The following is a 143,620-nucleotide window of genomic DNA, read 5'->3' as shown; positions in this document are numbered from 1 at the left end:
AGAACCTTAGAAGTTGGGGTGATGGATATGTTAACTAGCTTGTGATGACTATTTCACAATGTATATGTACATAAAAACATTAAATTGTACATCTTAAATATATACAATTTCTATTTGTTCATGATGCCTTAATAAAGCTGGAAAAATTAAATGATTCAGGGACTTTTTAATCAGCACTTGCTGATAAAAAAAAAAGACATGATTTTTTCAAATTACGTGCGCGCGCGTGCACACACACACACACACACACAGAATTGTGGGGGCTGAGACCCAGGCATTGGTATTTTTAAAGCACCAGGGAGATTGGAATGTGTGGTCAGGTCTGAGAAGCACATCCCTAGACCCTAGAGCAGGGGTCCTCAAACTGCGGGCCACATGCAAATACAAATATTGTATTTGTTCCCGTTTTGTTTTTTTACTTCAAAATAAAATATGTGCAGTGTGCATAGGAATTTGTTCATAGTTGTTTTTGTTTCTTTAATTATAGTCCGGCCCTCCAACGGTCTGAGGGACAGTGAACTGGCCCCCTGTTTAAAAAGTTTGAGAACCCCTGCTCTAGAGTAAAGCTAAGGCACCTGCAGCCATCCCAAGAGGGAGAGCATTCAGGCCTCCCCATCTGAAGGCAACAGCAGAATCCAGAAGCTTAGCCTCTTCCGCTGTACGCCAGGGATCCTGTGGGCAGCCACACAACCTGCCTCAGCTGCTGCGTCTTGGGCGGTTGACCGTGGGACAATGGTCTGATGCGATTGGGGCTTGTGCTGGACCTGGCCTCGGGGACCTGTGTCCCAGTCAGCACCGGGGTCAAGTCTTTAGTTCCTAAACGGGCTGCAACTGCGAAGCTGTCATCCTCTTCTAGAGCAGTGACGCCTTGGGCGAGGGCCTCTCACCCTCAGGTGTCATCCTCGGGAGAGGGGCTCAGAGCCACCCTGACCGGGATGCTCTTCAGATCCCTGACAGGTCAGCTTCCAAGCGATGGAGGTTAAGGCTGGTGCACCAACAACCTCAGCCCCCCAGGTGCCACTCCCAAAGCTGGGGCGCTCAGGAAAAGGGCTGTGGTGCAGTCTCTTAGGTCAAAAGGCAGGAGACTCCCTAACCGGTTTGGCTCAGTGGATAGAGCGTCGGCCTGCAGACTGAAAGGTCCCAGGTTCAATTCCGGTAAAAGGGCATGCACCTTGGTTGCGGGCACATCCCCACTTTGGGGTGTGCAGGAGGCAGCTGATCGATGTTTCTCATCAATGTTTCTAACTCTCTATCCCTCTCCCTTCCTCTCTGTAAATAATAAATAAAATATGTATTTAAAAAAAAAAGGCAGGAGACCACAGAGGAAGCAAGAGGGTCTTGGTCAGCTCAGGCTCCTGGAGAGGGACCCAGGCCTGTGCTGGCACAGCGCCCCCAGGGGTGGAGGCTGGATGGTGGGGACCGAGTGCTCTGCTCTAGCTGCTGCCCAGGTAGCAAAGGGCCTCCCCTTCATTTCTCTGGGGAGAGATGAGCCCCAGGAGACTCTCAGTCTAGGACAGTGATGGTGAACCTTTTGAGCTCGGCGTGTCAGCATTTTGAAAAACCCTAACTTAACTGTGGTGCCATGTCACATATAGAAATTTTTTTGATATTTGCAACCATAGTAAAACAAAGACTTATATTTTTGATATTTATTTTATATATTTAAATACCATTTAGCAAAGAAAAATCAACCAAAAAAATGAGTTCGCGTGTCACCTCTGACAGGTGACCAGATCCTCTGGTCTAGGATCTCAAGCCCAAGGTCTGACGAATCTCAGCAATCTTCAAGATCAGCTCTTTCTGGTTCCACGGACAAAATGCCCAAGAAATGCTGGGTCAGGACCTCCGCAAGGCCCCTACCCCTGATTTGAACCAACTCTTCACCTCACCTCTTCCTTCACTATCCCTCCTTACCCTCCCATTAGTCCTGACAAAAGTGATTCATTTTCTGAACAATGAAGATCTATTCATCCAAGGTTATCTTCTTTCAGGAAGATAACCTTTCCATTACCAGTATATCACTTGCTTACTCTTTCCTACTCTAAAGTGATTCTTCAGTCTCTTCCTCGGCGCTGCCTACGGCATTGGCAGCCATCTCCTACCCGGCACCATGGCTGCCCTCAGACCCCTCGTGAAACCCAAGATTGTAAAAAAGAGGACCAAGAAGTTCATCCGGCACCACTAAGACTGATAGGTCAAAATTAAGCGGAACTGGCGGAAACCCAGAGGCACTGACAATAGGGTGCGCGGAAGATTCAAGGGCCAGATCTTGATGCCCAGCATTGGTTATGGGAGCAGCAAGAAAACAAAGCCTATGTGCCCAGCAGCTTTCGGAAGTTTCTGGTTCACAACGTCAAGGAGCTTGAAGTGCTGCTGATGTGCAACAGATCTCACTGTGCTGAGACTGCTCAGAGCGTCTCTTCAAAGAACCACAAAGCCTTGGTGGAAAGAGCAGCCCAGCTGGCCATCAGAGTCACCAATCCCAATGCCAGACTGTGCAGCGAAGAAAACGAATAGACAGATTATGTACACATTGTATTTGTGTTAATAAAATCATAAAATTCTAAAAAAAAAAAAAGTGATTCTTCAGCTAACCAAGAGAACTTGCTCTGGTGGGATATCTTTCACAACCTACACACTCTTGTAGCTTTCTCTTGTCAATACTATTATGATATTATCATGTTCCCATGTCTTTCAAAACATTTCTGATATACAAACTACTCTCACACATGCACCATAATGTGTGCCCGGCTGTTTTATTTAGATTGTTTCCAATTTTTCACTTTTGTAATAAATATACTTTAAACTCCCTTATACATGAACCTTTGTATATGAACTAATAAGTATGGGATTTTTGATGGGGGTTGGGGGTTGAGGGAAACAGTACAGAGGTGGCAAAAAGAGGTGGAATAAATATAAGACAAATTTAGGGGACCAGGGAATTATAAAAAACCCTTGAATTCAGAGTGATGTTAAAATGTTTAATTGGCACAGGATTAACACTGACCAATCTGAATCAGGGCTAGCTGTGAGAGCAGAGCAGGGTTCTAGAGGTTCCGTGCTGGGCCAAGCATCACCCTTTAGATAATGGCTTATGGAAAGTGGGATTCTAGAGGAAAGCCTAGGGCACCTGGGGTGATAGAGGGCATTAGGAAGATGGCTCCAGAAAGCAGCTATTGATCAACTGGTGAGGAAGTATTTTGATATTTTATTTTATTTACTTATTAGATATTTATTGTTGAAAGTATTGCATATGTACCCGCCCCCGGCCCCCATGACCATTTCTAGCCTGCCCCTGTCCCTGCCCCAGGTTTGCACCACCCTATTGTCTGTGCCCATGGCTATGCATATTTGCATACAAATTCTTTGGTTGATCTCTTCCCATCCACCCTCCCCCACCTTCCCTCTGAGATTCGTCAGTCTGTTCCATCCTTCTATGTCTCTTGATCTATTTTGTTCAACAGTTTATTTTGATATTTAGCAACTTGCCATAATGGTGCTTGCGTGCAGAATATCAGCTCCTTTATGGTGCTCTCATGGAGGACTCCACGCAGCTGTAGAATGTTCCATGGCTTTTTCAAAGCTTTTCTCAGCTAACACATCATCCGTCCTAGTGGTGATGGTGGAGGGCAATGTTTCTTGGCTTCCTTGTAGAGATAACAAGAAAAGTGAGACACAGAGAAGGGCTTGTAACTGTCTCTATAGACTCAAGAAAGTCATTGGTCATGCTGGGAATAGAACATGAGGCTAGTGATGCAGATAAGCCCTGAATGGAGACAGCTCCTGACAGAAAATTTCACTAAGAGATTTCAAGCCAGTTTCCATCAGGACTGATAATATTTCCATGACACACAGGGGAAAAAGCTATAAAGAAGCTCATGACACTCTGGCTAGGTCTTAGAGAAATGAATGTCTTTCATAGGAAAGTAAGAAACCAGAAAGGCTATTCCCCCCCAACCCCAGCTCTTCTCTCTATTCTATTGAAATAGTCTAGAATAAAGTCCTCCTTCCCTGTTTAACTTTGTCAGTGCAATTTTAACTTTGATAAGGGCAGCAACTCAACTTATCACCTGACCCATCATAATTGTAGGTGGAAATGGTCTTTGGTGAGAGGGTTTCCATGCAAATGAGATCACCAGATGCCATAGCCCAGTGGTCGACAAACTGCGGCTTGCAAGCCAGATGCGGCTCTTTGACCCTTGAGTGTGGCTCTTCCTAAGCCTTAGGAGTACCCTAATTAAGTTAATAACAATGTACCTACCTATATAGTTTAAGTTTTAAAAACAGCCATCATCCCCTCATCCAGGCTGGCCAGGCACCCAAGCAGGACCCCCACCCTGATCCGGGACACCCTTCAGGGCAAACCAGCCGGCCCCCACCTGTGCACCAGGCCTCTATCCTATATAGTAAAAGGGTAATATGCAAACTGACCCTAACAGCAGAAGGACTGGGAATGACTGGTCACTATGACACACACTGATCACCAGGGGGCAGACGCTCAATGCAGGAGCTGCCCTCTGGTGGTCAAGGTGCTCTTCCATGGGAGGAGCTCTGCTCAGCCACAAGCCAGGCACATGGCTGCCAGTACAGCCGTGGTGGTGGGAGCCTCTCCTGCCTCCTCAGCAGCGCTAAGGATGTCCGACTGCAGTTTAGGCCTGCTCCCCGCTGGCAAGTGGACATCCCCCAAGAGCTGCCGGCCTGCCAGAGGGATGTCTGATTGCCATCTTAGGCCCAATCCCCCAGGGAACGGGCCTAAGACAGCAGGTGGTCATCCCCTAAGGGGTCCCAGACTGTGAGAGGGCACAGGCCGGGCTGAGGGACCCCCCTTCCCCGAGTGCACAAATTTTTGTGCACCAGGCCTCTAGTTTCTTTATATTCAAATTTTTCTCATCCCGCCATTGATCTGACTCCTGCAACTGCAACCATTTGATCTGTTTCCTGCTCACCTTTGGTATTGCACATGAGCATTTAGGCAGAAATCCCTCTGCTTCTTTTGTGCAAGAACACCTGCTGTCTACTAACTGTCTGTTGACTGGCATGTTTGTAATTTTTTTTCTTTCTTCGATATTTGTAAACCCCTCATTCCTGTGCTTCAGGCCAGAGATGTTGCCATACCCTGTATAGGTCTAATCCTAGATGTTTCCGTCCAGAATAGAGCTCATCACAATTTAACTTCTTGACCATTTATTCTGATTCTAGGCATTCTCACCCCCAATTGTGTTATATACTCACTGTGTAGAAGATTTTCTGAATTGCTGGATCCAAGTTCCTGTGTGCCAAGGGCACTAGGATCAAGCTGCTCACAGAGAGACTTGGGCCATGAGGCAGCTAAATGGGGGTGGGGGCGGGGTGCCAGTGACAGGCACACAGGTTAATAGAAACCTGTTTTCCCTCCACACATCCATCTGTTCTCTCCTCTAAAGCAGTATTCCTGAGAGGCTGAGGTATGCCACACCCCAGGTGTTCCACCTGACCAGGTGGCAAAAGTAGCTAGAACCAGAATTCATCCCTTTTCCAGCATCTCCTAAAAGCATCCGAGAGAACCCACTGTAGCCCTAACTAGCACTTGGCACCCAAGTTGTAAACCACTTGTTGCCTCGGTTAAAAGAAGGTACAAAAATTTCTCCATCCAAGTGTTAGAAATCATCTTCTATAATCAGTAAAGTTCACATTTTTTTTTTTTTCAGAATCTGTTTAGGATAAGTGTCTATTTCCAAGTTTGCTTTCAGATACGTGTTTTCACTCCACAGCTCTTCCTCCCAGACTATCCCTCCAACCTTGCTCCCCCTGACATCTTCCCACTCCCCGTGTTCCATCTAAATAAACTGTAGGCTTCTCCCAGGGTTTAGAATGGGAATTGCCTGAGAAAGAAAGGTGGGAACGGGAATAACTTGGAAAAAGTGAATGGCTTAAGTGGTTCTGTGACGAAGGACAGGTAATCAGTCTGCAAATCACAGAAACAGGACACCATCCCAGTAGCTGCTATTCCTGGAAAGTACCTGGGTTCTCTTGGGAGGTATTCTGTAGGCTCCCTTTGTTTCAACACATGGGAAGTCCCCATCCTCCTCTTGCCCTTTTTCATGTTTCTGCTTTCTTCCAGGGCAGGATAGCATGTGCCAATGTACTCAGTGACCTCTATGCAATGGGGGTCACAGAATGTGACAATATGCTGATGCTCCTTGGAATCAGTAATAAAATGACCGATAGGGTAAGTAGGAGATGGGTCAGCTGCTTACTGTCTGTTGTCTTGGTCACTTCACTTGGCTGGTCAGCCCTTCTTTTCCCATCTGTAAAGTGAGAAGCCCAGGCTGCATGGCTTCCATATTTCATCCTTTTCTCCACTTCTTGGCAGTTACTAGTGAATTAAAGTAGTCTGGCCTATTCATATTTTCATTTCCACCACCTGCTTCCCTTTCTTCTGGGTAGACTAAAGCCAAGGCATTTAGGTTTGTTTTAAAATCTAGGCCACAGTAATAGCACCTTCATGCCAGGCCTGTGGACTGGACTAGCTTTACAGACCCAGGGCATGCGGCCCCCCAGGGGCCAGGCCCTTTGGTTGCTGGTTGGGCACTGATGTAAGACAGTGATGGGGCTGGGGTGTCACGTGTATTCCTGTGCTTACCTGGCAGTATCTATAGCCTTGCTACCTGTACCTGTTCTCTGACCCAGAGGTGAATTCTCTCTTAGATTATTTTTGAGAGGGAGAACCAAGATGGCGGCATAGGTTAATGCCGGAGTTTGCTGCTTTGAACAACTTCTTCAAAAGTGAAACTAAAAGACGGAAGGACATCACCCAGAACCACAGGAACGCTGGCTGAGTGGAAGTCCTACAACTAGGAGGAAAGAGAAATGCATACAGACACTCAGAGGAGGCGCAGTGCTGAAGTCAAATTCTGAGGTGCGGAGTGCCCGGAGCGGGCTGGCGGCGGAGGGCGCGGTTGGCATTTTCAATCGGGAGGGAGTCGCAGACTCTGAGCTCCAGATACAGGCGAGTCTTTAGGGACCCAGACTCAAACGGGAGAAGCGGGACTATCTGGCTTCGGTCAGAGCGAGTGCAGCTTTCTCTCCCAGCTTTGCAGCGGGTGCTGGGACTCAGAGAGGCAGAGCCCCTGGGGACAGGACTGAGAGCCGCCATAACTGCTCTCTCCGGCCCACCCTGTTGATCCTGTGCGACCCACCCGGCCCAAGCCCTGCACAGAGGCATTTGCCAGATAGCCTCAGGCAAAGGCTAGATTAGCACCTCCCTAGAGGACAGAAGTTCTCTCACTGCTGACACAGCTGAATCTCATAGCCACTTGGCCTGGAGGTCAAACCCTCCCTAGTATTAGCTACAACAATCAAGGTTTAATATAAGACTGCGAACAAAGACCACTAGGGGGTGCACCAAGGAAGCATAACAAAATGTGGAGACAAAGAAACAGGACAAAATTGTCAATGGAAGATATAGAGTTCAGAACCACACTTTTAAGGTCTCTCAAGAACTGTTTAGAAGCCGCCGATAAACTTAATGAGATCTACAAGAAAACTAATGAGACCCTCGATGTTATGTTGGGGAACCAACTAGAAATTAAGCATACACGGACTGAAATAACAAATATTATACAGACTCCCGACAGCAGACCAGAGGAGCGCAAGAATCAAGTCAATGATTTGAAATGCGAGGAAGCAAAAAACACCCAACAGGAAAAGCAAAATGAAAAAAGAATCCAAAAATGCGAGGATAGTGTAAGGAGCCTCTGGGACAGCTTCAAGCGTACCAACATCAGAATTATAGGGGTGCCAGAAGATGAGAGAGAGCAAGATATTGAAAACCTAGTTGAAGAAATAATGACAGAAAACTTCCCCCACCTGGTGAAAGAAATGGACTTACAGGTCCAAGAAGCGCGGAGAACCCCAAACAAAAGGAATCCAAAGAGGACCACACCAAGACACATCATAATTAAAATGCCAAGAGCAAAAGATAAAGAGAGAATCTTAAAAACAGCAAGAGAAAGAAACTCAGTTACCTACAAGGGAATACCCATACGACTGTCAGCTGATTTCTCAACAGAAACTTTGCAGGCCAGAAGGGAGTGGCAAGAAATATTCAAAGTGATGAATACCAAGAACCTACAACCAAGATTACTTTATCCAGCAAAGCTATCATTCAGAATTGAAGGTTAGATAAAGAGCTTCACAGATAAAGAAAAGCTAAAGGAGTTCATCACCACCAAACCAGGATTATATGAAATGCTGAAAGGTATCCTTTAAGAAGAGGAAGAGGAAGAAAAAGGTAAAGATACAAATTATGAACAACAAATATGCATCTATCAACAAGTGAATCTAAGAATCAAGTGAATAAATAATCTGATGTACAGAATGAACTGGTGATTATAATAGAATCAGGGACATAGAAAGGGAATGGACTGACTATTCTTGGGGGGGAAAGGGGTGTGGGAGATGCGGGAAGAGACTGGACAAAAATCGTGCACCTATGGATGAGGACAGTGGGTGGGGAGTGAGGGCGGAGGGTGGGGCGGGAACTGGGAGGAGGGGAGATATGGGGGGGAAAAAAGAGAAACAAATGTAATAATCTGAACAATAAAGATTTAATTAAAAAAAAAAGATTATTTTTGAAAGGTACTTGTTTTTGTCCCCCAAAAGAAGTTTGTCCTGACTCTTAGAAATGAGAGTTTACAGTAGGCCCTTTTCTGCCAGCACAAATGTGCATTTGAGCCATTGTTTGCACACAGCCCTTTGGGGGAGGGTGGTGGGTGCATACTAAATGAGTCTTGGAGTTCCTAAGGACCATTTAAAGAGTTGGCTTAGATTTCGGGTAGCCCTGTGCAGCCAATCACATTTCAGTTTTTATTTCTCTGTTGTCCGGGCTTCATTCACATTGTAACCTGGAATATCTTCTAGCTCTTGATAAAATGGCTAGTGTAAACTATTCCATTGTTAGCGTAAAAAAACCATTGAAACCTGTAAAGAATTTTTGTGAGTTTATTTGAGCCAAACTGTCGACATATGCCAGGAAGCAGAACCTCAATGAATTGAGATAGTGCTCCGGAGAATGGCAGGGTTACATCCGTATTTATACATGAAATTCATTGGTGACAGATTTAAGGAGGTGGGATTAAGCGAAGCGGGGGGGGGGGGGGGGACCTCTATGATAGGATAAAAAGTAAAATGATGGACACATACTTAGGTGGGTGCAGGATCAATTAACATGATAATGAAGGAATTTGTAGTATCTGTCCTGGCGCCTAGAACATTTGGTTGTGCTCCAGGGGCTCCAGAATAAGGGAAGTTACAAGTTACCCAGACATTTCAAGGGAATGTTATCTTAGAGGCAAAAAGGCAAATGGGCTCAGTAAGGATCAAAGTTGATCTTGTCAGTGAAGATACTGGCTTAGGACATAACTGCCCACCATAACTGCTTTTAGTTAAAGTTTAATTTCAGACCATCCTTTGTGGTTATTTTAGGTCTCTGAGTCTGCTAGGCTGCCACACAGGCCTTCCCTGAGCTTGTCAGGTCAGCCTGTGGCCCCTTTCGTCCACACCATCTGCCTTTCTTATTGCCTGTACAGTCTGTGAACTTTAAGGACATCCATTAGGGTTTTATGATCCTCTTTATAACTACAAGTGTAGACTCTTTTCTTGGTTTTGAACTGAATTATGTGACTTTTACTTTGTGTCCTTTTAAACCCTAGGAAAGGGATAAAGTGATGCCCCTAATTATACAGGGTTTTAAAGATGCAGCAGAGGAGGCAGGAACGTCTGTAACAGGTGGACAAACAGTGTTAAACCCCTGGATTGTTTTGGGAGGAGTGGCTACAACTGTCTGCCAGCCCAATGAATTCATCATGTAAGTTGGTTTTGTTCCATGTCACCTGGCCTGGTTCTCTTTCTTTTCTTAAGATAGATTCATTGAGATATAATTTGCATACTATAGAATTCACCCATTTAAAGTATATAGTTCAATGGCCTTTGGTAATATTCACAGTTTTGCAACCAATACCAGGGTCGATTTTAGAACATTTTCATCACTCCAACAAGAAACCCCATTGCGCTTAGCTGTCCTGGCTTCTTTTACTTTACATAATATTAGCATAATATTTTTAAGGTTCATCCATTTTGTAGCATGTATCAGTATTTGACTTCTGTTTTTTAAAGTTATTAGTATTTTATTGAAGTATAATACATATAGCGAAATTTTATATAATATAAAACCCAGTATTTTAAAGTATAGAATTCATTGTTTTTGTGTGTGTTCACAAGACTGTGTAACCGTTATCACTATCCAATTTCAGAATATACCAATCAATTCTCCCCCCCACCCTACCCCCAAAGAAGTCTTATATCCATAAGCAGTCACTCCCAATTCCCTCCTCCCTCCATTCTCTGGAAACCACTAATCTACTTCCTGTCTCTGGATTTGCCTATTCTAGGCATTTCATTAGATGGAATCATATAATATGTGGTGTTTTGTGTCTGGCTTCTTTAACTAGGCATAATGCTTTCAAGTTTCACCCATGTTGTAGTATGTATCAGTACTTCATTCATTTTTATGGCTGAATAATGTTCCATTGCATGGACATACCACAGTTTATTCATAGGTGATAGATCTTTGGGTTATTTCCACCTATTTATGAATGATGCTGCTATGAACATATGTTTTGATTCTCTTTGGTATATATACCTCAGAGTTACTGGGTCATGTGGCAACTGTCAAACTGGTTCCCAACAGCAATGTAGGAGGATTCCAATGTCTCCACATTCTCTCCACTATTTGTTACTGTTTTTATTTTATTTTTTCTATAATAGTTATCCTAGTGGGTTGAGGTGATACCCACAGTGGTTTGATTTGCATCTCCCTGGTGGTTAATGATATTGAGTACCTTTTAATGTGTTTTTTAGCCATTTCCCTTCCTGGGGACAACCATTTGTACCAGTCTTCAGTAATCTGAGTGCCAAATATGAAACTTATTACTGGTCAGTCTGAGTTTGAAACTTTGATGCTGAAATCACCAAAACATTAGACCACCACAATTTGAGCCAAATCCCACAGCCTGAGAAACAATCTGTTTCAAAAGTCTTATTGCCTCAGAAGCATGGTGGGTCTGTATTGAAAATTACACACTAGCATGGCTGAATCAGGGCCTGATCAGGCCTTTTGCCTTTGAAGGCTAAGTGATTTACTTTTTTATACATTTTATTGCAGGGCTGGATCTAATAGGTAATTGGCAGACTCTTCTATTCTCTTTCAATGTTTTTGTTCCAGTAGTAGTAGCTTCAGTAGCAAGTTGCAAAGCTGCAACACTTGGTAGTTGTGGCTTAAATGTAAGTGCTTGCAAATGCACTGTTTTTTACCAGCCTTTTCTTTCTCCTGTTTAACTGATGATGAGTTCACCTTCTTGGTTCATTTGGCCAGACCATGCCCTTGCTCTTTTTTTTCAGGCCAGATAACGCAGTGCCTGGGGATGTGCTGGTTCTGACCAAGCCCCTGGGGACGCAAGTGGCCGTGGCTGTGCACCAGTGGTTGGATATTGTGAGTAGCCATGCCTGCGGCTGGGGGGCAGGGGGACTGAATAGAAGTTTTCAGGATTGTAGTAGTTTCCTTGTGGGATTTGGAGAAAAGGGCTTTCATTGCATTCAGATCACGTGTCTCTTTAATCTAAGATGTATCTGCTGCTGGAGTAAGTGCCACTTCTTATCCATACAGGAAGCCCTTGAACATGTTTTAACCTGTTTCAGGTCTAGCTCTTCTAAATGTCACCAGCTTGTCTTCTAAAAAGGAGCTCCTTTAGTGTCACTGCCAGGGAGTTTAGTATCCGTCACGCCCTATAGAAATACTAGGAATTGTCCATGGTTTTTTTTTTTTATTAAATCAGGATATCATGTACTGAATACTGAAAGGGGGTAAGCCCCAGCTTGGGGCTTTAACGAAGCCTCATAAAGAGAATTTGTGAGGCAGTGAGTTTAGTTTATTTGGTGCTGAAATAGTAACACAGAACCTTTTAATAAATAATTACCTTGTAGAGAGAACATCTAGAATACACAGATATTTATCTTGAGTCACTTTTCCACTTCTGGGCCTCATCCTCCAGAAATTCTGTTTCTTTGTTATGGGGTGGGGCCACAACATTAGTAACAAAGAAACAGAATTTCCAGAGGATGAGGCCCAGAAATCAGGTTTTAAAAAGATTCCCAGGTGATTCTAATGTGCAGCCAAGGTTGAGAACCTCTGATCTAAGGTTGGTTGGTTGACTTCACGTAGTGCTAGGTAATTTACCTGAGTCCTCTTGATGTTTCTCAATCCAGACAATTCATTTATCCTTTCATCTTCTCTTGGCTTCATACACAATCTCTTTTAGTTCCTAGCTCAGGCTGAAAGATTAAAAATCTTTTTGTACCATACATTATCTCAGATTTTCACACTTTTTTTAAATTATGGCTGACACCAGATATGGGTTTGGAGAAAATAGTCTTACATCTCTTTGTCTGAAAATAATTTATATAAAGTTATATAAATTATATATAATATAATTTATAGCTACAACATACAGCTTATAATTGTGTCCTTATATCCTGCTTTTCCTAAATTATTTTCATAAGAGACCGTGATCTTTATGGGACATATTCTGAATTCTAATTCAAATCTAAAGAAATGCTAGTGGAGCACGTGTGCGTGCGTGTGTGTGTGTGTGTGTGTGTGTGTGTGTGTGTGTGACTTTTCTTGTTTCCATTACCACAAAATACCAGAAATGGGGGGTAGGGGGGAGAAACATATGTAATACTTTAAACAATAAAGAATTTCTTAAAAAAAATAAGAATAAAGAGGGAAATCCTGCAATTGCCACAACATGGATGGACCTTGAGGACTTTATGCTAAGTGAGAAAAGCTAGTCGCAAAAGGACAAATACTACTTATATGTGGAATCTAAAGTCAAACTCATTGAAGCAAAGAGTGAGATGGTGTTTGCCAGGGGCTGTGGGGAGGGGAAGATGGAGAGGTGTTAGTCGGAGGGTACAACGTTTCAGTTATGCCAGATGGATAGTTCGGAGATCTACGATGCAGCCTAGTGCTTACAGCTAACCGTGCTGTGTTGTACACTGAAAATTCACTGAGAGGTAGATTGTATCTATTACCATAAACACAAAAACAACGATAAAGCATGTGAGAGGGAAATTTCAGAGGTCTCCTCTCACATGGATGTTCATGGCCTTGATGAGTTTCACGGGCATATACATACTTATCCCCAAATCATAGAATTGAAGAAAAAAATTCTAGTTCTTTAGGAAATTTAAAATTATTCTAGACTGTGTGGATCAGACATTTCAGTGTGTCATTGATTTCATGCTCTTCCTTTTTAAGGACCAGCTTCTACTATTTGGGACTGGACTCCCTGAAATTAAATGCCTCTTAACAGCATGTTACTTGTAGAGCAGAACATACACATTTTATTCTTTCAGCAGCTTAGTGGAAGGAACAGTCATGTGGAACAAAATATCCGAAACTGCGCAGTTAAGACTGTGGGTCACGTTGGGGTTCGGTTTCTTCTTGGGTGACCTTAGCCCAGTCCCTGAGGCCTTCAAGCTGAGGAGTAGGGGCGCCCATTCGGGGACGAGGGCGGGGCCGCTCGCAGGAGCCAAGTAGAGGCGAGGCCCGGCCCGCCGTCCTTCCAGCTGCTGCCATGGACGGGGCGCGCGCTGCCTCCCGCCTGCGCGTCGTCCTGGGCCACCTCGGCTGCCCCTCGGCCGGGGCCGTCGTATCCTTTGGGCTACGCGGGGCTCGGGCTGGAAGGGTGGTCGCCTCCAGGGCCTCCGCGGGGCACCCGCCAGGCTGGGATGGGGGCTCGCCCGTCTGTCGCGCCCTCAGCTCTGCGCGCTGAGCTCGGGCTGCGACCCCTCGGCGCTCGCACTGGGTCCGCCTCCGGATTCGGCATCTGAATTAACCCGGGAGGGAATGGGTGCGCAGCGGTGTTGGGTCCAGAAACATGTCACTACAGCATAGGACGCGTAAATCAACTCCCTTTATGGAGTGCCCTTGCTGCTCAGATTAGGTGTTCTCTTCCGGGGCGCACTTTTGGAAGCTCCCTATAAACTGCCGGGGATGGCTCCTTAATGCGAGCTGATTCGCCTCTACCCGGCTGGCTGTAGGATCCTGAAATCTCATGACCATACTAGCTGTTTCTTTTACTTCCACTATTGCTCTCCAGCTGAGTTCCAAGCAGCGATGTATCAGACCGCTGTACATTTAAAATCGCGTCCATAGACTGATGAGGGGAACCAGGGTATTACATGATCTCATGTTACAGGTGAGAGATTGGAAGCTAGGCGAGGTTAAAACTCTGGACCAAGGTCATTTAACTGAAGCAGTGGTTGTCAGAGTGTGGTCCTGGGACGTCAACACCACATGGAAGCAAGTTGGAAATGTAGATTTTCAGGCTCATCTCAGACCTCGGGAATCAAATCCCTGAGGATGAGTCCATTTGCTGTTTCTGACACATGCTCAACTGAGAGAACCACTGCTATACTGAGACTAGGTATTTATAATCAATTGAGGTTCCTCTCCAGTCTGTTACTACTTTGAAATTTGATATTCTGATCTTGCTGTTTCTTGCTATAATGGTGTCAAAGTCAGAACTCAGTGTTTTCACATGTATTTCCTTTTTTTTTTTTTTTTTTCCCCACTGGAATGTTGCCTTTGAACTGTCCTCGCAATCACATTTTTTCTGAGAATAGTTGACAAAGGTCATCAACTTCTCTGCTATGTGAAACACAGACAGTAGCTAGTGATTCTGACTCCTGGCCTGCCTTTCTTTTGGACTATAACATTGTTCCAGTTATATAAGATGTCATTTAAAAATAACATGTTTGCCCTAGCCGGTTTGGCTCAGTGGATAGAGGGTCGGCCTTCCGACTGAAAGGTTCCAGGTTTGATTCCAGTCAAGGGCATGTACCTTGGTTGTGGGCACATCCCCAGTGGTCGGTGTGCAGGAGGCAGCTGATCGGTGTTTCTAGCTCTCTATCCCTCTCCCTTCCTCTCTGTAAAAAAATCAATAAAATATAAAAAAAAAAAACATGTTTACAAGAAGGGACATTCTGAAAATAACTCTTTAAACTAAAGATATGATTTAAAAAATGAAGAAAAGAAACTATAGATGCTAAGTCAACAATCTATGGTTACTGGAGAAAAAAAATTAGAACAAATTACTAGTTCTTTAAGTATTTAAAATTATATTTGACTGTGTGGATCATACTTTTCTTGGAATCGTTGCTTATTTTATAGGTTTTTAAAATGACCAGCCAAATTGTTTCTAATATTTTGGCCTGGACTCCAAATAAATTAAATACCTCTTTTAACTAGCACATCTTTCTCCTTACTTCTAGAATTGGCCCTTTCAATTTTTACTCATTCAGTTTAGTGGAAGGAATAGTCGTGTGGAATAAAATACATGGAAGCTATGAAGGAAAGGTTGTGGGTCAAGTCTTGGCTCAGCCATTTTCTGTTGGGTGACCTTGGACCAGCTACTGAGCCCTCCAGGCCGAGGTTCCCTGCTCTGAGTGGCAGGACAAATATCAGAGCTTCCAGCCCTCTCCTCAGGCGGCTGTGGGAATGAAATGAAGTGAGGGAGGCAGCAGTATGGAACTGCCAGAGTTATGTAGATAAGCAGTTTGCTTGATATCTGTTTGGGACCCGTCTTCCCATGTGAGAGCCAATCCAGTTTTCTAGAAACTGTTGTTTCTAGAAAAGTTTGACTCCTAAATTTGTATTTGCCTTAATTCACATCCTAGATAGCTCACCCCACTTCAAGGGCTGTTCCTTCTGCCAGTTTCCATCCTCAATTCCAGTAAGTAGATCTAATTTTAATTTTTAACCATACAATGTATACAAAGGCTCTTCTAGTGGTAACTAGGATATAAAACACAGTATATCCTGTTGCCTGGTAACAATTCATTCCGCAAAGCCTCCATTTCCAGGACTTATTCTAATTAGAACAATTGTGGAAATTTTTGAAGATCCTAACTTTAATTTTCTATTTGTATTTTAAAATTCAGAAAGGAAAAAAACATCAGAAAGGGCACAATCTGGTGTTTAAAATTCAGGCATGTTGCTCTGACCGGTTTGGCTCATTGGATGGAGCGTCGGCCTGTGGACTGAAGGGTCCCGGGTTCGATTCCAGACAAGGGCATGTACTGTGGTTGCGGGCACATCTCCAGTGGGGAGTGTGCAGGAGGCAGCTGATTGATGTTTCTCTCTCATTGATGTTTCAAAATCTCTGTCCCTCTCCCTTCCTCTCTGTAAAAAATCAATAAAATATATTTAAAATTCAGGCATGCTATATCTTATTTAAGTTCACCTGCCATATGGTCATAGGATGTATCAGCTAACATGTTTAGCTTATCTCTTTACCTTTAAAAAAAAAGACATCTGATCTCCAGTATTCTCACAAAGCCACAATTCCAACTAGAGAGGAATGGACTGGGTGATTTGAATGTGTGTGTATGCTGTACACATATCTGGATTTTGTTATTTTGATTTCTTTGGAGAATGCATGAAGCAGACAATTAAAAATATAAAATCTGCCCTGGCCGCAGTTGCTCAATGGTCAGAGCATAGGCCTGCACACTGGAGGGTCTCAGGTTCGATTTCCGGTCCAGGGCAAGTACCTGAGTTGCAGGTCCCATCCCTCCCCAGGTCCCCAGGTCAGGACTCATGTGGGAGGCAACCAATCCATGTGTCTCTGTCATATCAATGTTTCTCTCTCCTGCCCTCCCTCCTCCCTTTCATTCTTTCTAAAAATCATAAAAATCAATGGGAAAAATATCCTCACTCCTTGGGTGAAGATTAAATATATATAACCAGATTGCGCCCTTTCTGATATTTTTTCTCCATTCTGAATATATATATATTCTACTGAATTTGTTGCCAATCTGAAAAACTATACCTATTCATTACAAAACAAAATTTAAAATCAGAGAAATAAAATCTTTTAAAATCATATATAATTTCATTACATAAAGGTAATCACTGTTAAAAAATTCTTTTGTATTTTTGCACTTTTTAAAAATAAATAGTGTCTTAGCTTTATAAATTATAATAATATTTTATTATAATAAGCATTGTCCCTGCTATTATATGCTATATATATATATATATTATTGATTTCTTCCAGAGAGGAAGGGAGAGCGATAGAGAGGTAGAAACATCAATGAGAGAGAAACATTGATCAGCTGCCTCCTGCACACCTCCTACTGGGGATGTGCCTGCAACCAAGGTACATGCCCTTGACCGGAATCAAACCTGGGACCTTTCATTCCGCAGGCCAACCCTCTATCCCCTGAGCCAAACTGGTTAGGGCTGCTGCTCATTTTTAATGCCTGAGTCATATCCCATTGAATGGAGATGATATAATTTATTAATTCTTTAATTTCTTTGTGACAGTAGTTAATGCTTTGGATTTAAAACTTTACATTTTTTTTCATATTACTTCCTTAAAGTCTTTGAAATAGAAGTGCTGGGTATTGTTATGTTGTGATTTGTAATTATTTGAGATGTATTTTTCTCCTTTAGGTATACTCGGGATAATAATGTTCTAAGCCTAGAACAGAGAAAATTTTATGAAGAAAATGGGTTCCTTGTCATTAAAAATTTGGTATCTGATGCTGATATCGAACGCTTTCGGTATGGTAACTATTTGTTATTTTACAGAAGTATATGTTTTAAGCATGTGATGGGAATATAGTAAGATTAGCTTGTGCACTCTTAGTGATTTGGCTCCTTAGGAAACTGGGCTCTGGAGCCAGACTGGCTGGCTTTAATATTAGCCCCACCACTTAACATTGTGTGTCCTGGGGCAGTTTACTTACCCTTCCCATGTGTCTGTCCCACACCTGTAAGATGGGGGTAATAATAGTACTTACGGCCTAGAGTCGTTGTTAGGACTAAATAAGGTAAACATATTGAGAGGAGACTTGGAACAGGGCCTGAAGTGCTGCTAGTGCTACAGAAGTGTTTGCTATTCCCCAGGTGTCACCAAATCACATGTATTTCTCCAAATGGTCTTCTAAGCTAAGGAATATTTGAGTTCTGGTAGTGAATTCCAGCCTCGCAGTTAGGAAGCAGGGACTTCTGAGTTGGCTGTTTTCTCCTCCTTTCCTAATCAGAATTATTCAACCTGGGCTGGAGGCCAACTTGGTGCAGAGGGAATACCCCCCCACCCCAATCTGTGAATTTTTCCCAGAAGTGGGTCAGGTAGGTGCTTGGAGCCAGCAGTAAGGACATCATTTTCCAACTTAATTTTCTAGGAATGAGTTTGAAAGACTCTGCAGACAAGAGGTAAAACCAGCTGGATTAATGTTAATGAAAGATGTGACCATTGCGAAATCAAAATATGCTCCAAGTGAAAAAGTGATTACCAAGGCCCAAGATTTCCAAGAAGATGAGGAACTCTTCAGATACTGCACTCTCCCTGAGGTTCAAGACCTTGACTATACTTTCCTCTAAGCTAATAGCCCATTTGCATGCTTGCCTCCGAAATCTGTCTTTTTACTTTACCTATCACCTTTCTGCTGTGGTCCTAGAGCAGTGGTTCTCCATGGGAGATGATGGTATTTGCAATGTCTGGAGACATGCTTGGTCGTCACACATGGACAAGGAGGGATGGTGTGCTGCTGGCTTCTAAGGTGTAGAAGCCAGAATGATGCTAATGGGGCTCTAGGACCCTATAAGGCACAGAATAACCCCCTCCCCGAGACAAATGATTATTCAGCCCCAACTGTCAGTAATGCCCCGATTGAGAAACCGCCCTGTAGAGTTTGCTAATTACCTCTGGTTGAGAAGGGAAGGAATTCTGTGTTAAAGAGGGAGTCTTTCTTACACTTGATTCAGGCGTACCAAAGGGTGAAATTGCTGAAGCTATGCAGTGTAAATCCATTTGTTTGTTTGTTTGTTTTGTTTTGTTTTATGAATCTGGTCAGCAGAACTGTGAGTTTGATTTTAAATTTAAACTAGTTCTTAAAATAATTATTATTCTTTAAGAGCAATTCATACTTACGAAAATATCCAAGTAGTCCAGAGGGGCAGAAAATGAAAAGTAAAGTCTCCCACCCATAGCCTTCTTCACTGCTCAGCTTTCTTATGCACTCATCTGAAATTATTTTGTGTATGTGCAAGCATATTTGTATGCCCCCACCTTGTAACATGGGAACATACTGGTTGTTACCTTGTTTTTTCCATTTCTGGTAGATCTTAGACATCTTTCCATTAGTATCTCTGGATCTACTTATATTTTTAAAACTACTGTGCATTATTCCACGGCACACATGTACCCCAGTTCATGAACCATCCATTTGGAATGGCTTTAAAGGAGACATTACGTATAGTACTTATTAGAAAGTATAACCCAAGGGCTGTTAGAGAATTTGACTCATGAAGAAAGACTGCAGGTCTGTGATGTCCAGCCCCATGCGTTGGTGGCCGGAGGGGCAGTGGCCCTTCTGGACCATCCATTCCTCTGGACCTCATGTTATGTGACGGACATGGAAGCTGTGTGGGTGGGTCAAGGAGGAAAAGCTCAAGACTGGAGGCCACTTGTGGTAAATGAAGCATTATCGGGATTTTCAGGTTTCCTACATTTCTAAAGTATGACCCATGTCTCTGGTGGTTCATGCAATAATTTTTAGAAGGTATGCAATGTTTTAATAGCTATCTAGTTTAATGTGTATTGAAAAGTAACCAGCACATCTAATCCATGATTTTGAGGATATTATTAATCAGAATAAGACTAAGTTAAAAGGAGTTAAAGAATTATTAGCTAACTATATTGGGAAATTCTGCAAAGTATGGCAACAATGGTGAGGATGGCTTTTGAATGAGGTTTAGAAAATACTGACCTAAGTGAAAAACAAACAGAAAAATGACAGGCTTTATAAAAAACAAGTATCAGGCCTGACTCCTCAGGCTTATTCCTCATACTCAAAATTATTCCAAATGAGTACGAAATTCGTGCACAGGTGGGGTCCTTAGGCCTGGCTGGCAATCAGGGCCGATCAGGTTCCCCACCTCCCCACCTTCTCCTTCCCTTGCTACCCTCGTCCTCCACCACTCACCCCCAGTTCCCCCACCCCAGCCTGGGGCCCAGCCCCTAATTAGGCAGGATCAGGACCTGCCAGCCAGGGGGAGGGACCGGGAGGCTGGCCAGCATGGGGAGGACCCAACCACCACCATGGCAGGCGGGCGGTGGGCCTATCAGGGCTTGCCTGCTGGGTTGGGGGTGGGGGGTGGAGGGACAGGAGAAGGGACCTGGGAGGTTGGCCACTGGCCCCAAGGAGGGAGCTGGCCCTCAGCCCCGCTAGGAAAGGAGCCGTGTCCAACGCTACCCACTCCCAGTTCCCCATCCCAGCCCCGATTGGGTGATTGGGGCCTGCCGGCTGGGGGCAGCTCCTGCATTGAGCGTCTGGCCCCTGTTGGTCAGTACACGTCATAGCGACCGGTTGTTCTGTCGTAACGGTTGCTTAGGCATATATATATATATATATATATATATATATATATATTCCTTACACACAAGATACCAAATAGTGAGAAAGCAGTAAAATGTGCTTCATTTTTTTAGTCAGAATTGGAGTTTGAATATCAACTTTTCATGTAGCTGACTCTGCCAACTTGGGCAATTTATCAGCCTCAGGCTTATTCATGTGGGATATTTGTTTTAAAGGGTTATTATTTAATGGGGACATTAATTTTCAGGGATTACTGTGAGGCTTAATTGGGCTGATTTCATAAAGCCCCTGGCAAATAGGAGGCATTCAATGTTGAGTCCTTTCTGTACTTCACCCCTCCCCAGGAGGGTTAGGTGCTGGAGGCAACACCGCAGCTGCTGGAGCCTGTGACTAATTCAGCCCTCCCTGTCACGTGCTCTCATTGCGGCTTATTCTTCTTAGCATGTGTCTCAACCACAACTGCCCATGTCATCGTTTGTTTATCTTCCACCAGACTGTAATATAAACTCTTTGGGGCAGCTCACTGTTGTGTCCTGTTTCCTGCCACTCTGCCTGGTTCACAGACCTCAGTAAAGAGCTGAGTGAATGGTCACACTGACGGTGAGGGTCCTCTGAGCTGCTGTTCTCCTTTCCTCTGGGCTCCTCATGACAGCTGCATGTGGGTTGGGTCCTGTCATGGTCCCTTCCTGTGAACAGTCTCCATGAAGGAGGAGGAAGCTGGCTTCTCACTGGGCAACTGTCGTCAGCTTTGATTGAAAGGAGGTGGGGAGGCATGAACCACCTGTCCTTCCCAGTTGATCTCTCATAGAAACTTCCATCTCTCTTGTAGAAAAAGCGGTTATGTTTCCAATAGGCTCCAAAAAGCCTGTTAATTCGGAGTGTTAGAAATTTCCAATCATTTCCAAGTGCTCACTTTTCCAGGCTTTGTTTGCAATGTTGTGAGATTGGCTTTTTTAAACGACTGTCATCTTGGTTCTCATAACGATAGTTGTACTTTGTGCCACTCGCTTGTGCATCTGGTTTCTCATGAATTCCCCCCACCCCCACCCTTTCCTTTAGATTCTGAAATATGTGGAGTGCTTCACTGGACCCAACATTATGGCCATGCATACCATGCTGATAAACAAACCTCCCGACGCTGGTAAAGGCCTCTTATTTGTTCAGGGGAAGGAAAAATGTTTTGTTAAAATACGTAAGGTTGATGTTCTAACTATAGCCATGTGTATAAGTGCTAAACTTTGCATAAATGAGTATGTGTCCTGTTAAAAGAGAGACAACAGGCCTAAAATGGAATCCCTTGTGCTAGCCCACATCAGCAAGCTGAGCCTTAATACCTAACCAAATTGCAGTTCCAGTTCCTCCCAGGAAGAAAATCTTAACCAGTCAATGTCAGCCCTAGTGAGGTCATCTGCCAAATAGTCCCCCTGCCCCTCCCCTAAAGGGACCGCCTGAACAGTCCTCTTCTCTAGTAACTTCTTATCCCTCCACCATCTGCCTACCAAAGCCTTCCATTTGGTAAGCTCCTCTGAGCTCCTTCTATCTGCTACATGGAATGCTGCTCAATTCGTAAGTCATTCAATACAGCCAATTAGATCTTTAAATTTACCCACTTGAATTTTGTTTTTTACAGTACTTTAATTCAAAATAGCTTATATCATAACAACATTTAGGATAATAGTGATTTCATATATTAACTGTAGGGTTATTACTGCTGGATTTTCAGATGATAGGATTCTTAAACATTCAGGTTTATAAACAACTCTTTATATCACATAAGGACCTATTATTCAGCATCTCTAAGCTTTATTGACCATCTTCATCTGTGATAGTGTGAATTCTGCCTTTATTATTATTATTATTATTATTATTATTATTAACACAATTAAACTATTTTTGTAAATCACATACTACAGTTGTTATTAAAATTTATTGTGCTTTCTAAAATATAGCTTCTAAAACCTTACTTCCTGAGAAACTGATTTGGATGGTAGTACTCAGGCATCTGCGTGTTGTTTACCATCCCCTGGTATTCTTATGCAGATGGCTGTTGGGCCATGCTGAGGAATGTTGCTATTCCAGCAGTAGTAAATTGGCCATCAGAGATCTCTTCATCTTTTCTACTTTTTCTTCCTCCAGGGCCAGGAGAGGCTTCTGTGATAGGCCTGTAGCTTCACATCACCAAGTCTCTCCTCCCTGGATGTCTTGCCTGGAGAGATCAGGGAGCCTGGGGAATCAGATTCAAAGAGCAAAACCAGGGAGAAATGTAAATGTGGTCGTGGCATCTCTGATTCTGCACAGTGATTATATACCAAATGCTTCTAGTTTGGTGAGGAAACCTCTTAGGGCTTTTTTATTTAGTTAGCTAATTAAAAAATTTTTGCAGACTATCAGGGGACCTCAAAGATGACCACTCTCTTCAATATAATTAATTAAACTTTGTTTTTTGACACTAGGCCCTGTGCCCAAACCAGTTAGAAAGGAATAAAGCACAATAGAGATGATGATATATGTATGACTTGCTAGAAAATAGTGTATGTGAGTACTCAGCTACCAGAAACCCAGAAAAAAGTAGAGGATCTGGAGTCCCTGTGTTGATTCGATATTCCAGTTTGGTGCTTGTCACCTGAGGCAGATTTTCTAGAATCTAGAACATGGTTTCATTTGTTTGGATTTTGCAGGGATTGGTCATTATTCTGGTTTTTCAGGCAGAAGAGAAGAATTCTGAGCGTCTTTTAACAGCAGGTTCCATTTCAGGCAAGAAGACGTCCCGCCATCCCCTGCACCAGGATCTGCACTACTTCCCCTTCAGGCCCAGCAATAGCATTGTTTGCGCTTGGACGGCCATGGAGCATATTGACCGGAACAACGGCTGTCTGGTGGTGCTCCCGGGCACACACAAAGGCACCCTGAAGCCGCACGATTATCCCAAGTGGGAGGTAGGTCTGCCCAGCAGCTGAGTCTTGATCAGAATCGTTCATTGTTTTGATTTCCCATCAGTCTACATAAAGAGCTTCACCAATGAGATGGCATTTCCTTTCACAGCCAAACATTGGTCTAGGATTTGGAATCCCAATCAGGGAAAATTCAAGGATATTAAATACTCATTTTTGTACTTTCAACAAGGGTTTGAAAGCCAGTCAACATGGGGAACTTTGGTAGGTGATTAGAGATTATAGAGCCTAATTTGCAAAGGTAAGACACACACATTGCAAGACCAGATGCATGTGCCAAGTGCCAAGTAATTCTTACACAGTGATTGGTGGCTCTTGCAGTGAAAAAGAGGGAGGGCTCATCTTCCAGCTGGAGAGACCAGCAGAAGCTCTGGGGAGGATGGAGCGGTATTCCATCGCATGGCTGTCCCACGGTTTACTGATTCAACTGTTGATGCTGAAGGACTGTTAAATGCTTTTGAGCTCAGAAGTGACGAGACCGATCTGGTTCTTCAAGACCACTAATCTTGGGGTGTGGCACGGGATGTATTGAAGATGTAGGGGTCCAGAGGCAGGGAAACCACAAAGGAGACTTTAGTGCTTTAGGTGTAAGGCAATACATCTTGCAGCCCCAGAATGATGGTCAGAATGCGAAGAGCACCTGTTACTAAGGCAGGAAGAACGAATGTGGTCCTGTAGGAAGTAAAGAGAATATAGCTTTAAAGACTTGTCTCAGTGAGACTTGGTGTGCTGATGATTAGTGCTAAGTAAAAAAAAAAAAAAAGTCTGGATTTGATATAAAATCTGAAATTGTGAGATTTGTCAAGTAAGGTGAGATTTAGGGAAGGTTTGGTGCAAGCAAAAGGGAGTGTTTTGGAGAGCTGCAGTGCCTTGCTGAGTCCCTGGAAGGCTGGCTAGGCCTCTGGGCTGGAAAGTGGGCATTGTAGCTCGGTGGGAAGAGTAGGTTGGGGCACCTGGTGTGGGCAATTGAACCCTGACTATGTACGGTCTCTTCCATCCTCTGCTCAGATTTGAATCTGAGTGGCCGAAATGAGAGGTCAGTTTGGCTTAGCTTGGGTCGCATATCCACCCTGGCCAGGAGAGAAGTGCACTGGATCCAAGTCCTAACAGAGTTCAGTCTTAGGAGTGGGGATGGGATGCTGCCTCTACCCTAGAACAGCAGCCCCACCCCCTCATAAAGGCTTGTAAGCTTTAAATCACGTCTCACTGTAGTTTTTAATAAAGATGTAACCTTTCCCTAAAGCAATAACTAACTTTGGAAACAGTTATAAACAAACACAGTGTTATAATTTGCAATTCTTCTTTCTTTACTCTGGACAAGACATGAGCTCAGAAAAATTGTTCAGTTTTTCTCCCCTAGTTTTGGAGAATAGTTTCTCAGAGATACTCCTGAATAATCGGAGAATGATTTAGGCAAAGTTCCAGATGAGGAGACTGTCATGCTGAGAAAGAATGATCATGGGTTCGGGCTGTAACATTCTCCTGCATTAACTGAAAAATGCAAAGCTGACCTAGAGCTTCATTTATTACTCAGTAACAAAGGGTAGGAGGGAATTCCAAAGTTTTTATTTGGTCAAAAAAAAATATCTGTGATTTTAATATCAACAGGTGACTTTTAAAAACCAGACATCTGAGAAGCTTTTGTATATTTACGTTTTTTAAAAGAATCTAACTTATCTCCTCTTGAAAGAACTTAGAGTAGTACCTTTGCTTTTCCTGATGATCTATAAAGTTTGTAATTACTGGCTTCCTCAAATACAGACTTGGCTCTCATTTGTGTTCTAGGGGGGAGTTAACATAATGTTCCACGGGATCCAGGACTATGATGAAAACAATGCCCGGGTTCACCTTGTGATGGAGAAGGGAGACACCGTTTTCTTTCATCCTTTGCTCATCCATGGATCTGGTCAGAACAGAACTCAAGGATTCCGGAAGGTATGCATTAACATAACAGCATTTTCCAACGGTGAATGGTCAAACACAAAAATGCCAAGATATATTGAAATTTAAAAGATTTAACACTTTTGCTGTGGCTGGTAATGCAATGGTTAGAGCATTGGCCTGTGCACCAAAGGGTCACGGGTTCCATTCCCAGTCAAGGGCAGGTACCTGGGTTGCAAGTTTGATCCATGGCCCCATTTGGGGCATATGTGGGAGGCAACCAATCCATGTGTCACTCTCAACACGATGTGTGTGTGTGTGTGTGTGTGTCTCTCTCTCTCTCTCTCTCACCCCTCCTTCCCCTTCACTCTCTCTCTCTCTCTCAAAAAAAAAAAAATCACTGGAAAAAATATCCTCAAGTTAAAAGATTTGTGACTTTTCACTGAATTAGCCTTTAGTCCAGTTTAATTGCCAGGAAATATATTTCTTGCTTTTTTTGCTCAGATCAGCAAGAAGCCAGGCGACCTCAGGATCCCATTCATGATTTGCTTCAGAGCCAGAGCTTACTTGGGAGCTGATGGCCTGTGCTTGGGAGGCAAAAACCACTGCTGACATACTGAAATAATAAAGTTTTGAATGTATATAGCTCATAGTAACCAAATAACAGAAAACTTTATATTATCATTGCTATTGAAAAAAATATTATTGATCCAAAAGAAAGGTTCTGAATTGGCTATCCAGAAATCAAATTTAGCAGGCAGCCATTGTTTTCACCCCTCAGTGTTAGATCATTTTTACAATATATATATATTTTATTGATTTCAGAGGGGAAGGGAGAGGGAGAGAGAGATAGGAACATCAATGAGAGAGAGAATCATTGATTGGCTGGGGATCAAGCCTGCAACCCAGACATGTGCCCTTAACAGGAATCGAACCTGGGACCCTTCAGTCCACAGGCCAACGCTCTATCCAGTGAGCCAAACCAGCCAGGGCTTAGAGATTTTAAACTTAATGATTTCATTGCTTACATTAAAATTGACAACTTTCTCATAAATTCTCAATTTCTCATTTCTCTAAAATTCAGCAGCACACCTGGCAGTACAGTGGTGTGGACTCACATTTCCCCCTTGATTACGTGACTGAAAATACTAAATATTGGGGCTGCTTTGGGCTGAGTGAGGCTGTTCGTTCGTTACACCAACACCTGTTGTCTCCCTGAGGCAAAGGGTTAGTTGCCAGGTTTCATCTTTCATTCATTCATATTTGCACTGGGCTCAGCAGGGCCAGGATGAGGGTGAGGTGAGAAGGCACTCTCTTCAGGGGCCAATATTTTAAAAAATCAAAATCACTGCAAGAAAATCCATGATGAGCACAATGCCAACATTTGGAATCTGAGTGGCTGCAGTGGGAGGGTCTTCACGAGATCAGGCTCTTCGCTAGCACAGACCTCAGCACTGTGAAGGGCGGGCGGCATAGGCACCGCAGTACAAAAAATGAGGAGTTTAATATACTGACTCTGCAATTTTTCAATATTTTTTCAACTACTTTAATGTTTGGAAAAACACTAACCTTTAAAAAATACATAAAAGCACGTATAACGGATGCACATTTCCCCTTGCACTGGAGCTCACATGGGACACGGGGCTTGTGGCCACTCTGCCTAGAAATGTGATGTTTGGGGCAAAGAAGGAAGTTCTGACAGGTGTGGTCGCCTTAAGATAACTGACCTGTGCCTGGGAAGGTGAGTTTGAGGTAGTGCCTGCAGCAGATCTGTTTAAAACTTTTCCAAGAATGGGAAGGGCAAGTAACTTCTGTCTTGCCTTCATAAAGGAACAAGACAGATATCTGCTGTCAGACTTCAAATGTCCTTTTGATTCAAAAGGGGGGTGTATTATTTTCCTTTGCAAGGTGTCCCCCCCTTACCGCCCCCCTCCCCAGTCTGTGGCGATTGAAATAACAAGCCATCACAAACTTCATTGAGTAACTTTTGTGACTAAGATGATGAAAAACCCTGGAATACATTCCCTTTAAGCATTTGGGGATATCTACTCCTTAGAAAAATTAAATGTTAAAAAGTTAAAGACCTCTGACTTAACGGAATTATGTTCCCTGCCCTATAAATGCCTTTTGAAAATAAATATCACACCTAGTTAAAAATCTCTTGTAACTTCTCAAGTAGCCTTTAGCTGGGAGGAGAAAAGGCTACTGAGCCACAAAGAGACTGATTTAAGGCGCCATGGAACAGCTTTCAATCTAGAAATCAAACGCTGAAGGAAATAACTGACTTTCTAAAAGAAACCTTGCTTGGTTGCTGGTGTTGATGGGATTTTATCCCTTAATATTAATTGGTTCACTTTGCCCAGGCAATTTCCTGCCATTTTGCCAGTGCCAACTGCCACTACATCGATGTGAAGGGAACCAGTCAAGAAAAGGTTGAGAATGAAATTGTGTCGTTAGCAGAAAAATTGTATGGAGCGAAAGAAGGTGTCTCCCTGAAGGTATGTGTATGAAATGGCAAGATAACAATCTCCGTTTCTGTCTTTCCTTCAGATGCTTACTAATCCTCCTTGTTGATTTAATTTGAGGGTATAAACTGCGTGTGGTGAGAGCTCTTTGCAGAAACGTGGCTGAGACCCACAAAGAATGCCCATGGAATTTCAGTTTGCACTTGCTTCCCCAGTGTGGGGAGCTGATGGCCTGCCTGCTTCTTTGTGTCTTTGGGCTGTCCTGGCGTATGCAGGCTACCTTGTTCCACGACAGTCAGATAGGATAGAAAATAGAAAACATACTTAGAGGACAGGAGATGAAGGACAACAGGCTACCACCTGAATGCACACAGGGAAAGTTAAAGGTTTGGACTAGCAATCACAGGCCTCCGTTATTTGTACAGAATAGGTATTTATACAATTGGAAATCCAATAAGACTCCCAGGAAGCAATTCTTAGGCAAGTGTTTGTTTGCATGTACAGAGATAGATCGCTAATGCTTATCAGTAAGAGGTGTGAGATACTTCATATGCTTCCCTAATTCATACACATCACTTGTCAATTATTTGTTTTTAATTAGTGGACATTCAGTGCTGATGAGGATCAATAGAAAAATTCTCAGTCAAGGCAAATAGACATATTTGCTTTGTAGACTGTGTACATTTTAGCCTGGGAACCAAGAAGCTGATCTGCTTTTAAATGAACATTAGGTAGTCATAAGTGCATGCACTTCCTCCGGGGTGGCATGACCCTCCCACAGGCGGAGCCTTCCCGTCCTGTGAAGAGTGCTGCACACCAGTCTGTCGGGAATCATTTTCTGAACACCTTCCCAGCTCAAGAATCGTACTTGGCCCTTTACGTCTATCTTCCCTTTAGAATGTATGAATGTACCCACCTCTGAAAATGCTCTGATCTCACATTTGCAGATTCTAGAAAGTATCGTCCCTCTCCCTTTGTCCACTATGTAAAAGGACTTACAAAGGCAATGTGGTTTGTCAACATAGTTGTGGTTTCCGTCCAACACCCTGAATTTTAAGGCAGGAAAAAAGTATACATTCAGTTTGAGATTTGTCATTATTGCATTAAATGAGTTACCTCCTGTATTTATTTTAGTTACCTTCTAAGTTAGAGTTTATGAATTTTATGTACAATAACAATACAAACTTTTGCTCTATAGTTCTTTTAAGGTAACAACAAAAGCATTTTCACACTCTTTTTCTTATTTTCTTCACCAAAATCCAGTGCAGCAGTCATTAGAGCTGCATGCTCCTAATGAGAAAATAGTCCAAGAGGTGGGCCTGTTACGTGACACAAGCTAGACTGCAGGGTCAGGTCGAATTCCAAAATCATTCTTCTCTCTATACCTTGCTGGTTGCTCAAAAATAAGCAAGAAATAAGAAATAAATTTAAAAGTCTGAATTGTTTTATGAAGAACAAAGGAAAAGCAAATAAACCAGTAACCTATAGTATCATTGGCATGGTTATGACCTAATCAGGAGTAGATGACTCAAAATGAGCCAGGCAAATCACCGACGGAAGGCAGGAAGATGGGTAGGGAGCTGTCTGTACTGTGACCCAGCATAATAATCAGCCGCCTGCGGACCTGTGATCAACAAGAGGACCCAGTACAACAGGGTTGACAGCTTGGGGACTCCTTGCCTTAGATTGTTTAACATGATATTAGATGTTGGCAAATAAGTAAATCGGAGTCTCAGAATATGGTTTATCTTCTAACTGATAGGACTATTGTGGAGGCTTCCATGTCCCTCTCCCCTCTTTCCCCCCACTTAACCATTTGTAGATGCTAGAAATTTACTTTCTTTTATGGTGAAGAGACAAACTGAAGTGTTCCATAAACTCCTTTTGTTTGGCATTATTTCCAGGATTTTTGGAGATTTCGAGGACGGCTTGTGAAAGGACAAAGAGTCAACCTTTGAAACAGCTCTTTGCTATAACTCTTTTAAAGAAATCAAAATGAAATAAGGTGTCTAAGGAAAATATTTTCTTGATGAGATGACACAATCTTTTCTATCGCTTGTTAACAAATCTAAATGCATATATCAGGTACCTAATTGCATGTGGGTAATTTTGCAGTGCAGTGGTGTTGCTTTCATGAATGTAAAATCAGCAAAAGTGAAATGGTATTCATTTTAAGGAAAATGAAGTTAGGGTTGCAGCCAAAATAAAGGTAATTCTGTATAACTTAAGTGTGTTAAATCCATTTGTTTATTTTTTTCATTCAATTCGCTCTTTAAAAAAAAAATTATTAAATTGATTGGGGCCAATTAGCTCTTTACCCAAGCAGAAATAAATGCTTTGAAACTCAGGTTGGGATGAGTTTTATATCCTTCTCCTGGGAAACACACCACCTACTTACTTCATGTCACGAGATACTTCTTTTCAAATACAGGACACTGTACAGCGAGGCACACGGCCTGGAGGGCACGAGAAGGGCATCGTGGTGGTGGATGCTTGTGCTCTGACACAGGATTCCTTCCCTGCCTCCTCCCTCCAGCCCCCCTCCCTAGGAAAATGGACTGCCCAAGTCTTTGTAAAGGAGGAAGACAAGGGTACCATCTGCTGTTTCTTATTGGGTAGGGCAGCCGAAACCCTCCAGGATTTATGAATGAAACCTAACCTCTTTCAAGGTACAGGGAAAGTTTTAGACACTTTTGGTGTGGCAATTGAATGAGCAAGAACTGGAGGAACTTCTCCTATCAGAGCATCGTCTTTCTACACCAGCTGAGGGCAGCAAGGAGACACAGTCTCTTTTGTGGGTTGGTGTGTTTTTTTCCTTCAATATAGTAAGAAAGAAATAGAGTCCTTTTCTTGGCATTCCGCAGAACACAGTTTTCTTAAATCCAGTTTCATTGTGTGTGGGGTTTTTTGTCGGTTTTCCTTGTAAGGACATGCAGTTTAAGCTCAGTTCCACCTGCAAACGGGAAACAAGAGTATCACTGACGGGGACTAAGGAAATTGTATTATGGAATAATTAAAAATAAAATGTACATAAGGAATGCCAGTGTGAACAGCAAGTATGGAGCACGGTCCAGCATTCCTTGAGCATTTTGTCTGTGGAACAGAAAGGGCTGATCTTAGAGATTGCTGAGATTCCTTGGGCTTGAGACCCCAGGCTGAGTCTCCTGGGGCTCATCTCTCCCCAGAGAAATGAAGGGAAGGCCCTTTGCTACCTGGGCAGCAGCTAGAGCAGAGCACTCGGTCCCCACCATCCAGCCTCCACCCCTGGGGGCGCTGTGCCAGCATGGGCCTGGGTCCCTCTCCAGGAGCCTGAGATGACCAAGACCCTCTTGCTTCCTCTGCAGTCTCCTGCCTTTTGATCTAAGAGACTGCACCACAGCCCTTTTCCTGAGCGCCCCAGCTTTGGGAGTGGCACCTGCGGGGCTGGGGTTGTTGGTGCACCAGCCTTAACCTCCATCGCTTGGAAGCTGACCTGTCAGGGATCTGAAGAGCATCCCGGTCAGGGTGGCTCTGAGCCCCTCTCCCGAGGATGACACCTGAGAGTGAGAGGCCCTCGCCCAAGGCGTCACTGCTCTAGAAGAGGATGACAGCTTCGCAGTTGCAGCCCGTTTAGGAACTAAAGACTTGACCCCGGTGCTGACTGGGACACAGGTCCCCGAGGCCAGGTCCAGCACAAGCCCCAATCGCATCAGACCATTGTCCCACGGTCAACCGCCCAAGACGCAGCAGCTGAGGCAGGTTGTGCGGCTGCCCACAGGATCCCTGGCGTACAGCGGAGGAGGCTAAGCTTCTGGATTCTGCTGTTGCCTTCAGATGGGGAGGCCTGAATGCTCCTCCTCTCGGGATGGCTGCAGGTGCCTTAGCTTTAGCAGTGGTCGGCAAGCTGCGGCTCGGCAAACGGCGGCTTGGGAGCCACATGCAGCTCTTTGCCCTTGAGTGTGGCTCTTCCACAAAATACCAACTTCTGTACATGGTCCACGAAGTTTCAATAGCACTGTATATGCGCTCCCACACGTGGTATTTTGTGGAAGAGTAACACTCAAGGGGCCAAAGAGCCACATGTGGCTCGCGAGCAGCAGTTTGTCGACCATGGCTCTAGGGTCTAGGGATGTGCTTCTCAGACCTGACCACACATTCCAATCAGACTCGTGCTTTAAAAATACCAATGACTGGGTCTCAAGCCCCACAATTCTGTGTGTGTGTGTGTGTGTGTGTGTGTGTGTGTATAATTTGAAAAATTCATGTCTTTTTTGTCAGCAAGTGCTAATTAAAAAGTCCATGAATCATTTAATTTTTCCAGCTTTATTAAGGCATCACTAACAAATATAAATTGTATATAGTTAAGGTGTATATCAATTTAATGTTTTGATATACATTGTGAAATAATCATCACAATCAAGCTAGTTAACATATCCATCACCCCAACTTCTAAGGTTCTTATTCAATTAGCCTGGGGTCTGGGCAATAGTATTTTTTTTTTTACAAACATTTGAGGTGATTGTGATGAACAGTTAAGGTTGAGAACTACTGCCAGAAGTATGTTTATTCTGATTATACACAAGTATATATATATATATATATATATATATATATATATATATATATATAGTCCCAAAAATGTATATACACTTTGAATAATTATTAATTCCAATGCTTCTTTCTTTTTAGATTTAACCCTTTGGAATTAATAATTACTCAAAGTGTGTATACATTTTTTAGGATACCCTATATATATACACACACGTTCACAGATTCATCCAATTGTTTTTCATCCAATTTTGTATTAAAAATACATATATGTGCATTGAGAAAAAGTTATAATATTAGTATATTTCTTCCTTTCATTTTTAAATATCTTTTATTGATTTTTTTTACAGAAAGAAAAGGAGAGGGATAAAGAGTTAGAAACATCAATGAGAGAGAAACATTGATCAGCTGTCTCCTGCACACCCCTACTGGGGATGCGCCTGCAACCAAGATACATGCCCTTGACCAGAATCGAACCTGGGACCCTTCAGTCCATAAGCCAACGCTCTATCCACTAAGCCAAACCAATCAGGGCCTTGCTTTAGTTCTCTTGAGAGTTTTAGTATTTTTCAAGTTTTGGACAGTGATCATGCAATCATTTTATAATCCACAGAGAAAAAGCTGACGATACTATATAAAAAACCCCAAAATTTTACCAACCTGTCTAGATTCCGCTCATCTCTCTCTGAGCCATGCTGTAGCCACAACACCCAGCTGTCTCTGCTCTGACTTCCTCCTGGCCTGTGGCCAGTGCAGTGCATCCAGCACTTCACAGAGACCAGCAGATGCTTGCTCTTTGCTCCATGTTGGTATCAGGCACTTTCCTAGCCAGAGAGTGCCTGGAGGGCAGGATCCTGCACACCTTTGCAGGGACAGAGGTATTATTGATAACCTGGGCCTGAGCTGGCACCTGGAGAGTTGGCTATGCCTTTGGACAAAGGGCGCGCTCTCTTTCTCTCTCTGGAGATGAAACAGCTGCTTTCTTTCAGGATGGGCTATCTAGGCAGAAGGAAAGGAAAGGCTGCACTGGCCAAGCCCGTGGAAGAACATATAAATGAGGTCTGTGGGATAAGCAGTGGGGGCCTCGCTGGCTGGGGTCCCTGGCTGTCCAGAAACCCAGTGAATGTATGGCTTGTATTCTGAGTCCACCACGGTTTTGGGCAGCTGGGCCAGTGCTCGGCCAGACAGACAGCTGTGTGTAGGCACTGCTCGGGGCAGGCCCAGAGAAGAGAGGAACTGAGTCACCTCAGGAAGCCTGAGGCTGAGCCCTGCCAAAGGAAAAAGGCACACAGGCCCCCATCTTTCCATCCTCCTGGGATGCGTTTGAAGGCAAGCCTGTGTGGGGATTCTGCTAGGCTAAGCCCTACACAACAGGTCTGGGAGCACAGGACTGGAAAATGGCAGGTGTGATCCCCGGCCCTCTTCCTCCTACTAGATGCCAAGATGCATCTTACCAGGGCATTATCTACTGACATCCCAGTTCCACGCCAACACTGGGGAATTTATTAAGGTGTAGGTTCCCCAAAGTTGGACACAATAGAATTACAAGATTCTCCAAGATAAAAGGGCTCCAGAATATAAGTAAATTTGAGAAATACTACAGACTCTATCTTGCTCCTACCCACCAGGTTCAATGCACAGGAGTAGTTTAAAGACTCTGACAAGCTGTAAAATCTGTTTTTGTTTTGCATTACCCAAATGTAATTGACCACACCATCTTTATTCATGGAGTCCTCATTAACATTCCATGGACTATTTTGGGGACATCTGAACTGGTCATTTAGTGATGAGAGTCTATATCTAGAATGGTTTTTGTCAGAAACAATTAATAAGGATTACATAATTGGGTCCCTGCCCTCAATGTATACAGTCCAACATGGAAGATATACACACTGGAAACAGTTGTGTATTTTTTTTAATGACAACATAAATTGTGTGCACCAAAGGCATAGATTAAAAAACACACACAAAGAATTATCTTGGAAAGGTCAGTGTAGGCAGAAAAGCTTCTAAGAAAGCCCCTATGTAAAGAGGACATGAATTTTCGGAGGTGAACACAGGGTGCTTTGGGAGGAGAGCAAGGCAGACATTCTAAACGTGGCTTATAATGGGGTGTGAAGATGGTGGCAGAGTAGGTAGAAGTTATACTCACCCCCTCCCAGAACCAAACTGGAATTACAACTAAAATATAGAACAATCAATCTCAATAACCAATGGAAGACTAGCTGAACAGAAATCTTATAACCAAGGATTTACAGAATAAGCCACATCAAGACTGGAAGAATGGAGATGTGAAAAGGCCTGCCCAGTTTCAGGGATGGTGGCTGAGAATCCGGAGGGATAGCTCAGCTGCAAAAGTTTCCCCTGAAGAATGTGGGGTCTCAACTCCACACCAGAGTGTAGCGGCACCCATAAAACATCTGGCTGTGAAAATCAGCAGGGATTCTCTGCCAAGGAGAGATGAGAGTCAGCTAGAGACAGAGGTACACCTGATGGTATATCATTACCAAATATGTTCTCCCATGGAGTGGGCTCTCTTTTCGTTTTGTTGATGGTTTCTTTTCCTGTGCAGAAGCTTTTTATTTTGATGTAGTCCCATTTGTTTATTTTCTCCTTAGTTTCCTTTGCCTTAACAGATATGTCTGTTTACATATTGCTACAAGAGATATCTGAGATTTTGCTGCCTATGGTTTCTTCTAGGATTTTTATGGTTTCATGCCTTACATTTAAGGTTTTTATTCATTTTGAGTTTATTCTTGTGTATGGTGTAAGTTGGTGGTCTAGTTTCATATTTTTGCATGTGTTTGTACAATTTTCCCAAAACCATTTATTGTAGAGACTCTCTTGACTCCATTGTATGTACTTGCCTCCTTTGTAAAATATTAATTGAGCATAATGGCTTGGTCGTTTTCTGGGTCCTCTGTTCTGTTACATTGATCAATATGCCTTTCTTATGCCAGTACCAGGCTGTTTTGATTATGGTGGCTTTGTAGTATAACTTGAAATCTGGTATTGTGATTCCTCCTACTTTGTTTTTCTTTCTAAAGATTGCTGCAGCTATTCAGGGCCTTTTTTGATTCCATATAAATTTTTGGAGTACTTGTTCTAGCTCTGTGAAATATGCCATTGGTATTTTAATAGGGATTGCATTGAATCTGTAGATTGCCTTGGGTAGTATGGCCATTTTAATGATATTGATTCTACCAATCCATGTACACGGTATATTCTTCCACTTGTTTATATCTTCCTCTATCTCTTTTTTCAATGTCCTGTAGTTTTCTGAGTACAGGTCTTTTACCTCTTGGTTAAGTTTATTCCTAAGTATTTTGTTTTTTTTTATTGCAATGGTAAATGGAATTGCTTAGTTTCTCTTTCTGAAAATTCATTATTGGTGTATAAAAAAGCCATCAATTTTTGGGAGTTGCCAAATTCATTTATTAAATGTAGTAGTTTTTGGTGGAGTCTTTAGGGTTTCCTATGTACAATATCATGTCATCTGTGAATAATGAGAATTTTACTTCCTCCTTTCCAATTTGGATGTATCTTATTTCTTCTTGTCTGATCACTGTGGCTAGGACTTCCAGTACTATGTTGAATAAGAGTGGTGAAAGTGGACATCCCTGTCTTGTTCCTGTTCTTAGGGGAAATGGTTTTAGTTTTTGCCCATTTAGTATGATGTTCGCTGCAGGTTTATCATATGAGGCACTAACATTTTTTAGTAAAGTTGCTACATTGCTCTTTTAGGTGTCTCCAACGGAATCCAAATATAGTAGTGATTTTATAGCCACCTTTATTCATTAAACACACACACACACACACACACGAACAGCCCCAGCTGGTGTGGCTCTGTGGTTAGAGTTTCAGCCCGGGCACTGAAGGGTGGCAGGTTCAATTTCCCATCAAAGGGACGTATCTAGGTTGCAGGTTTAATCCCTGGCCCCCATTAACTGTGTGCAGGAGGCAACCAATCTGTATGTCTCTTTCACATCAATGTTTCTCTCTCTCTCTCTCTCTCTCTCTCTCTCTCTCTCTCTCTCCCTCTCCCTTTCTCTCTCTCTCTTCCTCCCTCCTTCCTCCCTTCAACTCTCTAAAAATCAATGGAAAAAATATCCTCAGGTGAGGATTAACAACAACAACAAAAACCCACACATGAAAGTGCTTTTCTTTAACAGTTGGAAATTTGACATATTTTTTCTCTTTTTCATTTAACTCTTTATTTCTCGTCCACTGGGATGAAATGGCAAGTTCCAATGCCCTAGGGCTTTTCCATTCCACTTTTTCACAAAGTATTTTTCTAATGCAATATATCTTTAAGCTTGTAATTTTTTTATTTATCACCTTATCATACTTTTTCTGCCAGTTTATATTGTTTCTGAAACCATAATCCCTAGTGTTAAATTTTTTTTCTTCTGGATTGCATTGTCATTACAATTAATATTAGTGCATAATTGGGCAAACATAATTATCTGATAAACGATAAACAACAAATCATTATAGATGTTTAATAGCCATCAAACATCTCTTCATGAAATAAGTGTGTTTTTTGCAAATTAATTTTTATATGTGGATAACTTATTATTGTAGACTGAGACAAGATTCAGCAATAATATTCTTCCTATTTTTTAATTTTTATGAATAGAAGAGCTGGTGAAGCTTTTTCTCATAAATAAATAGATGAAGCAAGAAGTTTTATTATAGCAATGTCACTCAATTCTTTGAAAGTTTTCTGAATTATATGCCAAAAATCATATAGCAATCTACCATCAAATATTATTTGTTGCCTAGCCAGTATTGATCAGTAGTTAAGTGTAAACCAAGGAACCAAGAGAACTCTATTTGATTCCTGGTCAGGGCACATGCCCAGGTTGTAGGCTCGATCCCTGAAGAGGAGCATGCAGGAGGCGGCCAATCAATGATGTTTCTCTCTCATTGATATTTCTGTCTCGCTATCCTCCTCCCTTCCTCTCTCTCTCTCTAAAAATCAATAAAAACAAGCTGACAGGTTTGTTTAAATCTTTTTTTCAATTTTGATGAAAGCTAAGAATTTGAAAACCACTAGAGTTAGAAAAGGATTTGTTATCTGCCATAAAAATTATTCACTTTCCCAGCTTCTGGAAAACAGAATAAGAAGGATTTTTATCAAGACTTCTAAAAGTATTTATTATTGAAACAGATGCTAATAAAATATTTTAACAAAAATTTCATCATAAGCATGCCATACATATGCTTTTATCAAGCACTAGAGCTGCATATTTTACTCATTGCTTTACTGGAAAGCCTGCCAGCTAACCAGATTACAAGGCACCTTGTATCATCCCCTCTTACAGTCAAACCAGTCCACCCAGACTTTCTGTCATCAAAAGTCTGATTTTGTTTTTCAGATGAAATAATCCTGTTAATACACTTTCAGGAACAACCATCTCCTTCTGAGTTCTGATACTAAGATAATTATGTAAGACACAGAGCTTCACCATGAGTTTGTCTCTGTGATGAAATCAAACTGCTTGCCCACAATTTTCTCAATGATACTCCCTTTTCTTTATTCTCACCAGACTTTCCTCAGAAGCAGATACCCATGGGGTTTTTTACTTTCTGGAAGAATGAATCTCAATAAGGTTCAGGAAGGTTTTGGAAAGAGGTGCTGGTCTTTTGTCAAAAAGTGGAAAGGGCCTTGATTGCTGTTGGCATCACTGGAAGGAATTGACCATCAGGCCAAGTGCCCAGCTCAGGTGACTGGGAAGGCTGAGCCCCTGGGCTCTACAGGACACCTACTACACAAGGCCACTCTATCAATTTCAGAAGACATAGCAGATCTACCTAATACATGGAAATAAACACAGGGAAGCAGCCAAAATGTGGAGACAAAGAAATATGTCACAAATGAAAGAAATGGAAACAAGCAAACTACTGGATACAGAGTCATAACCATGGTTATAAGGTTACTCAAGGATCTTCATGAGAGCTTCAAGGGAATTAGTGAGAATTTCAAGGATCTTAGTGAGAATGTCAAAGACATGAAAAGGGACAAGTCAGAAATTAAGCACACACTAACGGAAATAAGAATATTTTACAGGGAGGAGAAACCAAGATGGCGGCATAGATTAACGCCAGAGTTTGCTGCCTGGAACAACCACTTCAAAAATACAACTAAAAGATGGAACGGACATCATCCAGAACCACAGGAAGGCTGGCTGAGTGGTAGCTCTACAACTAGGAGGAAAGAGAATAGCATACTGAGACTCAGAGGAGGTGCAGTGCTGAAGTCAAATACTAAGGTGCAGAGGTGCACGCGGAGCAGGCTGGCGGCTGAGGGTGCGGTTCTCGTTTTCAATTGGGAGGGAGTCTCAGACTCTGAGCTCCAGTTCCGGGCGAGTCTCTAAGGACCCAGACTCAAACGGGAGAAACGGGACTGTCTGGTTTCAGTTGGAATTCGAAGGCAGCTTTCTCTCCGAGGTTTGCAGTGGTTTCTGGGACTCTGAGAGGCAGAGCACCTGGGGACGGGACTGAGAGCAGCCATAACTGCTTGGTGCACCTGCCCTGTAGATCCCCCTGGGACCCGCCCCGCCCAAGCCCTGAACAGAAGTTCTCTCACTGCAGATGCAGCTGATTCTCACAGCCAGTTGGCCTGGAAGTCAAATCCCACCCCGTATTACATACAACAATCAAGACTTAACTACAACAAGACTGCACACAAAGACCACAAGGGGGTGCACCAAGAAAGCATAAAAAATGCGGAGACAAAGAAACATGACAGAAATGGAAGATATAGAGCTCAAAACTGCACTTTTAAGGTCTTTCAATAATTTTCTAGAAACTGCTGATAAACTTAATGAGATCCACAAGAAATCTAATGAGACTCTTGATGTTGTGATAAAGAACCAACTAGAAATTAAGCATACACTGACTGAAATAAAGAATATTATACAGACACCCAACAGCAGACCAGAGGAGCACAAGAATCAAGTCAAAGATTTGAAATGCAAAGAAGCAAAAAACACCCAACTGGAAAAGCAAAATGAAAAAAGAATCTGAAAATACGAAGTTAGTGTAAGGAGCCTCTGGGACAGCTTCAAGCGTACCAACATCAGAATTATAGGGGTGCCAGAAGATGAGAGAGAGCAAGATATTGAAAACCTATTTGAAGATATTGAAACCCTATGGGGGTACAACTTCCCCCACCTGGTGAAAGAAATAGACTTACAAGTCCAGGAAGCACAGAGAACCCCAAACAAAAGGAATCCAAAGAGGACCACAGAAAGACACATCATAATTAAAATGCCAAGAGCAAAAGACAAAGAGAGAATCTTAAAAGCAGCAAGAGAAAGAAACTCAGTTACCTACAAGGGAGTACCCATACGACTGTCAGCTGATTTCTCAACAGAAACTTTGCAGGCCAGAAGGGAGTGGCAAGAAATATTCAAAGTGATGAATACCAAGAACCTACAACCAAGATTACTTTATCCAGCAAAGCTATCATTCAGAATTGAAGGTCAGATAAAGAGCTTCACAGATAAGGAAAAGCTAAAGGAGTTCATCACCACCAAACCAGCATTATATGAAATGCTGAAAGGTATCCTTTAAGAAGCGGAAGAAGAAGAAAAAGGTAAAGATACAAATTATGAACAACAAATATGCATCTATCAACAAGTGAATCTAAGAATCAAGTGAATAAATAATCTGATGTACAGAATGAACTGGTGATTATAATAGAATCAGGGACATAGAAAGGGAATGGATTGACTATTCTTGGGGTGTGTGGGAGATGCGGGAAGAGACTGGACAAAAATCGTGCACCTATGGATGAGGACAGTTGGTGGGGAGTGAGGGCAGAGGGTGGGGCGGGAACTGGGAGGAGGGGTGTTATGGGGGGGAAAAGAGGAACAAATGTAATAATCTGAACAATAAAGATTTAATTTAAAAAAAATAGCAATGAAAAAAAAAGAATATTTTACAGGGATTCAACAGTAGAATAGAGGATTCCAAGAATCAAATTAACAATTGGATATGAGAAAGCAAAAAACACCCAATCAGAAGAGTAAAAAGAAAAATTATTCCAAAAATATGAAGATAGTGAAAGGAGCCTCTGGGACAACTTTAAGTATACCAACATTCACATTATGGGGGTACCAGAAGGAGAAGAGGGAGAGCAAAATATTGAAAACCTATTTGAAGAAATAATGACAGAAATCCTCCCCTACCTGGTGAAAGAAATAGATTTACAAGTCTGGGAAGCACAGAATCCCAAACAAGAGGAACCCAAAGAAGCCGACACCAAGACACATCATAATTAAAATGCCAAGGGTTAAAGACAAAAAGAGACCCTTAAAAGCATCGAGAGAAAAGCAGTTAGGTACCTACAAGGGAGTGCCCATATGACTGTCAGCTGGTTTCTCAACAGAAAGTTTGCAGTCCAGAAGGGATTGGCAAGAAATATTCAAAGTGATGAATAGCAAGGACCTAAAACCAAGATTACTCTACCCAGCAAAGCTCTAATTTAGAATTGAGGGTCATATATAGAGTTTCACAAACCAGAAAAAGCTAAATGAGCAAATCACCACTAAACCAGTATTACATGAAATTTTTAAGGGTATTCTTTAAGAACAAGAAGAAGGAGGAGGAGGAGGAGAAAAATATGAACAATAAAATCACAATATATACATATTTATCAACAATTCATCTAAAAATAAAAATAAATGAGCAGGGAATCTCATGAACAAAATAAACTGGTGAATAAAATAGAATCAGAGGCATGGGAGCATGGAACAGACTGACAAATCTCATAGGGGAGGAGGGAAGAGATTAACGGAAGATCTTACCTATGGGCACAGACAATAGGGTGGTGAAGGCCTGGGGCAGGGTGAGAACTGGGTTGAGGGGGACAAGGGGAGGGGAACGGGGACATCTGTAATACTCTCAACAATAAAGATTTTTATTTTTAAAGTGGAAAGGGGAGAGGAGAATTCACACCTCTATCCAGGCACATTCTTGGAAAGAACAGATTTGAAGAGGACATGTGGGAGTTGTGGAGCTAAGTTTTGATCACCTTAAAACTCTCTGTGGCCCACACACCTAGAAAGACCTCAGGAAACCCCATCTGGAGTTCTCCACCTCAAGAATGAGCAGAAAGAGAGGAGAGAAGATCTGAGGCAAACATAGATTTAGAGATCAGGGGAGTGAAACCAGTAAAGGTGACTGAGCTGTTGATGGGTTAGAACATTCAAAAAGAAGATGAGTTGGTGTCAGAAGGAACCACATACATGTGGCACTCCTTCTCAGGGGAATCTCTAGGTTTTGGAAGCCCTCCTTCTAAAGAATCCCAATGCGGCTTTGCTGGGGTCTCTCAGGTGAATTTGGCAGAGGAAAACGGGAGTACCCCCAAGAAACCAGGGGTCACCTGAACGCCTCCTTCTCCCTCATCATTGTATCGAACTCCTATCATTTCCATGTCTTAAATACCATTCACGTTGCCCTCTTTTCCCTGAATGCATTTGCCCTAGTATTGGCTATCATCTCAAACCCACTGATGCTGGTTTTCCTGCCTCTAGGCTCATTCTCTTCTATCCTGTGAGCTGTTGTCAGATTTCATCTTTCTACAGAGAAAGTTTGATCATACCACACCACTACCTAAGACCCTCCAGGGACGCACAATGCAGTGATGGCAGCTGCCAACCCATTCTCCACCAACAGAGCCAAGATTTGTCCAGTTCCCTGTCAGCTCTGCGTTTCAGAGAGCCCTGGGCTCCATATGCAGGGTCTTGATTAGTCAACCAATCAAGTAGATCTCCTTGCTAAACATTGACTTAGGAAAGGGGGTGAGAACATTAGGGGAGAGAGGAAGCTGGAGTGGGGGAGATCCTGGGAAAGGATCTTAGTTTTTTAAAAAGTGACACAAGGATAGGTTTCTAATCCTCAAAAGGAGACACACAAAAAAGAGATAATTATTTTCTGCCTCTGGATGTTGCTGTGTGAGGATGCGGTCCCTGAGGCCACTGCCGCCATTTTGTGATCATGAGAAGAGTGGACAAGATGACGAGGATGGAATGGGAAACAGGTGAAAATGACACTGAGCAGAGCGTGCCTCTCCTGTTGGCTTCCAGTTATATGAGTTAATCCATTTTGTTTATTAGTTAAATCTCCAGAATTGACTTTTTCTGTGACTTGCCACCTGCGTTGACAAAAAAACAAACAAAAAACATCCTGAGTGACTGAATAAATTCCAGATTACTGTGGGTGGCATAGAAAGATTTTCATTATCTGTCCCCGTTTACCTCTCCACCCCCACCTCCTCTGTCTTCCCCTCTGAGCTCTGGTATATCACACCCTTGCCGTGCCATGTGGGCTCTCCCTTTCTTCAGAGTCTCTCTCTGGTGAACAACCTTGTCCTCATTGCTCACCTGGCAATGCCTTTCTAATTCTTCAAGATTACTCTCAAGCGCTTCCCTCTCTTCATTACGTCTGTTTCCTAACCTCTCCTGGTAGGAGAGACCTCTTCCTTGTGTCCACACTTTCCCTTCTCTCCCCTTTGCCCTCACTTTCCTTTTGCTCTCCTTCAATTTTAGGGCCTTCCTTACCCCATGCGTTTAGATTTTTACATGATTTCCCTCCCTCCCCAACCCCTTTCTCAAGCAAACTCTGTGCTCCTTGAGAGCAAAAGAGCAGTTCCTTACTTGGTTCTATTGCCCCCAGGGGTTACGACAGCACCTGGCCATGGTCCCTCAATAAGTTCTGTGGAAGGGATTTATGTGCAGAGCTTGGATGAAAGCTGAGAGAAGCAGGAACAGCGGTCAGGTCAATCTGAGGGACTGAGACCTGGAATGTCGATATATGGTGTGAGTGTGTGTGTACATACACGCACATTGGCTGCTGTCCGGGTTCCTCTGTTGAGGGAATTTATGAAAGAGTGTCTGTGTGAACAGGACAGGTGTTAACAAGTGGTGAATGTGGGCTTGTGTGAGTGAAATCTTCTGTGTAGGGATGTATGAAAGGGCGTTTGTGTGACTGGGAGAGCCTGTGAGACCAGTGAAATTCTGAAATGTGAAAGAAAGATATATAAAATTTTCAGATTACTCAAAATTTTGGTCAGCCTAATATTTTTTTCTGAAAGCTGTCTTTGCCATCTCTTAAGTCCTAGTTTCCAACACTCTAGTTATTTTCATTCCCACTCACCCTGCCCAAGTTTTTCTACATCTCTTTCAAGTGACCTGAATTTAATGAGATAAGTGTCTTGATAATGAGCAGATCATCATCTATTATACAGTATCTATAAAACCCGGGTCTTGCCGAAACCGGTTTGGCTCAGTGGATGGAGCGTCGTCCTGCGGACTGAAGGGTCCCAGGTTCGATTCTGGTCAAGGGCATGTGCCTGGGTTGCGGGCACATTCCCAGTAGGAGATGTGCAGGAGGTGGCTGATCGATGTTTCTCTCTCATGGATGTTTCTGACTCTTTATCCTTCTCCCTTCCTCTCTGTGAAAAATCAATAAAATATATTTTAAAAACAAAAAACAAAAACCCAGGTGTTAATTAATTTATTTTTAATTATGACAAGTGAATGGAAACAATATGAAAGCTTCCAGACCATTGTATGATGTAAGAAATGTGGGTGTTTTGTGTTGTCTTTTTTTTGTTTTGTTTTGGCTTGTGTTTTTTTTGAGGAAGATGCCTGATTCCTTGAGAGCAACGAGGGACCAACACGGAATTATGGCCATGGGTCATCCTAACTGAAGCTGGTCTGAGACACCTCTCTTCCTTGCAAGGTTCTAGCAACATCCTAGTCATAGTTGTTACTGGTCTGGGAGTGGTTTTCTTTGTTTTTATTTCGTAACATAGACCTCATTTTTTAAGATCCTCTTTACCAAGTGAAGTCTGAATAGGCTCTTTAACAAACAATAAGAACAGAAAAGAAATATAACCAAACTCTTTTTAAAAAATTTTTTAATTGTTTTCAGAGAGAAAGGGAGAGGGAGAGAGAGATAGAAAGAGCAATGTGGAGAGAGAATCATTGATTGGCTGCCTCCTGCACGCCCCCTACTGGGGATAGAGCCTGCAACCCGAGCATGTGTGCTCCTGACTGGAATGGAAACCAGGACCCTTCAGTCTGCAGAACGATGCTCTATCCATTGAGCCAAACTGGCTAGGGCCCCAACACTCTTATCTAATCTTTAAGGTCACCCCCTGAAGGCCTGTCTTATAAATGAAGAAGCTGAGGTCTAAAGATGTTAAGTGACTTGCACAAAAAGCAAACAATGGAGCTGGGATTTCACCTCTGGCCTGTCTGAGGAGGATTCTTTTTTTTTTTTTTTAAACAAGTCTTTATTGTTCAGATTATTACAGTTGTTCCTCCTTTTTCCCCCCATAGCTCCCCTCCACCTGGTTCCCACCCCCCCCCCTCCGCTCTCACCCCCCCCCCACTGTCCTCATCCATAGGTGTTCAATTTTTGTCCAGTCTCTTCCGCCCACCCCCCACACCCACTTCCCCCCAAGAATTGTCAGTCCACTCCCTTTCTATGACCCTGATTCTATTATATTCACCAGTTTATTCTGTTCAACAGATTTTTTATTCACTTGATTTTTAGATTCACTTGTTGATAGATACGTATTTGTTGTCACTTTGTTGTTCATAATTTTTATCTTTACCTTTTTCTTCTTCTTCCTCTCCTTAAAGAATACCCTTCAGCCCTAACCGGTTTAGCTTGGTGGATAGAGCATCTGCCTGTGGCCGAAGGGTCCCAGGTTCGATTCTGGTCAAGGGCATGTACCTTGGTTGCGGGCACATCCCCAGTGGGGGGTGTGCAGGAGGCAGCTGATCAATGTTTCTCTCTCATTGATGTTTCTAACTCTCTATTCCTCTCCCTTCCTTTCTGTAAAAAAATCAATAAAATATATATTTTTAAAAAAGAATACCCTTCAGCATTTCATATAATACTGGTTTGGTGGTGATGAACTCCTTTAGGTTGTTCTTATCTGTGAAGCTCTTTATCTGACCTTCAATTCTAAATGATAGCTTTTCTGGGTAGAGTAATCTTGGTTGTAGGTTCTTGGCATTCATCACTTTGAATATTCTTGCCACTCCCTTCTGGCCTGCATGGTTTCTGTTGAGAAATCAGCTGACAGTCGTATGGGTACTCCCTTGTAGGTAACTAACTGTTTTTCTCTTGCTGCTTTTAATATTCTTTCTTTGTCTTTTGCCCTTGGCATTTTAATTATGATGTGTCTTTCTGTGGTCCTCTTTGGATTCCTTTTGTTTGAGGTTCTCTGTGCTTCCTGGACTTGTAAATCTATTTCTTTCACCAGGGAGGGGAAGTTTTCTGTCATTATTTCTTCAAAAAAGTTTTCAATATCTTGCTCTCTCTCTTCTTCTTGCACCCCTATAATTCAGATGTTGGTACACTTGAAGTTGTCCCAGAGGCTCCTTACACTATCTTCATATTTTTGGATTCTTTTTTCTTTTTGCTTTTCCAGTTGAGTGTTTTTTGCTTCTTCCTATTTCAAATCTTTGACTTGATTCTTGGGATCCTCTAGTCTGCTGTTTGATCTCTATATATTATTCTTTATCTCAGTCAGTGTATGCTTAATTTCTAATTGGTCCTTTTTCATATCCTTGAGGGTCTCACTAAATTTCTCAGAGGTTTCTAGAAGATTCTTGAGTAACCTTATAACCATGGTTTTGAACTTTATATCTAGTAGTTTGCTTTTCTCTATTTCTGTCATTTGTGACCTGCTTCTTTGTCTCCATAATTTGGCTGCTTCCCTGTGCCGATAGAGTGGCTTTGTGTTCTAGGTGTTCTATAGGGCAGTGGCTCAGCCTTCCCAGCCACCTGAGGTGGACGCTTCGGTGCACCCCTTTGTGGGCTGTGTGCACAGTCTTGTTGTAAAGTCTTGATTGCTGTTGGTATCACTGGGAGTAATTGACCTCCAGACCAATTGGCTGTGAGGACCAGTTGTGTCTACAATGGGAGAACTGCTGTGCTGGAAACACCCTTATGGGTAGGACTTGCTTCAGTGGGGCTTTGGTGCTCACTGGGTCTGCCCCTTGAGTGTGTCTCTTATGGATCTGAAGAGTTGTAATCTGATGTGGTCTCACTTTGACCACTGGGTACACTGGCTCTTGGATCGCCAAGGAGGTGCTAAATCAGCCACTGCCTGAGGCCACACAGCAGGAGCTAAAGAGAGATCTGCAGATTCCTCCTCTTTGTTTGGGGTTGGAGGTGCCCAGATGAGGTGCAGCTATGAAGCAATGCTGGCTGCTGATGAGCCTTAGGCCTTCTTTTGGGAGGTTCGGCATTCTTTGACCCAGCTGCAGTTTGTTAGATTAGGTTAGGCCCCTGGTCGCAAACTGCAGCTTGAGAGCCACATGCGGCTCTTTGGCCCCTTGAGTGTGGCTCTTCCTAAGCCTGCGGAGCACCCTAATTAAGTTAATAACAATGTACCTACCTATATAGTTTAGGTTTAAAAAATTAGGCTCTCAAAAGAAATTTCAATCGTTGTACTGTTGATATTTGGCTCTGTTGACTAATGAGTTTGCTGACCACTGGTTTAGGCAAAAGGCCAGGCCATTCATATGCAAAAGCCTCTGCTCACAGCTTGGGTGGGGTTGTAAATTGGATGGGTTGTCCTCTCAGGAAATCACAGGGTCCTGCAAACAGCTATGGTTGCTGGTCGGCCCAGCCCCAGATAGATCCCTGGGTCTCTGTGTCCCCCAGCCCCATGCAGGAACAATGAACGCTGTGAGCATCTCTGAGAGAAAGCCGCCCTCGAGTTCCAGCCTGATGCCAAACAGCCCAGTTTCTCTCTGTATGAGTGTGGGTTTCCAGAGTCTCGCCTGGCATTGGAGTTCAGAGGAGTCGGGAGTTTGTATCTCCCTCCCAATTGAAAAAGACGACAGTGTACCCAGTTGCCAGCCCGTTTCGCCTGCCTCTGTGCCTCTGCTCTTCCACACCTCTGCACCTCCTACCAGTCTAGATGCACTTTTCTCTTGCCCTCTAGTTGTCAGACTTCCACTCAGCCAGCCTTCCTGTGTTTCTGGATGATATCCGTTTTGTCTTTCAGTTGTGGTTTTGATGTGGTTGTGGGAGGCAGCGAGTACAGGTGTTTCCCTATGCTCTCACTGGTCTTGGAAATGCCCACAGACCAGCATAGGCAAGTTTAGGACCAAGAGGAGATTGCTCAGGGATCTGGTGAGGAGAAAGATGTTTCCTCAGAGGCGAGCCGCCGTCTGCCGTGACCAGACCCCCAGGGCCGAGTCAGGAAGCCCAGGAGCCAGTGCTGACCTGTGTGCAGGAAGCACTGACCTAACTGCTGGAGCTGACCCAGGCAGTCAGGGGCCCAGCCAAAGGTGGGCTGGACTCCTTCTGTGCCCCTTTCTAAGTCTTCCTAAGTGGGGAGCAGCCTTTTCCATCAGGTTGCCAAAGTTGAGTGTATACTTCTTCCAAACATCTTATGAAATTAAGATGTGTTTTCTTTATCAAAGATTAAATTATTTTTGTTTTATTTTTTTAAAATTTGGTAAAATACCTACGACAGAAAAGTTACCATCTTAACCAGTTTTTAAGTCTACGGTTCAATGGCATTAAGTACTTTCACCTTGTTGTGCAACCATCCATCTCCAGAACTCTTTTTCATCTTGCAAACTGAAACTCTGCACCCATTAAACACTCATTTCCCATCCCGCCCCCCACCCAGCCTCTGGCAACCACCATTCTGCTTTCTATCCTATAAATTTGATTACTCTGGGTACCTCAAGCAGATAGAATCATACAATATCTGTCCTTTTCTGACTGGAGTATTAGCATAACGTCCTCACAGTTCATCCACACTGTAGCATGAGTTGGCATTTTCTTCCTTTTTAAGGCTGAATAATATTCCACTGTATGTATAGGCCACATTTACTGTATCCACTCATCCTTGGATGAACTCTGGGGTTGCTTTCACCTTTCCGCTACTGTAAGTAATGCTGCTATGAACGTACTGTACAAATATCTCTTTGAGGTCATTTTCAATTATTTTAGGTAACTGCCCAGAAGAAGAATTGCTGATTGGATCATTGTATTTATTTTCCCATTTCCCTTTAACCCAAGGATATGTTCATTGATTAGAAATGAGAGAGAGAGAGAGAGAGAGAAAGAGAGAGAGAGAGAGAGCGGTGTGAAAGAGAAACATTGATCAGCTGCCTTCCATATGAGCCCTGATCAGGGTGTAGGGAGTGTGTGTGTGGGAGGGGTGGGGGGGCGTGTACCCAACCCACAACCCAGGTATGTAACCTGACCAGGAATTGAACCTGCAGCCTTTCTTTTTTTTTTTTTTTAATATATTTTATTGATTTTTTACAGAGAGGAAGGGAGAGAGATAGAGAGTTAGAAACATTGATGAGAGAGAAACATCGATCAGCTGCCTCCTGCACATCTCCTACTGGGGATATTCTCGCAACCCAGGTACATGCCCTTGACCGGAATCGAACCTGGGACCTTTCAGTCCGCAGGCCAACGCTCTATCCACTGAGCCAAACCGGTTTCGGCCCTGCAGCCTTTCAATGCACAGAACGACACTCCAGCCAACCGAGTCACCAGGCCAGGGCTGTGTCAGTGTATTTTTAATAGAGATGTGTTGCCTAATGAACAGTCTGTCCTGTACTTTCTCTGATCAGCTCTCTTCCCTGTCCTTGCCTCACCTAACACACCTTCCCTGCCCCCCGCCCTCCCACCTTCATCTCCCACACACTTGATTGGGACTACTTGCTATTGCTAGCATTATTTAAGGGAGAAGCTTACAATGTTAAAAAATAATCAGATCGGGGCAGGGCACCTGACCTGAAATGAGCTGGTGAGCCCCTTCCCTAAGAAACCGAATTGAAACTGAGAGGTTTCCACAGTCTGACTGCTCTGTGGGAAAGGGGAGATTCCAATTCAGAACTGTTGGCAGAAGCCAGTCTCCACCGTATCTGGGAGTCAGGAGAAGCTGATCTGAGAGAGAACAAAGCAGCTGCCGAGAGGAGCAGAATTAGGAGCGGGAGAGGGGAGTCCTGGGTGCCCTAAAGCCCTTGTGTCCCTGTTCAGCCGGCCTGCAGTCCAACTCTTAGATCATGGACTGGCCCGGTCTCCTTGCTGTGTAGGTCCCATTGTGCTCAAGCTGGTTCCTACACCCAAGGTCCTAGCCAGTGCACAGGTGCACTCAACTCAAACAGGCATGCCCAACTTAAACAGGCTTTTCACTTAACGACTTGTGTCTGCAGTAGTATCTACTATTTTCATTAGGACAAAATCCAAAAAACAATTTTCAAAACCCTTTGCTTAGTCTAATGAACTACATTGTGTTTTTATTAACCAGGGTAATTTGCATGAACTTTTCAAAATTAATTTTTTTTAATTAAATCTTTATTGTTCAGATTATTACATTTGTTCTTCTTTTTTTTTTCCCCCCATAACTCCCCTCCTCCCAGTTCCCGCCCCACCCTCCGCCCTCACTCCCCACCCACTGTCCTCATCCATAGGTGCACGATTTTTGTCCAGTCTCTTCCCACATCTCCCACACCCCTTTCCCCCCCAAGAATAGTCAGTCCATTCCCTTTCTATGTCCATGATTCTATTATAATCAACAGTTCATTCTGTTCATCAGATTATTTATTCACTTGATTCTTAGATTCACTTGTTGATAGATGCATATTTGTTGTTCATAATTTGTATCTTTACCTTTTTCTTCCTCTTCCTCTTCTTAAAGGATACCTTTCAGCATTTCATATAATCCTGGTTTGGTGGTGATGAACTCCTTTAGCTTTTCCTTATCTGTGAAGCTCTTTATCTGACCTTCAATTCTGAATGATAGCTTTGCTGGATAAAGTAATCTTGGTTGTAGGTTCTTGGTATTCATCACTTTGAATATTTCTTGCCACTCCCTTCTGGCCTGCAAAGTTTCTGTTGAGAAATCAGCTGACAGTCGTATGGGTATTCCCTTGTAGGTAACTGAGTTTCTTTCTCTTGCTGTTTTTAAGATTCTCTCTTTATCTTTTGCTCTTGGCATTTTAATGATGATGTGTCTTGGTGTGGTCCTCTTTGGATTCCTTTTGTTTGGGGTTCTCCGCGCTTCTTGGACCTGTAAGTCCATTTCTTTCACCAGGTGGGGGAAGTTTTCTGTCATTATTTCTTCAAATAGGTTTTCAATATCTTGCTCTCTCTCATCTTCTGGCACCCCTATAATTCTGATGTTGGTATGCTTGAAGCTGTCCCAGAGGCTCCTTACACTATCCTCGCATTTTTGGATTCTTTTTTCATTTTGCTTTTCCGGTTGGATGTTTTTTGCTTCCTCGCATTTCAAATCATTGACTTGATTCTTGCGCTCCTCTGGTCTGCTGTCGGGAGTCTGTATAATATTCGTTATTTCAGTCCGTGTATGCTTAATTTCTAGTTGGTTCCCCAATATAAGATTGAGGGTCTTATTAGTTTTCGTGTAGATCTCATTAAGTTTATCGGCAGCTTCTAAACAGTTCTTGAGAGACCTTAAAAGTGTGGTTCTTAACTCTATATCTTCCATTGACAATTTTGTCCTGTTTCTTTGTCTCCGCATTTTGTTATGCTTCCTTGGTGCACCCCCTAGTGGTCTTTGTTCGCAGTCTTATAGTTAAATCTTGATTGTTGTAGCTAATTCCAGGGAGGGTTTGACCTCCAGGCCAAGTGGCTATGAGAATCAGCTGTGTCAGCAGTGAGAGAACTTCTGTCCTCTAGGGAGGTGCTAATCTAGCCTTTGCCTGAGGCTATCCGGCAAATGCCTCTGTGCAGGGCTTGGGCGGGGCGGGTCACACAGGATCAACAGGGTGGGCCGGAGAGAGCAGTTATGGCGGCTCTCAGTCCTGTCCCCAGGGGCTCTGCCTCTCTGAGTCCCAGCACCCGCTGCAAAGCTGGGAGAGAAAGCTGCACTCGCTCTGACCGAAGCCAGACAGTCCCGTTTCTCCCGTTTGAGTCTGGGTCCCTAAAGACTCGTCCGGATCTGGAGCTCAGAGTCTGCGACTCCCTCCCGATTGAAAACAACAACCGTGCCCTCCGCCGCCAGCCCGCTCCGCACACTCCGCACCTCAGAATTTGACTTCACCACTGCACCTCCTCTGAGTGTCCGTGTGCGTTTCTCTTTCCTCCTAGTTGTAGGACTTCCACTCAGCCAGCATTCCTGTGGTTCTGGGTGATGTCCCTTCCGTTTTTTGGTTTCACTTTTGAAGTAGTTGTTCAAAGCAGCAAACTCCGGCGTTAACCTATGCCGCCATCTTGGTTCTCCAAAATTAATTTTTAAATACAGTAATACATATACAAATACTTTCTTTTTTTAAAATATATTTTTATTTTTAGTGTTGTCAGAGAGGAAGGGAGAGGGAGAGAGAAATAGAAACATCAATGATGAGAGAGAATCATTGATTGGTTGCCTCCTGCATGCCTCCTACTGGGGATCAAGCCTGAGTTGTCTCATATATAAAATTGGGGGAATGATTGAATTTTCCCTGTAAAGTTGTTATGAGATTAAAAGATTAGTAATGTCGGGGTCCAACCCCAGCAGGTCCAGAGGTCCCCAAAGGTGTGGACGGAGTCGGCGAAGAAGGAATGACACGGAGATAGTGTTCAGTTGATCAGCAGCCTAGCCAGGATCTCTAGCCCGGATCTCCAGCCAAGTTCTGGTCTGGATCTCCAGAGAGGTTCCGCTTCGGATTTCCAGCGAGGTTCTGTAGCCATGTTCCCTCGCTAGGTTCTCCAGCCAGGTTCTGTCCAGGCTCTCCAGTCAGGTTGTGTCCAGGTTCCAGTCAGGATCTCCTGCCAATCTCTGTAGTCAGGTTCAGTCCAGGATCCCTTGCCATGTTCTCCCGCTAGGCTCTGTTTCTAGGCTCTGAGGCCAGTCCCTCTCCAGGATCCTCCGGCATGCTCTCTCCAGCGAAGTTCTTCTGTCTCCAGGCTCCGTGTAGGTTCTGTCTTCTTGATTCTGTTCTAAGTTCTGAGTCTTTCTGTCTTGTTACATCTGTATTTATACTAGTTGATTCAATCTTATCAATCTCTATTACAAAGGTTAGGGCGTTTCTTATCTCCATTCCAGGGAGAAAAGATTATGTAGTTTAAGCATGATTGTTCGTAGTTAAAGGGATTAATTACCCGCCTGGCACTTAGTTGAGGGGTTTTATTCCCTCCCTAACTTCAGGGGAAAATCCCTACCTGGGGATTCAACCTTTCTCGGAGAGGTGACCTTGGTTAAAACACAGTGCCAAGAAGGTGAGCAAACATATTAAGAACCGTATGCCATATATGCCAGGTCCCTTGAAACAGCAAGGATGGACCGGCTCCCGGCATGGTAAGAGTTAAGTGCTTGTAATAGTGCTTGCCACATAGTAAGGCATGATACAAGTGTTAGCAATCTGATCTTGCTTTGGGGCAATCCCAGCCTGTCTAGGGGGAGGTGATGACAACCCTGAGCACAGAAATGGAAGGGCCAATGTTATATACTTTAAATATATACAATTTCTATTTGTCCATTATACCTCACTAAAGCAGAGAAAAGTGAAATGATTCAGGGACTTTTTAAAAAAATATTTTTTTATTGCTTCAGAGAAAGGAAGGGAAAGTAAGAGAGGATAGAAACATCAATGATGAGAGAGAATCATTGGTTGGCTGCCTCCTGCATGCGCCTACTGGGGTTCAAACCCACAACCTGGGCATGTGCCCTGACCGGGAATCAAACCTACTGGTTCATGGGTTGATGCTCAGCCTTAGCTGTTCATCACAATCACCTCAAATGTTTGTAAAAAAGGATACTGATGCCCAGATCTCAGAATAATTGAATAAGAACTTAGAAGTGGGGTGATGGGTATGTTAACTAGCTTGATTGTGATGACTATTTCACAATGTATATGTACATAAAAACATTAAATTGTACGTCTTAAATATATACAATTTCTATTTGTTTATAATGCCTTAATAAAGCTGGAAAAATTAAATGATTCAGGGACTTTTTAATCAGCACTTGCTGATAAAAAAGACATGAATTTTTCAAATTACAGAGAGAGAGAGAGAGAGAGAGAGAGAGAATTGTAGGGGTTGAGACCCAGGCACTGGTTTTTTTAAAGGACCAGGGAGATTGGAATGTGTAGTCAGGTCTGAGAAGCACATCCCTAGACCCTCTAGAGCAGTGGTTCTCAACCTTCCTAATGCCACAACCCTTTAATACAGTTCCTTATGTTGTGGTGACCCCCCAATTTCATTGTTACAAATTGAACATAATTAAAGCATACTGATTAATCACAAAAACAGTATGTAATTATATATGTGTTTTCCGATGGTCTTAGGCGACCCCTGTGAAAGGGTCGTTTGACCCCCAAAGGGGTCGCTACCCACAGGTTGAGAACCCCTGCTCTAGAGTAAAGCTAAGGCACCTGCAGCCATCCCAAGAGGGAGAGCATTCAGGCCTCCCCATCTGAAGGCAACAGCAGAATCCAGAAGCTTAGCCTCTTCCGCTGTACGCCAGGGATCCTGTGGGCAGCCACACAACCTGCCTCAGCTGCTGCATCTTGGGCGGTTGACCGTGGGACAATGGTCTGATGCGACTGGGGCTTGTGCTGGACCTGGCCTCGGGGACCTGTGTCCCAGTCAGCACCGGGGTCAAGTCTTTAGTTCCTAAACGGGCTGCAACTGCGAAGCTGTCATCCTCTTCTAGAGCAGTGACGCCTTGGGCGAGGGCCTCTCACCCTCAGGTGTCATCCTCGGGAGAGGGGCTCAGAGCCACCCTGACCGGGATGCTCTTCAGATCCCTGACAGGTCAGCTTCCAAGCGATGGAGGTTAAGGCTGGTGCACCAACAACCCCAGCCCCGCAGGTGCCACTCCCAAAGCTGGGGCGCTCAGGAAAAGGGCTGTGGTGCAGTCTCTTAGGTCAAAAGGCAGGAGACTGCAGAGGAAGCAAGAGGGTCTTGGTCAGCTCAGGCTCCTGGAGAGGGACCCAGGCCCGTGCTGGCACAGCGCCCCCAGGGGCGGAGGCTGGATGGTGGGGACCGAGTGCTCTGCTCTAGCTGCTGCCCAGGTAGCAAAGGGCCTCCCCTTCATTTCTCTGGGGAGAGATGAGCCCCAGGAGACTCAGCCTGGGGTCTCAAGCCCAAGGTCTGATGAATCTCAGCAATCTTCAAGATCAGCCCTTTCTGTTCCTCAGACAAAATGCCCAAGGAATGCTGGACAGTGCTCCATACTTGCTGTTCACACTGGCATTCCTTATGTACATTTTATTTTTAATTATTCCATAATATAATTTCCTTAGTCCTCGTCAGTGATACTCTTGTTTCCCGTTTGCAGGTGGAACTGAGCTTAAACTGCATGTCCTTACAAGGAAAACCGACAAAAAAAACCCACACACAATGAAACTGGATTTAGGAAAACTGTGTTCTGCGGAATGCCAAGAAAAGGACTCTATTTCTTTCTTACTAAATTGAAGGAAAAAAACACACCAACCCACAAAAGAGACTGTGTCTCCTTGCTGCCCTCAGCTGGTGTAGAAAGACGATGCTCTGATAGGAGAAGTTCCTCCAGTTCTTGCTCATTCAATTGCCACACCGAAGTGTCTAAAACAGGGGTGGGCAAACTTTTTGACTCGAGGACCACAATGGGTTCTTAAACTGGACCGGAGGGCCGGAACAAAAGCATGGATGGAGTGTTTGTGTGAACTAATATAAATTCAAAGTAAACATCATTACATAAAAGGGTACGGTCTTTTTTTTTTTTTTAGTTTTATTCATTTCAAACGGGCCATAGTTTGCCCACGGCTGGTCTAAAACTTTCCGTGTACCTTGAAAGAGGTTAGGTTTCATTCATAAATCCTGGAGGGTTTCGGCTGCCCTACCCAATAAGAAACAGCAGATGGTACCCTTGTCTTCCTCCTTTAGAAAGACTTGTGCAGTCCATTTTCCTAGGGAGGGGGGCTGGAGGGAGGAGGCAGGGAAGGAATCCTGTGTCAGAGCACAAGCATCCACCGCCACGATGCCCTTCTCGTGCCCTCTAGGCCGTGTGCCTCGCTGTACAGTGTCCTGTATTTGAAAAGAAGTATCTCGTGACATGAAGTAAGTAGGTGGTGTGTTTCCCAGGAGAGGGATATAAAACTTAGCCCAACCTGAGTTTCAAAGCATTTATTTCTGCTTGGGTAAAGAGCTAATTGGCCCCAATCAATTTAATAAATAATTTTTTTAAAAGAGCGAATTGAATGAAAAAATAAACAAATGGATTTAACACACTTAAGTTATACAGAATTACCTTTAATTTGGCTGCAACCCTAACTTCATTTTCCTTAAAATGAATACCATTTCACTTTTGCTGTTTTTACATTCATGAAAGCAACACCACTGCACTGCAAAATTACCCACATGCGATTAGGTACCTGATATATGCATTTTGATTTGTTAACAAGCGATAGAAAAGATTGTGTCATCTCATCAAGAAAATATTTTCCTTAGACACCTTATTTCATTTTGATTTCTTTAAAAGAGTTATAGCAAAGAGCTGTTTCAAAGGTTGACTCTTTGTCCTTTCACAAGCCGTCCTCGAAATCTCCAAACATCCTGGAAATAATGCCAAACAAAAGGAGTTTATGGAACACATCAATTTGTCTCTTCACCATAAAAGAAAGTAAATTTCTAGCATCTACAAATGGTTAAATGGGAGGCGGAGGGAAGGGGGTGGGACGTGGAAGCCTCCACAATAGTCCTATCAGTTAGAAGATAAACCATATTCTAGACTCCGATTTACTTATTTGCCAACATCTAATATCATGTTAAACAATCTAAGGCAAGGAGTCCCCAAGCTGTCAACCCTGTTGTACTGGGTCCTCTTGTTGATCACAGGTCCGCAGGCGGCTGATTATTATGCTGGGTCACAGTACAGACAGCTCCCTACCCATCTTCCTGCCTTCCGTCGGTGATTTGCCTGGCTCATTTTGAGTCATCTACTCCTGATTAGGTCATAACCATGCCAATGATACTATAGGTTACTGGTTTATTTGCTTTTCCTTTGTTCTTCATAAAACAATTCAGACTTTTAAATTTATTTCTTATTTCTTGCTTATTTTTGAGCAACCAGCAAGGTATAGAGAGAAGAACGATTTTGGAATTCGACCTGACCCTGCAGTCTAGTTTGTGTCACATAACAGGCCCACCTCTTGGACTATTTTCTCATTAGGAGCATGCAGCTCTAATGACTGCTGCACTGGATTTTGGTGAAGAAAATAAGAAAAAGAGTGTGAAAATGCTTTTGTTGTTACCTTAAAAGAACTATAGAGCAAAAGTTTGTATTGTTATTGTACATAAAATTCATAAACTGTAACTTAGAAGGTAACTAAAATAAATACAGGAGGTAACTCATTTAGTGCAATAATGACAAACCTCAAACTTAATGTATACTTTTTTCCTGCCTTAAAATTCAGGGTGTTGGACGGAAACCACAACTATGTTGACAAACCACATTGCCTTTGTAAGTCCTTTTACATAGTGGACAAAGGGAGAGGGACGATACTTTCTAGAATCTGCAAATGTGAGATCAGAGCATTTTCAGAGGTGGGTACATTCATACATTCTAAAGGGAAGATAGACGTAAAGGGCCAAGTACGATTCTTGAGCTGGGAAGGTGTTCAGAAAATGATTCCCGACAGACTGGTGTGCAGCACTCTTCACAGGACGGGAAGGCTCCGCCTGTGGGAGGGTCATGCCACCCCGGAGGAAGTGCATGCACTTATGACTACCTAATGTTCATTTAAAAGCAGATCAGCTTCTTGGTTCCCAGGCTAAAATGTACACAGTCTACAAAGCAAATATGTCTATTTGCCTTGACTGAGAATTTTTCTATTGATCCTCATCAGCACTGAATGTCCACTAATTAAAAACAAATAATTGACAAGTGATGTGTATGAATTAGGGAAGCATATGAAGTATCTCACACCTCTTACTGATAAGCATTAGCGATCTATCTCTGTACATGCAAACAAACACTTGCCTAAGAATTGCTTCCTGGGAGTCTTATTGGATTTCCAATTGTATAAATATCTATTCTGTACAAATAACGGAGGCCTGTGATTGCTAGTCCAAACCTTTAACTTTCCCTGTGTGCATTCAGGAGGTAGCCTGTTGTCCTTCATCTCCTGTCCTCTAAGTATGTTTTCTGTTTTCTATCCTATCTGACTGTCATGGAACAAGGTAGCCTGCATACGCCAGGACAGCCCAAAGACACAAAGAAGCCGGCAGGCCATCAGCTCCCCACACTGGGGAAGCAAGTGCAAACTGAAATTCCATGGGCATTCTTTGTGGGTCTCAGCCACGTTTCTGCAAAGAGCTCTCACCACACGCAGTTTATACCCTCAAATTAAATCAACAAGGAGGATTAGTAAGCATCTGAAGGACAGACAGAAACGGAGATCGTTATCTTGCCATTTCATACACATACCTTCAGGGAGACACCTTCTTTCACTCCATACAATTTTTCTGCTAACGACACAATTTCATTCTCAATGTTTTCTTGACTGGTGCCCTTCACATCGATGTAGTGGCAGTTGGCACTGGCAAAATGGCAGGAAATGGCCTGGGCAAAGTGAACCAATTAATATTAAGGGATAAAATCCCATCAACACCAGCAACCAAGCAAGGTTTCTTTTAGAAAGTCAGTTATTTCCTTCAGCGTTTGATTTCTAGATTGAAAGCTGTTCCATGGCGCCTTAAATCAGTCTCTTTGTGGCTCAGTAGCCTTTTCTCCTCCCAGCTAAAGGCTACTTGAGAAGTTACAAGAGGTTTTTAACTAGGTGTGATATTTATTTTCAAAAGGCATTTATAGGGCAGGGAACATAATTCCGTTAAGTCAGAGGTCTTTAACTTTTTAACATTTAATTTTTCTAAGGAGTAGATATCCCCAAATGCTTAAAGGGAATGTATTCCAGGGTTTTTCATCATCTTAGTCACAAAAGTTACTCAATGAAGTTTGTGATGGCTTGTTATTTCAATGGCCACAGACTGGGGGGGGGGGGGTGAGGGAGGAGACACCTTTCAAAGGAAAATAATACACCCCCCTTTTGAATCAAAAGGACATTTGAAGTCTGACAGCAGATACCTGTCTTGTTCCTTTATGAAGGCAAGACAGAAGTTACTTGCCCTTCCCATTCTTGGAAAAGTTTTAAACAGATCTGCCGCAGGCACTACCTCAAACTCACCTTCCCAGGCACAGGTCAGTTATTTTAAGGCGACCACACCTGTCAGAACTTCCTTCTTTGCCCCAAACATCACATTTCTAGGCAGAGTGGCCACAAGCCCCGTGTCCCATGTGAGCCCCAGTGCAAGGGGAAATGTGCATCCGTTATACGTGCTTTTATGTATTTTTTAAAGGTTAGTGTTTTTCCAAACATTAAAGTAGTTGAAAAAATATTGAAAAATTGCAGAGTCAGTATATTAAACTCCTCATTTTTTGTACTGCGGTGCCTATGCCGCCCGCCCCTCACAGTGCTGAGGTCTGTGCTAGCGAAGAGCCTGATCTCGTGAAGAGCCTCCCTCTGCAGCCACTCAGGTTCCAAATGTTGGCATTGTGCTCATCATGGATTTTCTTGCAGTGATTTTGATTTTTTCAAATATTGGCCCCTGAAGAGAGTGCCTTCTCACCTCACCCTCATCCTGGCCCTGCTGAGCCCAGTGCAAATATGAATGAATGAAAGATGAAACCTGGCAACTAACCCTTCGCCTCAGGGAGACAACAGGTGTTGGTGTAACGAACGAACAGCCTCACTCAGCCCAAAGCAGCCCCAATATTTAGTATTTTCAGTCACGTAATCAAGGGGGAAATGTGAGTCCACACCACTGTACTGCCAGGTGTGCTGCTGAATTTTAGAGAAATGAGAAATTGAGAATTTATGAGAAAGTTGTCAAGTTTTAATGTAAGCAATGAAGTCATTGAGTTTAAAATTTCTAAGCCCTGGCTGGTTTGGCTCACTGGATAGAGCGTTGGCCTGTGGACTGAAGGGTCCCAGGTTCGATTCCTGTTAAGGGCACATGTCTGGGTTGCAGGCTTGATCCCCAGCCAATCAATGATTCTCTCTCTCATTGATGTTCCTATCTCTCTCTCCCTCTCCCTTCCCCTCTGAAATCAATAATATATATATATATATATATATATATATATATATATATATATATATATATTGTAAAAATGATCTAACACTGAGGGGTGAAAACAATGGCTGCCTGCTAAATTTGATTTCTGGATAGCCAATTCAGAACCTTTCTTTTGGATCAATAATATTTTTTTCAACAACTATGATAATATAAACTTTTCTGTTATTTGGTTACTATGAGCTATATACATTCAAAACTTTATTTCAGTATGTCAGCAGTGGTTTTTGCCTCCCAAGCACAGGCCATCAGCTCCCAAGTAAGCTCTGGCTCTGAAGCAAATCATGAATGGGATCCTGAGGTCGCCTGGCTTCTTGCTGATCTGAGCAAAAAAAGCAAGAAATATATTTCCTGGCAATTAAATTGGACTAAAGGCTAGTTTAGTGAAAAGTCACAAATCTTTTAACTTGAGGATATTTTTTCCAGTGATTTTTTTTTTTTGAGAGAGAGAGAGAGTGAAGGGGAAGGAGGGGTGAGAGAGAGAGAGAGAGAGAGAGAGATAGACACACACACACACACACACACACACACACACATCGTGTTGAGAGAGACACATGGATTGGTTGCCTCCCACATATGCCCCAAACAGGGCCATGGATCAAACTTGTAACACAGGTACCTGCCCTTGACTGGGAATGGAACCCGTGACCCTTTGGTGCACAGGCCAATGCTCTAACCATTGCATTACCAGCCACAGCAAAAGTGTTAAATCTTTTGAATTTCAATATATCTTGGCATTTTTGTGCTTGACCATTCACCGTTGGAAAATGCTGTTATGTTAATGCATACCTTCCGGAATCCTTGAGTTCTGTTCTGACCAGATCCATGGATGAGCAAAGGATGAAAGAAAACGGTGTCTCCCTTCTCCATCACAAGGTGAACCCGGGCATTGTTTTCATCATAGTCCTGGATCCCGTGGAACATTATGTTAACTCCCCCCTAGAACACAAATGAGAGCCAAGTCTGTATTTGAGGAAGCCAGTAATTACAAACTTTATAGATCATCAGGAAAAGCAAAGGTACTACTCTAAGTTCTTTCAAGAGGAGATAAGTTAGATTCTTTTAAAAAAGTAAATATACAAAAGCTTCTCAGATGTCCGGTTTTTAAAAGTCACCTGCTGATATTAAAATCACAGATATTTTTTTTTTGTCCAAATAAAAACTTTGGAGTTCCCTCCTACCCTTTGTTACTGAGTAATAAATGAAGCTCTAGGTCAGCTTTGCATTTTTCAGTTAATGCAGGAGAATGTTACAGCCCGAACTCAAGATCATTCTTTCTCAACATGATAGTCTCCTCATCTGGAACTTTGCATAAATCATTCTCCGATTAGTCAGGAGTATCTCTGAGAAACTATTCTCCAAAACTAGGGGAGAAAAACTGAACAATTTTTCTGAGCTCATGTCTTGTCCAGAGTAAAGAAAGAAGAATTGCAAATTATAACACTGTGTTTGTTTATAACTGTTTCCAAAGTTAGTTATTGCTTTAGGGAAAGGTTACGTCTTTATTAAAAACTACAGTGAGACGTGATTTAAAGCTTACAAGCCTTTATGAGGGGGTGGGGCTGCTGTTCTAGGGTAGAGGCAGCATCCCATCCCCACTCCTAAGACTGAACTCTGTGAGGACTTGGATCCAGTGCACTTCTCTCCTGGCCAGGGTGGATATGCGACCCAAGCTAAGCCAAACTGACCTCCCATTTCGGCCACTCAGATTCAAATCTGAGTAGAGGATGGAAGAGACCAGACAGTCAGGGTTCAATTGCCTACACCAGGTGCCCCAACCTACTCTTCCCACCGAGCTACAATGCCCACTTTCCAGCCCAGAGGCCTAGCCAGCCTTCCAGGGACTCAGCAAGGCACTGCAGCTCTCCAAAAACACTCCCTTTTGCTTGCACCAAAAGTTCCCTAAATCTCGCCTTACTTGACAAATCTCATAATTTCAGATTTTATATCAAAATCCAGAGTTTTTTTTTTTTTTTTACTTAGCACTAATCATCAGCACACCGAGTCTCACTGAGACAGAAGTCTTTAAAGCTATATTCTCTTTACTTCCTACAGGACCACATTCGTTCTTCCTGCCTTAGTAACAGGTGCTCTTCGCATTCTGACCATCATTCTGGGGCTGCAAGATGTATTGCCTTACACCTAAAGCACTAAAGTCTCCTTTGTGGTTTCCCTGCCTCTGGACCCCTACATCTTCAATACATCCCGTGCCACACCCCAAGATTAGTGGTCTTGAAGAACCAGATTGGTCTCGTCACTTCTGAGCTCAAAAGCATTTAACAGTCCTTCAGCATCAACAGTTGAATCAGTAAACCGTGGGACAGCCATGCGATGGAATACCGCTCCATCCTCCCCAGAGCTTCTGCTGGTCTCTCCAGCTGGAAGAGGAGCCCTCCCTCTTTTTCACTGCAAGAGCCACCAATCACTGTGTAAGAATTACTTGGCACTTGGTACATGCATCTGGTCTTGCAATGTGTGTGCCTTACCTTTGCAAATTAGGCTCTATAATCTCGAATCACCTACCAAAGTTCCCCATGTTGATTGGCTTTCAAACCCTTGTTGAAAGTACAATAATGAGTATTTAATATCCTTGAATTTTCCCTGATTGGGATTCCAAATCCTAGACCAATGTTTGGCTGTGAAAGGAAATGCCATCTCATTGGTAAAGCTCTTTATGTAGACTGATGGGAAATCAAAACAATGAAAGATTCTGATCAAGACTCAGCTGCTGGGCAGACCTACCTCCCACTTGGGATAATCGTGCGGCTTCAGGGTGCCTTTGTGTGTGCCCGGGAGCACCACCAGACAGCCGTTGTTCCGGTCAATGTGCTCCATGGCCGTCCAAGCGCAAACAATGCTATTGCTGGGCCTGAAGGGGAAGTAGTGCAGATCCTGGTGCAGGGGATGGCGGGATGTCTTCTTGCCTGAAATGGAACCTGCTGTTAAAAGACGCTCAGAATTCTTCTCTTCTGCCTGAAAAACCAGAATAATGACCAATCCCTGCAAAAACCAAACAAATGAAACCATGTTCTAGATTCTAGAAAATCTGCCTCAGGTGACAAGCACCAAACTGGAATATCGAATCAACACAGGGACTCCAGATCCTCTCCTTTTTTCTGGGTTTCTGGTAGCTGAGTGCTCACATACACTATTTTCTAGCAAGTCATACATATATCATCATCTCTATTGTGCTTTATTCCTTTCTAACTGGTTTGGGCACAGGGCCTAGTGTCAAAAAACAAAGTTTAATTAATTATATTGAAGAGAGTGGTCATCTTTGAGGTCCCCTGATAGTCTGCAAAATTTTTTTAATTAGCTAACTAAATAAAAAAGCCCTAAGAGGTTTCCTCACCAAACTAGAAGCATTTGGTATATAATCACTGTGCAGAATCAGAGATGCCACGACCACATTTACATTTCTCCCTGGTTTTGCTCTTTGAATCTGATTCCCCAGGCTCCCTGATCTCTCCAGGCAAGACATCCAGGGAGGAGAGACTTGGTGATGTGAAGCTACAGGCCTATCACAGAAGCCTCTCCTGGCCCTGGAGGAAGAAAAAGTAGAAAAGATGAAGAGATCTCTGATGGCCAATTTACTACTGCTGGAATAGCAACATTCCTCAGCATGGCCCAACAGCCATCTGCATAAGAATACCAGGGGATGGTAAACAACACGCAGATGCCTGAGTACTACCATCCAAATCAGTTTCTCAGGAAGTAAGGTTTTAGAAGCTATATTTTAGAAAGCACAATAAATTTTAATAACAACTGTAGTATGTGATTTACAAAAATAGTTTAATTGTGTTAACAATAATAATAATAACAAAGGCAGAATTCACACTATCACAGATGAGGATGGTCAATAAATCTTAGAGATGCTGAATAATAGGTCCTTATGTGATATAAAGAGTTGTTTATAAACCTGAATGTTTAAGAATCCTATCATCTGAAAATCCAGCAGTAATAACCCTACAGTTAATATATGAAATCACTATTATCCTAAATGTTGTTATGATATAAGCTATTTTGAATTAAAGTACTGTAAAAAACAAAATTCAAGTGGGTAAATTTAAAGATCTAATTGGCTGTATTGAATGACTTACGAATTGAGCAGCATTCCATGTAGCAGATAGAAGGAGCTCAGAGGAGCTTACCAAATGGAAGGCTTTGGTAGGCAGATGGTGGAGGGATAAGAAGTTACTAGAGAAGAGGACTGTTCAGGCGGTCCCTTTAGGGGAGGGGCAGGGGGACTATTTGGCAGATGACCTCACTAGGGCTGACATTGACTGGTTAAGATTTTCTTCCTGGGAGGAACTGGAACTGCAATTTGGTTAGGTATTAAGGCTCAGCTTGCTGATGTGGGCTAGCACAAGGGATTCCATTTTAGGCCTGTTGTCTCTCTTTTAACAGGACACATACTCATTTATGCAAAGTTTAGCACTTATACACATGGCTATAGTTAGAACATCAACCTTACGTATTTTAACAAAACATTTTTCCTTCCCCTGAACAAATAAGAGGCCTTTACCAGCGTCGGGAGGTTTGTTTATCAGCATGGTATGCATGGCCATAATGTTGGGTCCAGTGAAGCACTCCACATATTTCAGAATCTAAAGGAAAGGGGGGGGGGGGGAATTCATGAGAAACCAGATGCACAAGCGAGTGGCACAAAGTACAACTATCGTTATGAGAACCAAGATGACAGTCGTTTAAAAAAGCCAATCTCACAACATTGCAAACAAAGCCTGGAAATCATTGGAAATTTGAAACAGTGAGCACTTGGAAATCACTGGAAATTTCTAACACTCTGAATTAACAGGCTTTTTGGAGCCTGTTGGAAACATAACCGCTTTTTCTACAAGAGAGATGGAAGTTTCTATGAGAGATCAACTGGGAAGGACAGGTGGTTCATGCCTCCACACCTCCTTTCAATCAAAGTTGACGACAGTGAGAAGCCAGCTTCCTCCTCCTTCATGGAGACTGTTCACAGGAAGGGACCATGACAGGACCCAACCCACATGCAGCTGTCATGAGGAGCCCAGAGGAAAGGAGAACAGCAGCTCAGAGGACCCTCACAGTCAGTGTGACCATTCACTCAGCTCTTTACTGAGGTCTGTGAACCAGGCAGAGTGGCAGGAAACAGGACACAGCAGTGAGCTGCCCCAAAGAGTTTATATTACAGTCTGGTGGAAGATAAACAAACGATGACATGGGCAGTTGTGGTTGAGACACATGCTATGAAGAATAAGCCGCAATGAGAGCACGTGACAGGGAGGGCTGAATTAGTCACAGGCTCCAGCAGCTGCGGTGTTGCCTCCAGCACCTAACCCTCCTGGGGAGGGGTGAAGTACAGAAAGGACTCAACATTGAATGCCTCCTATTTGCCAGGGGCTTTATGAAATCAGCCCAATTAAGCCTCACAGTAATCCCTGAAAATTAATGTCCCCATCCTATCTAATAATAGACAAACATGGTAATTGACCGTGCCTTCACTACGCCTCCCATTGGCTAATCAGCAAGATATGCAAATTAACTGCCAACAAAGATGGCGGTTAATTTGCATACATAGGCGCGAAGCAGCGGAGCAAAGACTGAAGGCGGCTCCGGCCGGAGCAGTGAAGGCTTGAAGGCGGCTCTGGCCGGAACAGGGAAGACTAAAGGCGGCTCTGGCTGGACCGAAGGCCTGGGTCCCGGGTGCCGGAGGAAAACCGGTGCCAGCAGCCAGGGGAAGGGAAGGCCTATTGCACGAATCTTTTCATGCAACAGGCCTCAGTTAAATAATAATCCTTTAAAACAAATATCCCACATGAATAAGCCTGAGGCTGATAAATTGCCCAAGTTGGCAGAGTCAGCTACATGAAAAATTGATATTCAAACTCCAATTCTGACTCCAAAAAATGAAACACATTTTACTGCTTTCTCACTATTTGGTATCTTGTGTGTAAGGAATCTCTCTATATATAAAAGCCTAAGCAACCGTTACCACAGAACAACCGGTCGCTATGACGTGTACTGACCACGAGGGGGCAGACGCTCAATGCAGGAGCTGCCCCCAGCCGGCAGGCCCCAATCAACAATGGGGCTTGCTGGCCAACCTGGTCCCTCCCCCCAGATGGCAGGCCCCAATCACCCAATCGGAGATGGGATGGGGAACTGGAGGTGGGTGGTGGTGGATGCGGCCCCTTTCCCGGGGGGCTGAGGGCCGGCTCCCTCCTTGGGGCTGGTGGCCAACGTCCCAGGTCCCTTCTCCTGTACCTTCCCCCCACCCCCAACACAGCTGGCAAGCCCTGATAGGCCTGCCCACCATGGTGGTGGTTGGGCCCTCCCCATGCTGGCCAGCCTCCCAGTCCCTCCCCCTGGCTGGCTGGTCCTGATCACACCAAATAGGGGCTGGGCCCCAGGCTGGGATGGGGAACCGGGGGTGGGTGGTGGAGGACGTGGGTAGCAAGGGAAGGAGAAGGCGGGGAGGTGGGGAACCTGATCGGCCCTGATGGCCAGCCAGGCCTAAGGACCCCACCTATGCACGAATTTCGTACTCATTTGGAATAATTTTGAGTATGAGGAATAAGCCTGAGGAGTCAGGCCTGATACTTGTTTTTTATAAAGCCTGTCATTTTTCTGTTTGTTTTTCAGTTAGGTCAGTATTTTCTAAACCTCATTCAAAAGCCATCCTCACCATTGTTGCTATACTTTGCAGAATTTCCCAATATAGTTAGCTAATAATTCTTTAACTCCTTTTAACTTAGTCTTGTCTTGATTAATAACCTCGAAATCATGGGTTAGATGTGCTGGTTACTTTTCAATACACATTAAACTAGATAGCTATTAAAACATTCCATACCGCCTTAGCTGGTTTGGCTCAGTGGATAGAGCGTCGGCCTGCGGACTGAAGGGTCCTGGGTTCGATTCCAGTCAAGGGCACATGCCCGGGTTGTGGGCTCCATCCCCCTTGGGGGGCGTGCAGGAGGCAGCTGATCCGTGATTCTCTCTCATCATTGATGTTTCCATCTCTCCCTCCCTCTCCCTTCCTCTCTGACATCAATTAGAAAAAAAACCAAAAACATTCCATACCTTCTAAAAATTATTGCATGAACCACCAGAGACATGGGTCATACTTTAGAAATGTAGGAAACCTGAAAATCCCGATAATGCTTCATTTACCACAAGTGGCCTCCAATCTCGAGCTTTTCCTCCTTGACCCACCCACACAGCTTCCATGTCCGTCACATAACATGAGGTCCAGAGGAATGGATGGTCCAGAAGGGCCACTGCCCCTCCGGCCACCAACGCATGGGGCTGGACATCACAGACCTGCAGTCTTTCTTCATGAGTCAAATTCTCTAACAGCCCTTGGGTTATAATTTCTAATAAGTACTATACGTAATGTCTCCTTTAAAGCCATTCCAAATGGATGGTTCATGAACTGGGGTACATGTGTGCCGTGGAATAATGCACAGTAGTTTTAAAAATATAAGTAGATCCAGAGATACTAATGGAAAGATGTCTAAGATCTACCAGAAATGGAAAAAACAAGGTGACAACCAGTATGTTCCCATGTTACAAAGTGGGGGCATAGAAATATGCTTGCACATACACAAAATAATTTCAGATGAGTGCATAAGAAAGCTGAGCAGTGAAGAAGGCTATGGGTGGGAGACTTTACTTTTCATTTTCTGCCCCTCTGGACTACTTGGATATTTTCGTAAGTATGAATTGCTCTTAAAGAATAATAATTATTTTAAGAACTAGTTTAAATTTAAAATCAAACTCACAGTTCTGCTGACCAGATTCATAAAACAAAACAAAACAAACAAACAAACAAAGAAATGGATTTACACTGCATAGCTTCAGCAATTTCACCCTTTGGTACGCCTGAATCAAGTGTAAGAAAGACTCCCTCTTTAACACAGAATTCCTTCCCTTCTCAACCAGAGGTAATTAGCAAACTCTACAGGGCGGTTTCTCAATCGGGGCATTACTGACAGTTGGGGCTGAATAATCATTTGTCTCGGGGAGGGGGTTATTCTGTGCCTTATAGGGTCCTAGAGCCCCATTAGCATCATGCTGGCTTCTACACCTTAGAAGCCAGCAGCACACCATCCCTCCTTGTCCATGTGTGACGACCAAGCATGTCTCCAGACATTGCAAATACCATCATCTCCCATGGAGAACCACTGCTCCAGGACCATAGCAGAAAGGTGATAGGTAAAGTAAAAAGACAGATTTCGGAGGCAAGCATGCAAATGGGCTATTAGCTTAGAGGAAAGTATAGTCAAGGTCTTGAACCTCAGGGAGAGTGCAGTATCTGAAGAGTTCCTCATCTTCTTGGAAATCTTGGGCCTTGGTAATCACTTTTTCACTTGGAGCATATTTTGATTTCGCAATGGTCACATCTTTCATTAACATTAATCCAGCTGGTTTTACCTCTTGTCTGCAGAGTCTTTCAAACTCATTCCTAGAAAATTAAGTTGGAAAATGATGTCCTTACTGCTGGCTCCAAGCACCTACCTGACCCACTTCTGGGAAAAATTCACAGATTGGGGTGGAGGGGTATTCCCTCTGCACCAAGTTGGCCTCCAGCCCAGGTTGAATAATTCTGATTAGGAAAGGAGGAGAAAACAGCCAACTCAGAAGTCCCTGCTTCCTAACTGCGAGGCTGGAATTCACTACCAGAACTCAAATATTCCTTAGCTTAGAAGACCATTTGGAGAAATACATGTGATTTGGTGACACCTGGGGAATAGCAAACACTTCTGTAGCACTAGCAGCACTTCAGGCCCTGTTCCAAGTCTCCTCTCAATATGTTTACCTTATTTAGTCCTAACAACGACTCTAGGCCGTAAGTACTATTATTACCCCCATCTTACAGGTGTGGGACAGACACATGGGAAGGGTAAGTAAACTGCCCCAGGGCACACAATGTTAAGTGGTGGGGCTAATATTAAAGCCAGCCAGTCTGGCTCCAGAGCCCAGTTTCCTAAGGAGCCAAATCACTAAGAGTGCACAAGCTAATCTTACTATATTCCCATCACATGCATAAAACATATACTTCTGTAAAATAACAAATAGTTACCATACCTAAAGCGTTCGATATCAGCATCAGATACCAAATTTTTAATGACAAGGAACCCATTTTCTTCATAAAATTTTCTCTGTTCTAGGCTTAGAACATTATTATCCCGAGTATACCTAAAGGAGAAAAATACATCTCAAATAATCACAAATCACAACATAACAATACCCAGCACTTCTATTTCAAAGACTTTAAGGAAGTAATTTGAAAAAAAATGTAAAGTTTTAAATCCAAAGCATTAAATACTGTCAAAAAGAAATTAAAGAATTAACAAATTATATCATTTCCATTCAATGGGATATGACTCAGGCATTAAAAATAAGCAGTATAGCCGAAACCGGTTTGGCTCAGTGGATGGAGCGTCGGCCTGCGGACTGAAAGGTCCCAGGTTTGATTCCGGTCGAGGGCATGTACCTGGGTTGCGGGCATATCCCCAGAAGGAGATGTGCAGGAGGCAGCTGATCGATGTTTCTCTCTCATTGATGTTTCTAACTCTCTATCTCTCTCCCTTCCTCTCTGTAAAAAATCAATAAAATATATTTAAAAAAAAAAAAGCAGTATAGCCGAAACCGGTTTGGCTCAGTGGATGGAGCGTCGGCCTGCGGACTGAAAGGTCCCAGGTTCGATTCCGGTCGAGGGCATGTACCTGGGTTGCGGGCATATCCCCAGAAGGAGATGTGCAGGAGGCAGCTGATCGATGTTTCTCTCTCATTGATGTTTCTAACTCTCTATCTCTCTCCCTTCCTCTCTGTAAAAAATCAATAAAATATATTTAAAAAAAAAAAAGCAGTATAGCCCTAACTGGTTTGGCTCAGTGGATAGAGCGTCAGCTTGCGGACTGAAAGGTCCCAGGTTTGATTCCGGTCAAGGGCATGTACCTTGGTGGCAGGCACATCCCCAGTGGGGGGTGTGCAGGACGCAGCTGATCAATGTTTCTCTCTCATGTTTCTAATTCTCTATCCCTCTCCCTTTCTCTCTGTAAAAAATCAATAAAATATATTAAAAAAAATAAGCAGTATATAATAGCAGGGACAATGCTTATTACAATAAAATATGATTATAATTTATAAAGCTAAGACACTATTTTTAAAAAGTGCAAAAATACAAAAAAAATTTTTTAACAGTGATTACCTTTATGTAATGAAATTATATATGATTTTAAAAGATTCTATTTCTCTGATTTAACATTTTGTTTTGTAATGAATAGGTATAGTTTTTCAGATTGGCAACAAATTCAGTAGAATATCCTATCTAATAAAAGAGAAAAATGGTAATTGGCGTACGACGATACCCTTTTCATTGGCTAATCAGGGCTATATGCAAATTAACTGCCAACTATGATTGGCAGTTAACTGCCAACAAGATGGCGGTTAATTTGCATATGTAGGCACAATGCAGGGAGGCGAAAGGGAAAGCAGGAAGAAGCCCCCTGCCACTGACAGTGATCGGAAACCCAGGGGGGAGCTAAGAGCTGGGGGGCAGGGCAAAGGCGGCCCTGGGGCCGCCTTTGCCCTGCCCCCCAGCCATGATTGGAGAATCAGGTGCCTTTTCCGCCCTGGCCAGTGATAGCAGGACGTAGTGGTGGAGCCAGCAATGGGAGCTGGGCACGGTCGAAGCTGGCAGTCCCAGGAGCTAGGGGTCCCTTGCCTGGGCCTAAAGCAAAGCCCACAATCGTGGGGCCGCTGCAGCTGCGGGTCCCCGCTGCCCAGGCCGGACGCCTAGGCCAGAGGCCTCAGGCCTGGTCAAGGGGCTGATCCGGTGATTGGTGATCGGAGGGTGATGAGGGTCAACTCCTCTGGCCGAGGCATCAGGCTGGGTGGGGGACTGAGCCGGGGATTGGGGGGATATGATGGTCCCCTTGCCCAGGCCTGAAGCCTGGGTCAGAGGCGTCAGGCTTGGGTGGGGGGTGGAGCAAGCGATCAGAGGGAGATGGGGGTCCCCTTCCCAGGCATGATTCCTGGGCCAGAGGCCTCAGGCCTGGGCGGGGGCCAGAGCCAGTGATCAGGGGGAGATGGGGGTCCCCTGTCCAAGCCTGACACCTCTGGCGGAGGCGTCAGGCCTGGGCAAGGGGCCGATCAGGCGATCGGAGGGTGATGGGGGTCAACGCCTGAGGGCTCCCAGTATGTGAGAGGGGGCAGGCTGGGCTGAGGGACACTCCCCCCCCCACACACCCAGTGCACGAATTTCGTGCACCGGGCCCCTAGTATATATATATTAAGAATGGAGAAAAAATATCAGAAAGGGCGCAATCTGGTTATATATATTTAATCTTCACCCAAGGAGTGAGGATATTTTTCCCATTGATTTTTATGATTTTTAGAAAGAATGAAAGGGAGGAGGGAGGGCAGGAGAGAAACATCGATATGACAGAGACACATGGATTGGTTGCCTCCCACATGAGTCCTGACCTGGGGACCTGGGGCGGGATGGGATCTGCAACTCAGGTACTTGCCCTGGACCTGGAATCGAACCTGAGACCCTCCAGTGTGCAGGCCTATGCTCTGACCATTGAGCAACTGCGGCCAGGGCAGATTTTGTATTTTTAATTGTCTGGTTCATGCATTCTCCAAAGAAATCAAAATAACAAAATCCAGATATGTGTACAGCATACACACACACTCAAATCACCCAGTCCATTCCTCTCTAGTTGGAATTGTGGCTTTGTGAGAATACTGGAGATCAGATGTCTTTTTCTTTAAAGGTAAAGAGATAAGCTAAACATGTTAGCTGATACATCCTATGACCATATGACAAGTGAACTTAAATAAGATATAGCATGCCTGAATTTTAAACACCAGATTGTGCCCTTTCTGATGTTTTTTTCCTTTCTGAATTTTAAAATACAAATAGAAAATTAAAGTTAGGATCTTCAAAAATTTCCACAATTGTTCTAATTAGAATAAGTCCTGGAAATGGAGGCTTTGCGGAATGAATTGTTACCAGGCAACAGGATATACTGTGTTTTATATCCTAGTTACCACTAGAAGAGCCTTTGTATACATTGTATGGTTAAAAATTAAAATTAGATCTACTTACTGGAATTGAGGATGGAAACTGGCAGAAGGAACAGCCCCTGAAGTGGGGTGAGCTATCTAGGATGTGAATTAAGGCAAATACAAATTTAGGAGTCAAACTTTTCTAGAAACAACAGTTTCTAGAAAACTGGATTGGCTCTCACATGGGAAGACGGGTCCCAAACAGATATCAAGCAAACTGCTTATCTACATAACTCTGGCAGTTCCATACTGCTGCCTCCCTCACTTCATTTCATTCCCACAGCCGCCTGAGGAGAGGGCTGGAAGCTCTGATATTAGTCCTGCCACTCAGAGCAGGGAACCTCGGCCTGGAGGGCTCAGTAGCTGGTCCAAGGTCACCCAACAGAAAATGGCTGAGCCAAGACTTGACCCACAACCTTTCCTTCATAGCTTCCATGTATTTTATTCCACACGACTATTCCTTCCACTAAACTGAATGAGTAAAAATTGAAAGGGCCAATTCTAGAAGTAAGGAGAAAGATGTGCTAGTTAAAAGAGGTATTTAATTTATTTGGAGTCCAGGCCAAAATATTAGAAACAATTTGGCTGGTCATTTTAAAAACCTATAAAATAAGCAACGATTCCAAGAAAAGTATGATCCACACAGTCAAATATAATTTTAAATACTTAAAGAACTAGTAATTTGTTCTAATTTTTTTTCTCCAGTAACCATAAATTGTTGACTTAGCACCTATAGTTTCTTTTCTTCATTTTTTAAATCATATCTTTAGTTTAAAGAGTTATTTTCAGAATGTCCCTTCTCGTAAACATGTTATTTTTTTTATATTTTATTGATTTTTTTACAGAGAGGAAGGGAGAGGGATAGAGAGCTAGAAACATCGATCAGCTGCCTCCTGCACACCGCCCACTGGGGATGTGCCCACAACCAAGGTACATGCCCTTGACCGGAATCAAATCTGGAATCTTTCAGTCGGAAGGCCAACGCTCTATCAACTGAGCCAAACCGGCTAGGGCAAACATGTTATTTTTAAATGACATCTTATATAACTGGAACAATGTTATAGTCCAAAAGAAAGGCAGGCCAGGAGTCAGAATCACTAGCTACTGTCTGTGTTTCACATAGCAGAGAAGTTGATGACCTTTGTCAACTATTCTCAGAAAAAATGTGATTGCGAGGACAGTTCAAAGGCAACATTCCAGTGCAAAAAAAAAAAAAAAAAAAAGGAAATACATGTGAAAACACTGAGTTCTGACTTTGACACCATTATAGCAAGAAACAGCAAGATCAGAATATCAAATTTCAAAGTAGTAACAGACTGGAGAGGAACCTCAATTGATTAAATATATCTAGTCTCAGTATAGCAGTGGTTCTCTCAGTTGAGCATGTGTCAGAAACAGCAAGTGGACCCATCCTCAGGGATTTGATTCCCGAGGTTTGAGATGAGCCTGAAAATCTACATTTCCAACTTGCTTCCATGTGGTGTTGACGTCCCAGGACCACACTCTGACAACCACTGCTTCAGTTAAATGACGTTGGTGCAGAGTTTTAACCTCGCCTAGCTTCCAATCTCTCACCTGTAACATGAGATCATGTAATACCCTGGTTCCCCTCATCAGTCTATGGACGCGATTTTAAATGTACAGCGGTCTGATACATCGCTGCTTGGAACTCAGCTGGAGAGCAATAGTGAAAGTAAAAGAAACAGCTAGTATGGTCATGAGATTTCAGGATCCTACAGCCAGCCGGCTAGAGGCGAATCAGCTCGCATTAAGGAGCCATCCCTGGCAGTTTATAGGGAGCTTCCAAAAGTGCGCCCCGGAAGAGAACACCTAATCTGAGCAGCAAGGGCACTCCATAAAGGGAGTTGATTTACGCGTCCTATGCTGTAGTGACATGTTTCTGGACCCAACACCGCTGCGCACCCATTCCCTCCCGGGTTAATTCAGATGCCGAATCCGGAGGCGGACCCAGTGCGAGCGCCGAGGGGTCGCAGCCCGAGCTCAGCGCGCAGAGCTGAGGGCGCGACAGACGCGCGAGCCCCCTTCCCAGCCCGGCGGGTGCCCCGCGGAGGCCCGGCCGCCCGCCTCGACTCCTCCAGGCCGCTCTGCTTCTAGGTGTCCGGGCAGCCGCGGAGGCCACGCGCGGCGCAGGTCAGAAGATGACCTCCTTGGTGACAAGCAGGGAGACAGCGGCCCGAGCGGCCCGGAGGCTGGAGTCACGCCGCGTCGCCCCCTGCAGCCGGCGCTGGGCCTGGGATGCGCCCTCCTCCGGGCCCCTCGCGCCCGGCGCCCGGAAGGGCTGTGCCCATCTCCGGGACCGGGGCGCGGAGGAAGGGGAAGAACCTACGATCGCCCTGGAGGCCACCACCCTTCCAGCCCGAGCCCCGCGTAGCCCAAAGGATACGACGGCCCCGGCCGAGGGGCAGCCGAGGTGGCCCAGGACGACGCGCAGGCGGGAGGCAGCGCGCGCCCCGTCCATGGCAGCAGCTGGAAGGACGGCGGCCGGGCCTCGCCTCTACTTGGCTCCTGCGAGCGGCCCCGCCCCCGGCCACGAGCGGACGCCCCTCCTCCTCAGCTTGAAGGGCTCAGGGACTGGGCTAAGGTCACCCAATGAACCGCAACGTGACCCACAGTCTTAACTGCGCAGTTTCGGATATTTTGTTCCACATGACTGTTCCTTCCACTAAGCTGCTGAAAGAATAAAAATGTGTATGTTCTGCTCTACAAGTAACATGCTGTTAAGAGGCATTTAATTTCAGGGAGTCCAGTCCCAAATAGTAGAAGCTGGTCCTTAAAAAGGAAGAGCATGAAATCAATGACACACTGAAATGTCTGATCCACACAGTCTAGAATAATTTTAAATTTCCTAAAGAACTAGAATTTTTTTCTTCAATTCTATGATTTGGGGATAAGTATGTATATGCCCGTGAAACTCATCACTACCATCAAGGCCATGAACATCCATGTGAGAGGAGACCTCTGAAATTTCCCTCTCACATGCTTTATTGTTGTTTTTGTGTTTATGGTAATAGATAAAATCTACCTCTCAGCGAATTTTCAGTGTACAACACAGCACGGTTAGCTGTAAGCACTAGGCTGCATCGTAGATCTCCGAACTATCCATCTGGCATAACTGAAACGTTGTACCCTCCGACTAACACCTCTCCATCTTCCCCTCCCCACAGCCCCTGGCAAACACCATCTCACTCTTTGCTTCAATGAGTTTGACTTTAGATTCCACATATAAGTAGTATTTGTCCTTTTGCGACTAGCTTTTCTCACTTAGCATAAAGTCCTCAAGGTCCATCCATGTTGTGGCAATTGCAGGATTTCCCTCTTTATTCTTATTATTTTTTAAAGAAATTCTTTATTGTTTAAAGTATTACATATGTCTCCTTCTCCCCCCCCCCCATTGATCTCTCCCAGCTGTTCCCATCCCCCAGGACATGTCCTCACCCCCCTACTGTCTGTGTCCATGGGTTATGCTTATATGCATGCATACAAGTCCTTTGGTTGCTCTCTTATCACCCTCCCCTATTATTATTATTATTATTATTATTATTATTGATTTTAGAAAGGGAGGGAGAAAAACATTGACTTGCTGTTTCTTACTTATGCATTCATTAGTTGATTCCTTTTTGTGTCCTGACCAGGGATCAAACCTGGGGTATCAGGATGACCCTTTAACCAACTGCGCTGACCTGCCATGCCAGGGCCCTCCTTCTTTACTAAAGCTGAATAATATTCCATTTTGTGTATATACCACATTTTCTTACCCATTCATCTGTCAATAGACATGTAGGTTATTTGCAGAGCTTGGCTATTATAATAATGCTATAATGAACATGGGAGTGCAGATATGTCTTTGAGATCCTGATTTCACTGTTTTTGGATAAATACCCAGAAGTGGGACTGCTAGATCATATGGTAGTTTTATTTTTAAAATTTTTGAGGGACCTTCATACTGTTTTCCATAGTAGCTATAAGAACTATAAGTTCTTTCTATGAGATCCCTTTTCCTCCAGTATCTACAGATGATGCACTCAGTATCTCACTGTTTTTTTTTCTCTCATTTTTTTCATTGTTTCTTTAGCTTAAAAAGTTACTTCCAGAATGTTCCTCCTCATAAACATGTCATCACTTAAGTGATGAGTTTATCCAATATGATGAAACTGCCATAGTCAAGGAGAGAAGCAGTCCAGAACTCTGAATTATTAGCTGCTGCCTGTTTTCTAAGGCAGAAGGGAGAAAGTCAGCATCTGAGCAAGGCCTGTCCTTTGGCCTTTACCTCTGGGTTCTTGATTCCTTTTCCATGATTCCTCCCTACCAGACTCCCAGATTCCTTTAGATCAGCGGTTCTCAACCTGTGGGTCGCGCCCCCTTTGGGGGTCCAATGACCCTTTCACAGGGGTTGCCTAAGACCATCGGAAAACACATATAATTACATATTGTTTTTGTGATTAATCACTATGCTTTAATTATGTTCAATTTGTAACAATGAAATTGGGGGTCACCACAACATGAGGAACTGTATTAAAGGGTCGCGGCATTAGGAAGGTTGAGAACCACTGCTTTAGGTTAACAGAAATGCCCGGGGCCTTCTCTTATCAGCCTTTAACTTCATGCCCCCAGACTGATCATCCCATGGCTGAACCTGACCCTGAACTTGTCAACTGGATAAGGAAAAGCACTTAGGTTTATCATAGTTTAAAATGAAGTATCTGGCCTTGGGCAGGTACAGAAATACTCTGCTTCTGAGGAAAACCCTAAAGGTTCTGGTAACAGACCATTAGGTGTCTCCTTACTGCACCCGCCTGGTGAAAGTGGGTACTGCTGGGAGGAGAAAAATAAAGATAAAAGTGTAAATTCAATTCACACCTACCTGAATTATTTAAAGATCTGGACTTTTACCCTCACAAAGTTATAGCCTTCCTTTCCAATGAGAAATACAAGCGAGATTTTTTTTAAAATTATTTTTACTGATTTCATAGAGGAAGGGAAAGGGAGAGATGAAAACATCACTGCTAAAAGAGATTCATTGATTGGCTGCCATCTGCACGCCCCACACTGGGGATTGAGCCAGCAACCTGGGCATATGTCCCGACCAGGAATTGAACGGTGACCTCCTGGTTCATAGGTCGACACTCAACCACTGAGCTGCGCTGGCGGGGCTACACCTGTAATTTTAATGTCCCCTTAAAATACCCTCATTTTACAAGTGTGTAAAAATCCCTGCCCTCCCTACCATAAGGCATTTATAAAAGGATGTGTTTAAGTTTATGATTATTAAAAGAGATGAAGGAAATCCTTGAATACTTCCAATTGTTATCTGCCTTTTTAAAATTAGAGGGGTGTTGGGTTTAAGATTTTTTATTTAAGATCCCATGGGGAATTAAAATAGTAATTTCTCCTTAGGTAAAGAGGTAATTTGATGGATTTTGCTAGTTTTTTAAAATAGCAATTAAGACTATTTGGAACTGCCTTAAGTAGTTATATTTAGTAATTGTGTGAATATAAAATATTTTTAGAACTATTGAAACAGAACATTAGTGGAATGTACATTATCACAAGAATGATTATTTCTTTCTCCTTCAGATTTTGGTATTTACTCATTTCTTATTAAGTTGGAATTTTGAATATCATTTCAAATTTACCTTAATCTTCAAGTAATGTGCTTAGTTTATCTAAATATGAAAGTGACCTTGAAGACAAATGTTGAAACAGAATTTTTAAAAGTTTCCCCCAAATGTATAAGTTAAAGAAAATGATTTTCCCCCATAAAATATATTTTTATTGATTTCAGAGAGGAAGGGAGAGGGAGAGAGAGATAGGAACATCAATGATGAAAGGGAATCATTGATCAGCTGCCTCCTGCTTGCCCCACGTGGGGGATCAAGCCCAAACCTGTGACCTCCTGGTTCATAGGTCGATACTCCACTGGGTCATTCCAGCCAGGCAGAAAATGATTTTTTAAAATAGTCATATTTGAGCAGCTAAGAAAAAGGAGCATGACCTAAGAAAACCTTGGATGAAATTGTTCAGGTGTTGTTCACACTTAAGAAAATGTCATCATATGAATGAGAAATTGTAATCAATTCCAGATTGAAAAAGGCCCCCTCACTCCCCCCGCCCCAAATGCCATTCATTCCCTCCTAAGAGGAGTAGGTATGACTGTAGGTCAGGTAATTTGGTAGCAGGTTTTAAAGTTCATTTAATCCATTCATGCACCAAAAGGAAGCAAACATACTTGCCATTTTCCTGCAACTCTACCCATTCTCAGTGTTCTCTGCAACTACAGGACTAGTCATTGCTCCTAGGAAAGCCAGCCCTCCCCTTGTGCATTACCTCCCATCCTGCCTGGACTGTTGTAGAACCTTGTTTCAGCAATTCTTCTCTGTCTTTGTTGGTTATCCTCTACCCCCAATCAACATACAAGCATCCTGTCATTTCCTCTGTCTTATAAAAGCCTCCTATTGATCCTATTTCTTCTAATTATCACTCACACATTTCTCCATCCTTTTGCAGCAAAACTTGAAAAAAATTGCATACATTCACTGTCTCCATTTTTTCTCCTCTAATTTTCTTTGTCAGTCAATATTTTACACTCATCATTTCACTGAAATGGCTCTCATCAAATTCACCAGTGACCACCATGTTCAGCATCCAATGGCTGATTCTCATTTCAAAACTTATGGGACTCAGTGAAACAAAGAAGCAACTCCCTCCCTGCTTCTTCTCATCCTCATTTGCTGGTTCTTCCTTATTCACTGGGCTCCTAATTCAGTCCTTTGATACTCTTTCTATAAACACTACTTTCCTCAGGAATCTCCTCCAGTCTCATGACTTTAAGTTCCTTCTATAAACTGTATCCCAAATCTGTGTCTGCCCTGTACTATCCAATAAACTCCAAACTGTGTGCATCCAGCTGCCTACTTCACATCGTCACTAGCATTTCCGGATTTCTAACAGACCTCTCAAAACAAAATTCCTGATCTTTCCCCTAAAGATCATGCCCTCCCATAAAAAAAGGTATGTCCATTTCCTAACCCTTGGAAAGGGTGACTGTGACCTTGTTTTGAAAAAGGGTCTTGATAGATATGATTAAGAATCTCTAGATGAGCTCATCCTAGATTACCTAGGTGAGACCTAAACCCAATGAAGTCTTTCCAGGTGACTTTGATATATCACTAACTCTACTCTCATCCTCTGAGAACCCCCATTTCTGGTATTTTGTGGTAATGGAAACAAGAAAAGTCACATACACACACACACACACACACACACACACGCTCCACTATCATTTCTTTAGATTTGAATTAGAATTCAGAATACGTCCCATAAAGATCACGGTCTCTTATGAAAATAATTTAGGAAAAGCAGGAATAAGGACACAATTATAAGCTGTATGTTGTAGCTATAAGATAGACTTTATATAAATTATTTCCAGACAAAGAGATGTAAGACTATTTTCTCCAAGCCCATATCTGCTGTCAGCCATAATTAAAAAAAGTGTGAAAATCTGAGATAATGTATGGTACAAAAAGATTTTTAATCTTTCAGCCTGAACTAGGAACTGAAAGAGATTATGTATGAAGCTGAGAGAAGATGAAAGGATAAATGAATTGTCTGGATTGAGAAACATCAAGAGGACTCAGGTAAATTACCTAGCACTACATGAAGTCAACCAACCAACCTTAGATCAGTGGTTCGCAACCTTAGCTGCACATTAGAATCACCTGGGAATCTTTTTAAAACCTGATTTCTGGGCCTCATCCTCTGGAAATTCTGTTTATTACTAATGTTGTGGCCCCACCCCATAACAAAGAAACAGAGTTTCCAGAAGATGAGCCCCAGAAATCAGGATTTTAAAAAGATTCCCAGGTGATTCTAATGTGCAGCCAAGGTTGAGAACCACGGCCTTAGATGCTTCTTAAGGACCTAATTTGTGCAAGGCTGTCTACAAAATAAAGGGGAAATAGAGGGGGTGCAGGCAAGCATTCATGGTAGCAGAGGGTTCTCAGCTAGTTGGAAGAAAGGCAGTAAGTAGCTGGCGAGGGCTTAACAATCTGCACAAGGAATTTCTCCACAGGCAGTGTGTGCAGAGGGGAGAGAGTGGAACCAGGGACTCTGCTGGGGAAAGAAGGGTTTGTTCTAAAGCTAAACTGCCCAAGAATGAAGGGACCTATCCATCTCCCAAGAAAATTTTGTGCTTCCATGGCCCTTCATGCATATTTCATTTTTCCATTAATTAACATATTTAAAAATATAACAAATATTTAAATGGTTCAGTGTTTTGTGATCAAATACATATGCAGTGGAAAAAAATTGAAAATATAGAATTTTAACAAATTCACTCATGCTCCTAGTCTTTAGAAGAAAGTCATTTAGATTTTTGTGCATTTTTCTCCATTCTTATATACTTGGAATACACGCATATATATATATTTTATAAAATTGGTATTTTTTTTGCCTTGTATTACAGCATAAGAATCTTACCATCAATATTCTTTAAAAACACAATTTCCTGGGTTGTAGATTACAGATTATTTTTTTTCTCCCTAGCTTTACTGAGATGTAATTGAAAAAATTATATATAAAGTGTACAAGGGGATAATTTGATATATCTATACATTGTAAAATGATGACAAATTAACATATCATCTGTTATCTGTGTGGTGAGTACTCTTACGATCCACTCCCTTAGCAAATTTCAAGTATATGTTGTTATTAATTAGTTGCCCTACTGTACAGAATTTACTCATCTTTTACATGGAAGTTTACAGGCTTTGACCAACATTTGCTCCTTTTCCCCTCCCCCAGCCCATGGCAACCATCTCTACTCTCCATTTACAGATATAGTAATTTAAAATTTTTGTTTTTCAACCATTTGACAGTAATCATGAGCATTGATAAGAAAACTCTGGATTTGATCTATTTTAAAGCCTTAGCCAATTATGTAGGAAAGGAAACAATCCTGCCCTGGCTAGTGTGGCTCTGTTGGTTGGAGCGTATTACCATACTCAGAGGTGGCAGGTTCAATTCCTGATAGGTCACATACCCAGGTTGTGGGTTCAGGGTACATACTAAAGACAACGAATTGATGTTTTTCTCTCTGTTCCTCTCTCCCTAAAAACAAACAAAATAATAAACATATCCTCTCCTGAGGATAAAAAAAAGAAAAAATACATATTGCTTGCACAGTATTTCAGTTTCTTTTCCTGGATTGAATCACAATAAATGCTTCAACACAGCAAATAAGCTTAACTTTGATGTTCCTTGGGAAATACCTCCTGTTGCCTGAAGGAATTGACCTCACCAGGGCCCAACCGCTTCAGGCTGTATTCACTAATTCTCTGCATTCTAACAAACTGCATTTTTGGATGCAATTATCATAGGGCTTACAGAAAATAAATCACTATACCAAGATAAACACACCTCAATATGAAGTTTTAAAGTGCTTCCAGGAAGCCAGATAATGGTCTATTTATTAATAGCTCACTTAAAGATATTCTACATGGATTTTATCAAATACTATGGTCACAAATACTCAATGACAATCACCTGATTCTTCAAGGATCTTTCAAGACACTTGGGCTTTTTTGTTTTGCTGGGCCCAGATGTCAATAAACAGAATGGTCAGCATGTAAAAGAAAAACTCCTGGAAAAGTATATTTTAAGAACAAGTTCACTTTTCTTCCTTTCTTTGCCTTTCCCAGCCCTCTGCACCGTTCCTTTCGTCCTGTGGTTCTGACTTTAGTGGATAGCCACTTAGGGTGCTTAAGAGAGTCCCTAGTCCCATGCTCCCCATATTGACTGCAGATCTGGGGTGGAGCCAAGATTTTGCCTTTGACAAGAATCCCCAAGTGATTCTAACACAGGTGAGCTGGACCTGGTTGCTGAGAAACACTCTTTAAGAACAGCTCTTCCTCCTGGATCACGTGAATGACACCAACCTCTAATTACCCAACATTTTATCATATATATAAATCTTCTCAAAGATAATTTCCTCAAGCACATCTTGATTTCAGTAGGCCTGCCACCAAGGAAATCATCAGTCTTCAAGACTTGATCTACATCGAAAGTTGTTCAGATTTAGGCATCACTAGTGTATTAAAAAAAAAAAAAAAGTTTGACAGCATGTTCATCTCAGAGGTTTCCAACACCATTTATTTTGCAGACCACTGGATTATAGTTTTTGAGGACCAACATCTGTATAAATCCCTATAAAATGTCCAATTAACTTCAGTTCTGTAGCAGCCTCTCAGGTACTGCACACCATTCTATGGCTTGAGCTCGTGACACATGCCAGACAGGCTGCTCTTGGGCTTCCGAAAGGGGGAGTGTCCATGGTAAAGCCTCTTCCAGGGCTTTCTCTCCCCAGTGGCTGTTTCCTTTGGCAAGAAGTTGATGGGTTCACATGGCTCTGGGCCTGTATGTAGGAAGCATTTGGAAACCTGCAGCGATGTGGTGCTTGTTCTCTTATGCAGACACTTGAGGGGTCAGTGCACTTGTGCTTAATGACAGGAATCCCTCCAGATCGCTTAGTAGGTTACAATATAAGGAAGTCTATGCTTCTAAGTAACACAGATAAACACCTTTTTAGATCGCCTATTTTTTCTAGAACTACAAAATTTAATTCAAGAAAATATAGGTCCCATGAAAGACTTAAAAGTTTTATAAAACTAAAATCTAGTTTTCCCCAATAAATTGTACTTTAGCCAAAACCCTCCCAATGCTTCTAAAATAATACTAAAAGGGGAATCTGTTATACAAGAGCAATAAAAAAAATTAAATATTTACTTGAATAACAAGTTTAAGTTCGAGCTGCAATGTTGGCAATGCAGACTTTTAACACATCACAAAAAGCGTGCACAAAATAGTTCTGGCGCAAAGGACAAAGTAATGCTCAGAATCAGGTTAAATAGCTGCTGATTTTAAGAAAACAAAAGGCCTGAAATCACTATACAAAATATAAAATGTATTATGCACTACCATCCACAGAACAGTCTTTATTATTGATTCTATTTAAAAATTATTTGTGTAATTATATATTGAATTGTAAATGAATATTATACATGAACCCTCCCCCCCTTTTAGAAGGCAATTTCTTGTTGCACTATAGAACATCTAATTACATTGCAAAAAGTATCCTGTTTTTGCTATTGATAAAGAATGCAGTTAATGATATTACTGTAAATATTAGGAAGGCTACAAAAAAGAAAAAAGAAAGACAATTTCCTTTTTATCTTCTAAGTGCTTTCCATGCAGAGTTAAGCACCTGCCTTGTTTAACTGAATGCATATTGGGAAACATCCTGGGTCAAAGAGATGCTCTTGAATTAGACGACGAGGCTTTACAAATCAAAACTCAAAGGAATCATGCAACCTTCTACCTACTGGGATACCACTGTGTCACCAATTCCATCTTTCCAGAATACCTTTCAAGACACTTAAAAAAGATCAAACTGATGATAAATATACATGAAATGAAAGACACAAACTGCAATTTGACACTACGACTGGTAATGTCTGTGCTATGTGAAAGCACCTTTAAAAAGAGCCTATGCGGCAAGAGATAAGTGTCTAAAGATTCAAAATGAATCAACAGTATTGGATAACAATATAATTCTCAACTCAGAAGCTGCCTCAAGATTAGGTGCATCTTCAGTTAATGTAACAGGAAAAAAAGGCAATGGATTTTATCTTATTAATTGCATCCATTCACAAATAGACCTCAGGTCACCAGATGTGTAGACACAATGAGATTTTGTTGTTGCTGTTTATAGTCTTTAATTGAAATGCTGATAAAGGAAATAGATCTATTTAAAAACAAAACCAAATAGCTATTTCGGTCTAGATTAAGAGGTGGCACCAGGTGTGGGATTCACATTTTGAGTGGCCACCTGTGGTGCGACTTCGATGATCCGGGGTTTGTCTATGATTCTGGCTGTACGGTTGCCCTTCTCTACGATCCCAATAATCCATGCTTGGTGACCTTCACCATATTTGGGAGACTTTATCTCTGCACAGAACCGAGCTGCTTGCTCACGTGGTAAACAGATTAGAAGGCCTCCTGGCAAAGAAAAAATGATTATCATTAGTTGTGATGCTCTGTGAGCAGTTTCTCCGTCACTCTTTCCAAAAAAATCTTGCAGATCTACGCTCAACCAAGAACTTCTATCTTCAAGCTGCCCCTTCCAATGAAGCCTGTGCTGTTCTGCCTTCATCTATTCCAGATTAAACTGTAATTAAACTGTTTCTTGGAAAACTTCTCTAATAAAAAACATATACACAATAACAAACTTTAAACTGTGAAGATGACTTACTTGTGAACCACTGCTGTGTAGTAGGTGTTTGAGGCCTCAATCACATATGTGGTAGCTATTTTTTCCTACCACAGGGAAAGAAATACTTAAAAACAAAAGCTTCCACCTGGCCGGTGGAACCAAGTGGTCACGGTTCAATTCCAGGTCAGGGCACATGCCCAGGTTGCAGGCTTGATCCTCAGTAGGGGGTGTGCAGGAGGTAGCTGATCCATGATTCTGTCATCATTGATGTTTCTATTTCTCTCTCCTCCTCCCTTCTTCTCAGAAATCAATAAAAATGTATTAAAAACAAGTTTCCTTTTTAAAAAATCCTCATCTGAGGATATGTTCTACTGTCTTTTAGAGAGGGAGGGAGAGAGAGAGAGAGAAACATTAATGTTACCTCCTGTATGCACTCTGATTGGGAATGGAACCCACCACCTAGGTATGTGCCCTCACCAGAATTGAACCCACCACCTTTTGGTGTACAGAACTCTGATCCAACCAACTTAGCCACCCAGCCAGGGCCTGGCCCCTAAGTTTTTGTTTCTTCAGTTGATTCTGGGATATCTTTTTCTCCTGCGCAACCTCCTCTTCTGGTTTAGGAACAATCTGCTCTACAAGTTCTGCACCCCATCTTGGGAGCTTTGTTCACCTGGATGTGCACAATTACCAGAGAATCCACATCTAAACCCTTAAGTTCAGCATTACTCTCTGCACTCTCAAGTATGTGTGGCAAAAATTCAGCACTCTTTATGGAAAGTGAACGTGAAGATGTGAACCTCTTGATTTGCATCGTTTTGTGGGGTTTTCTGGGAGAAGTGAATAGTGAACCATGTTTAGAGGTCACCTTAGGCCGCTTTTGGGAAGAGGAAGCAGACTTTGCTTCTTTCTTAAAGACAGGATCTTCTATTAAACTGAGAGACTTACCAGAGAACCACAACCCTTCTGCAAATAGGTCATACAAGACTGACATGTGAGCAGGGCTTTGTGGTCATTGCCTCTGGCTGCACTCCGGAATCTTTTGAGAAGCTGTTGTAATTATTGATGACCATGCCCACCCGTCTGACTGAACTGGGTTTCCTAGGGAACAGGTCTAGGTGTGTGTGTGTGTGTGTGTGTGTGTGTGTGTGTATTTTTTAAATTGATTTTAGAAAGAAGGTGGGAGAGAGAGGGAGGGAGGGGGGGAGAGAGACAACCAAGTAAGAAATACTAATTGGCTGCCTCCTGCACCTGCTTCAACTGGGGATGGAACCCACAACCTGGGTATGTGCCCTGATCTGGACTCGAACTCGCCACCTTTTGGTATATGGGATGATGCTCCAACCAACTGAGCCACACCAGCCATGGCTAGGCATGCATAATCCCTAGATAATTCAACTCTTTTGCCAGGATAGGGAAATTACTGAGGTACAATAAATCCTCCATTTTGTGGACCTTGACTTAACAGACTTCGGATTTAAGGGACAAAATTTCTGGTCCGTATGTCATATGTGAAAATTAACACTGTTAATTTTAAAGTGCTTTAACTAAGATTTGCTTATAATTAAATTAACGGGGTTTTTTGTTGTTATTAATTCACTATTACTTTATTTCATTTTTAAAAATATTTTTTATTGATTTCAGAGAGGAAGGGGGAGAGAGAGAGAGATAGAAACATCAATGATGAGAGAGAATCACTGATCGGCTGCCTCCTGCATGCACCCTTACTGGGGATCGAGCTCATAGCCCGGGCATTCGCCCTTGACCAGAATGGAACCCGGGACCCTTCAGTCCTCAGGCCGATGCTCTATCCACTGAGCTAAGCCATCTAGGGCAATTCACTATTATTTAAAACAAATTTTTGCAAATAGGTCATACGTTGGGAAAAACACTGACATAAATAAATATATGTCTACAACTATAGTCTACAAATTGAAATCCAAGAGTCATAGCTCATAAACACTTGGTGAATGATTAGCATGTGATTACACTGCATAGCACGTAGCATGACTTTATACAGCAGTTTTGTTTTTGTTTTTTTAAATATATTTTATTGATTTTTTACAGAGAGGAAGAGAGAGAGATAGAGAGAGTTAGAAACATCGATGAGAGAGAAACATCGATCAGCTGCCTCCCGCACATCTCCCACTGGGGATGTGCCCGCAACCCAGGTACATGCCCTTGACCGGAATCGAACCTGGGACCTTTCAGTCCGCAGGCCGACGCTCTAGCCACTGAGCCAAACCCGTTTAGGCTATACAGCAGTTTTTAAAAAATAGTTTTATTGATTTTTAGAGAGAAAAAGAGGGATTGAAACATCAATGTTCAGAGATAATTATCAATTGGCTGCCTCCTGCGCGCCCCCTACTGGAGATCGAGCCTACAACCTAGATATGTGCCCTGACCTGGAAGCAAACTGTGATCTCCTGACTCATGGATTGACGCTGGGCATATGCAGCCCAGCAGTGTTAACATGTTGGGGCCGATGTTCCCATGTGTGCTAAGATGCCCCAGCCGTGAGCATTTGTTTACTCAGTGACTGGTGAATGTACACATTCACTAGACCTATTCAGTATAAATTAAAAATTACTGTAATACATATAGAAAACTTTTCTGTTAAACTTTTCATACATACTTAATTTTAATTACAAAAATCTATAAAAACAGGTAAACTGATTTTGTCAATTTTTTCATATATGGGTTTGGAAAACCTACTTTACTATTATCAAGGAAAGAAAATAAAAATAAGAGACTGAAAAAAAAAAGGATGACTTAAAGGATAAAATACAAGAGTGAAGGGGGGAGAAAAATGGGTCAAAAGAAAAAATGGCACTTTGGAAACATACTATACTATTTCACTGTTAAAGCAATTTTAGACTTTTTTTTACCCCCAAGGAAAAAACAGCCTGTTCAGTGTAAACTATGATTATTAATTATTTTAAATGCCAGGTTTCCAATGAAAACTGAGTAGTGAGTTATTTTTCCCCATAATCTTCCTTCTTCCCATTCTGTCACCAAACACAGGGAACAATGGACTTAAACAAGACTGCTCCATTGCACACAGGATGGCGGGAGATTGGTAACCTACAGCACAAAGGGGCTGAGAACGTCTGTTGCTAAGACCACCAAGGTTATCAGCACTGACCTCACACAAAATGGGGTCATGCTCATGTGTTTGGCTTCTTTCTCATGAAACTCTCCGTCAGCCTCACTAATTTCTAATCCTCAGATTTGGGCCCAGGATCCTTGTACCTGATGTCTCCGGGCAGGTCCCATGCATGAGGCCAAACATGTTTCCGCAGGCCTTGCTCACAGCAGCCATCTTGGCCAGAACAGGGAGGTTGTGAATCACAAAGGACACCTCGTTCCTCTGCTGCTTAGCCAGGTTCTGTGCGTGGCCCAGAATTCCAAAGCCAGTGATGTCAGTGGCAGCGTGGGCATTGAACGTGTGCATGAGTCCAGCAGCTAAGAGACCAGAAAAGAAATTTATTATCTGGTGTAATAAATGGAGACTTTCTGAGAAAAACAAACAAAATCACCCCATCTTTCCTCAAGTCAAAATCTTAAATACACTTTGATCTCAAAATTCCTAATTGTCAGGGAGATTGGCATATCAAAATGAAAATGTAATTTTGAAAAATCAACAAAATCCATACAGAAATTGTAAAAGTTTATTTCAATTTCAACTACTTAGAACTATCAGCTGCTTCAATTAACAGTAACTTCTTAGTAAGCTAAAAAATCTGTATGGAAAAATTACAATCACAACAAAAGGTAAGCCTGTCTAAACCATCGTAAAATCAAAGAGGAGGACTTTTTTTTAAAGCACAACTTACTGATTTTTAAAGAGAGGGAGAGGAAGAAACACTGGTGCAAGAGTACATCAATCAACTGCCTCCTGCACGCCCCCTACTGGGGGATCGGCCCAGCAACCCAGGCATATGGGCCCTGATCAGGAATCAAATTGGCAACCTTTTGGTGCACAGGACAATGCCCAACCGAGCCATACCATCCAGGGCAAACAGGACTTTTAAAGACTGACTTAAATTCCAGGCAATCTTGCTGTAAGTGGAAAGTTAATTTCTTACTTGAAAGGAAGGGGAAGGGAGAGAAACACCAAAGATGAGCATCACTGATCAGCTGCCTCCTGCAAAGCCCCTATTGGGGATTGAGCTTGCAACCTGGGCAAGTGTTGACCAGGAATTGAACTTCAACCTCCTGGTTCATAGGTTGATGCTCAATCACTGAGCCACACCGGCCAGGCTAATTTCTTATTTTCTAATTTTAAAAAAATTCTGTTTCTGGAGTTTTAGGTTTATAGAAAATTGAGTGGAAAGTGCAGAAGTTTCCATATACCCCCTTTCTCCTATTAATATTTACCATTAGTGTGGTACATTTGCTATGTGATGAGCCAATCTTGATACATTAACTGAATTTCATAGTTCACATTGGGGTTCACTCTTGATGTCTATACCAGTAGGTGTTGATAAATGCATATGTAACATGTATCCATCATTACATTATCATACAGATAAGTTTCACTGCCCTAAAAATCCTGTGTTCCACCTATTCATCCCTCTCTCTTACTCTTGCTAACCACTGATCTTGTTACTGTCTGTAGTTTTACCATTTCCAGAATGTCATATAGTTGGAATTATGGTGCTTGGTCTTTTCAGATTGGCTTCTATCACTTAGTAATATGTGTAGGGTTCCTCCAAATCTTTTCATGTCGTAACAGCTCATTTCTTTTTAGCTGTCAATAATATACCATTGTTTGGATGCACCAGTTTATCAATTCACTTACTGAAGGATCTCAAGTTTTAATAATTATAAATAAAGCTGTGACAAACAACTTGTGCAGATTTCTGAGTGGACAGAAATTTTCCATTCATTTGGGTAAATACTAAGGAGCACAACTGCTGGATAATAGTATATTTAGTTTTGTAACCAACTGCCAAACTGGCTTCCAAAGTGGTTGCTCCATTTTGCATTCCCATCAGCAAGGAATAAGAGTTCCTATTGCTCCATATCGCTGTCAACATTTGGTATTGTCAGTGTTAGGCTTTTAAGTAGGCATGTAGTAGTAACTTGTTTTAAATTGCCATTCCCTAATTACATAGAATACCAGTCCTTTGTCAGAATTGTGTTTTGCAAAGATTTTCTTCAAGTCTGTGGTTTGCCTTTTTATTCTCTTAGTGTCATTCACAGAAGTTCTTTGTATGAATGAAATCCAACTTCAATTTTTCTCTTTTATGGATAGTACTTTTGGTGTTGTATCTATAAGGCATCACCAAACCCCAGGTCACCTAATTTTCTTGTTATCTTCTAGGAGTGCACCAGTTTTGCATTTTACATTTAGGTCTATAATCCATTTTGAGTTAATTTTTATGAAAGGTATAAGGCTTGTGTCTATAATCATTTTTTGCCTGTAAATGTCCAGTTGTTTCAGCACTATTTGTTGAAAAGATTATCCTTTCTCCACTGAATTATCTTTGCTCTTTTGTCAAGGATTAGTTAACTATACTTATGGGAGTCTATTTCTGAACTCTCTAGTATCCTCACCTGAGGATATTTTCCCATTTTTAGAGAGTGTGGAAGAGAGAGAAAAGACAGAGAGAAATACTGATGTGGGAGAAACGTATTGATTGGTTGCCTCCTGAATGCACCCTGACCAGGGCCCCAGCTGGGGAGAAGCCTGCAACTGAGGTACGTGCCCTTGACCAGAATTGAACCCGAGACTCTTTGGTCCACAGGCTGTCGCTCTATCCACTGAGCCAAACCAACTACGGCTAGATATGTTTTTCTATTCTTTCACCAATATCACACCATCTTGATGACTGTAGTTTTAGCTGCCACTGATATTTACTACATCAAAGGGATAGCAAAAAAATAGCAAATATGTAATTCAATCATTCTTCCTGCATTTATTAGATGTGACTCTTCTATGAAGATTTTTTAAAAAATGTATTTGCTTTTCCCCAAAGCACAGCCTATACAGGAACAGTAAAATGTGTGGTTGGTTCCTTTTATTTATTTTCAAACAAGTTGGTGCCCAGCAACTTCCAAACGTGACCAAAAACATTTTCATCTCTATGATGTTATTGATTTTTAGATCCTTGATCTACTTAACTGACTGTGTCACTCTTCTTAATACTCAGGTTGCCCAGCCCTTCCAATTTGACTGGTGGGTGCCTCTGAGTTATGTGAAGTGATGTAACAACAGCTGTTGGTAACACCATTACTTTCAGGCATAGGATGTCCTAGGCTTATCTTTTGTATTTCTAGTCCGTTAGAATCAGCCATTTCCCCAAGGAATCCTAGCATTTTTTGTGGAAAATGGTAATTTTCAGATCAGAATGATGGCAGTAGGTGTTCATTACTAACAGGTTATCATTGCTTCAGACCTTTTCGATAAGACTTGGAAGTAAGTTTTTGTTTTTTGTTAATCCTCACTCAAGGATATTTTTCCACTGATTTTGAAAGAGTGGAAGGGAGGGGGAGAGACAGAGAAACAATGATGTGAGAGAGACACATCAATTGGTTGCCTCCAGCACGAGTTCTGACCAGGCCTGGGGTTTGAGCCTGTAATCAAGGTACGTGCCCTTGATTGGAATCAAACCCAGGACCCTTCAGTCCCCAGGTTGACACTCTATCCACTGAGCCAAACCAACTAGGGCAATAGCATTTTAGAGGGGAAAATAATGCTGAGTTTTTATTGATAATTCCAAATTAAAGATTACAATTTTTACTTAGATTCTTTCATATAATTCTTCCCTACATGGTTTTGTCATTAAGTTGGTATATATTAGGCAACTTAAAAAAAAAGTGGTTTGGATTTGTAAGATGTGCTTTTTTATTTTAAAAATGTTTTTTTTTTTTAATTTGGAAGATTCTCAGCCTAACCAGACAGTTACTTTATTATTTTTAATTAAAAATTTTAACCTATAAAAAATGACATAAAAAATTCCAAAGTCAAACTTATAAAACAATGCATGTTCAGAGTCTGCTTCCTCCCTAATTCCTTATATGTAACAATTTTTACTAATGATTTGTTTCCATTGCTTCTTTTTGAAAGTATAAAACAGTCATTACTTCATATTCATATGAATACACAAAATATAGCATACTGTAAACATCATTCTGCCCTTGCTTTTTTCAGTTACTCATATCCAAGATAGCTCCCTAGTAATAAAGACCTCTCAACCCTTTTCAAGCTACATGTGTAAATACAGACTAGATAATTCAGCTACCCATCCAAGGGCATGTGGATTGTTTGAGCAATTCTAGATAGTGCTTCAATGAATGGCCTTGTATACGTCATTTTATATTTTGGCCATTGTAACTTTGTGACATTCACAGAAGTGGGACTGATAGGTCAAATAAATGTATGCTTAATTTTTGCTAGGTATTACCAAATATTCCTCCACAAGCATTCTGCCATGTTTATCCCTACCAACAACATATAAAAAATAAGGATGGGGAAACATAAATACAGGTAAAAATAAATCCACTACCAATCACTTTCCCACTGTTACTCAATTTGAAGGACAAAAAAGGAAAAACACTCCTTAAATAGTTTAAGTGACACAGGAAGAAATGAAAAGCCTTGGTTGTAAGTGCTGAGGCATCTGAGGACAAAGAATTAAATAATTACTATTCAACTTTGGAATATAGTCAAAAAACTATTCCTGGAATACAGGAAAAAAATTTATGGGAAAAAATCTTATCTCCAAATCAATTGCTCAAAAGTAGGCAAAAGATAAATTAACTAAGATATATTTCTCTGATAGAACATTTAGCCATTAAAAGCTATGTGTACTAGAATTATAATGTAGAAAGAAGTGTTAGTAATATCCTATCTAATAAAGAGGTAATATGCAAATTGACCATCACTCCAACACACAAGATGGCCACCCCCATGTGGTCAAAGATGGCCGACAGGGGAGGGCAGTTGGGGGGGACCAGGCCTGCAGGGGAGGGCAGTTGGGGGGAACCAGGCCAGCAGGGGAGAGCAGTTAGGGGTGACCAGGCCTGCAGGGGAGGGCAGTTGGGAGGGACCAGGCCTGAAAGGGAGGGCAGTTGGGGGGGACCCAGGCTGGCAGGAGAGGGCAGTTAGGGGCAACTGGGCCAGTGGGGGAGCAGTTAGGCATCGATCAGGCTGGCAGGGGAGTGATTGGGGGTGATCAGGCTGGCAGCAGAAGCGGTTAGGGGCAATCAAGCAGGAAGGCAGATGAGCGGTTGGGAGCCAGCAGTCCTGGATTGTGAGAGGGATCCCAGATTGGAGAGGGTGCAGGCTGGGCTGAGGGACACACCCCCGCCCCCTGCACGAATTTCGTGCACCGGGCCTCTAGTTAAATAAATAAAAGCAGATTCCAAACACATATAAAATGTTCAACCACAAGTTTAAAATATTAACAATAAAACAAAAGTAAACCACTAACCAACCAAACAGAAAAAAATCCCAGAAGAATACATAAAAATATTAAGAGAAGCTGTTTGGGGGACAGGGACTATGGATAATGTTTTTTTCTCTTCTTTTTTTCATTTTCAAAAAACTTTTCCATAATGAACTTTTTCTTTTTTTTACAGAAAAAATATATACAATAAACAGGAAGAGAAAACATATTAAAGAATTTTTTTAAATGTAGCACACTATTTACCAAGAAAAGTTCTCAGCAGCAACCCAAATGCCCAAAAGCAGGTGGCCAGATAAGTAAGTCACGGAGTGAAAAAATACACAGTGGAGATGATGAAGGAAATACAGGTACACACACCAGGGATAATGCTCAGGAACATTAAACAGTAAACAGCAGGAAAAACAGATACAGATATGATTCAATGAAACAAAAAATGCAAAACTAATTTACTGCTTAAGAATACAAGTCTATGTGATAAAAACTTTAAAAGCATGAGAATAAACATTAGATTCAGAACAATGGTTACCCCTAAGCAGGAACCTACAAACTGAATGTGAGGGGCACCTACGGGCTTCCAAGGCCACACTATGTTTCTCATATGAGATGGTGGGCACATGGATGTTACATTGCTGTTCCTTAAGCCCTGCACATATTTTATTATTAGAGAAACACCTGTGTGGGTTGCTCTGTACAGATAATTAGGAAACAAACCAGCCTTAAAAAATTTTTTTTAAATGTTTTATTGAGCCCAGACAGTGTGGCTCAATGGCTGAGCATCAATCCATGCACCAGGAGGTCACTGGTTTGATTCCCAATCAGGGCACATGCCAGGCTCAGCCCCTAGGAGTGGGCGTGCAGAAAGGCAGCCTATCAGTTTCTCTCTCATCAATGTTTCTATCCTCTCTCTCCCCCTCTCTTTTCCTCTCTCGCTAAAATAAATAAAAACGCTTTTAAAATAAATTAAAAAATAAAATGTTTTATTGCTTTTTTTTAGGGAGAGAGGAAGATAGGAACATTGATGAGAGAGAAACCCAGGCATGTACCCTGACTGGGAATCAAACTGGCACCTTTCTTTGGTTAGTCCTCACCTGAGGGTTTTTTCCCCCATTGCTTCGTAGAGATAGTGATGGGAGTGAGGGAAGGGGGAAGAGAGAGAGACACACACACACATTGATGTAAGAGACACATGGATTGGTTGCCTCTGCAGGTAGCAGTGATGGAACCCACAACCCAGATACATGCCACTGACCAGTAATCAAACCTGCGACTCTTCAGTGTGGAGGTCGATGCTCTAAGCACTGAGCCACATCGGCCAGGGCAAACTAGTGACCTCCTGGTGCATGGGACAACATTCAACCAACTGAGCCACACCAGCCAGGCTCAAACCAGCCTTTAGAATGTAAGCTCTAAGAGAGCAGGGACTTTTGTCTATTTGTTCATTGCAGTCTCCCTAGCACTTGGAAGAGTGAAAACACACTATAGGTGCTCATTAAATAGAAACTGAGTGAAGAGAACTTTGTACACCACATGCTAGTCACTCTTTTTGGTACTTCATTGACATTTTTTCTTTTTAATAATCCTATGAATAGGATCCTGTCTTCCCCCTTTGGCTGAAAGGAAATACATATAACAAATACATGTATATACTGCTCTCAATCCCAAAGGTGTCCAAAACCAGGGACCAATACAGGAAGATTTGCAGTCACTGGCCCAATCTGGACCATGATATGTTCCTCCAGCTAAGAATGGTCTTCTGAGACGGTATGTGGCCTGTAAAGCCTAAATATTTCCCATCTTGACCCTGTTCTGAAAACTTGCCGACCCCTGCAACAGACAACCTTCCGCCCCAATACCTGTTCTGTTGAGCCTTGCCATATTCATCATCGCCTCCTGGTATGCCAACTCCACATCTTCTTGAGTGACCACTAGTTTAATTTTATTCCACTTTTCAGGCTAATATAGGAACATAGGTGAGGGAAAAAAGGGGGGGTGGAAGAATGTGATTAACCTTTACTTCTAAGGACTGAAAGAAAAAGCCCATTTTTCTCTAGTCAACCTATAGGGAATTTTACTTTTCTAATTTTGTACGCAAAATTAAATTTTCTAACCTCCCCCCCTCCCCCGAAACTATTATTTTAGGTGTCCATTAAACATATCACTGAGGTATCTTTTGTGTTCTTGACCCACATTTCTGCAGTCAAATACTATACTGCAATTTATTGGCTAGTAAAAGCAGCAGGACATATGCCTGCAGTGCGCATGCCATAAAAGGTATTGCATGGGCAGCTTCTCTGTGGTAGGGTGTAAATCTCACATGAATAGCTTTGAATGTCCTTTGGTTTGCCTCTCCATCTCTCCTATAAATCTGATGGCTTTATTTTTCATATAATTATACTGTTATTGACTTTCTAATTCTGGATCAAAGCATCTTATAGACAAATGAATGGGGAAAGCAACTTTGATTGCATTAGCACTAAGGACAGTCATAGTGACCACAAAGGATGTATCATAAAAGGAAGGAGAAAAAGGTGTTTCCCTTTTTCCTCAGTTGATTTTCAAAGAAGCCAGCACCATGATTATGGGTTCTTTTTTTTGTTTAATCCTCACCAGAGGATATTTTTTCCCATTGATTTTTTAGAGAGGAAAGGAGGGAGGAGGGAGAGAGAAGGAGAAAGAGAAACATCAATGTAAGAGAGACACATCGATTGGTTGCCTCCTGCACACGTCCCTACCAGGGTTGGAGAACCTGCAACCCAGGTACATGCCCTTGACTAGGAATCAAACCCTCGATCCTTCAGCCCGTGGGCCGATACTCCAACCACTGATCCAAACCGGCCAGGGCATGATTACGGGTTCTTGATAGATTGTCATCATGGTCCATTAATGGCCATAAGTCATACATGCATTCATTTATCTTTTAATGATACCCAACAATCTACCACTAAATACAATAACAAGTCTATGTGTTCCTCCCTAATCCCACTGCTCCCCAACTCTTCCTCAGAGGTAACAACTTCTCTAAATTTTATACTCGTCATTCCCTTTTCTTTCAAAAAATAGTATTCTCATACATATAGAAGCATACAATATGCTCTTTGGTTGCTTCTGACTTTTATAAAAAGGGTATTGTGCTACATAGTCTTTGGAACTTTTTTTTTAATGCTCAAAATTGAAAAAACAAGGTATAAAAGCAAAGAAGGTGTCAGTTTGGGGGTGAGGTGGGGAGGAGAGATCCCAAACCCCTCATTTTTTATGCCCCTCTGCCACACCTGTTTCCAATTACCTTGCTGAATTACTCAGATCTGACTGATTGAATTGCAAAGCAACTCTGTGGATCACTACCCTGTAATGGCCTTCCAATTAGATTTACAGATGATCTTACTTGATGAGAAATCTCCCCATCATCACTGAATAAGGGAAAAATGACTAGACTGTGGCAGCCTTAGAGATTTTCTCTACTCTTTGCATCAATCCAACATATACTTGGTTATAAATAACATAAAATTGTTTTTCTTTTCTAACTGTTTATCAGGACTGGTAGTTTCAGATGATAGTTGTAGAAATTAAAAGCACCAAGATATGTGAGATACACCACAAATCATATTAATTTTTGAGTTGTAATCACAATGGGAAAAATATTAAATGAATTATGGTTCTAGCTCAGTGGAAAAGTGACTCGAGATAAATATCTGTGTATTCTAGATGTTCTCTCTACAAGGTAATTATTTATTAAAATGTTCTGTGTTACTATTTCAGCACCAAATAAACTAAACTCACTGCCTCACAAATTCTCTTTATGAGGCTTCGTTAAAGCCCCAAGCTGGGGCTTACCTCCTTTAAGTATTCAGTACATGATATCCTGATTTAATTAAAAAAAAACCATGGACAAATCCTAGTATTTCTATAGGGCGTGACGGATACTAAACTCCCTGGCAGTGACACTAAAGGAGCTCCTTTTTAGAAGACAAGCTGGTGACATTTAGAAGAGCTAGACCTGAAACAGGTTAAAACATGTTCAAGGGCTTCCTGTATGGATAAGAAGTGGCACTTACTCCAGCAGCAGATACATCTTAGATTAAAGAGATACGTGATCTGAATGCAATGAAAGCCCTTTTCTCCAAATCCCACAAGGAAACTACTACAATCCTGAAAACTTCTATTCAGTCCCCCTGCCCCCCGGCCGCAGGCATGGCTACTCACAATATCCAACCACTGGTGCACAGCCACGGCCACTTGCGTCCCCAGGGGCTTGGTCAGAACCAGCACATCCCCAGGCACTGCGTTATCTGGCCTGAAAAAAAAGAGCAAGGGCATGGTCTGGCCAAATGAACCAAGAAGGTGAACTCATCATCAGTTAAACAGGAGAAAGAAAAGGCTGGTAAAAAACAGTGCATTTGCAAGCACTTACATTTAAGCCACAACTACCAAGTGTTGCAGCTTTGCAACTTGCTACTGAAGCTACTACTACTGGAACAAAAACATTGAAAGAGAATAGAAGAGTCTGCCAATTACCTATTAGATCCAGCCCTCCAATAAAATGTATAAAAAAGTAAATCACTTAGCCTTCAAAGGCAAAAGGCCTGATCAGGCCCTGATTCAGCCATGCTGGTGTGTAATTTTCAATACAGACCCACCATGCTTCTGAGGCAATAAGACTTTTGAAACAGATTGTTTCTCAGGCTGTGGGATTTGGCTCAAATTGTGGTGGTCTAATGTGTTGGTGATTTCAGCATCAAAGTTTCAAACTCAGACTGACCAGTAATAAGTTTCATATTTGGCACTCAGATTACTGAAGACTGGTACAAATGGTTGTCTCCAGGAAGGGAAATGGCTAAAAAAACACATTAAAAGGTACTCAATATCATTAACCACCAGGGAGATGCAAATCAAACCACTGTGGGTATCACCTCAACCCACTAGGATAACTATTATAGAAAAAATGAAATAAAAACAGTAACAAATAGTGGAGAGAATGTGGAGACATTGGAATCCTCCTACACTGCTGCTGGGAACCAGTTTGACAGTTGCCACATGACCCAGTAACTCTGAGGTATATATACCGAAGAGAATCAAAACATGTGTTCATAGCAGCATCATTCATAAATAGGTGGAAATAACCCAAAGATCTATCACCTATGAATAAACTGTGGTATGTCCATGCAATGGAACATTATTCAGCCATAAAAATGAATGAAGTACCGATACATACTACAACATGGGTGAAACTTGAAAGCATTATGCCTAAAGAAGCCAGACACAAACCACCACATATCATATGATTCTATCTAATGAAATGCCTAGAATAGGCAAATCCAGAGACAGGAAGTAGATCAGTGGTTTGCAGAGAATGGAGAAAGGAGGGAATTGGGAGTGACTGCTTATGGATATAGGACTTCTTTGGGCGTGGGGTTGGGGGGAGAATTGATTGGTATATTCTGGAATTTTATAGTGATAACGGTTACACAATCTTCTGAACACACACAAAAACAATGAATTCTATACTTTAAAATACTGGGTTTTATATTATATAAAATTTCGCTATATGTATTATACTTCAATTATAAATACTAATAACTTTAAAAAACAGAAGTCAAATACTGACACATGCTACAAAATGGATGAACCTTAAAAATATTATGCTAATATTATGTAAAGTAAAAGAAGCCAGGACAGCTAACGGCAATGGGGTTTCTTGTTGGAGTGATGAAAATGTTCTAAAATCGACCCTGGTATTGGTTGCAAAACTGTGAATATTACCAAAGGCCATTGAACTATATACTTTAAATGGGTGAATTCTATAGTATGCAAATTATATCTCAATGAATCTATCTTAAGAAAAGAAAGAGAACCAGGCCAGGTGACATGGAACAAAACCAACTTACATGATGAATTCATTGGGCTGGCAGACAGTTGTAGCCACTCCTCCCAAAACAATCCAGGGGTTTAACACTGTTTGTCCACCCGTTACAGACGTTCCTGCCTCCTCTGCTGCATCTTTAAAACCCTGTATAATTAGGGGCATCACTTTATCCCTTTCCTAGGGTTTAAAAGGACACAAAGTAAAAGTCACATAATTCAGTTCAAAACCAAGAAAAGAGTCTACACTTGTAGTTATAAAGAGGATCATAAAACCCTAATGGATGTCCTTAAAGTTCACAGACTGTACAGGCAATAAGAAAGGCAGATGGAATAGTTTACACTAGCCATTTTACCAAGAGCTGGAAGATATTCCAGGTTACAATGTGAATGAAGCCCGGACAATAGAGAAATAAAAACTGGAATGTGATTGGGTGCACAGGGCTACCCGAAATCTAAGCCAACTCTGTAAATGGTCCTTAGGAACTCCAAGACTCATTTAATATGCACCCACCACCCTCCCCCAAAGGGCTGTGTGCAAACAATGGCTCAAATGCACATCTGTGGTGGCAGAAAAGGGCCTACTGAAAACTCTCTTTTCTAAGAGGCAGGACAAACTTCTTTTGGGGGAAAAAAACAAGTACCTTTCAAAAATAACCTAAGAGAGAATTCATCTCTGGGTCAGAGAACAGGTACAGGTAGCAAGGCTATAGATACTGCTAGGTAAGCACAGGAATACACGTGACTCCCCAGCCCCATCACTGTCTTACATCAGTGCCCAACCAGCAACCAAAGGGCCTGGCCCCTGGGGGGCCGCATGCCCTGGGTCTGTAAAGCTAGTCCAGTCCACAGGCCTGGCATGAAGGTGCTATTACTGTGGCCTAGATTTTAAAACAAACCTAAATGCCTTGGCTTTAGTCTACCCAGAAGAAAGGGAAGCAGGTGGTGGAAATGAAAATATGAATAGGCCAGACTACTTTAATTCACTAGTAACTGCCAAGAAGTGGAGAAAAGGATGAAATATGGAAGCCATGCAGCCTGGGGTCCTCACTTTACAGATGGGAAAAGAAGGGCTGACCAGCCAAGTGAAGTGACCAAGACAACAGACAGTAAGCAGCTGGCCCATCTCCTACTTACCCTATCGGTCATTTTATTACTGATTCCAAGGAGCATCAGCATATTGTCACATTCTGTGACCCCCATTGCATAGAGGTCACTGAGTACATTGGCACATGCTATCCTGCCCTGGAAGAAAGCAGAAACATGAAAAAGGGAAGAGGAGGATGGGGACTTCCCATGTGTTGAAACAAAGGGAGCCTACAGAATACCTCCCAAGAGAACCCAGGTACTTTCCAGGAATAGCAGCTACTGGGATGGGGTCCTGTTTCTGTGATTTGCAGACTGATTACCTGTCCTTAATCACAGAACCACTTAAGCCATTCACTTTTTCCAAGTTATTCCCGTTCCCACCTTTCTTTCTCAGGCAATTCCCATTCTAAACACTGGGAGAAGCCTACAGTTTATTTCGATGGAACACGGGGAGTGGGAAGATGTCAGGGGGAGCAAGGTTGGAGGGATAGTCTGGGAGGAAGAGCTGTGGAGTGAAAACACGTATCTGAAAGCAAACTTGGAAACAGACACTTATCCTAAACAGATTCTGAAAAAAAAAAAAAAATGTGAACTTTACTGATTATAGAAGATGATTTCTATACACTTGGATGGAGAAATTTTTGTACCTTCTTTTAACCGAGGCAACAAGTGGTTTACAACTTGGGTGCCAAGTGCTAGTTAGGGCTACAGGGGGTTCTCTCGGATGCTTTTAGGAGATGCTGGAAAAGGGATGAATTCTGGTTCTAGCTACTTTTGCCACCTGGTCAGGTGGAACACCTGGGGTGTGGCATACCTCAGCCTCTCAGGAATACTGCTTTAGAGGAGAGAACAGATGGATGTGTGGAGGGAAAACAGGTTTCTATTAACCTGTGTGCCTGTCACTGGCACCCCGCCCCCACCCCCATTTAGCTGCCTCATGGCCCAAGTCTCTCTGTGAGCAGCTTGATCCTAGTGCCCTTGGCACACAGGAACTTGGATCCAGCAGTTCAGAAAATCTTCTACACAGTGAGTATATAACACAATTGGGGGTGAGAATGCCTAGAATCAGAATAAATGGTCAAGAAGTTAAATTGTGATGAGCTCTATTCTGGACGGAAACATCTAGGATTAGACCTATACAGGGTATGGCAACATCTCTGGCCTGAAGCACAGGAATGAGGGGTTTACAAATATCGAAGAAAGAAAAAAAATTACAAACATGCCAGTCAACAGAAAGTTAGTAGACAGCAGGTGTTCTTGCACAAAAGAAGCAGAGGGATTTCTGCCTAATTGCTCATGTGCAATACCAAAGGTGAGCAGGAAACAGATCAAATGGTTGCAGTTGCAGGAGTCAGATCAGTGGTGGGATGAGAACAATATGAATATAAAAAAACTAGAGGCCTGGTGCACAAAAATTTGTGCACTGGGGGTGGGGGGGCCCCTCAGCCCGGCTTGTGCCCTCTCGCAGACTGGGTCCCCTCAGGGGATGACCACCTCCTGGCTTAGGCCCGCTCCCCAGGGGATTGGGCCTAAGATGGCAATCAGACATCCCTCTGGCAGCCCGGCAGCCCTTGGGGGATGTCCACTTGCTAGCGGGGAGCAGGCCTAAACTGCAGTCAGACATCCTTAGCGCTGCTGAGGAGGCAGGAGAGGCTCCCACCACCACGGCTGTACTGGCAGCCATCTGCCTGGTTGTGGCTGAGCAGAGCTCCTCCCATGGAAGAGCGCCTTGACCACCAGAGGGCAGCTCCTGCATTGAGCGTCTGCCCCCTGGTGGTCAGTGTGTGTCATAGTGACCAGTCATTCCCAGTCCTTCTGCTGTTAGGGTCAGTTTGCATATTACCCTTTTACTATATAGGATAGAGGCCTGGTGCACAGGTGGGGGCTGGCTGGTTTGCCCTGAAGGTCCCGGATCAGGTGGGGGTCCCGCTTGGGTGCCTGGCCAGCCTGGATGAGGGGATGATGGCTGTTTGCAACTGGTCACACCCCCTTCAGGGTGGGGGTCCCCACTGGGGTGCCTGGCCAGCCTGGATGACGGGCTGATGGCTGTTTGCAGCTGATCACACCCCCTTCAGGGTGGGGGTCCCCACTGGGGTGCCTGGCCAGCCTGGATGACGGGCTGATGGCTGTTTGTAGCTGATCACACCCCCTTCAGGGTGGGGGTCCCCACTGGGGTGCCTGGCCAGTCTGGGTGAGGGGCTGAGGGCCGTTTTCAGGCTGACGGGTGACTGAAACTCCCAACCTCTCCTTTTTTTCTTTTTCTTTTTTATTCTGGGATTTATTTACCTTCTATGGCTGTCACTGGAGCTGAGAGCCAGATTTAGCTCTGAGGCTTGGCTCCAGCAAGCAGGTATCTGGTTTGTTTGGGTTCTATAATTGTAACACTGTTTCGGTCCTGCTTGCTCCAGCTCTGCAGGCTGAAAGCAGGTTTCTGGAGCTTGTTTAACTTCTATAATTGCAACAATGTTTCTTAGAGTGCAAGCTCAGAGGCCGGCAGCGGCAGGTGGAGAACCTTGGCTTCCTCTATCACTGGAGCAAGCAAGCCTTCTGTTCGCTTCAGCTGCCTGGCTGCCGGCCGCCATCTTGGTTGGCAGTTAATTTGCATATCTCACTGATTAGCCAATGGGAAGGGTAGCGAAGTTATGGTTAATTACCATGTTTCTCTTGCCCTAACCGGTTTGGCTCAGTGGATAGAGCCTCGGCCTGCAGACTGAAAGGTCCCAGGTTCGATTCCGGTCAAGGGCATGTACCTTGGTTGCGGGCACATCCCCAGTAGGAGGTGTGCAGGAGGCAGCTGATTGATGTTTCTCTCTCATCAATGTTTCTTACTCTCTATCCCTCTCCCTTCCTCTCTGTAAAAACTCAATAAAATATATTTCAAAAAAAAATTACCATGTTTCTCTATTATTAGATAGGATAAATGCATGCGCGCGCACGCGCGCGCGCACACACACACACACACACACACACACACACACACACACACACCCCCAGCTACAACCCAAAACCAACTGAACAGCAGTTCAAGATGTAAAAACATATTAAGTCAAACTTACCATCATGTAAGGGTCATCGACGATAGGATAAATGTAATCTGTGGTTTGCACCAAGGAAAGACCACCATGCCTCAAAGGAATGACACAAGTATCCATCCCAATGCCTGCAAAGATGGAAGTCATCATAATCCACAAGTCAACAGGAAACGCCATTTCATCTTATGCCATCAGTGTTCTGAATAGGAGAGTTTTGTATGAGATACTTACGGAACACTGCATGCTGCCAATACAGCAATGTGTTTCCTATCAAGAAGGATAACTGAAATAAATGTGAAACATAACTAGCTAAAGATAGAAGAGTAAAATTTGTTAGTCATGAAGACTCACATTCAATATGCTATAATTTTAGCCCTTAATAGTGCCTTAAACAGATTCTTTCCTTTGTATTACTATATCATGTGACTGGCACCATATAGAATTTCTTTAAAGATGAGAATAGCAGAAATGGAACTTGGTTGTTTTATCTATAGTTGATTTGAGTTTATCTTTAGGCATTACTGTTTTCCCAACAGACAATCTGTAAAATATTTTACACACATAAAACGGTATTATTACTTCCACATTTTAGTCAAACATGAAAACAATTAGAAAAAAAGAAGACAAAGCCAGAATAGGAATTCATCATTTCCAACCAAGCAAGTACGTAAACACTGCGGTACCTAAAAGCATTTTTAAAGAGAAATTCTGACATATGTCACTTCTACTAATCAGTCAGAAGTATTTCAATTTGTTAAAATTGTTGCTAAACTGTTAGAATAAAATATAGACAACGGATAGGCTGAGATATAATTCTCTTATCCTGAAATTAGTTTAAAAACCATCTCCTGTAACTTATATTTCTTTGTAATGCAGGAATTTTACAAATTCAATTTGGCCTTCCCACCAAGTAGGCTGAATAGAGTACTTTCCTACACCTCTCAAAAGGATACCGCCTGCTCTGACTTCACCTGTGCAGTCAGTCCATCAACCAAAGGCAGAGAAAAAGGCACGATGAAGTACAAAAGGAAGCAAGAGGATGACACCCTCTCAACTCAGAATTCCAAAGGAAACAAGAATAAATCACATTGAACCAAATGAAACCAGGACTTGTGTACCATTCATATTTTGCCTAAGTAAAATGCTGAAGCACTAGTTTAGCACCACCACAGCAATATACCTAACAGAACCCAGGATAGAGGAGCACCTTTTTTCCCCCAGGTCTTAGTCCATTATTACTAATGCAAAAATAAAATCAAGTAAGTTCATTAAAAAGGAATGAACACTGTGAAGACAGGCTGATTTACCCCCCCCCCTACTACACCAGATAGCAAACTCTTGGTGGAAGATTGTTAGGAAATAGAGAGTTTAGTTTTAGAATGGCAAGTCTCACAAATATAAGACAATAGAACCCACTTTACCAGTGATTGGTTTTCATGTGTATTAGACAAGGATGTGTGCAATGACTCATTTAAACCGTGTATATGTGCAGACTCTCAGAAATTTTATTTAACAACTGTTCTTTAGCATTTAAGTGGAAATAGAGCAAGAACCACATTTAACATACTGATTCTCCCTAAACTGATCATTCTAACTGGTTTTTCCAAGTGTGTTACTATTTATTTTGGAAATTAGTATAGTTTTTTTAAGTTCTTATATAAATTATAGGACTACAGACAGAGACACTAAAAAACAGTTGCTGAGCCCTAGCCTGTTTGGCTCAGGGGATAGAGTCAGCCTGGACTAAAGGGTCCCAGGTTTGATTCCGCTCAAGGGCATGTGCTCAGGTTGGGGGCTCGATCCCCAGTGGGGGATGTGCAGGAGGCAGCTGGTCAATGATTCTCTCTTATCATTGATGTTTCAATCTCTCCCTCTCCCTTCCTCTCTGAACTCAATAAAAATATATTAAAAAAACAAACAAAAAACCCCACAGAAAAGATATAATCTATTCAAAGCATTACATAATTTACATTATTTAAAAAAAGTCGCTGAATGTTAGCTTTGTTTTTAATTTCGGTTATCTTACATTTGTATTACATATATTTGATTTCTAAGGTTTTAAATTTCTACTTATAACTAGCATCAGAGCATTTTAACTGATGACTCTTGAGCATTTTCCGAGGGCTGAATAGAAGCTCACATTATCCCCATTTCTCTTTCATAAGCTACTAACTACATGTGGTCATGGTGCATGTGAAATGTGTTTATTCCAAATAGAGATGCATAGTAAGTGTAAAATACTTATCAGATTTTACACACTTAGTACCAAATACCCCAAATCTCATGTTTTATATTAATTGTTGAAATAATATTTTATATGATTAAATGAAATATATCAAAATGAATTTCACCTAATTCTGTTTTTTTGAAAATTTTTAGGAAATTTCAAATTACACATATAGTTTACATGTTTCTTTTGGACAGTACTGGCCCATTGTAACTGGTTTACAAATCACCTATCAAATTTCAAGGAAGAAAGAAAGTGTGAGCCTGAGATGGGCCATGGGCCTGAAAGAACTAGATAGAATATCAAGGTGAAAGAGAGAGAGACAACTCAGGTTGAGGGCAAGTGGGAACAAAGGGAAATTCTCAAATACCAATCTGAGCAGTGTATGTTTAATTATCAGTGGGGAACGGGGAATTCTAGTTTTTCAGCAAGACTGAAAACATCCATCAAAAAAACCCAAATCATCATACCATCACCAGGAATGAATACTTGACAGCTCTTAAGTACCAGATAATAGATGTTCCAGGTTCTCAGATACACTTATTTTAACATTTCTTTAGTTAGAATACATCCAATACGCATACATTTAACAACATTTGTCCTTCAATTAATAGCATCTTAGAATTCAGGAAATAGGACTGCTTTTAGGAAAAAATTTAAAAACAGATAAGCACATTTGTGTGGATGAATTTATAGACAAACATTCATACATGAATTTATAAACAAAGATACATACATACATATATATATATATATATTCTACACTAATAAAAGACAAAGATGCTAATTGACCCTACCTTCACTATGCCCACCAGCCAATCAGAGCGACTATATGCAAATTAACCCAACCAAGATGGCGGTTAATTTGCATATACCGGCTGGGAGCGAAGACTGAAGACAACGTGGAAGCGAAGTGCTGCAGAAGGGAGCAAAGTAGAGGCAGCGGAGGCGGGAGGCGGGAGGCGGGAGGGAAACCAGCCGGGCAGCGGGGCAGGAGGGAAGCCTGCCTCAGCGGGTTTCACTCCCTTCTCTGCTTCGCTCCAGCCGCAGGAAGTCCTATTCTTGCAGGAATCTTCCTGCAACGGGCCTCTAGTGTGTGTATATATACATACACACACACACACACACACACACACACACACATACATATATACATATATATACTAGAGGCCCGGTGCACAAAAACTTGTGCACTCGGGGGGGAGGAGGGGTCCCTCAGCCCGGCCTGTGCCCTCTCGCAGTCTGGGACCCCTCGGGAGATAACGACCTGCTGGCTTAGGCCTGCTCCCGGGTGGCAGAGGGCAGGCCCAATCCCTAGGTGCAGCCCCTGGTCGGGCTCAGAGCAGGGCTGATTGGGGAGTTGGGGCGCCGCCCCGTCATGCACAGAGCAGGGTGGATTGGGAGGTTGCGATGCCACCCTCAGTCACGCTCAGGGTAGGGCCGATTGGGGGATGGGGTATCGCCCCCTGTCACACTCAAGGCAGGGTCGATGGGGAGATTGCGGCGCCACCCCGTCATGCACAGAGCAGGGCCAATCATGGAGTTGGGGAGCTGCCCCCTGTCACGCACAGAGCAGGGCGCATCAGGGGGGTTGGGGCTCCTTACCCTGTCACGTACAGAGCAGGGCGGATCAGGGGGTTTTGGCGTCACCCTCTATCACCCACAGAGCAGGGCTGATCAGGGGATTGGGGTGCCACCACTGTCACATTCAGGGCAGGGCCGATGGGGAGGTTATGGCTCTACCCCATCACACACAGAGCAGGGCCCGTGGAGGGGGGGTTGGGGCGCTGCCCTCTATCACCCACAGAGCAGGGCCGATCAGGGGGTTGGGGCGCCACCACTCTCACACTCAGGGCAGGGCCGATGGGGAGGTTATGGCTCTACCCCGTCACACACAGAGCGGGCCCGTGGGGGGGGGTTGGGGCGCCGCACCCTGTCACACACAGAGCAGGGCTGATCAGGGGGATGGGGAGCTCCCCCGTATCAGGCACAGAGCAGGGCTGATCAGGAGGTTGGGGCACCTTCCCCTGTCACAAACAGAGCAGGGCGGATAGGGAGGTTGTGGCCCCGCCCCCTGTCACACACAGAGCTGCAGGGTGATCAGGGGGTTTGGGCACTGCCCCCTGTCACACTGATCCCGGTGCCAGGAGGCCTCACGGCTCCGCTGATCCCGGTGCTGGGAGGCATATTACCCTTTTACTATATAGAATAGAGGCCTGGTGCTGGTTTGCCCTGAAGGGTGTCCTGGATCAGGGTGGGGGTCCCCGCTGGGGTGCCTGGCCAGCCTGGGTGAGGGGATGATGGCTGTTTGCAGCTGGTCACACACCCTTCAGGGTGGGGGTCCCCACTGGGGTGCCTGGCCAGCCTGGGTGAGGGGATGATGGCTGTTTGCAGCTGGTCACACCCCTTCAGGGTGGGGGTCCCCACTGGGGTGCCTGGACAGTCTGGGTGAGGGGCTGAGGGCTGTTTTCAGGCTGGCGGGTGACTGACGCTCCCAACTGCTCCTTTTTTTCTTTTCTTTTTTTTATTCTGGGTCAGCTTTAGCTTTGGCTCCAGCTCTGAGGCCTCTACTGCTAAAAGCAGGTATCTGGTTTGTTTGGGTTCTATAGTCGAAACACCGTATCAACTCCAGCTCTGAGATCCCGGCTGGCTGAAAGCAGGTTTCTGGGGTTTTGTTTAGCTTCTATATTTGTAACTATGTTTCAAACTGCAAGCTCAGAGGCCGGCAAGACAGGCGGGGAACGTTGGTTTCCTCCGTCACTGAAGCAAGCAAGCCTCATGTTAGCTTCAAGCTGCCGGCCGCCATCTTGGCTGGCAGTTAATTTGCATATCTCGCTGATTAGCCAATGGGAAGGGTAGCGGATGTACGCCAATTACCATGTTTCTCTTTTATTAGATAGGATATATAATATTTGGTGCACGAACATACAAGTTCTGGTACAGTAATTTATTATCCCATTGTATAAATCAGAAAACTGAGGCATCAGGAGGATTAAAAACATGCAGAGTAAGTAACATTAGTGACTAGTAAGTGACTGTGTCAGGATATAAATCTAGATCTGATTCCAAAGGAAAGTTATGCCTTCAAGATATACCACTCTGTACTCAATTTTAATACTATGCTTCCTTTAGCATCTATTTGCTTGTAACCTGGGGTCCATAGCTACACCTACCAAATGCCATAAGGGCAAATTTTGTGGATGTGCATTTTTCTGGGAAAGGGGCAGCTTTCATTTACTTCCCAAAATCCCTATGTGACCAAAGCCCATTGCTTTTGTGTTCTTTTCCCTGCCTCTTTCCTTGCTGGTGACATCTGTCCCCTTTTGCCACTGCTAAGGATTATAGGTGGTGCAGCTCCTCTGCCCACTTTGAACACGTTGTTTGGACTTAGAAACCAGATGACAGAGAGTAGAGGAATGGGAAGATGTGGATTCCAGATCTGGATCCTGGCCAAGCATCATGAGGCTGCTGAAAGGAGCAAATAATCCTACCCCTACCCATTATCTAAGCACTTAACGGTGCACGGCATGTCCACGTGCTCAATAAGGTCAACAGGGGAAGTTATAAAAAGAAACTATTACTTTATCCACAGGTTTTTAATTGCATTGTTTTTGCCCCATTCAGCAACTTATTTTTCTTGACAAAGTTATTTAAGAGTTTTTTCAGTATACAGATGTTTCTCAACTTATGATGGTGCTACATCCCAATAAACCCATTGTAACTTGAAAATATCCTGTCAAAAATGCCGAACATCATAGCTTAGCCTTACCTACCTTAAACATGCTTAGAACATACACAATAAATACACTGTAGAGTATCAGTTGTGTCCCCGTGTGATATCCTGGCTGACCGTGACTATGGCTCACTGCCTAGCATCACAAGAGAACATCATACTGCATATCACTAGCCTGGTTTTGAAAAGATTTGAATTCAAAATTAAAAGTACAGTTTCTCCTTGAATGTGTACTACTTTTGTACTATCATAAAGTAAAAAAGTCTTGAAATGAACCATCATAATTCAGGAACTATTTGTATTCTTACTTCAAGTAAGCTATTATCCAATCCAATTCATTCATGTGGTATTTCTACCCACTCAGACATCAGCTAGATGAGGATGTTTCAAATTGAGCTCCTGGGAGTCCTGAGGCCCCTAGAGTTTGGGCTGTGAGTTTTCCTCTCTCCTAATCAAAGTAACTCTGCTTTTATCTATTTTGTATATTAAGGAAGAAAGGAGTACCCTCGGTTGAAACCAATGTTGTACTCACAATATGATAATGGGTGAAAATAAGTGAAATAAAAACCTTATGTAAGGCCCTGGCTGGTTCTGCTCAGTGGAACCCAGACTGGAGGGTTCCGGGTTCAATTTCAGTCAAGGACACGTGCCCTGGTTATGGGCTCGAACCCCAGGGGAGGGGGGCGGGGGCGTGCACAGGGCAGCCGAATGATGGTTCTCTCTTGTCATTGATGTTTCTCTCTCCCTCTCCCTTCCTCTCTGAAATCAATAAAAATATATCTAAAACATGCACACACACACACACACACACACACACACACACACACACACACACACAAGACCTTAGGTAAGAAAGCTGATCAGCCCTGGCCGTTATGGCTCAGTTGACTGGATGGCCACAGTTTGATTCCTGGGGAGGGCACCTGCCCAGGTTGCATGCTTGATCCTCAGTAGGGGGCGTGCAAGAGGCAGCTGGTTGATGGGCTGCTCTCATATCAATATTTCTCTCTCCTCCTTCCCCCACCTCTCAAAATCAATAAAAATATTTAAAATGCAGCAAGAACACTGTGCAAATATCTCTCCTCAAGACTTCATTTTACTTGGCCTCTCAGCAGCTTTAAAAAATAAAAAAAAAATTAAAAAGCTGACCAAGCCCTAGCCGGTGTTTGTCAGTGGTTAGAGCAGCAGACTGCGGACCGAAGGGTCTCAGGTTTGATTCCAGTCAAGGGCAAGTACCTGGATTGTAATTGCCCCAGGGCAAGTGCCAGAGGCAACCCATCGATATGCCTCTTTCTCACATCCATGCTTCTCTTTCACTCTCTAAAAACCAATGGAAAAAATATCCTCAGGGGAGGATTAACCAAAAAATAAAATAAATAAAAGAAAGCTGATCGAGTCACACACTCGAACTACAAAACATCCAGATTCCTAGAATATACGCCAAACATTTAAACGGCAAAGTGATCACAGTCTTGCATCATGTACTGACAAACCACACAACAAAAGCTAACAAACAATATCCCAATAACTCAGAATTTCTTTCTGAGACCTATGTTTGGGAAAAGGTAAACCACTGATGACATTGGGAATTCAGTAAAGAAAACAACATAGCTCTCAATTCCAGATGACATCTGGGGTCAAGTACAGATTCAGGCCTGTCTTCTCCCCTTCTGTGTCTGGGACAGCTTTCTTCTCCCTCCTGCCTGCAGGAACTTTTCAAGCAATGCATACTGAGGAGAAATATCCCAATCCTCCCCTCCCCCTCAACCCAGTCAAAACTCTCAATTTACAATGATACTTAAGCACCTCCTTTCCTAAGGCAATGAAGAAAATGCAAGCATTTTAAGGGATAGTGGGAAAGTTTAGGATAAAGGCATAAAGGAGTTTCTGCTTAGTCCTCAGCTAACCAGAAAAATCAATTTAATAAAAAATGCTTTTACTATTAATATGTCTCAATCATGCACTTAATAGTTTATAAATGGTTAAGGCACATTTCTTGATGATTTTCAAGTACTTCCTCCTCCAAATAAATTATAATAATGTAAGTTACCATTGTTTCATCCTTTGAATCTTTCTTTTTTTTCTGTTTTAAAATATATTTTTATTAATTTCAGGGAGGAAGAGAGATAGATAGAAACATTGATTAAGAGAGAATCATTGATTGGCGGCCTCCTGCATGTCCTTCTAGGGATCAAGCCCGCAACCTGGGCATGTGCCCATGTACAGAGTCAAACCCAGGACCCTTCAGTCTGCAGGCTGATGCTCTAGCCACTGAGCCAAACCAGCTTTCTTAGAATTTTTTTAATGGCAACGTGGAAGGAGAGCCATCTGGTTTTTTTACTCTGACTATACTGCAGCCAAGATGCTTTACTCAGAGAAATATCAGAGAAACAATGGTTCACATACCAAGCCTTGGCATAACTGCTCCCAGAAACTGCTCATCTTCTTGGAAGTGGTTTTCTTGTAAGGATTCCAGCAATTTCTGCAAGACATCTTGGGGCACTTTGCAGCCAGTGCCCTTCAGTTCAGTAAATCTTGTTAATCGGAAGCTCTTGTCCAATTCATAACTTTCCGGGTTAAAAGACTCCCGTGTAGACATGGCTCTTGGGCGTACACACCTCACAGCTGGGCTCCTCTCCTCCCTCTCTTAGTCCACTGGTTTCTTCACAGATACACCTGAGTATCATCAAAACACAAAGACACCATTAAAAGGTTTCTCACTAGTATCTGCCAAGAATCAAGTGAATACATGAAAGTGAAAAGTAAATGTGAAAAGGACTGAAATCAGTAAGACCGCCGGGAAATGATGATCAGAGGCTATAACAGTTCAGTCACAGTGAGGCATAAACCAATTTTTTTAAAGTGACTATACCATCACAAGCATTTCTCTCTATATAAAAGCCTAATATGCAAAGTGTCCCCTCGGGAGTTCGATTGCTTGCTATGATGTGCGCTGACCACCAGGGGGTGGTGTGGAATGAACAGAGGCCCAGGCTGGCAGACCCTAGGGACCCTACCTGTGCAAATTTCATGCACTGGGCCTCTAGTCTTCTACATAAGATCTAATATTTGTGGCTCTGAGGGGCAGCAAGACCCCCTCTGAAGAAGGAACTACGGGCCAGCTGGTTAACATGACACAGTGCCATCTTGAAAAGTCACAAATGCTTCTAGTGCAGCGGTGGGCAAACTTTTTGACTCGAGGGCCACAATGGGTTCTTAAACTGGACCGGAGGGCCGGAACAAAAGCATGGATGGAGTGTGTGTGTGAACTAATATAAATTCAAAGTAAACATCATTACATAAAAGGGTACGGTCTTTTTTTTTTTTTTAGTTTTATTCATTTCAAACAGGCCGGATCCGGCCTGCGGGCCGTAGTTTGCCCACGGCTGTTCTAGTGGGAAGCATTATGAGAAAACATCTAGTCACTTCATCTGTCAACCCAGAAGCACTGTGATTTAGAAATTAGATGTTCTGCTAAAGTGACTTTTCTGGAAAACTTTTCTGATATCTTTGCTGTATCACATAGAAAAATAAAGCACCTACTAAATACTTGGCAGGAAAAGGACACTGATGAAAAGGCAGTTGATGAAATTCTTCATGATGCTAAATTCAACTTTAGAAAACTGAGCCAGAAGTATACAACACGATCCAAAACTAATAGGTAGTCTCACTAAAGAACACAACTTGAAAAATGGAATGACTGTTTAACACAACAAGGTTAAAGGGTGGCATAAAGTTTCAATGCAGTGCTAGTTCCTAGAAAGCAAACATCTGCTCAACACACTTGTACACACACATCATTGACAAAATATGCTACTGCATACTGTCACTGCAGAACTAAAATGATCACTTATGCTGTACTAAATCACGAGTACCTGGTACCACTGCAAGTTTCTGGAACACGCACTTCCGAGTTTGAAACCTTTGGGGCTACACCAAAAGCTCGCATGTGTTCTCAGAGTTTACAAACCTCCAGACTGATATTTTATTGGGCATAGAATTACAGACACCCAAAGTTACAGGGTCAGTTTCCCTTATAAAATAGATGATCAAGAACATAATTCCCATTTATAGAGTTTTCAACCCCCTGGGAAGGACACCACATTTAAATAAATCTCACAAAGCCCGAGTTTGGGCAGTAATCCAAACCGTCTTTACAAAAACATAACTGGGGTGAGCAAGAAGTGTGGTTTGAAAGCTACAACCGTGCAACTTTCCAAGAAAACCACCTGTCCAAAAGGAGGACGGCAGGAGAGCAAAAAGCAAGTGGCCAAGATGGAACTTTGAAGCCATTTGAGAGTTAGAAAAGTCCATCAGCACGTTGACTTGAAAGAGTCTGGAACAAAAACAAGTCCTTTCCTCTCAAAATGCTTCGCATTTAACACAGCGACAGGCCTACCAAGAACAACAAAAAAAACCAACTCACGAGGCGTCCAGTTATTTTCCTACTCTAATCCCTATTCAAAGAAAAAAAACAAAAAACAGGCGGGGAGAGGAATTTGGACTTTTGGGGACTAAAGTTCCTTTAAAACATAATTTATACCTTGCAAGATTTTTAAAGTGGAAAAAGCCTAAGACACCAGAAGTCCCTAAGGCACTCGGGAGTTTTAAAGTTCCAAATGGCACTAGAGACACCAATCACAGTCACATCAGAACCTTAAAGAGACACATTCTCGTACTTTGGGGAAGGGCGTGGGGAAGGCGGGCTGCTTCGGAAAACAGGCAATAAGTGGAGGCGAGGGGGAGAGGGAATGTGCATATGTGCAAAGTAAGAGTTAGTCAACTCCAAGCCCAGAGCCGCCTGTTTACACCTTTAAAACAATAACATGAAAAAAAAAATAACATGAATATTTAAAGTAAGGTTAACTCTTTCCTTCCCGGGCGACGTTTACATTTCTTTGAACCAGATGGCGAGGCGGGCGGCAGGGCTGAGGGACCACAGCCAGCGCGGGGAGAGGGTGCAGCCGCTGCCGATACCCACCTACCTCCGAGCCCCTAAGCCCAGGGCACCAACAATGGAGGGGACGCGGCGACGCGGGCGCGCCGACCAGGCGCTCGCCGTGAAACACACATGGAAGCCGCCGGAGCACGGAACCCCGGGACACCTGGACTCTCAGGCTGTTGCTTTGAAAGGCCAGCCGGGCCCGGGCTCTTTGTGCGGCGCGGCGGGCTGGCCGCGGCCGGGGGAGGCAGCGCGGTGTCGCTGGCGGGGCCATGCCCGCACGCCCGTCCTCCCGACCGCGGCGACGGCGGGAAGCGCGCGCGGCCCACTGGCCACGGCGGGGCGAGCGCGGCGGGACCTCTGCCAGCTGGCCGGCCCGCGCCCGGCCGGGAGGCCAGGTTCAGTCGGCGGCCGCAGGCCGGAGGGCGCACGCGGGGGGGCGGGGAGGCGCCGCGCCAGGGGACCGGCCTAGGTTCTCCCGCCGCGCGCGCGGGCCGCCGCCGCTGCCGCCGCACAAAAATGTCGGCGGGCGAAAAAATTAACCCCTGCCTCGCCGCCGCCGCCCTCCCCCTCCACTCCTCCCCCGCCCTCTCTCCCTCCCTCCTTCCCCGGCCCCGCGCGGCGGCTGCGGCGGCGGCGCGGGCGGTGCTTCATTTTTAAAGCGGCCCCACCAAGCCCTGGCTCGGCCCCTCTGCAGGCAGCGCTCGCGCGCGCCGCCGTGCACGGCTCCCGACAGCCCGGGCGGCCCGGAGGGGGATCCGCACGGCCGCCCGGGGCCTGCGGACCAATATTCCCCTTTAAGCCTGGTGTCGCGCCCCCCCTCCCCGAGCCGGGCACTTACCGGTTCGCTTTGCGCCCTCCGCCTCCTCCCGAAAACGGGCCGCCGCCGCTCCCACAATGCACCGGGCGCGCCGAGCTCCCTTAAGCGTCGCCTGAATAAAAATGCCGCTCCCGGCGGCGGCGCGGAGGGCGGGAGAGTCCGGGCCGCGCTGGGCGCCGCGAAGGCTCGGCTCGGCTCCGCGGGCCCCTGCGGGGAACGGGGCAGCCGTGCGCCGCCCCAAGGGGCCTTTAAGGGCCGTCTACCTCCCTTTAAGAGGCGGCGGGCCGCGGCCGGAGCGGCTCCGTGGCTGCGTGCGGCCCGGGAAGGGGGCGGGGGCGCGGTGCAGGCCGGAGCGCGGCAATGATTGGTCTCGGGGGAGGGGTGGGGGGTTGCAGAGGCGAGGAGCGGTGGCATCCGTTGCATGATGCAAAGAGGATGGGTTTCAGAAGTTGCGACTTGCATTGGCAGCAGCCTTTGGCGCCCAGGCCACCGGCTTTTCCTCGCCCCGCAGAAAGGGCTCGGAATGTTTTCCAAATCCTGGCGGGGCTCCGCCGCGCGGCGCGACGCGGGACGCTGGACCTGCTCCCCGCGCGCGCACGGCGCGTGGCGCTGGCAGACAATGACCGCGGAGACCATTTGAAAAAGAGTGGGAGCAGAGGAAAAGGCGCCTCTGCCGCGGCGGAGGGCTTACAATCACCCACGGCGTGTGGATGACCAGCGACTTCGTCGGCTCTCCTATTGTTCAGCCTGGCTCGGGTGTTAGTATGAGCCTTAGTGAACATGTAAGCGTCCTGCAAAGTTTCTTGAACTTTTCAGGTGGTGGGAGGAAATCCGAGCTTAAGGTTCCCCAGTCATATTGTTTACTCTTCACACATCCGAGTAAACATGGCAGGCTAATGCTGTATGTGTTTGAACTGACAGGGATAGGAGAGCTGCAGCTTGTGAAGTTAACTTGTCCAGGTTTTCGACTTTCTACCGCATTGCTGACTAAAGCCAAGCACAGTGGTTTCAGACTATATAGTGTAGGGCTTCCCTTAAAACCAACAAGTGTGGACGACCAGACTTCCAGAGTAGTTGGTTCAGCATTTTCGAATGTATTTTGGGGCAGGAATGTTAGGGTAGCAGGAAGATGCTGATAGGTGCTTAGGTTGCCAGTCAGGTTTGTAGGCTATGCAGATGCCCTTTTCCTTCTTTACTTTTATTTTTTTTCTTTATTGATTAAGGTATTACAGATGGATGTCCTTTTCATTCTTAAAATTGCGTTGACAATTACCCAGGATTTCCATCTAGGTGAGGATGCAGAAGTGATGCCGGTGTCAACATAGGAAACAGGCTCCTCTTTTTTGTGTCCTTTCTCTGGGTTCTTTGATGTGATTTGTAGGACTTGTGTATGAACGGCATAACCCTGTGGTTGACAAACCTGGATCACCCGTGAAGTCTCAGATGTACACAATCCCCAGGCACCATTCCAGAATCAGAGCAGGAGAATACAGGTATCTTTCTTTCCTGGTCCCCTCCCTTTAAAATTGATTGTGTGAGGTATTGTGGGGTTTTGGTTTTGTTTGGTTTTTAGCAAAAAAAAAAAAAAAAAAATGCACAACCAAAAAAAAAAAAAAAAGTCACACTAGAAAAACAGGAATCTGGGATTAGGGAAGGTGATGGCAACAGAGGTGATTAGAACTCTGTGAAGATGCATGGGTCATGCTGAGGAGTTCGGTTTTTAGGCCGCAGTCAGCAGATTTTGTCAGATTTGTATTTTACAGGTTTAGTTTATAAAAAGCCTGTGTCACATCTGGGAGGATGCCCTCTCCCGGAGGGAAAAATGGGGCCACATCCCTAATCAGGAGGTAATGGTACTTAGTAGTCAACATGGAGTCCCGGGTATGTGAACTGAAGCAGCAGGAATGCAGAAAAGGGAGGGGATTTGAAGGGATTTCATGTGTAGTTGGAGGATGGAGCATAAGATGACCCTTAGATTTCTATTTTTCGAAGACTGGGTGGTTATTGATGCTACTAATTGAAACAGGAACTGTTGGAAGGCAAACAAGTTTTGGAGTGAGTTCAGCTTTGGAAATGTTGTTTCAGGTGTCTGCTAGATAATCTACCAGTGGTTGGCAAACTGCGGCTCGCGAGCCACATGCGGCTCTTTGGCCCCTTGAATGTGGCTCTTCCACAAAATACCACGTGCGGGCAGGCACGTACAGTGCGATTGAAACTTCGTGGCCCATGCTCAGGAGTTGGTATTTTGTGGAAGAGCCACACTCAAGGGGCCAAAGAGCCGCATGTGGCTCGAGAGCCGCAGTTTGCCTTGGCAATTGGTAAAACAAGGCTTGACTCTCGGGGTGGGGGGTGTGCTCTGTATTTGAGATGCAAATGTAGGTACCATCAGCATGTAAATGTATTTGATGCCTGGAAAAAGGTGAGATTAACCAGTGGAGAGTTGGGGGAGGGGAGACTGTGAGAGACCTTGGATGGAACCCAGCGGAGATTTCACAAATGGAATAGCTGGATGAGCAGGAAGCTGGTCCCTGCTGAGTCAGAGGCTGGCATCCTCAGAACATGCTCATTCCTGCGAGCTTCTCTCCATCCTTGCCCCAGTCAGCCTTCAGGCCAACTGGACTTTTCTGGAAGCTCAAAAATCTTTAGGTACATATTCCTAATGTTCATTATGCTCCCAAAGTCTATACCACACTTTACTGCCCTCAGTAGCAGATGCACCTTGAGAAGAAAATGGATGGTCTCAGAGGAAACCCTCCAGTTTTCCCACCCTGGCCCCAGCCCAGCCCTCTCTGGTCATCAGGGCCAGTGTCATGGGGGGAAGACCACCTCTGTCTGTTTAAGTCTGGTGCCTGCTGTGCTCCAGCAGCCACCCCTCCAACAATAGCTAACTTCTTGTGGACTTGCGATGCACCCCACAGTGTCTTAGGAAGGTCAACTCAGAATCCTCCCAACAGCCTCAGGATAAGATAAGATACTATTATATATTTTACATTCGTGGTGGAGGGAACTAAGGCTTAGCCAGGGGTGGGCAAACTTTTTGACTCGAGGGCCACAATGGGTTCTTAAACTGGACCGGAGGGCCGGAACAAAAGCATGGATGGAGTGTTTGTGTGAACTAATACATGTTAACACTGCTGCTGGTGAAGGAGCGGAGGGGAGAGCAAGAGAACCCTCCGCTCTTTCGGCTCCGCAGGCCGGATAGAACAGCCGAACGGGCCGGATCTGGTCTGCGGGCCGTAGTTTGCCCACGGCTGGCTTAGACCGATTGAGTAACTTACCCAATGTTACGGTCTTACTTTGGGTCCCTCCAAGGCACACCTTGAGATGAGGTTTTGGGGGGAGGGAGTGTATTTGGGAGGTGATCTCAGGAAGCACAAGTCAAGAAGTGGACAAAAGGAGATAGGGAGGGAGAAAGCCAGAAAGAAGGTAAATGAGTGGGTTTCTTCTGTGGGCAGCAGGGTTCAGTTGGCACCTCTGAAAAACTGTACGGAACCTCCTTTGATGGGCAGAATAACGCCACCACACTCCACCCCCCCCACCCCCCGCCCCGCCCCAAAGATGTCTATGTCCCAATTTCTGGAACCTGTGAACATGTTATGTTACAAAGTAAAGAGGAATTCAGGTTGCACGTGCAATTAAGTTTGCTAATTATTTAATTAAAAGAGATTATCCTAGAATATCTGGGAGGACCCAATGTAATCACAAGGGTCCTTCTTAGTGAAAGATGGAGTCGAAAGAGAACCAGAGAGATGGTGGTGTGAGAAGGGTTCAGTCCAATGTTGCTGGCTATGAAGATGGAATAAGGGGCCACAATCAGGGAAAACAGGAGTCTTCTGGAAGCTGGAAAAGGTAAGGAAACAAGATTTTCCTCTAGAGCAGTGGTTCTCAACCTTCCTAATGCCGTGACCCTTTAATACAGTTCCTCATGTTGTGGTGACCCCAATTTCATTGTTACAAATTGAACATAATTAAAGCATAGTGATTAATCACAAAAACAATATGTAATTATATATGTGTTTTCCGATGGTCTTAGGCGACCCCTGTGAAAGGGTCGTTTGGTTGAGAACTGCTGCTCTAGAGCTTCCAGAAAGGAATGCACCTTGATCAAGGTGCTGCTGGCACCTTGATCTTAGCTGAGTGAGATCCATGTCAGTCTTTGGGTTCACAAAACTGTCAGATCATAAATGTGTGTTGTTTCAAACCACAGAGTTTGTGGTAATTTTTCACAGCAGCAATAGAAAACATATGCACTCCCTTAAAATCGTGCCACTGGCAGACAAGGAGGTGGAGGTGCTTATCCATTGACCCATCCTTCTGTGGCTAAGGATTGTTCCTGTCTTTCATGGGACTAGGGGAGACAGACTTCCTGGCCAGTGGAGCAGCCCTGAATACCAGAAAGGCGGTGGATTGAAGTGGGATGCTGTCAGTGGGCTGGAAACGGTTCCCAAGCTTCAGGTGAACTCAGAGGTGGACCAGGCATCCATAGTGTCAACAGCCTCTGCCACAGCACCCAGCTGTAAGCAGCCAAGCCAGGATTTAAACTGGGCTGCGTCTACTTGGAGCCCACGTGCCTAACCCAGAGGACTTTCCTGCAACACCCGAGGCCATTCAGTGTCCCTCTTCTTTGTGAAATTCTCTGGGTTTGATGTTAGCTCTTCTCTCATTCTCCCTCAAACCTTTTTGGCTACATCTTATTCAGTTTTGATATGTCCTCTTTCAGTGTCTGACTCCTATCCATACACCCCAGCACTGATGTTCATCAGGTTGTCTTTGACTTTCTCATACTCTTCCTTCTGGAGCCATGCTGTCCAATAAATACGGTAAGCCACCCCCACAAGTGGCTATCAAATGCTTAGAATGTCAACTGAGATGTTCTCTCAATGGAAAAAATGCAAAAAAAAAAGAAAAGAAAAATTATCTCAATAGCATTTATATTGATTCATCTTGAAATGTAATATTTTAGATATGTTGGATTATATAAAACTAGAGGCCTGGTGCACAAAATTCGTGCACTGGGGGGGTGGGGTTCCCTCAGCCCAGCCTGCCCCTCAGTCCAGGAGCCTTCAGTGGATGTCCTACTGACGGCCACCGTCTGGCAGCAGAGGCTCGGAGCAGGCGTCCTGTGTGTGTGTGTGTGTGTGTGTGTGTGTGTGTGTTTCTGCTGGGGGCCTGCCCCCAGCCACACTGTGGAGGCTTGGAGCAGGCACCCCTTTCTGTTGATCTCTCAGGCTCCTGGCCTCCACTGCGTGTTGTACTCTCCCTTGAGCTGTGGCCAGGGTGGGGTGCTGCCTACAGGCTGCGCTTTCCTGCTCTGGGATCACCGTGGCAACCCAGGGGCAGGCCTTGCTGGGTGCTGTGTACAGGCCGCACTTTCCTGCTCGACAATCGCTGGATCGCCAGGGCACTCGGGGTCAGGCCCAGCTGGGTGCTGCCTGTGGGTGGCACTTTCCTGCTTTCTAATCGCCATGGGGTCCTGGCTTGGGGCGGAGCTTAGGCGCATGGGGCTTAGGCAGCACATGGGGGTCCCGGCTGGGGGCGGGGATTAGGTGGCACACAGGGTCCGGCTGGGGGCGGGGCTTAGCACACCAGGGTCCCAGCTGGGGGCGGGGCTTAGGCGGCACATAGGGGTCCTGGCTGGAGGCGGAGCTTAGGCGGTGCAAAAGCGCCACCTAAGCCCCTCCACCCAGGGCTGCACACAGGGCACAGATGGCGGCTCGCGCTGTCCCGCCCTGCCTGCAGTATGCAAATTAGCTGCCATCTTTGTTGGAGGATAATTTGCATATCGCGCTGATTAGCCAATGGGAGGTGTAGCGAAGGTACGGTCAATTACCCTCTTTATCTATTATTAGATAGCATACATTATTGATTTCATCTATGTCTTTTTTTTGTCATCTACATCTTTTTACCTTTTTTTTAACATGACCACTTGAACATTAACATGGTGGCTCACTGAATATTTCTGCTTGGCAGCACTGCTCTAGAGAAGCCCCGAGCCCCACACTCAGGCATTCAAGCACTTACATGAGTGTTCCACAAACACTTCAAATGCAGCATGTTGCAGACCAAAATAATCATTTTCCTTTAAACCCTGCCCTGCTCTCCCAATCGACTTTCTCTCCATTTACTGTCCTGGTGCATAGACAGTTATCTGCTGTGCTGCCCATTCTAGAACCCTGGAGTTTGTCCCCAACTCCTTCCTTTTCCCAGTCATTACTATTAGTCAATTCTACCTCCTGAATGTTTTTATATCCAGACCCTCCCCTCACTCCCACTGTTGCTGTCTTTGTTCATTATCTCATTGCTCACCTTGACTATTGTGCAAGTATCTTAGTTTGTGGTCTTATTTGTGTGACGTTTATTTGTTTCCATTCAGTGCAAAGTGATTAACTGCCAAAATATCTATCCAAGGCAAACCTGATGGTGTTCTTTGGCTGCTTAAAATCTTTACATGGCTTCCATTGCTTCCGATTCTGTTTCTCAAAATATGGTACTCATGGTTGTGCACAGGTGACTTTAGTGAGTACATGGAAGAACATTTTATTTTGATACTTATGTGTTCATTTCAACACAAATTATAAAGATATAACTAACATCTAAGACCTGTGATTTAATCAACAATATTCTGTAGGACAAAAAGTGAGTCAAGATTTTAAAGAAATGGTAGCACAGGCTAAAGTTATAGTATTGGTCAAGTAAATAAATTTCAGACTCCTTAATATGGTTTGAAAAAAATAAACTTTCATGATCCAGTTTCTACTTTTCCTCTCTGATTTAGTCTCTAGAAAGTGCCCTCTTCCTAATCATTAGCCATACAGCCATACTGAGCCACTTACAGATTTCCAGGCTCACCTTCTGTTTTTCTGCTTATTCTGCAAGTACAATTCCTTTGCTTATACCACTTTATCCCTGTTTCTGGCAAATTATAAGTAAACCTATTCAAGATTCCAATCAAGAGTCTTCTCGTCAGCCTGGCTGGTGTGGTTCAGTGGTTGAGCATCGACTTATGAACCAGGCAGTTATGGTTTGATTCCCAGTCAGGGCCTATGCAGGCTTGATCCTGAGTATTGGGCATGCAGGAAGCATCTGATCAATGATTCTCATCATTGATATTTCTATCTCTCCCTCTTCCTTCCTCTACAAAATCAATAAATATCCTATATAATAAAAGGCTAACATGCAAATCGACCAAACGGTGGAACGACTGGTCGCTATGACACGCACTGACCACCAGAAGGCAGACGCTCAATGCAGGAGCTGCCCCCTGGTGGTTAGTGCACTCCCATAAGGGGAGCATCACTCAGCCAGAAGCCCTGAGCCGGTTTCATGGTTGGTGAGTGCAGCGGCAGTGGCGGGAGCCTCTCCCACCTCCACAGCAGTGCTAAGGATGTCCAACTGACAGCCTAGGCCTGCCAGTTGGACATCCCTCAAGGGCTCCCGGACTGCGAGAGAGTGCCGGCCGGTCTGAGGGCCCCCCCACCCCTGCCGAAGTGCACAAATTTCGTGCACCGGGCCTCTAGTATATATTCTAATAATAAAAGGCCAAGAGCTGTCACGACTGAAACGACCAAACGACCAGTCACCATGAGGGGACCCCCGCTTGGATCGGGGGTGTGGCTGACCTTCAAAGCACTGGCGGCCCCTAGCCCAGGGAGGCCTCCTAGCCGCGCGTGCCCAAGTCTGTTCTGGACCTAGGGCCGCGCTCTCCCTGCGAATGACTCAGAAGCCGCCAGTGTCTAACTGCTAGTCTCTTGGGAGGTGGGAGTGCGTCCACCGAAAAGCAGGACCATCGAGCCGTTCATAGTCTCAGTACAGGTACAGGTCCGTGGCTGAGGGGGTGGAGGCCAGACCAAAATAAAACGGCAGAAACACCCTGCCCACCTCAGCAGGTGCAACTGCAGTCCACACAGGCCTGGGCAGTGTAGAAAGCTCTGTCTTCTCCTGGGTCCTGTGCTGGCACCACTGCCTCGCTCACCCTCAAGCTCCCCTGAGTCCTGACAGTGAAGTGTGTAGGGCATCCTGAAGGAGTGTGCCATTCTGGGTGCTGTTGCCCAAAGACACTCTTTGAGATGAATACAGAGCCACATCTCACTTCCCACGAGACTGGAAGAACCATGTAAAAGGAATTCGACTAAAGCTTTCCACATCTCTGTTTATTCTTTTGAATCCATAAAATAACCTTAACAAAAGCATTCGGGCCACCTAAGAGAGAATGCACTTTCTGGCCAGAGCATGCAGGATTCTTTTGCCCAACAGGTTCAAGGAAGCAGAGAGCTGGCACAGTGGAAATGGCCCTGGTACCCTATGAGGAGACCGTGGGAATGGGGTTGTAGAAATTCCACGAGCCTCTTGCCACCTTCTCCTTTGCAAACCACACAATCCAGATCCGCCAGGACTGGAGGCAACTGGGAGTCGCAGCCGTGGTTTGGGACGCGGTAAGCAAATCCTGGGGGGGCTCTGAAAGCATCTGCAATTGATTATAAGACTGGTCTTTATTTAAAAAGAAATATTTGTTGAGATATAATTCATATACTGTACATGTCACCTAAAGTGTACAATGAACTTGTTTTTTTAAAGTAAATTCAGAGTGGTACAACCATCACCATGCTAAATTTTTAAGTATTTTCATAACCCCATCCCCTCCAAAAAAAAACCTTCTAACCACTAGAATCACTTTCCTGATCATCTCCCCCAAAATAAGTTGCATTTTAAGGGTGGGAAAGGAAAGTTGAGGGAAGTTAAAATACTGCACAAAGGATATTGTAAAATGACAAAGCCCAAAGTGAAGATCATGTGGTTTTTTTAAAAATATTTTTTTATTGATTTCAGAGAGGGAGAGAGAGATAGAAACATCAATGATAAGAATCACTGATCAGCTGCCTCCTGCAGGCCCCCTACTGGGGATTGAGCCCGCAACCCAGGCATGTGCCCCTGACCAGAATTGAACCTGGGACCCTTCAGTCCACAGGCCAATGCTCTCTCCATTAAACCAAACCAGCCAGGGCTATGTGTTTTCTTTAAGTTCTGTGTGGTTGTAATGGTCCCCAAATCTATACTAATAAAAGGGGAATATGCTAATTAGAGTGGTCATCTTCCGGATGTCCTTCCAGACAAAGCCACAGCGGCTGCAAGAGCCAAGGCTCAGGCAGCTGTGGGCAGCTGCGAAGGGCTGAGGCTCAGGCCAGCAGTGGCAGCAGCAGTGGGGTAATGGGGGCGGTGCCTTGCCCTGATCTGCCAGGTTGCCTCCCACAGAAGGAGACCAGACTGGGGGCCGAGGCAGAGGCAGTTAGGGGTGATCAGGCCAGCAGGGGAGCAAGTTAGAGTTGATCAGGCCGGCAGGGGGGCAAGGTAGGAGCTATTGGGCTGGCAGGCAGAGGCAGTTAGGGGCAATCAGGTAGGTAGGCAGAGGGGTTAGGGGCGATCAGGCAGGCAGGCAGGCAAGCGGTTAGGAGCCAGCGGTCCCGGATTGCGAGAGGGATCCCAGATTGGAGAGGGTGCAGGCCGGGCTGAGGACCCCCCATCCCCTGCACAAATTTCATGTACCAGGCCTCTAGTCTATCCTATCTAATAATAGAGAAACATGGTAATTAACCGTAACTTCGCTACCCTTCCCATTGGCCAATCAGCGAGATATGCAAATTAACTGCCAGCCAAGATGGTGGCCGGCAGCCAGACAGCTGAGGCGAACATGAGGCTTGCTTACTCCAGTGATAGAGGAAGCCAAGGTTCCCCGCCTGCCGCAGCTCAGCTCTGAGCTCTGGATGAAACAATGTTGCAATTATAGAACGTAAACAAACCCCAGAAACCTGCTTTCAGCCAGCGCGGCCTCAAAGTTTAGAGGGGCCAGTGATGGCAACAGAGGTTCAATTATAGAATCTAAACAAACCCAGGTACCTGCTTTCAGCCGGCAACGGCCTCAGAGCTGGAGCCGGCTCTCAGCTCCAGTGACAGCTATAGAAGGTAAATAAATCCCAGAATAAAAAAAGAAAAAGAAAAAAGGAGAGGCTGGGAGCTTCAGTCACCCGCCAGCCTGAAAACAGCCCTCAGCCCCTCACCCAGACTGGCCAGGCACCACAGTGGGGACCCCCACCCTGAAGGGGGTGTGACCAGCTGCAAACAGCCATCATCCCATCATCCAGGCTGGACAGGCACCCAAGCAGGACCCCCACCCTGATCTGGGACACCCTTGAGGGCAAACCAGCCGGCCCCCACCCGTGCACCAGGCCTCTATCCTATATAGTAAAAGGGTAATATGGAAACTGACCCTAACAGCAGAAGGACTGGGAAGGACTGATCACTATGACACACACTGACCACCAGGGGGCAGACGCTCAATGCAGGAGCTGCCCTCTGGTGGTCAGGGCGCTCTCACATGGGAGGAGCTCTGCTCAGCCACAAGCCAGGCACATGGCTGCCAGTACAGCCGTGGTGGTGGGAGCCTCTCCTGCCTCCTCAGCAGCGCTAAGGATGTCCGACTGCAGTTTAGGCCTGCTCTCTACTGGCAAGTGGACATCCCCCGAGGGCTGCCGGGCTGCCAGAGGGATGTCTGATTGCCATCTTAGGCCCAATCCCCTGGGGAGCGGGCCTAAGCCAGCAGGTGATCATCCCCTGAGGGGTCCCAGACTGTGAGAGGGCACAGGCCGGGCTAAGGGACCCCTCCCCATCCCCCCCGAGTGCACAAATTTTTTTGCACTGGGCCTCTAGTATATATATATAAGCCTAAGGACTAGCTGTTGGTCTGGTAGCTATGATATTCAGTGACCACCAGGGGGCAGACACTCTGACCAGCAGTTATGACATGCACTGACCACCAGGGGGCAGATGATCAACGGGGAAGCTGCCGAGCTTTGGTGAGTTGGCAGCTGCAGTTCTTGGGTGACACACCCAGAACCAGAGAGGAGGGAGCCTGATTCTGGGGTGCGTCACTTGAGAACCACCCTCTCGCAATCTGGAACCCGTCAGGGGATGTCAGAGAGCCGGTTTCAGCCCAATCCCCGCAGGCCAGGCCGAGGAACCCCACATATGTATATATTTTTAAAAAGAGTCTTCTCTTCAGCCATCCCTGGCTGTGTGGCTCAGTTGATTGGGTGTTGTCCTATGCACCCAAACTTTGCAGGTTCCATTCCTGGTCAGGGCACAAGCTCAGGCTGCAGGTTCAATCCCTTGAAGGCTCCTGCAGGAGGCAGCCTATCATTTCCCTTTCACATCAATGTTTCTTCCTCCTTTCTCTCTCTCCAAAAATCAATTAAAAAAAAAAAAAGCAAATCAACTTTTAAAAAGTATTCTCTCTGAAAAATTCATTAACTACTCTGGGGGCAAACAACACCCCATTTGTGGTAGCCAGAATAACGGCCCCCAAAGACACACATCCTAATCACCTGTGAAGGTGTTACCTTACTTAGCAAAAGGGACTTTGCAGATGTGATAAGATATATATGAAAGGGTAGCTGTCTACTGGAACCTTAGATCTTGGGAAAGATGTGTGGCTACAAGAATAACCTTAGAGGAGAAATAGAGAGTGCCCCAAGTGATTTAGATGCAGCCTAAGATTGCATTAGGGGTCTTGGTCCTACAAGGGAAACTTTTCTATTTTCATGCTGTGAAGTTTCTAAGTGATCCATATCCCAATAAAAATGGAAACAGCTGGCCCTGACTGGGTGGCTCATTTGGTTGGAGCATCATCCCATACACTAAAAAGGTTGCAGGTTTGATTCCTAGTCAGGGCACTAGTTACCTAGGTTGCAGGTCTAATCCCCCATTGGGGCAGCTGATCGATGTTTCTCTCTCACATCAATGTATCTCTCTCTTTCCTTTCCTCTCTCTAAATATCAATAAAAACATATCCTCAGGTAAGCATAAAAAAAAAAAGGAAACGGCTAGAAAGGCCAATAATTTTTTTTTCTTGAACAACATAAACATGCTTTCTCCCTACTTCTAAGTATCATTTCCTTCATGCCACCAATGTTGCCTGAAAAGTTGGGTCAACAACAAACCTTACCTTTGAGCAGCTCTAGTTTATAGGTACTGTGATCAGTAAAGGGGCCATGTAAACAGGTAAAAAACCCAGCCAATGAAAGGAAATTGCTATAATACCAAGTGCAAGGCCAAGGTCTTAGGGATTTTTTTTTTTTTTTTTTTTTGAGAAGAGGAGGAGAGTCTATGAACCTTCTAAAGTCATGTCTTTAAAATTGTGTCTACTCGTATGTTTCTGGGAAGAGAGTTCCTAGGTTTCACTAGCTCCTCAGAGGGGTTCTATGACCCAAAGTGAGTGATAGATACAGTGGCAAATGCTGTGAGAACAGAATTTGAATTTGGAGGAGAAACTTGAAATACAGGGAGTACATTATTATTCCATTAATTTATTAATGCTTCAGTAATTTCAATAATCATTTTCATTAGTGGTGTTATATAATCTTCGATAAAAACCATAGTTTTTAGCAAGGAAAAAGGGTTACAAGAAACTCAAGTCATGGCTTTGGCACTTTTGTGTTTGATTTTGGAAGGAGTGAATTTGTTATCAGTTGGGAGAGGTCTTCGTCTCCACCGGTTGCTCATGGGAGTGGGCTTCTTGCAATATCCTGAGAAAAGGAACTTTCTGAGACTCGCCGGGGAGGATGAGACATTGTAGAAAACTTTATTTATGTGGAATCAAACCTCTGTGTTTCCAAGGTCCCATTTCCCTCAGTCCTGCCATAGAAGTCTTATTTTGCTTATAGCAGAACTGAAATCAAAGCCGGTGTCCAGAGTTTCTGTTCCATGTTGGGACACAGTCTAATTCAGCATCAGGCTAGCTTAGTTTGTGTTCCCAGCTGCAACCCATTAGTCCATTGTGTGTGGGGTCCACGTGGTCACATGACCATGGAGGGAACATGTGGGAATGCAAGGAAGCAAGAGCAAAACCAAAGGAACCAGAGAGCCAAAGAGAAAAAGTTCCTTTGTCTAGGGCAGTGGTTCTCAACCTTCCTAATGCGGCGACCCTTTAATACAGTTCCTCATGTTGTGGTGACCCCCAATTTCATTGTTACGAATTGAACATAATTAAAGCATAGTGGTTAATCACAAAACAATATGTAATTATATATGTATTTTCCGATGGTCTTAGGCGACCCCTGTGAAAGGGTCGGTCGACCCCCAAAGGGGTCGCAACCCACAGGTTGAGAACCGCTGGTCTAGGGGGTTATGTATTTCCAAATTTTTACAGGCTTGCAGTGGCCCTGCTTACTCTAGCCAATTCATGGTTCCCAGGCTTGACTGAGGCACTTTCCCTGTGTCCCTGTGATTCATTGCTCATGTGCCCTTCTTTCCTTTTGTTGGATCCTTCCCCCAGTGCTCTGCAGGTAATGGATTGGTGGCTCCCCAGGGAGTGCAGAGTTGCAGCTTCCTGGTGAAGCTGCCCAAATGACATGCCTGTAATATCTGGCCTCCCTTTTGCTCATCTCCTAATTACAATGGTATCAAATTGATTTTTCTGAATGAAGGACACTTATTGGATTCGACAATAGTTAAGAAGTCCCCTGCAGGTCTCTCCAAGGGTGCCCCTCCTACCCACCAAACCTAGGCTCCCTCTGAGACCTGCTTCTTGCAGCATCCCCCAAGTGTGGCTCTGAGGTTGGTGGCAGGATGAAGGGTTCCAACTCAGTCAAAGCACTAATACCAAGTGGTCATCTGTGCTGATGAAGATGACAGAAGCTCTCTCCCTTGTGGTCAGTTGAGGGGGTATTCTTCATTGAAATACAATTAACAATGAGCCGCTGACCACAGTTCTGGCTCTGCACCTCTCAAAATGTAGCTACATTCCACAAGATCCCACCATACTGTAGTGCTTTCCCCAGTAACCACCCCCCCCCCTTTTGCCACAAAAGTTGTTAATTTGGTGCTGTAAAATGAAGATTTCATTGTTTATAGCCAGAGAGTATCAAAGGCTACAAAATTAGCATTTCCCTTTGTCTTTTATGTTTTTTATTGATTTTTTGAGGGAGAGAGGAAGGGAGAGGGAGAGAGAGAGAGAGGGAGGGAGGGAAGGAGAGAGAGAGAGAGAGAGAGAGAGAGAGAGAGAGAGAGAGAGAAAGAGAGAGAAAGAAAGAAACATGATTGGTTGCCTCCTGCATGCACCCTGACCAGGGATTGAATCTGCAACCTGGATATGTGCCCTGACAGGGAATTGAACCAGCAGTCTTTCAATGCAAGGGATGATGCTCCAACCAACTGAGCCACACTGGCCAGGGCTCCCTTTACCTTTTTAATACATGAAAGGTAGTACTAGGGGGGAAAACCCGGTTTATTTTCTTACTGCATTTTCACATCTCTTGCTGTTCTTATCTCTACTGATTAAAATGAGTGAAGTTTTACACATAATTTTTAAAAAATGAACACTACCCCCTCCCAAATTCTGAGACCTTGATATCCATCCACTCCTGATTATTTATCCAGTTCTTCACAATTACATTCCATGTCCTCCTCTCTTAAGGAAAGCTGTTCTTGCCTTGTAGCAGGAGATTCTATCCCAACTGTTTCCAGCGTCCTGTCCTTCAGGGATTCTGCAATATAATAAATGAAGAGTCTTGAGTACCTAGGTTCTGGTACATTCTTCACCTTTTTTCTGAATTACATATAATTGGCTCCCTGTCCCCCAGTTTTTAAGACCCTCTGCACACGGTCACATTGTAATGATGAATCATGATTGTTAGAAGCCAAATTCTCCCTAGTATTTGGTGAGGGGAGGAGAAAAGAGGCAGGAGCGAGGAAGGGAGAGATACAGAAAAGATAAGTTGAGGAGACATGTATGTGTGGCTGTATGTTTCAGGCTTAGTGACTATTTCTAGCTCTAAGAATTTGTTAAATAAAAGTGGTTCCAGAAAAGAATCTATACTAATAAAAGGGTAATATGCTAATTAGACTGGATAGACCAGACCTCTTCCGGATGTCATTCTGGACGTCCTTCCTGACAAAGCTGGGGCCCAGGCAAAGCCACCTGGGGTCCCGGGTGCCTGCGACCGGCCAGAGGAAGGGAAGCTGAGGTGCCGGGTGCCTGCGGCTGGCCAGAGGAAGGGAAGCCTGGGTCCCAGTTGCCTGTGGCCAGCCAGAGGAGGGAAGCCTGGGTCTCAGGTGTGAAGGCTGAGGCAGGTGTGGTTAGGGGCAATCAGACAGGCAGGTGAGCAGTTAGGGGTGAGCAGGCAGGCAAGTGGTTGGGGTGGTGAGGCAGGCAAGCAGTTAGGGGCAATCAGGCAGGCAGACGAGCAGTTAGGGGTGATCAGGCAGGCAGGCAGGCAGAGGTGGTTAGGAGTGATCAGACAGGCAGGTGAGCAGTTAGGGGCGATCAGGCAGGCAGGCAGAGTTGCTAGGGGTGATCAGGCAGGCAGGTGAGCGGTTAGGAGCCAGCGGTCCTGGATTGTGAGAGGGATGTGGGATCTGGCCTAAACTAGCAGTTGAACATTCCCTAAGGGGTCTCGGATTGCGAGAGGGTGCAGGCCGGGCCGAGGGGATTCCCCCCCCCCCCTTCCTGTGCACAAATTTCATGCACTGGGCCTCTAGTTTGTTAAATAAAAGTGGTTCCAGAACTAAGCCCTAGTTAAGTAGAGTTTACTGTTCTCCAAGTAAAGTAGCAGCTATTTATTCAGTCTTTGTTCTCAATTCTCAATCCCTTTACCCTCAAAATACACCATATTTCTTAATTATCTCCTCTGGTCAGAGGCCACTTAGAGAAGGATGATAAATTGAGTTCATCCTACCCAACGGTGCTGTCCTCGTCTGTTACTGATTTTGTGCTTGGCATATGCTGAGAATGGTTTAGGAATGGCCGGCCTCAGCATCCAGACTCAAAACCAGAAACAGAATACACGATGAGGAATAAGAAAAAATGCAGAGGCGAAAAACGGGGTTTTAACTTGGAGCACACACATCTGGAACACAGGACATCTCCGGTCTTGTTCAGGTTAGGTGCTCCTTGGCTCAAATTTCTCTGCCTACAGCCAATCCTCTGTCCTTCTTGGGACTCTGTTTTCTTCTAAGAGTGAGCAGGACTATTTCCACTTCCATGCTTGGCAGGCGGCTGCAAGCAATACATGGGTGCTTGGACTGGATCCTTTTCTGCCTGGAAATTCTGGAATTCATTTGAGGGGGAGGGGCACCATGACAATTTGTTGGTGACGATTTCCTCTGCTCAGTCTGGTCTTCCAGTTGATTTTGCTTTTCTGAATATTGCTCACATTCATCCACTTCGGTCCTCCACTGGTTCTTCCTAGGTTCACATTTCATTCGCCTGAATGGCTTGCCATGATCTTTGCTCGCAATGATCTCTGCTCTGGACTAAATGTTTGTGACTCCCTGAGATTCATATGTGGAAACATAAGTTCCCAATGAAGATATTAGGAGATGGAACTTTAGGGAGGTGATTAGGTTTAGCTGAGGTCTTGAAGGTGGAGCCCCATGATAGGATGAGTGCCCCTATGAAAAAGGAAGAGACCAGAGCTCATGCGTTCTCTGCCATGTGAGGATGCAGCAAGAAGGTGGCCAACTATAAGTAAGAAGAAGGCTTTTACTGGACACTAAATCTGCCAGCACCTTGATCTTTGACCTTTAGCCTCCAGAACCTAGAGAAGTAAATATTTGTTTAAGCCACCGGTCTATGGTGTTTTATTATTATTTTTTTAATCCTCACCCAAGGATATTTTTCCATTGATTTTTAGAGAGTGGAAGAGAGAGGGAAAGACATATATCGATGTGAGAGAAACACACTGACTAGTTGCCTCCTGCACTCACCAGGGCCCAGGCCGGAGAGGAGCCTGCAACCAAGGTATGTGCCCTTGACCAGAATCGAACCTGGGAGACCCTTTGGTCCGCAGTTCGATACTCTATCCACTGAACCAAATCAGCTAGGGCTCTATGGTATTTTGTTATAGCAGCCTGAGCTGACTAAGACAGTCTCTAATTTCTCTACTTCCAATTTTGTCCCAACCCTCTCACACATCTACACATATCCCCCAACTTCCATCCGGAACCCACCCCAGCCTGCCTGCAAACCTAGAGGGGCCCCCACTGCCTATGGAGTCAAGGTGCACATCTTTTAACCCAAGTGGCCATGCTTGACCAGTGGTAAAGCACTCATTAGCCCATTATTATGAATAGCCAGTATCGAGATTCCAAGACCCCACCTGGCTGATAAAAGAAAATCCTGCCCTTTGCAGTGTCTCTCTCTCTGAAGCTCCTGCATATGTCCAAGGTCTTACATGTCTCCCAGATCAAGCCTAGTTATCACACTGTGCCCATTACACAGCCAGTGCCAGATCCTTGTCCTCACTCTTGGGTGTGAAAGGTGAATGTCAACAACCCATTGAGGTCAAGGCCGGCCAGTGCATCTTCCATTCTTTGAGCTTTAAGTTAAAAAATTAGAAATGCCAAAAACTATAAATAGAAATGGGATCATTAAAGTGTATATATTAGTAAATTAATTTTCACATTTAAATATCAATGCGATATAATTGTGCTAGTTATGAGATAACTACAGGTTTTATAGAGGAAAAGTAAATCTTTATATTCATAAAAGAAACTATTAAGAGTTTATTTATATCCTCAGAACAAGAAGGATTTCTTAAAATGATGCAAAAAGCACTAATCAGAAAGGAAATTATCAATCAATTGTGCTAAATTAAAACTTCTGTGTAATAAAAAGCCATGTAAACCAAGTTAAAAGACAAGCCACAGCCCTGGCTGGTGGCTCAGTGTTTAGAGCATCAGCCAAGTTTGGCAGGTTTGATTTCAGTCAAGGGCACATACCTAGGTTGCAGGTTCAATCCCCAGCCCCAGTTGGGGCACATGTGATAGGCAACCAATTGATGTTTCTCTCTCACCTCCTCCCACCTTCCATTCCACTCTCTCTAATCAATGGAAAAAATATCCTCGGGTGAGGATTAACAACAACCACAAAAATAAAAAAAAGACAAACCACAGACTGGTAGTAGATATTTGTAACTCATAATCAACAAAGGAACGTTCTCTAGAATATGTAAAAAACTACAATAAAACCATTCCAGTAGAAAATATGGGAAAGAACTGAACAGGGAATTCACAAAAGAAGATACCTGAGTTGCTTATAAATAAAGAAAAGGATATGCAACCTACCAGTAATCAGGAGAATGCAAATTAAAACAAGAGGTCATTTAAAAAAAATTACTGATTTCAGAGAGGAAGGGAGAGCTCAAGGGAAAGATAGAAACAGAATGGCTGCCTCCTGCACACTCCCCATCAAGGATCGAGCCTGCAACCCAGGCTTCTACCCTGACCGAGAATTGAACCATGACCTCCTGGTTCATATGTTGACGCTCAACCTAGCCACCCGATTGGCCAAAATAAAAGTTCAGTGAGACCAAATGTAAGGAATATGGGGAAATGGAGGCTTTTGTGTTTCAGGAATAGAAAGTATTTTATATAAATTTTCTATTTATTGATGATTTTTAGAAAGAGAAACATTGACTTGTTGCTCCACCCATCCATGCATTCACTGGTTGATACCTGTATGTGTCCTGACCTAGGATTGAACCTGCAACCTTGGCATATGGGGTTGATGTTTGGCCAGAGCCAGAAAGTATTTTGGATGCTCTTTAGTAAAGTTGAAGATGCATTTGTCCTCTCACTTATTTCTCTTCTAGATGAATGTGTGCACAGTGAGACATATACAGGAATGTTTGTAATAGATACAAATTGGAAATAATTTAGATGTCCATCAGAAGGGAGTGGAAAAATAAATGTTGCTTATTTAGATCATGGAACACTATCTAGCAGTTGAAATGATAACTGAATGTATCAATGTGAAGAAATCCTAAAACATTATGTTAAAGGATTATTCTTTAAGGTTTATGGAGTTTTAATTCAGGATGATGAAAAAATTCTGGAAATGGATGGTGGTGATGGTTGTACAACAAGGAATGTACTTAATGCCATGAAACCATACACTTAAAAATGGTTAAAATGGTAAATTTTATGTATATTTTACCACAATAAACACATACTGAACAGAATAAATGCACATAACAGTTACAAACATTAAATAATATTCCTCATACAATACTTATTGAATATATATATACATATGTGTGTGTGTATATATATATATATATATATATATATATATATATATATATGGTTAAAATGTTAAATTTTATGTATATTTTACCACAATAAACCCATACTGGACAGAATAAGTGCACATAGCAGTTACAAACATTAAATAATATTCCTACACACAATACTTATTATTGAATATATGTATACATATATATGTATATAATATCTATATCCTTTATAATAAAAGAGCAACATGCAAATTAGCCATCCTCTGCTACGCTCAAACCATGCCCACAAGCCGTGCCCACCAGGCAGAGTGACTATGCAAATTAACTCGACAAAGATGGCGGTTAATTTGCATATGCAGCTGTAAAGTGCCCCAGGAGGTGGCAGCGACTGTGGCTGGGCTGCTGGGCTGCGGCCACCATGGCTCCCAGGACCTTCCCCCGCCCCAGGAGGCGAGGCCTGCCAAGCCACGCCCACAGGCTCCTGGGACCTTGCAGAGCAGAGCAGAGCTGGAGAGGAGCCGGAGGAGGGCGGGAGGTTTGGAGGACTTGGCAGAGGAGGAGACCACTGGACACAGAGCAGAGTGAGAGAGATGGCAGCTTGGAGGGTGTGGCTCCCTCTGTTACCCCAGCTTCCTCATCACAGCTGTGGAAAATGACAGCAGGGAAGAGGAAGTCCCACCCCCACAGAATCAGCCAGAATCAGCCTTTAGTCAGACAGCTCTCAGCGGCCTGACAGGCAGGACTCTCACTCACCTGCATCTCAGGCCGTGACAGCAGAGAGGTGGGACTATGTCTAAAGAACAACTATTGATACAACGTAGCTCTGCAGTTGAAAGATGCCGGCGTCATCAACAGAAAATGTCTGCAGAGCAGCTTGTGTCTGATCTTGAAAGGAGGCGGCGCCTGCGACAGGATGTATCTGAACACCAGCTACTGGAAAAACGTCGCTCTGATGCCGAAAAACACCGGCGTTATCGACAGAAAATGTCTACAGACTAACGTGCCTTTGAAGTTGAAAGAAGGTGGTGGTGACAACAGAATATGTCTAGAAAACAGTCATCAACCAGTACTACTAATAATGGTAGGAACTGCCTTCTCAGCGAAAATGGAGTACATGAGGATGCAATCCTCGAACATAGTTGTGGTGGAATGACTGTTCGATGTGAATTTTGCCTATCACTAAATTTCTCGAATGAAAAACCATCCAATGGGAAATTTACTCGATGTTGTGGCAAAGGGAAAGTCTGTTCAAATGATATACATTTTCCAGATTACCTGGCATATTTAAAAGATGAATGACAAACAAAGATTCTGACAGTAAACTTTTCATGGAAAATATTCGTTCCATAAATAGTTCTTTTGCTTTTGCTTCCATGGGTGCAAATATTGCTTCACCATTAGGTCATGGGCCATACTGTTTTAGAATACACAGACAAGTTTATCACTGTACTGGAACTTTACATCCTTCGGATGGTGTTTCTCAGAAGTTTGCTCAACTCTATATTTTGGACATAGCTGAAGCTACAAGTAAAAGATTAGCAATGCCAGAAAACCAGGGCTGCTCAGAAAGATTCATAATCAACATCAACAGCCTCATGCATGACATAAATGAATTAACAAAATCGTACAAGATGCTACATGAAGTAGGAAAGGAAGCCCAATCTGAAGCAGCAGCAAAAGGTATTGCTCCCTCAGAGATAACAATGGCAATTAAATATGATCATAACAGTGACCTGGGTAGATATAATTCTCCTCGTGTAACCGAGGTTGCTGTCATATTCAGAAACGAAGATGGAGAACATCCTTTTGAAAGGGACTTGCTCATTCATTGTAAACCAGATCCCAATAATCCAAGTGCCACTAAAATGAAACAAATCAGTATCCTGTCTCCTACATTAGATGCAATGACATATCCTATTCTTTTTCCACATGGTGAAAAAGGCTGGGGAACAGATATTGCATTAAGACTCGGAGGCAACAGTGTAATTGACAATAACACTAGACAAAATGTAAGGACACGAGTCACACAAATGCAGTATTATGGATTTCATCTCTCTGTGTGGGACAGGTTTAACCCTATTTTAAAGGCAGGAAAATTAACTCAACAGTTTATTGTGGATTCATATTCAAAAATGGAGGCCAATCGGATAAATTTCATCAAAGCAAACCAATCTAAGTTGTGAGTTGAAAAATATAGTGGTTTGAAGGATTATCTCAAGTCTAGATCTGAAAATGACAATGTGCCGATTGGTAAAATGATAATACTTCCATCATCTTCTGAGGTTAGTCCCAGAAATATGCAGCAGCAATATCAGGATGCTATGGCAATTGTAACGAAGTATGGCAAGCCCGATTTATTTATAACAATGACATGCAACCCCAAATGGGCAGATATTGCAAACAATTTACAACGCTGTCAAAAAGTTGAAAACAGAAATGACTTGGTAGCCAGAGTTTTTAATATTAAGCTGAATGCTCTTTTAAATGATATCTGTAAAGTCCATTGATTTGGCAAAGTAATAGCTAAAATTCATGTCATTGAATTTCAGAAACGCAGACTGCCTCACGATCACATATTATTGATATTAGATAGTGAGTCCAAATTACATTCCTCTAATTAATTCCCTTTCAATGTGCACGCATTTCATGCACCAGGCTACTAGTGTATAAATAAATAAATAAATAAATAAATAAATAGGTAATATGCAAATTGTCTGGGATGCTGTAACGTCACGACTGCTCAGGAGGAGGCTGCGTGTGCAGGTGGGCGGGAGGGGACTGCGAGCACAGTGAGGCAAGCCACAGATGGTGCAGGCCTGAGGGAGGCCTGGGAAGAAGAGGGCCTGCCAGCCGCTGAAGCTGTGGGGAGGCCCGGAGGGAACAGGGCCTGCCAGCCGCGGTGCGTGAGCTGCAGAGGAAACACCTTTTCAGACCGCTCATTGGTTAAGCTCCCGGTACACCACTCGCAGTGTTCTTGGTAACTTGGGTAATAAGAATCCAGGAAGGTGATGTAGGGTTTTTCCACCTTACTCCTGGAGGAAAAAATGAAGGTCCACTGCTGGAGGGGCTAAGAAATGTCATATCCTGCCCTAGCCAGTTTGGCTCAGTGGCTAGAGCCTTGGCCTGCAGAATGCAGGGTCCAGGTTCAATTCTGGTCAAAGGCATGTACCTAGGTTGCAGGCTCCTCCCTGGCCGGGACCCAGGTCAGGGCTTATGCAGGAGGCAACCAATCGAAGTGTCCTTCTCATATTGATGTTTCTGTCTTTCCCTCTCTCTTCTACACTCTCTAAAAACTAATGGAAAAATATTCTAAGGTGAGGATAAAAAAGAAAGAAAGAAAGAAAGAAAGAAAGAAAGAAAGAAAGAAAGAAAGAAAGAAAGAAAGAAAGAAAGAAATGTCATATCCTATGAAAGAGACATCTTGAAAATGCCTAAAGGAAGTTGTCATTTTTTCTTGGTGAAGGGACTGGACTCCGTGTTGATGAAAACACCTTGGCGATTGTGGCAGCCGGCAGTGGCAGCAGCAATGGGGTGATGAGGGTGGTGCCTTCCACTGATCAGCCCAGTTGCCTCCCGCAGAGAGAGGCCAGACTGTGGCTTAGGCCCGCTCCCCACCTGAGGGCTCCCAGTCTGTGAGAGGGATCAGGCTGGGCTGAGGGACCCCCCCCCCCCCGCACCCCTCCCATGCATGAATTTTTGTGCACCGGGCCTGTAGTACACATATATATGTTAATGTAAAAAGACAAGAATGAGAAGGAATCACACCAAATGCAAGACATGCTGACTTCTGGGAGGAAGAGGAGGACTGTCTGAGGTCGAGCTCTGGTTTAACTCTGTGACAGTTTCTTGTTTAAAAAAATATCTAAGAAAATTCATTAAAATGTTAAACCAGCCCAGTCAATGTTGCTCAGTGGTTGAACATCCAACCTATGAACCAAGAGGTCATGGTTCGGTTCCCAATCAGGGCACATGCCTAGCTTGCAGGCTAGAACCCCAGTGTGGGGCATGCAGGAGGCAGCCAATCAGTGATTCTCTCTCATCCTTGATGTTTCTATTGCCTCCCTTCCTCTGAAATCAATAAAAAATATTAAAAATAATAAAATGTTAAAACAAAATGGGTGTTTGTTACACTAGTCTGGAACAATCTCCTGTGAATGCATGTAATATGAGACTTTATCTGTCATATGCTCGCTGGTGTACAGTTGTTTATAAATATTCATAGTTTCTGGAGGCTCTCTTAGTCTCAGGCACTTTGCGAGGTGCTGGAGACTCTGTGCTCACAGAACAGGCATGGATTCTACTCTTAGCATTTTCCTCCCAGGGTTGTTCTTGTATAATAGTTTTCAAAGGTGGTCCCTGGACCAGCAGCATCAGGTATCAGCCTCACCCAGTAACTTAGTGGAAATGCAAAAGCTGGGGCCCCACCCCAGGCCTGTTAACTTAAACACTATTGGGTTGGGACAATCTGTTGTGACAAGCCCTCCAGGTGATTCGGGTACACACTCACATTTGGGAACCACTGCTCTTGTACAAAAGAGAATGCTGTCTCCTCCTTACACCCAATCCGAGGTGGGGTGGGAGGGGTGTCCCCCCAAAAGTTTTCTCTATCTTGAAGTGTCCAGAGAGAAGAGAATGCTCTTTAGAATCCTGTGCACAGCCCTTTCATCACGGCTGCACATGCCACCTCACAATATGTCCCGTTGTGGTGCATGTTGCCCTGGGGCGCTTGGAGCCCCTCTCCCTTATGCACAGTCTTGGGGCTCTTCCCTTATGCACAGTCTTGGGGTTCTGCCCGGTTTACCAAGTAGACTCAGCTCCATGGACCCTCCCTCAGAGCTGCCCACCCAGACCATGTCTGTGTATGTCCCCAACTCAGGAACGGTATTTTCTTTCTGTTTGTATTGTCGACACTGTTACAGATGTCCCTCATTTCCACCCCCTTTGTCCACCTCCACCCAGCCCCTTCTACCCCTCCCCTGGCCTTCACTGCTCTGTTGTCTGTGTCCATGAGCTATGTATATATGTTCTTTGGCCAATCTCTTCACCTTCTCGCATCCAGTCCCCCATTCTCCCTCCCCTCTGACTTCTGTCAGTCTGTTCCATGTATCCATGCCTCTGGATTTTGTTCATAAGATTCCACATGTGAGTGAGGTCATGTGATTCTTGTGTTTCTCTGTCTGGCTTATTTTGCTTAGCATAATACTCTCCAGGTCCCTCCACGCTGTCTCAAAGGGTAAGAGAGGAACAGAATGTCTTTCCCCCAGAAGTACTACAGTTCTCATGGAAGAGTGGGATTCAGCTGGATACCAGGGTGCCTGTGCTCCGTTGGCCCACAGATGTTCCACCCAGTCTCTGCCTCATCAAGACATCAGACAACCCTTCTTATTTGGCCTTTAAGGCCCTCAGTGGCCTGACCTGTCTTTCTCTCTCCCCTAAAAGCACCTTGGACTCTTGAAAAATAACACTTCTCCTAGCTCAGAGAAAATACTCACACTCTTCCTGTCTCACAGGCATGTATATTATCTTATTCGGATTTCTTCTCTCTGGAATAGTTTCCATATATGGCAGCCTCCTCCCCCCAGTCCCACATATATAACTTACCATTTCAGATCAGTCTCAAACTCTATTTTCTCTTCTTGGTAGAGGCAACTGCTTCTTCCTGTTTCCTTGTGTTTTGTGGCTTTATCAGCTCCATAGCCTGCCATTTATCTCTCGCATTGCGTCTTGTGTTCCAGTTGTGTATGTCTGTGTTTTATTAACTCATAAACCTCTGATTCAAACATCTTAGTCAAGATGGTTCCTTTAATAATGCTGAGCATATTTCAAATTCAACTGATATAAACAAGTGTATTACTTAAAAATGTCTAAGACCTGACCTCTGTTTTGAAATCGCTGGATGTCTAGTGGTTGAGACAGACACCTAGGGTATAAAGGTGACAGCAGCTATCAAGCTAAGGACAGGGTGACGGTCACCTGGAGGAGAGAGGGGCGGATTTTGCTTGTGAAGAGGTGGAAGGGTGGGGGTGGAGGAGTTTTCAAAGAAGGTGTTACTGGAAGCTGTGGAGTAAGGATATCTCATAACAAGGAGCATCAAAGGACAGAATGCTGAGATGACAGGCAAAAACATCCCTGTCTTCGGGGAAAGGGGGTGGGGTGGGGGGGAATGCATATAAGGCAAGGAAGAAAAATGAGTATAGTTTCACAGAAACGAAAAGTATGTTTCTGTAAAAATGGAGTTAGAAACACCAAAATTAAGTAGGTGCCCCGACAAAGAGTCCTCATTACTGAAAGATTTGTTGTGGGAACTACATGAGTACCTAATTCTGAGAACAAAGGTTACCTCTGGGCCCTGCAGGATCTCCCACAGGCATTTAAAGCATCTCTTAGAATGTAAGGCTTGGTTGCTATTTGCATGATTTAGAATGGTGTTTTTCAATATGGAGATTGCACATCTATTTAGGAGGTTTATTTCTCCCTTTAAAAAGAGTCCATGTATTCATCAAGTTGAGAAGCACTGAATTCATTTTCCTGCCTGTGGGTTTTGTGCAAAGTCTCACTCTGGCCAGTAGGAGGCAGCAGAACCTAATGCTCTGAGTGAGTCAGGATCCCTGCTAGAATCAGCTCTGGGCCAGGGAAGGAGTCCCGCTCATCAGTTCTGTGCCTGTTTCCTTCTCTTTATCCTGAAAAAGGTAAGAATCAACTAATAGCCAAACATCTTCAAACATTAACTTCTGTGGGGGTGCCAGGCACCGCTGCAGAAAGCACGGCTGAACAGAACACTGTTCTCTCTGACTGAGCCCTGAAATCTGAAAAGCTCAAAGCTTTCTCCAGGTGAGTCTTGTTCCCATTTCTGCAAATGCCAACTCTAGTATGTAAATTCAAAAGAGACATAAAATGTAAGTTAGGGAAAGATTCCTGATAGATCTCCAGTAAGTCAGTGTGTGTAACTGTAATAAATATCGCAGCAAACTCCCACCTATAGGTATGAAAAAGAGGAAAAGCAAGGGTTTTCCTGACAGTTTCCATTTCCATACTATCACCTTAATGCTCTAAAATTGTTTAAAATAACTATTAAGTCTTCTGAATACATTATCGCAGTCATGTGTCTAATGCAAACACTGCCCATTACTATCGGCTGTAGCAAGAATACTTTGTCTCTCCACTTGCCAGAGGCAGCAGAGCAAGTGAAGTATACCAGCCCCTCCCTGGTGTATGACTTCAGAGAAGTGGTCCAACCTCTCTGATCTTCCCAGCACCTATGAAATTGGACTGGTCATAATAGTACTTGGTAAGCTTGTTGGTGAGGATGAAGTGAGTGCCTAGCGCCCAGTGGACCCTGAATAAATATTTGGTGTATTATCAGCAGCTGGATGTTTGGCCTCTAATCTGGAATATGACCTAGGGTCGTGGTCGGCAAACTGCGGCTCGCAAGCCACCTGCGGCTCTTTGGCCTCTTGAGTGTGGCTCTTCCACAAAATACCGACTTCTGCGCATGGGCCACGAAGTTTCAATCACCCGCCAGTGGTATTTTGGTCCTAGGGTATTGAATTAGATACCTTCCAAATGTCAATTCTGTGATTCTGTGAGATTTGGTGAAATGATAAAATGTACTTTCATTTTGTTTTTTGCTAAAACTACTCACACGTTGAACACCTACATGGACCTTGCTCCTGCTGATCTTGACCATGTGAGAGCTGCCGGAATAATGAGGCACATCCTCGAAGGGCCTCAGCTGCTTTGTTCCCATAAGTTGGTTTCTTTGGGCGGTGTGCTTCTCCACAGCACTGAAACGACTGCCAGCACTAACCAGACTCCAGGCAGCTTGAAGGAGTTAATGGACTTGGTTCTGTGTTTGGACCCCATAAAGGAGACAGAGTATATAACTAGAAGAAGATGTTATGTGTAAAATGGGTGTGTGGTTGTATGTGTTTGGAAAGCAGGCCTACTATAGTCTCTTCTTAGCCATAAGGTGTTTTTGTGTATTAAAAGCTCAGTGTAGCTCTATCCCATAGAAATAGAATGCAAGCTACAGATGCAATTTTAAATTGTCTAGCAGCCACATTAAAGCAAAAAAGGGAACAGGTGAAATTAATTTTAATAATTTATTGAGCCCAGTATACCCTGTATGGTATCATTTATTTATTTTTTTTTAAAATTAAATCTTTATTGTTCAGATTATTACATTTGTTCCTCTTTTTTCCCCCCCCATAACTCCCCTCCTCCCAGTTCCTGCCCCACCCTCCGCCCTCACTCCCCACCCACTGTCCTCATCCATAGGTGCACGATTTTTGTCCAGTCTCTTCCCACATCTCCCATACCCCTTTCCCCCCCCAAGAATAGTCAGTCCATTCCCTTTCTATGTCCTTGATTCTATTATAATCAACAGTTCATTCTGTTCATCAGATTATTTATTCACTTGATTCTTAGATTCACTTGTTGATAGATGCATATTTGTTGTTCATAGTTTGTATCTTTACCTTTTTCTTCTTCTTCCTTTTCTTAAAGGATACCTTTCAGCATCTCATATAATCCTGGTTTGGTGGTGATGAACTCCTTTAGCTTTTCCTTATCTGTGAAGCTCTTTATCTGACCTTCAATTCTGAATGATAGCTTTGCTGGATAAAGTAATCTTGGTTGTAGGTTCTTGGTATTCATCACTTTGAATATTTCTTGCCACTCCCTTCTGGCCTGCAAAGTTTCTGTTGAGAAATCAGCTGACAGTCGTATGGGTATTCCCTTGTAGGTAACTGAGTTACTTTCTCTTGCTGTTTTTAAGATTCTCTCTTTATCTTTTGCTCTTGGCATTTTAATTATGATGTGTCTTGGTGTGGTCCTCTTTGGATTCCTTTTGTTTGGGGTTCTCCGTGCTTCTTGGACCTGTAAGTCCATTTCTTTCACCAGGTGGGGGAAGTTTTCTGTCATTATTTCTTCAAATAGGTTTTCAATATCTTGCTCTCTCTCATCTTCTGGCACCCCTATAATTCTGATGTTGGTACGCTTGAAGCTGTCCCAGAGGCTCCTTACACTATCCTCACATTTTTGGATTCTTTTTTCATTTTGCTTTTCCGGTTGGATGTTTTTTGCTTCCTCGCATTTCAAATCATTGACTTGATTCTTGCGCTCCTCTGGTCTGCTGTCGGGCGTCTGTATAATATTCGTTATTTCAGTCCGTGTGTGCTTAATTTCTAGTTGGTTCCCCAATATAAGATCGAGGGTCTTATTAGTTTTCGTGTAGATCTCATTAAGTTTATCGGCAGCTTCTAAACAGTTCTTGAGAGACCTTAAAAGTGTGGTTCTGAACTCTATATCTTCCATTGACAATTTTGTCCTGTTTCTTTGTCTCCGCATTTTGTTATGCTTCCTTGGTGCACCCCCTAGTGGTCTTTGTTCGCAGTCTTATAGTTAAATCTTGATTGTTGTAGCTAATTCCAGGGAGGGTTTGACCTCCAGGCCAAGTGGCTATGAGGATCAGCTGTGTCAGCAGTGAGAGAACTTCTGTCCTCTAGGGAGGTGCTAATCTAGCCTTTGCCTGAGGCTATCCGGCAAATGCCTCTGTGCAGGGCTTGGGCGGGGCGGGTTGCACAGGATCAACAGGGTGGGCGGGAGAGAGCAGTTATGGCGGCTCTCAGTCCTGTCCCCAGGGGCTCTGCCTCTCTGAGTCCCAGCACCGGCTGCAAAGCTCGAAGAGAAAGCTACACTTGCTCTGACCGAAGCCAGACAGTCCCGCTTCTCCTGTTTGAGTCTGGGTCCCTAAAGACTGGCCCGGATCTGGAGCTCAGAGTCTGCGACTCCCTCCCGATTGAAAAAGCCAACCGCGCCCTCCGCCGCCAGCCCGCTCCGCGCACTCCGCACCTCAGAATTTGACTTCAGCACTGTGCCTCCTCTGAGTGTCCGTGTGCGTTTCTCTTTCCTCCTAGTTGTAGGACTTCCACTCAGCCAGCGTTCCTGTGGTTCTGGGTGATGTCCCTTCCGTTTTTTGGTTTCACTTTTGAAGTAGTTGTTCAAAGCAGCAAACTCCGGCGTTAACCTATGCCGCCATCTTGGTTCTCCTAATCTGTATGGTATCATTTAAACATATACAGGCAGTCATCGGCTTATGTCGGACTCTATGTAGTACGTCATTTCATGGTTACGTCGCCATCACCCATTTACAGTATTTATGTAAAAAAAAAAAAGTTCCGTCATTTCGATGTATGTACATATGTGCTTTATGTTTTTTATTATTTATTTACCACAAGGTCAGGAATTGTTATCTTTCTTTTACATTTTTTTTACTGTTTCACTTCATTACTGCTGTGTATGTGCTCCATGTGAGTGACATAGGTGCTTATGTAGGTGGCTTCCTACTTATGGCAAAAATCGCCGTTACATCGTGCTGTAGGAATGGATTTCCTATGTACCCCAAGGACCTACTATAACTGATACTTAGAAAATTCAAAAAACATATCTATATATATAAAATCCTAATATGCAAATAGACCAAACAGTGGAACAACCGAACAACCGGTCACTATGACACATGCTGACCACCAGGGGGCACACACAGAACATTGCGGGCGTCAGCAGCAGGCGGCAGAGCGCGGAACATGGCAGGCATAGGTCATGGCAGGATGGTGGAGGAGGTGAGGAGGGGGCAGACCAA

At 43.8% G+C, this 143,620-nt stretch overlaps 4 protein-coding genes, 1 long non-coding RNA gene and 1 pseudogene across 16 annotated transcripts; 4 read left to right on the top strand and 2 right to left on the bottom strand.

Moving 5' to 3' along the window:
* The first annotated feature begins 2,056 nt into the window (after positions 1-2,056).
* On the top strand, positions 2,057-2,578 carry LOC132225975 (large ribosomal subunit protein eL32-like; annotated as a pseudogene).
* Positions 2,579-5,945: 3,367 nt separating this feature from the next.
* LOC132230371 (selenide, water dikinase 1-like) lies at positions 5,946-11,789 on the top strand. Its single transcript, XM_059687771.1, has 4 exons — positions 5,946-6,208; positions 9,693-9,847; positions 11,440-11,588; positions 11,737-11,789. The coding sequence occupies exons 1-4, from the start codon at positions 6,047-6,049 to the stop codon at positions 11,787-11,789; spliced, it is 519 nt and encodes a 172-aa protein (XP_059543754.1). The 5' UTR covers positions 5,946-6,046.
* A 1,863-nt stretch (positions 11,790-13,652) lies between these two features.
* Positions 13,653-30,015, top strand: LOC132242288 (phytanoyl-CoA dioxygenase, peroxisomal). 2 transcript variants are annotated; one of them, XM_059711194.1, is made up of 9 exons: positions 13,653-13,751; positions 15,781-15,836; positions 17,561-17,671; positions 18,295-18,463; positions 21,550-21,631; positions 23,245-23,426; positions 25,227-25,376; positions 27,686-27,820; positions 29,692-30,015. In XM_059711194.1, the coding sequence occupies exons 1-9, from the start codon at positions 13,677-13,679 to the stop codon at positions 29,743-29,745; spliced, it is 1,014 nt and encodes a 337-aa protein (XP_059567177.1). In that variant the 5' UTR covers positions 13,653-13,676; the 3' UTR covers positions 29,746-30,015. The 2 variants fall into 2 exon arrangements, with proteins under 2 accessions (XP_059567177.1, XP_059567183.1); XM_059711200.1 differs by lacking the exons at positions 13,653-13,751; positions 15,781-15,836 and adding an exon at positions 14,269-14,300.
* A 25,528-nt stretch (positions 30,016-55,543) lies between these two features.
* Positions 55,544-74,073, bottom strand: PHYH (phytanoyl-CoA 2-hydroxylase). Its single transcript, XM_059711182.1, has 9 exons — positions 73,917-74,073; positions 71,553-71,608; positions 68,522-68,632; positions 67,730-67,898; positions 63,972-64,053; positions 62,189-62,370; positions 60,236-60,385; positions 57,741-57,875; positions 55,544-55,867 (listed from the first exon to the last, which is right to left on the bottom strand). Exons 1-9 carry the CDS (start codon positions 73,989-73,991, stop codon positions 55,814-55,816), a joined length of 1,014 nt encoding a protein of 337 aa, XP_059567165.1. The 5' UTR covers positions 73,992-74,073; the 3' UTR covers positions 55,544-55,813.
* A 7,579-nt stretch (positions 74,074-81,652) lies between these two features.
* Positions 81,653-114,257, bottom strand: LOC132242196 (selenide, water dikinase 1). 10 transcript variants are annotated; one of them, XM_059711109.1, is made up of 10 exons: positions 113,936-114,256; positions 110,559-110,828; positions 102,424-102,459; positions 102,217-102,320; positions 99,209-99,316; positions 98,098-98,252; positions 96,416-96,506; positions 94,069-94,168; positions 87,051-87,263; positions 81,653-83,584 (listed from the first exon to the last, which is right to left on the bottom strand). In XM_059711109.1, exons 2-10 carry the CDS (start codon positions 110,749-110,751, stop codon positions 83,370-83,372), a joined length of 1,215 nt encoding a protein of 404 aa, XP_059567092.1. In that variant the 5' UTR covers positions 110,752-110,828; positions 113,936-114,256; the 3' UTR covers positions 81,653-83,369. The 10 variants fall into 10 exon arrangements, with proteins under 10 accessions (XP_059567092.1, XP_059567105.1, XP_059567100.1 ...); XM_059711122.1 differs by lacking the exon at positions 113,936-114,256 and adding an exon at positions 113,134-113,625; XM_059711117.1 differs by lacking the exon at positions 113,936-114,256 and adding an exon at positions 113,138-113,625.
* Positions 114,258-114,288: 31 nt separating this feature from the next.
* LOC132242266 (uncharacterized) lies at positions 114,289-118,802 on the top strand. Of its 2 annotated transcripts, none has more exons than XR_009454554.1 (3): positions 114,289-114,696; positions 115,138-115,407; positions 118,267-118,802. It is a non-coding gene; the product is annotated as an uncharacterized LOC132242266 (long non-coding RNA). The 2 variants fall into 2 exon arrangements; XR_009454555.1 differs by having other exon boundaries at positions 115,138-116,560.
* Positions 118,803-143,620: the final 24,818 nt, after the last annotated feature.

Source organism: Myotis daubentonii, chromosome 1 (assembly GCF_963259705.1).
Source record: "Myotis daubentonii chromosome 1, mMyoDau2.1, whole genome shotgun sequence".
NCBI lineage: Eukaryota > Metazoa > Chordata > Mammalia > Chiroptera > Vespertilionidae > Myotis > Myotis daubentonii.
The sequence above is the reverse complement of the archived record's forward strand: the minus strand, read 5'-3'. Positions and strand labels throughout refer to the sequence as shown.

Bases quoted from the DNA above. Each gene is read 5' to 3' on its own strand.
- PHYH (XM_059711182.1), bottom strand. From the start codon at position 73,991: ATGGACGGGGCGCGCGCTGCCTCCCGCCTGCGCGTCGTCCTGGGCCAC. The intron at 68,633-71,552 runs GTAAGTAGATCT...TTTCTCCTTTAG, and splicing joins AGTTTCCATCCTCAATTCCA to GTATACTCGGGATAATAATG. The intron at 64,054-67,729 runs GTTCAAGACCTT...CCTTTCCTTTAG, and splicing joins GATACTGCACTCTCCCTGAG to ATTCTGAAATATGTGGAGTG.
- LOC132242288 (XM_059711194.1), top strand. From the start codon at position 13,677: ATGGACGGGGCGCGCGCTGCCTCCCGCCTGCGCGTCGTCCTGGGCCAC. The intron at 18,464-21,549 runs GTTCAAGACCTT...CCTTTCCTTTAG, and splicing joins GATACTGCACTCTCCCTGAG to ATTCTGAAATATGTGGAGTG. The intron at 27,821-29,691 runs GTATGTGTATGA...CATTATTTCCAG, and splicing joins AAGAAGGTGTCTCCCTGAAG to GATTTTTGGAGATTTCGAGG.
- LOC132230371 (XM_059687771.1), top strand. From the start codon at position 6,047: ATGGGAAGTCCCCATCCTCCTCTTGCCCTTTTTCATGTTTCTGCTTTC. The intron at 6,209-9,692 runs GTAAGTAGGAGA...TTTAAACCCTAG, and splicing joins GTAATAAAATGACCGATAGG to GAAAGGGATAAAGTGATGCC. The intron at 11,589-11,736 runs GTAGTAGTTTCC...AACCTGTTTCAG, and splicing joins GAATAGAAGTTTTCAGGATT to GTCTAGCTCTTCTAAATGTC.
- LOC132242196 (XM_059711109.1), bottom strand. From the start codon at position 110,751: ATGTCTACACGGGAGTCTTTTAACCCGGAAAGTTATGAATTGGACAAG. The intron at 99,317-102,216 runs GTAAGTTTGACT...GCTTTCTTCCAG, and splicing joins TCGATGACCCTTACATGATG to GGCAGGATAGCATGTGCCAA. The intron at 94,169-96,415 runs GTGAGTAGCCAT...TTCCTATATTAG, and splicing joins TGCACCAGTGGTTGGATATT to CCTGAAAAGTGGAATAAAAT.